The 144,179-nt window shown below is 39.0% G+C and overlaps 3 protein-coding genes and 1 non-coding gene across 4 annotated transcripts; all 4 read left to right on the top strand.

Annotated features, from left to right (window-relative positions):
- The first annotated feature begins 12,440 nt into the window (after nt 1–12,440).
- Nucleotides 12,441–14,805, top strand: LOC123874579. The gene is made up of 2 exons (XM_045920053.1): nt 12,441–14,483; nt 14,619–14,805. The coding sequence occupies exon 1, from the start codon at nt 12,571–12,573 to the stop codon at nt 13,546–13,548; it is 978 nt and encodes a 325-aa protein (XP_045776009.1). The 5' UTR covers nt 12,441–12,570; the 3' UTR covers nt 13,549–14,483; nt 14,619–14,805.
- A 27,839-nt stretch (nt 14,806–42,644) lies between these two features.
- Nucleotides 42,645–91,025, top strand: LOC123874578 (fibrillin-2-like). Its single transcript, XM_045920052.1, has 52 exons — nt 42,645–42,791; nt 52,762–52,844; nt 53,398–53,514; nt 54,250–54,354; nt 54,474–54,581; nt 54,905–55,083; nt 55,454–55,615; nt 55,698–55,785; nt 56,133–56,288; nt 56,792–56,981; nt 57,359–57,496; nt 58,025–58,141; nt 58,873–59,089; nt 59,958–60,168; nt 60,668–60,772; nt 61,137–61,396; nt 62,116–62,299; nt 63,584–63,691; nt 64,376–64,545; nt 64,986–65,118; nt 65,566–65,727; nt 66,231–66,553; nt 66,749–66,899; nt 67,352–67,504; nt 67,768–67,948; nt 68,316–68,508; nt 69,501–69,674; nt 70,342–70,508; nt 70,718–70,857; nt 71,218–71,334; nt 71,686–71,832; nt 72,120–72,236; nt 72,510–72,613; nt 73,239–73,500; nt 73,944–74,268; nt 74,744–74,977; nt 75,625–75,794; nt 76,126–76,327; nt 76,865–76,984; nt 77,182–77,339; nt 77,463–77,803; nt 78,178–78,397; nt 78,635–78,808; nt 84,143–84,251; nt 84,818–85,096; nt 85,790–85,937; nt 86,252–86,396; nt 86,957–87,163; nt 87,261–87,415; nt 88,014–88,253; nt 88,780–88,870; nt 89,487–91,025. Exons 1-52 carry the CDS (start codon nt 42,655–42,657, stop codon nt 89,846–89,848), a joined length of 9,039 nt encoding a protein of 3,012 aa, XP_045776008.1. The 5' UTR covers nt 42,645–42,654; the 3' UTR covers nt 89,849–91,025.
- A 2,122-nt stretch (nt 91,026–93,147) lies between these two features.
- LOC123874580 (phosphate carrier protein, mitochondrial-like) lies at nt 93,148–94,274 on the top strand. Its single transcript, XM_045920054.1, has one exon. The coding sequence runs from the start codon at nt 93,253–93,255 to the stop codon at nt 94,198–94,200; it is 948 nt and encodes a 315-aa protein (XP_045776010.1). The 5' UTR covers nt 93,148–93,252; the 3' UTR covers nt 94,201–94,274.
- Nucleotides 94,275–98,531: 4,257 nt separating this feature from the next.
- On the top strand, nt 98,532–98,613 carry Trnas-gcu. The gene has a single exon. It is a non-coding gene; the product is annotated as a tRNA-Ser (tRNA).
- The last annotated feature ends 45,566 nt before the right edge of the window (nt 98,614–144,179 follow it).

Here is a 144,179-nt window from a genome sequence, read left to right as displayed (position 1 = left end):
TGAAATTTGGCAGGTAGGTAGGTTTATAGAACAAAAAATCCGGAAAATACGAAAATCGTGAATATGTGGTTCCATCACAACAAAAACAGTATTTTCAAATTGAGATAACTATACATAGTGGGGTATCATATGGAAGGGCTTTACCTGTACATTCTAAAACAGATTTTTATTTATATTTATGCACAATAGTTTTTGATTTATCATGCAAAATGTTTAAAAAAATACCCAAGTACGGAACTCTCGGTGTGCGCGTCTGACTCGCACTTGGCCGTTTTTATAAATATAGGAATGACGGCTAAACTCATGTTTTAGTCGGAGTATGCCCGGCAAGTTTTGAACCTGTTGGTGCTCCTTTTCAATAGGCTTCTGCTCGCGACGCATCGCCAAGGCGACTTGCAAGTCGCCCAGGCATGCTGTGAAGGGAACTGAGATTGGGAGAGGAAAAACTGAAAAAACATATGCCTACTTGCACGGAATATGAGTTAAAATTATGTAGAGCAGGTCGACCTATTAGGTAAATGTGAAATGTTATCTTAACTTACGCCATCTTAGAAATGAAGGCCGGAAAAAATTAACCGGGTTAATCTGCTGCCTGAATATTGTTATGGTAGAATGATACTTTGGTAGGATACATAATTAACTACTACCTATATATCACTGGTAGGTGTAGGTACTATCTTTAGTCAATGAAGAACATAGGTAATTGAAATATTATCTATCTAGTATCTATATTCTATACTATAACATTGTAAAGCGGTAAAGTTTGTTTTTAGAAAGTAATCTCTGGACTGATTTGGAAAATTCTTTCACCAATGAAAGCTACATTAGTGACACAGGATAAATTTATTTTCAAAAAATTAGAGATCCCTACGAAAATTGTAATAATCTAACCGTGCGAAGCCGGAGCGGGTCACTAGTACGGTATAAAAAAGCGGTGATAGCTTTTTTAATTGGTTACGACGAAGGCCTTCTATTTAAAGGACGGAATTTCGATTTCGGGTACGCACCTCTAACTTTTCAGGGTCATTTACGCTGGCTGTGGTGTTAAGTTGGGTTGACCATGATGATGATTATGAATCAAAACCTAGGTGCATGCTACACTTATCTATCTACGAGTAGGTAGGTAGACATCTTGGTATTCCTCATAATCACGTGAGTTTCATCAATCACCTGAAAATTCTGATAAAAAATAACATTGTATTACGTAGGTATACGTACATAAATAGATCGACACTGAACCATATTATTATGTAAAAGATGGTACAGGTACAGAGATAGTATGTAGGTCGCATACCAATGATGTGAATTTCGCTATCATCAAATATTATCTCAGCAGGCATCTGGCAAAAGCCTTCGCTGATAAGTGATAGCGCTAGGAATTTCAGACCATTATACGTACCTGCTATAGATACCTATGCGGTTGTTACACATATCCCTTATCATTTTCTACACGTGCCGGAACGCTAAATTACTTCGCACGGCTGTATCGATAAAGGTGGTATCTAGCCACGGCCGAAGCCTTCCACCAGACCAGACCAGAGACAATTTAGAAATTAAAAATTCCCAATTTTTACTCACTTAGTAGTTTTTACTTTACTTACTTAGTAGTTTTGGAGTTACAACCGAATACCTACGACTCCTTGCCTATACTTTATATTTATGTACTGTCATTTTGTTTGTATAAACGTTTAACAATATAGAAAATTTTAACGACCTAGCCAAGTAGTACAAATAAAAGCAGCGGTGAGGTAATATTTACATTATAAACGCAGAACACACTGTATGGGTGGTGATATCATTCCTGTACTTACTGTATTCTATACAGTAACATCTTACATAATGTTTAAGTTGCTACCTAAAAAGCAGCGCTTGAAAAACTCAAATCAAACGACAAATTGTAAAAAATTAATAGAAGCAGGCGTTATTTTGCATTTGCGGGAGACACTAAGGAACAATAAAGCCTAAGCCAAGAGTGAATAGGCAACTTTTAGGCAAACGCGCTCCATCTTAGGCTGTATCATCATTTGCTAGCAGGTCTAATTGCAGCCAAGCGCTAGTCTATTTAAACTAAAACAACCCGACAAACATGATTCTAGGTCAACGGGAAGTACCTTATAGGTTTCTTGACAGGCAAACTGACAACGAAGTGATCCTATAAAGGTTCCGTTTTTCCTTTTGAGGTACGGAATCCTAAAAAAGAAGAAAGGATCACAACCCACATCAATGAAGAATACGACGCAGAGATGGATATAAGTAGGTACATCAACATTAATTTCGAAATACAATTAAGTATTTTCAGTTATCTAGCACTGTCTCAACATTATCTCGGGTGTGTTTGCGCGTCGTATCTAATCTGTGTTTGTCGCAGCCTCCTTAGCTGCAACGTGGCCTACATCCATGCTGAAATATAGGAAACTTATTAATTAGACATTATTGCAAACAACCGACCGATTAAAGTCTATGATTGAAGCAATGAAGAGGGTGTCAAGCGTAGCCTAGTTCAGATATCGTATTGTATAGGACCTAGGTACCATCGATATAATAGACTAGAGGATGCCCGCGACTTCGTCCGCGTGGATTTAGGTTTTTAAAGATCCCGTAGGAAGTGTTTGATTTTCTGGGATAAAATGCCTATGTCAATTACAGGGACGCAAGCTACCTCGGTACCAAACATACAAATCGGTCAAGCGGATGAGTCTTTAGGAATCCCGCGGGAGCTGTTTGTTTTTCCGGGATAAAAAGTAGCCTATATCCTTCCCCGGAATGTATCCTAAGTCTGTACAAAATTTCATTAAAATCGGTTCAGCGGCTGAGCCGTGAAAGCGTAGAAGACAGACAGACAGATAGACGGACAAACAGACACACTTTCGCATTTATAATATTAGTATGGATAGTAGGTCTTATTATAAGTTAGTTCTGTGCTAGGTACTAGCTGGATATTAAAGTTAGATACAGTATTTCAGTGAAATAAATATTTGAAGGTCCACAACTTCATCCGCGTGGATTTAGGTTTTTAAAAATCCCGTGGGAACGCTTTCATTTTCCGGGATAAAAAGTAGCCTATGTCCTTCCCCGCGATGTAAATCAGTTATGTTATTGGGCAGTGAAAAGCTAGCCAAACAGACAGACAGCCAGACACACTCTCGCATTTATAATATTATTAGTATGGAGTATGGACTAACTCTTGTAGATATTACCTATAGGTAAGTAGATAAGTACCTGTATTATCAAAAACTGTTATATTTTTGCTACCAATTGGAAGAACCTAGTGGCATACATCAGATAAAGTTTCCAGCATCCCGATTGCGTAACCACTAATCAGTTAACGGATAATCCCGTTTAATTGATTAAATAAATTGGCTTTATCTCGGCTATTTCATTGTGTTGCATCGCGCTTATTAAGCTTATTGCTTTATCAATCACAAGGCCTCTTAACTACGAGTTTCTATTGATTGAATGTACTCGTACCTACTTCTATGCTTTTGTCTAATGGTAATTAAAGAATACTTCTATTAGAAACGATCCAAAAAACCGGCCAAGTGCAAATCAGACTCGGGCACCGAAGGTTCCGTACTCGGGTAATTTTTTCGACATTTTGCAGGATAAATCAAAAACCATTATGCATAAAAATAAATAAAACTCTGTTTTAGAACATACAGGTAAAGCCTTTTCATATGATATGAAATAGTAATTTCACTCTTTTCATATAAGTATAGGCTGGAGTCGGACCTAGAATGAAATACTTAATTTTAGGGTTCCGTACCTCAAAAGCAAAAACGGAACCCTTATAGGATCACTTTGTCGTCTGTCTGTCTGTCTGTCTGTCAAGAAACCCATGGTACTCCCCGTTGTCTTAGAATCATAAAATTTGGCAGGTAGGTAGGTCTTATAGCACAAATACAGGAATAAATCGAAAAACCGAAGTGAATTTGTGGTTAAATCATTAAAAAAAAAAAAATGTGTTTCAATTTGCAAAGATACCAAATGGGGTATCAATGGTAGGTATCATATGAAAGGGCTTTACTTGTAAGCACATTCTAAAACAGATTTTTATTTATTTTTATGCATAGTTTTTGATTTATCGTGCAAAAAGTTGGAAAAAATACCCTCAGTGCGCGAGTCTGACTCGCACTTGGCCGGTTTTTTTTATCTCTGACAGATTTGCATTTGATCATGAAAAGGTAGATGGTAAAATGATGATGCACTTTATGATGCAATACGCTCCAAATAGATTGATTAAGAGGTATACTGGATACCTGCTTGTTATACACACTCCTAATTGACTTCATTGAGCAAAATTAAGCCAGTCATGTCATGTACCTAGATTAGGCCCGGTTTCCACCTAAGCGGAGCGGAGAGAATTTTGTGTTCAGTCGACCAGAAATTATCACGTCAATTTTTAAAAATTTTATTGATCGTACCCATGCCCTACCTGTATTTAGTACCCGTACCTAAGTAGGTACTGTCAATTTAGTTAAGTTTACAAATGTAAATGAAAAATTTATAACACCCCCGACAAGTGAAGGTTACAGTAACTAGAAAAGATCTGATAACTTTCAAACGGCTGAACCGATTTTCTTGGATTATAGCTAAGAACACTCTCGATCAAGCCACCTTTCAAACAAAAAAAAACCTAAATTAAAATCAGTTAAATTAGTTTATGAGCTACGATGCCACAGACAGATGTACAGATACACACGTTAAACTTATAACACCCCTCTTTTGTGTCGGGGGTTGAAATTTGCGTGCGACAGAATCTGTCTCCAGGATGTAAGCTATCTCTGTACAAAATAGAAGATGCTCGCAACTTTGTCCATGTGAGTTTATGTTTACCGTGATATTCCGGAACAAAGGATAGCCTATGAAATCCCCAGATTGAAAGTTATATCTGTGTCTTTTGTCAACATTGGTTAAATGGATGGGCCTAGAAAAAGTAGCAGATAGACAGACGTTTGCAGTATTAAGTATGGACCTAGAATAACCAAAACCTGTAGGGGTGGCTCTTTCAAAATCAATGAGTATGGACATGGTCGCAATCAAAGTTCGTCGCTCCTTTACATCAAACTATGCCATAAGAGGACACCACGTGACACCTCATAGCAACACAAATATACTATGTTGAAGTTTATCACGTTATACTATGTTATCAACATTCCCGAATTAATCTCTTTGCGGTGGCGAGCGAATTTGTCTCATTCCTCGTAATTTCTGAATCTAAACAATACACAGTATTTATCTCAGTGTTTCTGTTCCCACTATTAACTTTATCGATATTATTCTACGTAATTCTAAGATTTTACGATTCAGTTAAGTCACCGTCTCTTCTCGGTAGAAGCTAGTTTCTGAAATTGTGCATAGTTCTTCGTTGTCTGTGTGTCCGTCCGTCCATCTGTGTCTGTCCGTCAAGATCCGTCAGGCAATCAAAACTTGACCTAGGATTATATTTAGCAGCTGTAGTATTTTTGCCTTTAGGTATAAATCCGAAGATAGTGAATTTATGGTTACATCACAAAAATAAAATAAAAAGTATCTTGTACGATGGTTCATGTTACGGAATCCTTCGTGTGTGAGTCCGACTAGCACTTGACCGGATTTTTAATAAGCAGGGCATTCGGTGTGCGAATATTTACGCAGACAAAACCGCCAGGAATGTGGAGTTAATCCCCTTTAAGATGTAACTGCACGATAACAGTGCAAACATTATAATTTAATTTGGCGGATTAAATAAAAATTTCAACTATTTTCTAAATATGTAACAATCTCTGTAAATATGTATTTTCTCGCTTTCTTTTGATGCTTTGAATTTTCTTATTATATAACACTACCTAGCGATAAAAGTCTAGTGGTTAAAACGTCGCATCGGCCTTTCATTTGAGAGTCGGAGATTCGATCTCGGGCAGGGTAACTTTTCGAAGCTATAAGCGTTATAATCAATTAAATATCACTTGTTTTAACGGTGAAGGAAAATATTGTGAGGAAATCTGTATGCCTGAGAGTTCCCCATTATGTTCTCAAAGGTATGACAAGTCTGCCAATTCGCACTGGGTCGTCGTGGTCTATGGCCAATCCCTTCTCTTTCTGAGAGGAGACCCGTACTCAGTAGTTAGCCGGCGATGGGTTGATGGTGATGATGATGCACACTATGACCCATGGGTTTTCTTACACTCAATTCAGATTTAGTTTAATCTAGGGGAAAAGCGGCGCGCTGCTTAGGTTCTGTAAGGGTCTTTACACACTACGTTTTATACATAGGTTTAGCAAAATAGGTCTATACTAGGTTCTAAGAAATCTGGATAGACAAGTAAGAGGTTTTATACCACAAACCACGAATACGGTTTTGTTATTGTTTATTACTGTGGTTATTTATTTAAATAGGTACCTAGGTACCATTTTAGTTTTTCTAAGTATTTATGAAGTGCTTGTCATAATAACATTATTATAATATCCTATACATGTGAACCGCAGAGGGTATATATGCGTGTCTGTATATTAATAAATAATAAGTAATAGAGTCACAATACAGCAAATACCTTTATTTATACTTATACGTTACTAATTCTACTGTTCTAGGAAGATATCAATTATCTAATCATAATTATTAGCTATTCAGAGCGGTTTTGCATAATCTTTTTAATTTTCAAAAGGATCTAACACCTCTCCGTAAAGATGGAACTCGGCAAAAAACTTAGTCTTTTCTCTATTTATTGTTAAATTGTATAAAATCAAAATGATAATATTGTGATCAAAATCTAGGTATTTTTATCTAGATATACCTACTACTTGTTATACTTAGTGAACACCTGCGCATGCGTCCGTGAGACAAAATATGATCAACATTGAAATATGGGACATCAAGTACAGGCACAGAATATAGAACACGAATATTAACAGATGTGCCATGTTGTGGCTGCGTAGGTATTGTAATACCTACTACCTACTACCTCTATCCATGGAGAGAAGTTAGATAGGGCTCTCTCTGTTACGTAGTCCCATACAAATGACAAAGCCAAAGAACTCAGTGGGCGTTAACCATTTTGAGGGGCCAACCAATCACAAACATCTTTTCATCAAACATTCGGAATTTAATTCGAAAGCATAGTTTCGTTTCTCTCGTGAGATAAAATCGCTTTGCAGTTTCCCAAAACGATTATAGTAGGTAATATTATAGGATCTTTTTAGGGTAGTTGTGTGGACATTAATAAATAATCACATTACAAGCGAAAAGCTTTTCTCGGTTGGATTAATCCGAATATTGATTGGTTGATTGCGTTAAAGGGTCAGTAGTAAAAGCAGGATTAATTATGTTTAAAGGTCACACAAAAACACAAAAATATAGGTTCAAATGATAATAATATGATGATAATGGTAGAAAATAGTTTATATCATTAGTATTGTAAATTGTATGAAGTCTTTCTCAATAGGTATAAAGAAGAAGAAGAAGAAGATAAATTTATCGATCACGTATCATACATCGATGCGTATCAAAAATACAAGTACGAAAAACCAGAATGCAAAAATGACCTTCTTTAATTAAGTAGTTTTTTTCTATCTAAGGCAAGGTTGACGAAGAATAAGCATTTTCTGTTACATTAGATCATGTAACGTTGTAACTTGTTCCCTAAAAATTAAATAAATATTTAACGCGGAACCCGCAAGTGCAGTGCGCGGACGGCTACCGAACCTACTCCTAGAAACTGGTTTTGCACACGGGCCGCGACGCGCGGCGGCCGGCGCGGCGCGCGCGGACTCACTCACTACACGGACTCGGCACCGACGGTTCGTTTTTCGATACAGAAACTGAAATAGCCGCACTACGCGTCCTTAAATTAACCCAACCTATTTAAAATTCAAGTGTGCTAGTGCTCCATAAGGACCCGCTGGGGTGAGTTCCAATAACTAAACTGTAAATAAACTGTTTTGTGTGCGCTGTAGTGTTGCCTTGCGGTCGCTGGACCGTAGACAACATGGCGGACGAGCAACTTGGCCTCTCCTCACACTACCCACTCTGGGGTTCCAGGTCCGCTGCATAGGCACTGAGCTCAACGGCCCTCCTTCTACCTGGTGCAACGCTCTAACGCCGAGGAGCTGCCTCTGGAGCACGTCGTTAACCTGCCTGACGGAACCCCAGAAGGCCACGGACTTCCTCCTGGAGCAGGCCAGTCTCGTTTGTCCTAACTCATCTGCAGGGTGCGTGCGGTGGTAAAGACGATAAAGGCAGGATCGACCCACACCCGGGACTTTTATTTAACTACTCCTGTGACGGCCTACCCCGTCACAGTGGCGCCCTTCCCGTGGTTCTTTATCCACCAATCCACCCTGTAGTCTTCTCACACAACACTACAGATTCCGCACCGTCATTCTCAACTGTGTAAACGACGAGGTGTTGCAACAACGAACTGGTACGTACTCTCTAACGTATTACGCTTAAGCTATTTTGTGTTTTGCCTATTTTCGATTATAAACTGTTACGTGCATACCTATACCTAGTTACTTGTGTTAAACTTACAAAATAAGTCTTATAAATTGTTAAATTGTCTCAGTTATGCACCGTATTGTAATTTAACTGTAATAACTACGTAACAGTTCGTAACTTACCTACCTAATTGATTGTGATAGTTTTACCTTCTTTTTCTTGTGCATTCGATTTCACGCGCTGACCACCCGCTATTATAAAATAAAATTATTGTTGTTACCCGCGTTGCGCTAATTATTGCCTATTGCCACCGAGTCGTACGTAGTAATTTTGTAAAAAACAGTTTACAGTATTATTATTTGTCAGAATATTTTATTAGACTAGTTTTATTATTCTTGTTTGCTTATATCATCACTCATTAATGTCATTTACGTATTAAAAATTGTAGTTAGCTTTTATTTATATGTACTACTGTTGATTTTTTAAATTTTTGTTGCGCTTTTGCTGTATATTTTTTTTGTAAAAATGGGAACTCACCCTATCAAATATTTTCTTTTAAACAAAAATGAACTGTCTTACGAGGTCTTAATAAGAGGTGCAGAACCAGCTTCTACGGTGATCGAACTTAAAAAGCAAATCGCTAAACTAACGCCTTCGCTACCAAGCACTGATATTTTGGAGTCAGGTCTAGACCCGGCCGACGATCTTTCGGGAGCCGCTATTTCTTTAAAAGAGCTTGCAACGCGTGTAAAACAGCTAGAGGAAAAATATGATTATAGTCTTCACGAACGATCGCGCGCTTTATGCTATCATATCTACCATAGATTGAAACGCATTGACGACTCGACGCCTAGCGCCACGGCCAAGGGAGTAAATAAAGACTTCAACGACTTGTACAATCGCTTAGCTACTATACAACGTCCTAGTACCCCCACGCCGAGTACATCTAGTGCAGGTCAACCTTTTTTCGAGAACACTACCTCGTCAGCTACGACAATAATAAATTGTGACCATCAGTTAGATCGAATTAGACCTAAATTTAATGGTGCAACTTGCGTCCGTGCATTCCTTACGGATGTAAAAGAATACGCATCTGTAAAGAATATAACAGCGGATCGCCTATTAGCTCAAGCGCCATTATTTTTCACGGGCAATGCCAAGCATTGGCACCGGAGCATACGCGATACAGTCAAAACTTGGGACGAGTTAGCTAAACTATTACTTAGAGATTTTACCAAGAAAGACTATGACTACCGACTATTAGCTGAAATCCGTAGCCGAACGCAGGGTGAAACGGAAGATATAGTTATATACTTCTCCATAATGGCTGACTATTTTTCTAGACTTATAAAGCCTTTGTCAGAACAGGACAAACTTGAAATCTTACTACATAACATACGGCCGTGTTACGCCAACGTTTTAGCAGCTAACCCAGACAGTTTAAATTCGGTCGAAAAGTTACGTACCTTGTGCTTAAACTACGAAAGCGTACATGGAATGACAGCTCAATATAGGGATCCACCGCGTGTAACTCCTAATACACTAGCTCCTGACCTAGCTTTTGAACCTAAATCTAACCAAAACTCAAATAAACATTTTAACACACACAAACCTTTTGGCTCTAAATTCAATCACAACTACACAAAAAAATACTACACAACTAAAAATGAAAATAATATGCAACCAAAGTCCGTTAATGCCGTTGCAGAGGTCTCTAAACCTACACGTTTATCATGTCCTAGGTGTCGAACTAATGACCACACCCTAAGCCAGTGTAAGATGGAACGGTTTCCCATTTGTTTTAAATGTGGAAAGCAGGGAGTTAAGTTTCCTGACTGCACTGATTGCCTAGCTATAGGGAAATCTAATTCTAAAAATAAGTCAAAAAACTAGCTGTGCAAGATTGCTGCAATTCGAGCGCCTTACCTACTCGTAAACATAAAAACTATGACGAACAAGAGTGGAAGGATTGGTTAACTAAAATTAACATATTTTTTTCTAGCTACTCAATTGCATCAATCTTGGACAAAAAACCTAATAACGACATTCGCCCTTATGCAACTGTATATATAGGCGACATCTCCTTGCGTGGTTTATTGGACTCTGGGTCCGCTATTACAATTTTGGGCAAAGACTCTTATTTAAGATTATTAGAACTAGGGCTAACTCTAATACCGGACGATAACTCTAAATTATTCACTGCAGCCGGTGGCCAAAATTTAAAGTCTATTGGTTACATCTATTTACCTATAAAATTCGAAAGTCAATTCCATATTCTAAAAGCTTACATTATACCGTCTGTGACTAATTCATTAATACTAGGAATGGATTTTTGGCTTAAATTTAAAATATTTCCTAAATTTTCAAAATCTATACAGTTATCTGATAATACTGAATTTCATGTTTCTAGTGTGAATGAGACTAACGGGTTGTTACGTTCCTATCGTGACTTAAACGAATCGCAACGTACTACTATGGATAACATAATAGAACAATTCCAAAATATTTCAGCTGAGAAACTTGGTCTAGGTCGTACGAACTTGATTACTCATCATATAGATACTGGTAACTCACCACCTATCAGACAGCGTTATTATAGGATGTCTCCGGACAAGCAACGAATCCTAGGTGAAGAGCTAGACGAGATGTTACAACTAGGAGTAGTGGAACAGTGCGAAAGTCCCTGGTCTTCACCGGTTCTACTAACACCGAAAAAGGACGGAAAACTCAGGTTCTGTTTAGATAGCCGGAAACTGAATGCTATAACTAGAAAAGACGCATATAGATTGCCGTACGTCGCAGAAATACTAGACAACCTAAAAAACGCAAAATACCTATCTAGTATCGACTTATCCAAGGCCTTCTGGCAAATACCTATAGCTGAGGAAGACCGCGATAAAACTGCTTTTTACATCCCTAGTCGCGGTACATTCCGTTTTGTCACTATGCCGTTCGGGCTGACTAATGCGCCGGCGACCCAACAACGACTAGTTGATTTATTATTCTACGGGCCCGAGTTTGAAAATTCAGTCTTTGTTTTCGTCGATGATATTATAATAATCTCACCAGATTTTGATACCCACATATCTTTATTAATTAAAGTATACAAGAAACTGCAATCTGCGAACTTAACTATAAATTTGTCTAAATCGGTTTTCTTTCGCGAGGAACTTAAATATCTAGGGTATGTAGTTAACTCTAAAGGTTTGCATGTCGACCCTGGCAAGGTCGATGCAATTCTCAATTTTCCTACCCCTACTAATAAAAAAGAAGTCAAGAGATTCATCGGGACTGCTTCTTGGTACCGAAGATTCGTACCCAATTTTAGTTCCATTGCAGCACCACTAAATCAATTAACCTCATCTAGTAAAAAAGCTAAACCCTTCGTTTGGACGAAAGAAGCGGACGATGCATTCACTAAACTAAAAGAGTGTCTAATTTCAGCTCCTATTTTATCCTGCCCTGATTATAACCTACCATACGAAGTACATACCGACGCTAGTGACTACGGAGTTGGCGCGTTACTAACACAAACTATCGATGGCACTGAACACCCTATAGCTTACATGAGTAGGTCACTAACAGCTCCTGAACGGAATTACAGCATTACCGAGAGGGAGGCACTAGCTGTCTTGGTGGCTGTAGAACATTGGAGATGCTATCTCGAAAACGGTCAACAATTCACAGTTTATACGGACCACTCAGCTCTTAAATGGTTCTTAAATCTCAGTAACCCTACAGGACGCCTAGCTCGTTGGGGAGTCCGACTATCTTGTTTTAACTTCGTAATAAAGCATCGTCGCGGAACTGATAACATTATACCTGATGCTCTTTCACGTGCATGCCCTATAGCAGCTATAGATACGGATAATACATCGCTAGATGGTACTCATAGTTCCGATGAGTGGTACCTAAACATTTTTAACGGCTGTCAGAATTCGCCCACCTCATTTCCTAATTACATAGTTAAAAATAAACGTCTTTATCGATTCATGAAAGCTAAATGCATACTACATAAACAATTTGAATGGAAGGAGGTAATACCTAAGGAACGACGCGATCAAATCCTAACTGAATGCCACTCTGAACCCACTGCCGGTCACTTCGGTGTATTTAAAACCTACAAACGCTTGACACTTCGATTCTATTGGCCTGGTATGTACGCGGATGTTGTTAATTTCGTCTCTAGCTGTGATATCTGCCTAGCCTACAAACAATCTACCCACGGCACTATAGGTAAAATGGGTAGACCTAAACAGGTTTCACGGCCCTTCCAGATGCTATCCATAGATTTTTTAGGTCCACTGCCGACTAGTAGAAAGCAACATAGTTACTTGTTAGTTGTAGTTTGCTGTTTTTCTAAATACACTATGTTGTTTCCTGTAAGGCGTGCAACCTCGGAATCTGTCATCCGGATTTTGGAAAATGATGTTTTCCTAGTCCATGGCATACCACAGTTTATTCTCATGGATAATGCTTCTTATTTTAGTAGTAATGATTTAAACTCATTTTTCAATAAATATAAAATACCTAACATTCACTTCACACCTAAATACACACCACAAGTGAACACGGTGGAACGATACAATAAAACTGTTATCACAAGCATAGCATCGTTCATTGAAAATGATCATAGAGCATGGGATGTTAACTTACCGAAAATTCAGTTCGCTATAAATAGTTCCGTGAACGAAACTACTAACTACACCCCAAATTTTTTAGTCTATGGCAGAGAACTAGTAGCTTGTGGTTCTCACTATACACACTCTGATGAAGCTGACGAGATTTCATTTCTTCCTAGGGACATTTACTGTGAAAATATAGGTCATCTTGCAAAAATATTTAATGACGTACAAAAATCACTATGGGAAGCTCATGTTAAAAATACTAAGCAATATAACCTGCGTAGGAAAGAAACTGAATTTAACGTCAACGACATAGTATGGAAACGAACCTATGTACAAAGTGATAAGGATCGTTACTTTAGTAAAAAACTAGCACCTAAATTTGTTAAATGTCGAATAGTTGCTAAACTATCTCCACTAGTGTACCAGCTACAGGATATGAACGGTCAAGATCTTGGTACTTGGCATGTAAAAGATTTTAAAGCATTTAAAAACCAATTAATAGTTTAGAATTAAAACAAAAAGATAATAAAATAAACAATTTTAATTTATTAGCACTAATGGTAAAAAAAAAATTAATAAATCATGCAATTATCTTAAATACACTACTCTACTAATACTAACTTAATTAGTTATACAACATTATAACTATACAAATATTTACACTTTACATTAATTACACAAATTACACTTAAAACTAGTTATGTAAATATTTACTCAACTTATTACCAAACACACCTCAAACTTAAAATTAAATAAATAATATATTATAATTAAATTATGAATAATTGATCCTAAGCCTTAAATTAACTAATTATTGAATTTACTATTTACTTATGATACAACAAAGTACTTACCTGCTGATTATACTTTACCATCCATCCAACTTATCGATTGAATATTACAACAGCTACACGTGCAATATTCTCCGAATTACTGTCCTGAGTAGTTATACTAAATTATTATAATAATTACTCTGTATGTTAGTGTCTTATGTCATAACCATTACAGACTAGAAGACAATGTGAAAGAAATTCTGGAAGAGAGGTATGAAAGTGTGAATGTGGAAGTATGAATGAGAGGACAGTGTTCTCGAAGAGTGGAGTCAGTCGGATTTTTCGCATTAGGTACGAAAAATCCTACGTTTTTTGGCGGGGTACTGTAACGTTGTAACTTGTTCCCTAAAAATTAAATAAATATTTAACGCGGAACCCGCAAGTGCAGTGCGCGGACGGCTACCGAACCTACTCCTAGAAACTGGTTTTGCACACGGGCCGCGACGCGCGGCGGCCGGCGCGGCGCGCGCGGACTCACTCACTACACGGACTCGGCACCGACGGTTCGTTTTTCGATACAGAAACTGAAATAGCCGCACTACGCGTCCTTAAATTAACCCAACCTATTTAAAATTCAAGTGTGCTAGTGCTCCATAAGGACCCGCTGGGGTGAGTTCCAATAACTAAACTGTAAATAAACTGTTTTGTGTGCGCTGTAGTGTTGCCTTGCGGTCGCTGGACCGTAGACAACATGGCGGACGAGCAACTTGGCCTCTCCTCACACTACCCACTCTGGGGTTCCAGGTCCGCTGCATAGGCACTGAGCTCAACGGCCCTCCTTCTACCTGGTGCAACGCTCTAACGCCGAGGAGCTGCCTCTGGAGCACGTCGTTAACCTGCCTGACGGAACCCCAGAAGGCCACGGACTTCCTCCTGGAGCAGGCCAGTCTCGTTTGTCCTAACTCATCTGCAGGGTGCGTGCGGTGGTAAAGACGATAAAGGCAGGATCGACCCACACCCGGGACTTTTATTTAACTACTCCTGTGACGGCCTACCCCGTCACAATCACCAGTGCTAGTAATGACCCCCGAGGCCCGAACTTGCAAATTACTGACAAATACTACTTAGTATAATTTTGCATATAGTGTATATCTGTGTGAGGCACTATGATGTAATTCTTGAAATATCTAGACATAAAGGTATTTTTTAAACCTAAATGGTTAAACAATCTAATAGTATAGAGAGAGAGAAAGTAGGTATGATTAGTAGTTTTGCATGGGTTAAGATAGGCAAAGCACCAATATAGTATGTTAAACCCGTTTTATCGAGCTTTGGTCACATGATTTTTTTAAAAATAATTATTACACCAAACGCTTTAGCTTTTCAGTACGAATGCCATATTATAGAAACCAAATGAATATAGGTCTAATGAAAACTGCCAAATTCCTTCCAAGTTAGCCCGATTTACATCTTAGATTGCATTACTTACCACCAGGTGAGATTGATGTCTTGCTACTAAAATACTAAATACCAAAATAGTCTTGCTTTAACAAAAGCCTTTTAGCAAACCAAGGACACAGATTTCCATATCTGCGTTTTATCGCCTATTCTTTGAGTGGAAGTGCCAAAACACATTTTGTAAAATACAATGTTTGGGAGCGGTGACGCATTTCGATTACACATGGATGAAGAATTTATTGAAGGCCGTTTCAGGGTCTCATTAAATAGTTAACATATAACAATCGGATCATACACTTCGATCTATAGAGGCTCTATCTGAGGGAAAATTTTCAGTTAGCGCCAGATGCCCCGTATTTTACAGTATTTTACCGCGTATTTAAGGGTATGATAATGCAGTAACCCGTATTTGCTAAAATAAAATACGGGGTAAATGAAGCTCCCGTATTTTTTACAAATTCAGCATGTTTTCCTTCTGCGGCAATGCGTGGACTAAATACCCGCGTAGCCCAATCCGACTCAATATTGCAATACTGTGAAGGCGGAAATATACAAGTTAGGTAGGTAAATGTAATCATGCAAAGATTTGAAAAGCGGAAGTTGTCTGAAAGTAAATTATACAATGAACAAGTGTAAATTAAAAATTTAGACCACCCCCGACAAGTGAAGGTTACAGTAACTAGAAAAGAGCTTGTAACTTTCAAACGGCTGAACCGATTTTCTTGGATTATAGCTAAGAACACTCTCGATCAAGCCACCTTTCAACCAAAAAAAAAACTAACTTGAACTCGGTCCATAAGTTTAGGAGCTAGGATTACCACAGACAGATACACAGATACACACGTCAAGCATAAAACCCCTCTTTTTGGGTCGGGGGTTAAAAATATCATCATCCTAGTCTATCTAAGCTATTCCTTTGAAAGTACTTATTCCATCATATATTTATTCCAAGAATAGGATTCTAAAATAGAGCAATGTCATATAAATTGGCCTACTAAGATACAGCACGATTCAATCAGGCATCCTGTGGATTAATAGCGATTACCATCGGATATTTAGTTGAAGGTAGGTAGGCACTTAATGGCTTTTTAATGCCGAGAAAATGGATTTAAAATTTCATCAAGATCCATATTTTCGTATATCAATTCTCTTGTTCAGCAGTCAATTCATATCCAAGCATCTCTGGCCCTTAGCTTAGCTAACTGCTTAGCTTCTTCCTTGGCTAAAAAACTCATCTAACTACCTACCTAAGTAGGTATAAGATTTCTTAGTTTTTCTAGGATTGTCAACAAGATTATCTATGTATATCATTACAAAGCTTTTCTATCTTATAGATAGCCTTGTATGCTATGGAAATCTGCAAGCAAAGTCATTTATCATTTTTTTCCGGCAGGGAATCAAACTTGTTTGATTCTGGGCGAAGCAAGATTGCACCGATGCGCCGTATCAAAGCAGTTAGTTGTCTATGGTTCATATTATCAGGTACATCCATATTCCATAGCCCTATTCAATACTAATATTATAAATGCTTATCTATCTGTCTGCTAGCTTTTCACGACCCACATCCGTTTTACTGATTTTGACAATAAAATTGTTGTTTTTAGGTTAGGCAGGTAATAATTTAAGTTAGTTTATGTTTAGTAATGTGGGAAATGTTGCATGTTTCTAGAATAAGATAGAATTAGTTAAGCTTCAGCTCGCCAACAAACTGGCCTACCAATGTGCCGAAAGATATGCTGTAAATATTTTGCAAGTACTAAATAATTATTTATAAGTAAAATTTGGTATAGGGATTGCGTCCAGGGACGGACATAAGCTACTTCTTGTTGCGGAAAATCAAAGAGTTCCCACGGGATTTAAAAAAACCGGCCAAGTGCGAGTCAGACTCGCGCACTGAGGGTTCCGTATTCGGGTATTTTTTCCAACACTTTGCACGATAAATCAAAAACTATCATGCATAAAAATAAATAAAAATCTGTTTTAGAATGTACAGGTAAAGCCCTTTCATATGATACCCCACTTGGTATTATGTTATCTTACTTTGAAAATTGAAACATACCTATTTTAATTGTTTTTTAAATGATATGACCACAAACTCGCGGTTTTCAGATTTATTCCTGTACTTGTGCTATAAGACATACCTACGTGCCTTTCATGATTCTAGGTCAACGGGAAGTACCCTATAGGTTTCTTGACCGACGGACAGACAGACAGACAACAAAGTGATCCTATAAGGGTTCTGTTTTTCCTTTTGAGGTACGGAACCCTAAAAAAATAAATCCACGAGGATAAAATCGCGAGCGCTATCTATTTGGTACATAGACAGCTTGCATACTTTTTATCCCGGAAAATCAAAGAGGTCCCGCGAGTTTTCTAAAAACCGAAATCTACAAGACGAAGTCACAGAATCATCTAGCTGTTCATAATAAATAGCTACCCATGTCCGATAGTATGAAACATTGAAGCAAAAAGTAGCGTAAGTAAGGAAGGGTGACTAATGCAAGCTGCGAGTGCCGTAATGAGTGGTCTGGTCACTGGTGGCCGCAACACAGGAATGTGATCTCATTCATATTAGCCCACTGTCCCGTAATAGACAAGTGGTAGGTACTAGAGACCAACCATTTCACAGTTAGCATGTGAAAAATCATATGAAAAACCTTTTCATAATTATGTGACACTATAATATAGGTAGGTATTTAAAGTAGCCTGTGAATTTTCCTGAAACAAAATCTCACAACCTTTGAAAATCATTAGTTAATACATATTTTATTCTAGCTTTGTTGTTCACGCGCGCACGGTCATCGGCCCGAGCTAAAGAGCGCGCAAATGAGAGCCCTCGCATCACTGCGTGTCAGAAAGAGAAAAACATCTAGTTCAATTAATGTAGCAAGCAATAGTTTGCTGTGTTTCTCGAAAAGCGAATTTTCGCACTTACTTCACTTTCCGTCCAATATAACTTACGGAATGTCAACGCTATTGCTCTTGATCAACAATCGGAAGCGCGAAAATTGAAAAATAACTTACTGTCAAAAATAACCTGTGAAATCGCAGTGAAGAACAATAAAAAATTCACGAAATGAAAATGATTTAATATTAACGATCATGCCCATCGCTAGTAGGTAGTAAGTACCTATCTATGAGTACATGTATCGGTGGCGTGAGAGAGCTTTATAATAGACGCATTGAATTAATACCCTTCTTTATGAAGTCCTTTAAAGTTGATAGTTTTTATTATGATCTACTTTGATGTCTCCCGCTCCTTCCTCCGCGTAGATATAGATATAATGTCTTTTAACAATCCCGTGGGAACTCCTTGATTTTCCGGGATTAAAAGTTGTCTTTGCTCGTCTCCAGGATAATATAAGTTATCTCTGTGACATATAGGTAACTAGCTGATACCCGCGACTTCGTTCGCGTGGATGTAGGTTTTTAAAATTCCCGTGGGAACTATTGGATTTTCCGGGATAAAAAGTAGCCTATGTGCTAATCCAGGGTATAATCTATCTCCATTCTAAATTTCAGCCCAATCCGTCCAGTAGTTTTTGCGTGAAGGATGTAACAAACATACACACACACACACACACACACACACACATACAAACTTTCTCCTTTATAATATTAGTGTGACGTGTGATGCTCGCGATGTCTACGTTCATTTAAGTATTTTAAAAATCCTGTAAGAACTCTTTGATTTTCCTGGACAAAAATGCTGTCCTTCTTTGCGATACTCTGTAGGTACTTACCTAAGTTCCTCAAAATCGGTTTAGCGTAACAGTTATGACAGACAGACAAACTCATAGCAAGTTCAAACGCATTTTTAACCCCCGACCCAAAAAGAGGGGTGTTATAAATTTGACGTGAGTATATCTCTCTGTGGCATCGTAGCTCCTAAACGAATGATTTAGTTTTTTTGTTTGAAAGGTGGCTTGATCGAGAGTGTTCTTAGCTATAATCCAGAAAATCGGTTCCGCCGTTTGAAAGTTATCAGCTCTTTTTCTTGAAAGTTATCAGTTACTGTAACCTTCACTTGTCGGGGGTGTTATAAATTTTTAATTTACACTTGTTTAATACATAATAGAACGGATTCAGCACTTAATACTCATGGCTAATAAATAATTTATAGGTCTATCCAAGTATTATTTAAGAGAAGTACGTACTACGTACCTAAGTACCTACTTACAATAAAATTCTAATACCACCAGCGTTCATAATCATAAATAGAGCCTCGGATAACATTGTAGGCCCGCAATAAACAAAAAATATAATAACACTCAGGTGTCCCGGAGAAGCGCAGGAATATTTTCTAATTACTTCTAAGGACCTCTCCCTTGGCGCGATAAGTTTAATGTAAAACTCGCTTCTTGGTATCCTGTTTGCATAATATTAGCTTTAACTTTCTAAAGCTATATGTACGCACGTAATTGGAAGGAATAAAAGTATTACTTAAATATTTAGTGTTTATAATATTTAGATTAGGTTAATTTAGTGCGTTTTTTTCAAAAAAAATTGTAGGCCCCTACCTCACTGCTGAATTGTTTGTTAGATTTTGCTATGGAATCAGCTTTTTGAACCGATGATGGAGTCACTACAAATTGACAGATTAGATGCCTAGTAGAGCTTTTTTGAAAATCCCATGGGAACTTTTGATTTTCCGGGATAAAAAGAAGCAATAATAAGTACGTCAAATCGGTTTAAGTGGATGGGCCGTGTTCCTACGAAACTGTATCTTTTAAGGTAAAATAGCTATTACTAAGTAGTAATTGAAGTAAGTAGATTGTAGAGTCAGGTAGAGCCATATTATTATGTATTTGAATAAGAGAGTATGAAGAATCTGTGATTTCGGGGTTATATCCACATTTTCTGTATCAAATTCAAAACACAATGAACAGTGATCAGAGAGCAAGCGTTTGATCTATAGATCTTACCAATAAACAAACATGAGGTAAAGAACACTAATAGCGTAACGGAAGCGAGCAGATCTAAGGGGCGGACCGTACGTGCGACAGTCGTACGAAATATCACTATCCATCCATATACATACTAATATTATAAATGCGAAAGTGTGTCTGTCTGTCTATCTGTCTGCTAAGTTTTCACAGCCCAACCGCTGAACCGATTTTAATGAAATTTGGTACAGACATGGGATACATACCGGGGAAGGACATAGGCTACTTTTTATACCGGAAAATCAAGAATCACGGAGGGAATGATAAGGCCAAATTTAGACCTCCAAAGTCGGTAACCCATCCAGTTCCCGCCTTGGCTTAGCGCTGCTTAACAATCGCAATCGATTGATATATTATATGCGTTGTTACAACTAGGCCACACGACCCTCGTGAGACCGTGCTCAGGTTGATCGTAATTGGCTGACTATAACCTAGGATATAGCCTACAGGCTATTTGGATTTTCAGTCGGCTGCAGCTGATGCCAAAAGCTTAATAGGTAAGCACTTTTTTCAGCGACTTGTCGCCTGTCAGACAGAACAGTCGGCCGTCTGCGCTAGGCCTAATAGCGTATAGATCTAAGTGGCGGAGCATACGTGCGCGCGCGCCATCTAATAAGTACATAATTGTAATATTTGTCCATTGATAAAGCTCGCGATTTTAACCAGTCGAGATCGAGCCGTGGACGGGGACGCACGTGTCTCCCGTAGCTCCTCGCGTACCAACACTACAGTGGCATGGTAATTGTGATAAAATAATACGTAAAGGATAATAAATATTAGCGACGGACCCCGGCCGACGCCCATTGCCTTGCTAGGAATTCGGTATCGTATTACGTAATGTTCATAATTTTTTATCCTGTAAGATTTTTCATTTTACCTATGTCTTATTAGAATCTAGTAAGAATAGGTTTCAATTTTAATTGTGCTTTAACGGAAATTTTAAACCAAGCTATAAGTACCTATATACCGACTTAAAGAGTTAAGATCAATAAACTGCTATTTTAATAATAATAATATAGTCTCCAATAGCTTGGTGATACAAAGTAGGTTCGAAATCTGAATGGCCGCAGGTTCGAACTTCACCCGTTGGACTATGCCACCCGCTGGACTCCCCCACAATCTTAAATGCTAACTTAAAAGGGGAGACTAATTAGAAACCATGTTTAAAAGTATGCTGCATCAATCATTTTTAAAAACTTCTTAAAATATATAAAAAAATACTACTTTGTAAATAAGTAGGTACCATTTTACCAAGCAAAAGAAATACAGACCCTTTGCGTAATTCAACCTGTGATTTCAACTTAAAGTTTTCGTACCTAATAACGTCTTGACCTAATGAAAATGTTTGAAAATTTTGTCCTTTTAGGAATACAAAATTAAGCTTTGACTATTTCAAAACATATTTTGAAAAGTTTCGAAAAAGAAAAAAATCTTTAGGTCACAAACTCAAAAGTACATTTCCTTAGGTATTCTGAAAGATTGAAAGCTCCAAGTTCAGAATCAGATATTTCTTTCAACCTACTTAGATTTTTTTTCTTTAATTCAGAGTTAAAAAAGTAAATAACGATTATTTTTCAATTTGTTGATTTAATTTTATTACCTTTTAGAATTTTTTTGAAAACAGTTTTGTCAAACTGTTCGAATCGTGGAAAAATAAATTTATCAAGTCGAAGCTAATTCCTTAGTGCTTAGAAGCAACCAGCTGAGCTTTCAGTTGCCAACAAGATGTATTTGTATTGTGGCATATTGCATTTTTTTATAATTTGAAAAGAGCAGCTGCTGAGTTTCTTAACGGCTCTATTCAGAATTTTCATTCCGAACCAATGGTAGAGCGTACGTAGAATAACTTGAATAAAAGACACTATAAAATTTTTACATTTTGTTCTTTATTACCGAGTGCCAATGAGTGCCAATTATTTAACTACGATCGTAGTTAAATAATTGAATAACTCATTTTTAACTAATAAGTTTTTAACCGACTTCAAAAAAAGGAGGAGGTTCTCAATTCGACTGTATGTTTTTTTTCGTCCTTCGTCCGCGTCCTGCGGGTACTATCTTTCCCGCGGATTCTCCAATATTTCATACTATCCTTGTACTGAGAACAACGAACACAACAAAAAAGAATTAGGTAACCAAAAAAGATTTAGAGTATCTAAAATCTAAGTTAGAGATAGAGTTCTTTCAACACTTACACTAAACTTGGTACTTATACATGAAATAAATAAACGTATGATTTTGATTTTGAAAGCTCCGCAGATACGCAGAGCATGACGGATGTGTATGTTATTATTACTGCGACGGACGGACGCGGACGCTCTGTTCTGTATCATAAAGTTTTTTCCTCATAAAATAGCACTGACTTCTATCTCGGACCGATTCAGTCATACTGTAATTACGTACACATGGTACCTACATTAATATATTCTGCCTTATAACAGAGAATCTATGTAAGGAATGTGTGTTTGATATAAGAATTAAGCTCTGAGCAGAGTTTTAAGCTTTGATAACAGCAATCCCACTAATATTATAAACGTGAAAGTTTGTATGTATGGATATTTGTTACTGTTTCACGCAAAAACTTGTCGATGGATTTGGCTGAAAGAAACGGAGATAGATTATACCCTGGATTAACACATAGGCTTTTATCCCGGAAAATCAATGAGTTCCCACGGATTATTAAAAACCTATATCCCCGGGAATGAAGTCGCGGGATTAGCTAGTTCATTTATAAAGGGACGTTCGCAATATTACAGGTGCTGGGTTTCTGTCTGGCTCTTCTCAGTAGAATTTTCTTTCCATACCAGTGATAGAGCCCTTTGAATATCATATTATGAGCGACTAGACTTTCTTGTCAGTTCGGGTTTCTTGCCGGTTCTTGTCGTAGGGATGGCATTCCGAACCACCTACTTAGTGTTGTACCTACTTGTATAAAAGTTTAATTTGCCTTTATGGCTCCAGGGTCTCCCCGGCAAATTGTTTTTACCCTTACCTATTTTAGAGGTTGCAGTAAACCTCTACTTAATCTCTAACCGAATCAAGTAGTAGTAAGTACGACCCAAAAAGAGGGGTGTTATAAGTTTGACGTGTGTATATGTGTAGGTATATGTCTGTGGCATCGTAGCTCCTAAACTAATGAATTTATTTTAATTTAGTTTTTTTGTTTGAAAGGTGGTTTGATCGAGAGTGTTCTTAGCTATAATCCAAGAAAATCGGTTCAGCCGTTTGAAAGTTAACAGCTGTTTTCTAGTTACTGTAACCTTCACTTGTCGGGGGTGTTATAAATTTTTAATTTACACTTGTTGTCCGTTAGGAATATTAACTTTAATAACTTGTAGTCACTTTTCGAAGTTCCAATTTAGCTATCAAGCTGGACATTTAGCGGGCTACATCCTCGGCGAATAGGGCCAGGGTTACATGCTGGTTATCAGTAGGTATCGGTATGGGAACTTCGTTAGGTTGTGATTTGCGCAATCACACTATGTATCGCGTCCGCTAGTTTTCAACTATGTATTACATCAATTATGTGGGAAACTTTAATTCATTTATAATTTTTATGATACTTAGTGTTTTTACTCACACTTTATTTTAAATTATATTAAAATCCTTTTATAATTCTAGTACCTACCGTAAGACCTATTCCACGTATTGATGCGCCCTACTCACAAGCATGACCGGGAAGCTGGAAGAAAAATCTGTTTAGAGATAAGCATTTCTAATGTACCTGACCTAATTTATTATAACTTTGTACTTAACTAAAATTTTGGTAGCTACATGAAAAATAAACTTGGCACTTGGTTTTTAATTATTTGTTGTTATGTCAACCACAAACTCTGTAATTTTTTTAACTCTCTGACTATTATGGTTCATGAGATACAGCCCGCTGACAGACCGACGCACGGACAGCGGAGGCTTAGTAACTATTACCACGTTTGTGGTAAAAGGTCCCGTTTGCACCCTTCGCTACGGAACCCTAATAATAAATTCTGTTCTTATGCATCATTCGCAAATACAATCCATTGTTTAATAATTATCCATTAATAAAAAAATATCTCGTCTATTTTTTACTTTATGATAAATGTAGTCATGTAATATCTGCTTCCTGCATTAGTTACTGAGCTCATTATCATGTGAATCACTGTGGAAGTGTCGAAGCTCGCAAAGCTCTGCTAATTACTTGAATAGCCCGTCATTATGAGCGAAATATGTTATGTTGCTGAAACTTAACCTATGTAAATGTCTATTGTTTTGAAATATACGAGGAAAAACACCGATACTTACATAATTTCTTAAAGCTTTCGTCTTATTTTCTTAGTGTTTAGCAAGAAGTGTAAATAAAAAATTTATAACACCCCCGACAAGTGAAGGTTACAGTAACTAGAAAAGAGCTGATAACTTTCAAACGGCTGAACCGATTTTCTTGGATTATAGCTAAGAACACTCTCGATCAAGCCACCTTTCATACAAAAAAAACTTAATTAAAATCGTTTCATTAGTTTAGGAGCTACGATGCCACAGACAGATACGCCCATTACAATATAATGGGAAACAATTCCCATTTTTTAACCCCCGACCCAAAAAGAGGGGTGTTATAAGTTTGACGTGTGTAACTGTGTACCTGTCTGTGGCATCGTAGCTCCTAAACTGATGAACCGAACTTAGTTTTTTTTTGTTTCTTTCAAACATGAGTTACGTGGTTTGATTGAGAGTGTTCTTAGCTATAATCCAAGAAAATCCGTTCAGCCGTTTGAAAGTTATCAGCTCTTTTCTAGTTACTGTAACCTTTACTTGTCAGGGGTGTTATACATTTTTAATTTACACTTGTATTATTTAAAATTTATAGTTTCAGTCTTGTAGTACTTAGCAATTCTGATTTGCGATTAAAAGCTGAGCTTATGAATTCCTTCTTGATGAATTCTGACCATTCCTAGGCAAATAATCCCTGTTATACATACTGGTACCAACTCTAAACCTAGATTTAAGATTAATAGTGCTGTTGTCATTGGCCTGTTCGCCTTTAATTTGTCATTGTATTTGCGCTTTAACTGCCTCCAAGGCTTACAACTTGCAACAAAAGGATCACATATCAATATCAGTTATCATCAAACTTTCGCATCTATAACTTTACTCTAAAGCTCACTTTAAAGTTACTTGTTAGAATAGTCAGTAGAGGATAGGTCTGTCTAGGATATAGGGTATATGTACCCTACATTGTGAATTATAACCTATTATTAAGATTGTCGTTTGGTTCCATTGTTATTTGAAAGCTTTTACGAATCTCTTGATCGAGCTTTTTGCATCTTAGATTATTCCTATGTAAATCTAGAAGGAAAAGGTGACTGACTGACTGATTTATCAATGGACAGCTATACTGGACGGTTTTACGTATTCTCCGAGGCACGGGGGTGATACACCGCCAATTTCCTGACTCCGGGCTAGTATTTAGAATTTCTTTAGAGAAAAAACCGGCCAAGTGCGAGTTGGATTTGCACACGAAGTGTTGCGTATCATGGTACAAGATATACCTACCTAACACTTTTATATTGTAGAACACTGCAAGTTAATAACGAACTGCGCCATCTATATGTGATTTTGTAAATTAACTTTTCCGTGAACACATTTTAATTTTTTTTTGTTCACGGTTTTCAAATTATTTCCTTTATTTGTGCTATAAAATCTACCTGCCTGCCTTTCATGATTCTAGGTCAACGGGAAGTACCCTATAGCTTTTCTTGACATACATGTTAGATGGATAGACAGACAGATAACAAAATGATCCTATAAGGGTTCCTTTTTCCTTTTGAGGTACGGAACCCTAAAAATCCCATATGTTTTGCTGGACCCGGGAATCGAACCCAAGACCTCGTCACCCGACATACAGACCAACGAGGCAGACACTGTTTTATCTCTATATCAAAAAGCGCGTACATCGTACAGTCACCAAAATAAATAGTGTTATACTCCAATTTGCATTGTTTTCATCGTCGACAGTTTGTCGACTGTCGTGTGACAAGTTAAACCCATGAAAGTGAAATGTGTGTCGACATAATTGCGCTATCACCATGTGTTTGTTTCACTTATTTGACATATTCTGTTCTATTTAGAACTCATTTGGAATTTGTGGAATTTCGTATCGTGTCAGAATTACGTTTGTTATGGAGTATGAATCTTATTTTAATTAAACTATGTCTAAAATATCTCTAAGTATATCTAGGTATATATCTAGGTACCATGCCATTGCCGTTGATATATTTATTTATGTGTTTGATGTAAAAGGAATCTACCCCTACTTACCCAGGTATATAAATAATAACAAGTGTAAATTAAAAAATTTTAACACCCCCGACAAGTGAAGGTTACAGTAACTAGAAAAAAGCTAATAACTTGCAAACGGCTGAACCGATTTTCTTGGATTATAGCTAAGAACACTCTCAATCAGGCCACCTTTCAAACAGAAAAACTACATTAAAATCGGTTCATTAGTTTAGGAGCTACGATGCCACAGAGAGATACACGATCCAAAAAGAGGGGTGTTATAAGTTTGACGTGTGTATCTGTGAATCTGTGGCATCGTATACTAATAACTCCTAAACTAATGAACCGATTTTAATTAACTCTTTTTTTGTTTGAAAGGTGGCTTGATCGAGAGTGTTCTTAGCTATAATCCAAGAAAATCGATTCAGCCGTTTGAAAGTTATCAGCTCTTTTCTAGTCACTGTAACCTTCACTTGTCGGGGGTGTTATAAATTTTAAATTTACACTTGTAACTAAATAATTCTAAGTTCTAGTCATAGTGTATCATGGTAGGTACCTACATCACACATCTGTAAATTAAGCTCAAGCAGCGAGCTTTGAAGTGAAACCCGAGCGCTTCCGTGTTGTATCTATCCCTATCCCACAGATATGGCTAGTATGAACGGTGCCTTATGTGCCAACAAACCTCGTTATGATATGCGATATGACCACATTTAATTTGATTTTACGCTCCAATGGAATCCTCTTTGATAATATCACTGTGGTTTGTGAATTAGACTTAGTTTATTTGCTGGGATATGCTACTTTGTTTCTATGAAAGTCGTAGGTAGATAGGTAGATAAAAAACTTTATTGCACACAAAACATGAAATAACCAAGACAAATCCCACTGCTGCCAACATGTAATGAAACGAGGCTGGTATATTGTATAATATAATTACAAAAAAGAAACTTAAAACTATTAAAAATTGTATGCAAAGGCGGCCTTATTGCTCAAAGCAATCTCCACCAGGCAACCAGCTTACCAGGGAGATATGAATTATGTCAGAATACGAATAATATAGGATTTCGTAGCCATACTAGTTGTTGAAAGCTTTTGCATGCCTCAGAGTTTTCCATAATGTTCTCAAAGGTGAAGTCCGCCAATCTACACTTCTTGGTCAGCGTGGTAGACTATAGCCAAATCCTTCTCATTCTGAGAGGAGTCTTGTGCTCAGTAGTGAGCCGGCGATGGGTTAATATAGTGACTAGTTGATTTATTGGGCGAGGTTTTCCACCAGATTATTATCTGTGTCAAAGATCATCAAGTTTCTAATGAAAGTAGACATCCATAAACGTGGTACAGTTTTGAACACATAATACGTGTATTTATGTACGTTCCGACACAATATATCGGGTTGCATGTAGCAGTTAACGGAATTACCCAAACTATTCATATTCGGCAGCTTGTCTGAAACCTTACAACGAAATCAGAGCAAAGTCCTGCGTGGATGTTTTACTTTGTCGCAAACGTAGACGGAGCTGTCGATGTGTTCAAACTGTGAAGCTAGCTAGCTAGTTGTGCTATTGACACCGGGATTGTTGTAATTCGTCATAATAATATACAACTCTTAGGAAATTATATAATTTCTAAAATAAGCAGGAAATGTATGAAATAAATTTTACCATACTTATTTCCTAAGACTAATTCTAAACATCAAACATTCATAAGTGTTCTAATATTAGAGCGAATTCTGTTATTACATATAACTTCTTTAATAAGTCTAAATATATTAGTATCCTTTTCATAATGCGCACTGAAAAATAACTATAACTATTTACTAAGAGTAACCCATAAATTTAGTTTAGAAATTGTGAATATCAAAATTGGTCACGTTAAATATTTTTGTTTCGGCTTTGTTTTGGTTTCGGCTGTTATATTCCATTATTTCTTCGTAGTCTGCGCCCGACTCCACCGCTCGACACACTAATTTGTTCAGTTCCACATTATGTGCAGATGTTCTGAAAACTCTACTTACTGAGCACTTACTGTAGTCAATAATGAACCGTATTGTTTAATTGTGTACAGTGTGTGAGTGAACGAGGTCGATTCCAATTTTCGGAGTTTTATCTACAGCTGCTTTACGAAATTGTGAAATATTTTGTAAGTAATTTACTTATTTATTCTCTTGTAGGTAGCTACATTCTTTTTGGATGTTCAGTGAGAATATATTCGATCCTACTATTTAGAATAGAATAGGAAAGGGTTTAGGAATCCTTCTATACTAAGTATAGATAAAATAATAAAATAGATAATATTATAAAAAGGTAAAGTTTGTTTCTATAGGGAAATCTCTGGAAGTACTAAACCGATTTTGAAAATTATTTCACCAGTTCATTAGTCGGTTCGGTTTTAGGTTCATCATTTTAATAATAATTATTTAGTTTAATTGTTTAGTTTATTAATCTTTGAATAGGTATTATAAGCTATTGATGCCCATGAGTAAGGTTTTAAAAAATCCTGTGCAAACTCTTTATTTTTTCGGGATTAAAAAGCTTGCAAAAATCACGTCGATCCGTTGCTCCGTTTAAACGTGATTGAGGGACAAAACATACTAATAAACTTACAAACAAACACGTATGCTAGCCACCCTACCTATCTTCTAACTTACCTAATAAGTAGGTATAATAGAAGATTGGAGTTGGATTCATTATTTTTCATCCGTCGAAAAATAATGAAATCGTTTTATTTTCAAATAGTATACAATTAATTTAATATTCTGTACATTTTAGGCATTTAGATTCTAGTATTTAAACATCGTATGACCGTGACATAATTATAAGCTGTGAATCGCCTAGTTTATGCCTAGTTTCGTCAAATATCTAGACCGAATTCAATCATCCATAGATCGTCCATCATCCATAGGTTAAACTGATAACCTTTTGGTAAAATAATTAAAATTTTAACGATAAAGTTAAATTAATAACTGATAGGAATTGACTAGAACTTCAAATGGGCTAATATACAAATCTATTGTTAATTAAGCAGCAAGTTTAAAATAACGTTATACTAAATTAAATATAATCATTATAATAATTCAAATAAGAATTACTGATATCATAATTTTTAGACACAACCTAGATTTTAGCGATACTGGCCATGGGTAGTAACTTTCAAATCAATGTGAATATAGGCATCATATCCATCTTAGGCTACATCATCACTTGCCAGCAGGTTTGATTGCATAAGCTCTAGGTAGTCTATAAAAAAACCGGCCAGGTGCGATTCAGACTCGCCCACTGAAGGTTCCGTACTCGAATATTTTTTCCGACATTTTGCACGAAAAATCAAAAACTTTTATGGATAAAAATAAATAAAAATCTGTTTTAAAAATAGTTAAAACACTATCATATGATACCCCACTCGGTATAGCAGGTATAGTTATCTTAAATACATTGAATTTTTACACACATTTTAATTTTTTTGTGATGTAACCACAAATTCACGGTTTTCAGATTTTTTCCTTTACTTGTGCTAAGACCTACCAACCTGTCAAATGCATGATTTAGATCATCGAGAAATAGCCTATAGGTTTTCTTGACAGATAGGACAGAGAGACACACGGACAGACAGACAACAAAATGATCCTATAAGGTTTCCGTTTTTCCTTTTCAGGTACGGAACCCTAAAAATCGACTAGACTAGCATCAGTAGCATTGACTTCAACCTCATTAAGGAGCTAAATAAACTCAAAAAACGTCATATAATGATCAATCACGATGATAGATCATCGGAGAAGAACAAAAAGTAAACAATGTACGTGCGATGACCCCGTTTCTTGTGATATTGGGTTAGGAAACGGGCCGGCTGAAGTGGGCCGCGGAAGGTAACTTACATAAGTTACTTCCACAGAAATAGGTATAACGTCTAAATAAAATAACAGAGGTATACCGTGATAGCCTAGTAGCTATAAGGTTTGCCTCCTATTCGGAAGGTCCGAGATTTGATACCGGGCACTCACTAACTTTTCTAAGTTATGTGCGTTTTAAGTAATTAAATATAACTAATTGCTTTTAACCGGTGTAGGAAAATAAGAAGCCCTGCATAAAGAATAAGAAACCTGCATGCCTGGGACTTTCCCATAATATTTCAAAGGTGTGTAAACTGTAAAGTCTGCCAATCGACAAATCTTATTCCGAGAGGAGACCTGTGCTTTGATCTTGATAATAATAAGTGAATTAATGTGGTGAAATTGCAATTAAAGGCTAACTTATATCTAGATTATATTGTCTTTCAAGACCAAACCGAGGTTGATTAAGAAATGGGCAGTTTTGCCACTTCTATTGCGCCACCTTAGCAGAGAGGAAATACAGAGTTATAGGTACAAGCTGTCCAAATGCTTATGTCCCACTGATATCCAATGTCCTCAATATCAACCAATAGACGTCCATAGCTGGATATAAATCTCTTGTAGAGGCTTCCAATCGTCACGCCTTGCGCTACTTGAATTCAGCGGATCCCTGCGACTCGGTTTACCTAAGCAAGCGTCTCCTAAGGTAGTAAAATTTTGAGCAGCTTACCAGGTTTCTCAAAAAGTCCCTGGGAAGTGAAAACAGATTCTAACAAGATAAAGTTGAAAACTAAAACCCGATTGCGATCGTTCTAATAAACGCTGAAATATATTAGGGCAAAATTGTTTTTCTGTCGCTTAGTATATTTTAATGTTGTTGTACATTTATATTCATGAGCTCAGAATTGTCTCTTCTTCCATAATATGACATCCCATTCGATACAATAGCAAAAAAATTTTTGGAGACCTCCACTTTTTTTGATGTTACATTCAATTGACACCTCATTCATCAAAATCGGCCCAATAGTTTAGGCGCTATGGTGGAACACACAGAATCTGGATACAAACATACATACATAATACATAGACTGCTAAAATCATAACCCTTCCTTTTGGCTTCGCCGCAGTCGGGTAAAAAGATACAAAACCATTTCAATCAATCACACCAAAAAATTCAAACTCCGAATAAAAGCAAACACCTTAATTGGGCGAACAATGTTGTGCAACCGTCGATAAAAGTACAAATAAATCTACGATAAAGCCTGTTGCAGCTACGAGTACTGTTATTAGGGTTCCGTAACTGGTAATGAAAAAAACAGGACTGTTTGTTTAATTAAATACGGTTGAGAATACTGTCCTAGATTTCGTCTAGTGAAAAATGTAAAGCTTTTTCTTCATAAACAAGTACTTAATAATTAAAATAGAATAACCGGCCAAGTTTGAGTCAGACTCGCGCACCGAGGGTTCCGCACTCGGGTATTTTATTTTTCACGATAAATCAAAAACTATTATGCAAAAAAATAAATAAAAATCTGTTTTAGATTGTGCAGTTAAAGCCCTTTCATATGATGCCCCACTTGGTATAGTTAGTTATCTTACTTTGAAAATTGAAACACATTTTGATTATTTTTTTCTGTGACGTAACCACAAATTCACAGTTTTCGGATTTATTCCTTTAGTTGTGCTATAAGATCTACCTACCTGCCTGATTCTAGGTCAACGGAAAGTACCCTATAGGTTTTCTTGACAGACACGACGGACGGACAGACAGACAACAAAGTGATCCTGTAAGGGTTCCATTTTTTTTTTGAGGTACGGAAACCTAAAAATTAAAATCTGACGTCCCTGGCTTACTCTTTTTTTTTTAAAGCCAGTGTTACCTAGGACATTAGGATTCTAACGATACCCCTTACATCCAAATCTGTTCAGGCATTTCGAAGTTAGGGCGGGATAAAAATTCACATAGGTACAGCTACCCTGCAACAATTATATTATACTTCTCTTTTTGAGCAGTCGTGTGATAAATATTATTTACTATCTGATGCCGGCGACTTCGTCGGCATGGATTTCGGTTTTTCAAAATCCCGTGGGAACTTTTTGACTATCCGGGATAAAAGTAGCCTGTGTTCAGGGTTTAATCTATCTCCATTCCAAATTTTAGCCAAATCCGCCTAGTAGTTTTTGCGTGGAAGAGTACCAAACATACATACACACATACATACCTAGGTACGTAGAATACGTAGGTATTCTACGCATAAACTTTCGTTTAGTGTGATTGTCATAGCGAATACGGTCCCAGATTTTCTAAAGCGAAAACTGTAGAGTTTTTTTCTTCATAAAAAAGCGACGGAACTTTCAGTGTGCAATTCCTATCCGGTCTTTCCCTTTTTTGGTATAATGGTTAGTGGGGTTATTGTGCGTGGTAACATCGATAAATCGATAATCATCGGCTTATCGATCAATCATCGGCCGTCAATGTCAAATGTCAGGTGTTTGGCGCCGCACTGTCTATGCGAGAGTTCAATGACTTTACAATGTTTTGATTTTTAAACTTGATAAGGATTGCTATAGAAAGAATTAGTACCTATTTGATAAGACTTCAAACAGAGAACACTATGGAGAACTCTCAAGCATGCAGGTTTCTTCACGATGTTTTCCTTCACCGTTAAAGCGAGTTAGGTTCAGGTAGGTACTTAATTTAAACGTTTTCCGAAAAATTAGAGGGGCCCCTTAAAACTGCGATGTTCAAAAAATAAAGGAGAGTTAATTTCAAGGATTTCTTTAAAATTTAGCTTTCTTTTTCTACCATATTACGAGTATTTATACATCCATGCATATATACTTATACTTACTATATCTACTTACTATTAATATATGTAAAGGTATTAAGTAAGAGTAAGTATATAAAATTATTATCCAAAGTTATAAAATACTAATTTTACAGTAGGCTGTATGTAATAAGGCAAGCCATATTTTAATAATTAAATTAAATTATGGCTTTAGATTACGTCTACCGTGACTAAAAACCACATTGACACTATTGGATTTATGGTATCATATTTTTAGGTTGGTTAAGGTTGGCTAAGTTTTATTATTCACTGAAGATACGTTTGTACTGGTATTTAACGCAACTATTTATATAAACTATATTTCCTAGTGGATTTAGAGCCGGTTAGGGCCAGATCTACGTTATTTTAAAAAAGCTGAAAGCATGACCCGAACATGGTGTTTAAGTTTGTTATTTAAAAGACTTATCAAAATTCAAAAATTTGTTTAAGTTAACAAAGTACCTAACCCTAAAGGTTTCTTGACATACACGACAGACGGACAACGAAGTGATGTTGTAAGGGTTCATTTTTTTCTTTTGAGGTACGGAACCCTAAAAACATTCTAAATTGAATTCGAAAATGTTTTCAAAAAACATTCGAAATTCAATTAGAAAACATAGTTCCGTTTGTGATTGATTGGTGACTGAAAATGGTTAGCGCCTACTGAGATTTTTCTCTCTATCATTTGTATGGAATAATGTAACAGAGAGAGCGCTATACTAAGTTCTTTCCGCAGATAGGGTATAGTTACCCTCTTCGTAAACCGAATTCCTCTAAACTCGTAGCAATAAATCGTGCGCAACAATTAATCTCGAAATTAACATAAATGATTCACCGCGCGGCGCGGGTGAAAGAATATTATGAATTACTTCTTAGCGAAGATAACGACTTTAAATATAGAGCGGCCACTGGGCTTATCATCATCATCATCATGACCAACCCATCGCCAGCCCGCTACACGCGTATCCTCTCAGTATCATGTATTGTAGTCCACCACGCTGGCTAAGTGTGGATTGGCAGACTTTACACACCTTTAAGAATATTATGAAGAACTCTCAGGCAGGAAGGTTTTCGTACGATGTTTTCTTTCACCGTTAAGATAAATAATATTTAATGTAGCGAACCATTACTGAACCATACCAAGATTCTTCTTCAAAAAATATATCATCGTCAAAATAAAAATATCATGTTTCAAAATAGTTAAACACAGTTATTTAGCAACTGATAGTAATAATAAGATGAATTCTTATAAAGAAACAAATAAACTGACAAGCATTTCTACAGTTTTATAAAAGTAGAATAGAATTATTGACACTTGAGAAAACCAGCCAAATATCCTAAAAATAATTGGATTTGTTCCCTTTGTCTTATCTGTGACTGCTATGACGTTGAAATATCTTTGTTTCTCATGCGAGTCTGTTAATTAATGTTGCGTTTAGGACACAGAAATGAAGCATTCGTATACATACGAGTATTATATTAACTGAAATCGTCCGTGGAATATATGCTCCTTTGAAAATGTTTCTTTGGTCCAACAGTGCTTAGAATCAAATCACAAATTGTAAGCAAAATAGCTGGTACCTACTCAGTTTTTAGGATTCTGTAGCTCAAAAGGAAAAGCGGAACCCTTACAGGATCACTTTGTTGTCTGTCTGTCTGTCTGTCTCTCTGTCTGTTTGTCTGTCAAGAAACCTATAGGGTACTTCCCGTTATCCTAGAATCATGAAAGGTAGGTAGGTAGGTCTTGTAGTACTACAGGAATAAATCTGAAAAGCGCGAATTTGTGGTTATATCATGTAAAAAAAATAATTAAAATGTGTTTCAATTTTCAAAGTAAGATAACTATACCAAGTGGGGTATCATATGAAAGGGCTTTACTTTTACATTCTAAAACAGATTTTTATATATTTTTATGCATAAAAGTTTTTGATTTATCGTGGAAAATGTTGGAAAAAATACCCGAGTACGGAACCCTCAGTGCGCGAGTCTGACTCGCACTTGGCCGGTTTTTTTTTCTTTAACTTTACTTGAGCGGCACTTTTTCTGTTAGCTTTGATACTGATTCAAAAGAGATAGACAAGTTATAAATAAACTGATACAAGTGTGAATACCTTTAACCTGCTTTAATTACAGAAATTAGTCACTGATAATATAATGCCTTTCTATAAAAGTTTTCCGTAAAACGTGTGTTTAATACACACACGACCTAATTTATTATAACACGTGATAGATAGTTAAAATTAACCCGATAATCTAAAATAGGGAATATCAAAGAACACCCGTAAAAAATAGGATCGGTATCTACCATACCGATATGAAAGAGTGACCATGTAAAAAAATTATAAAATTGGGATGAGGAAAAACGAAGCTAACTGGGGTAACTTTGTCATGCAAAAATCCGATTGAAAAATAATAATCTACACATCTGCAATAATTCTTTTGTACTCAGTATTCAATAACCTCTGGGAACATCTAATTCCACAAAATATACAACTAATTAAGGCGATTTAAGTTTTAAAAAATCCTGTGGGATCTCTTTGATTTTCCGGGATAAAAGTTGCCTATATCACTCTAAAAGTCTAGGTACTCATGCAAAAAATCACGTCGCTCCGTTGTTCCGTTGCGACATGATTGAAGGACAAACCAACAATCTGATAAACCAACAAACAAACTTTTTCGCATTTATAATTTGGGTAGTCATTGGATAAAAATCTTGTGAACTTTTTGTAATTAATAACTTTTCCGAGATAGGTAATTGACCGTGTGGCCACCATGCGTTAGGATAATGAATGCGATGCCGTAGTTTTGTTTGTTTGTGCGTCCAACTGCAGCGCGTTAATAGCGAGCCAATTGGGGACGATCACCATTAGGGACGGGCTAATTAGGAAGCAGAGCGGGTAGCCGCGGCTCAAACGAGACATACCTATGCACTTATATCTGTTACTAGCAGATGCCCGCGACATCGTTTCCGTGTCTATAGGTTTTTAAGAATCCCGTGGGAACTCATTCATTTTCCGGGATAAAAAGTATCCTATATGTTAATCTAGAATATAACCTCTCCATTCTCACTGAAATCTCCATTCTAAATTTCAGCCAAATCCATCCAGTAGTTTTTGCGTGAAAGAGTAACAAACATCCATATATCCATACATACAAACTTTCGCGTTTATAATATTAGTAGGATAGTCCAAAGCCGAAATGCCGGCACAGCGTGATTGGCCTAAGCAATCCTCCGCAAAGCCCAAAGCACCAAGTTAATAATCCAAAGCCAAAAGTTTTCAGACCAATATAGAACGTAAAGAAAGGCTAACTGTTGTCCAGCGCTTTGAAAAACCTATATTTGAGGTTTCTGATGACACAAATATTTTTTGATAATATTAAACCCGCTAAACGTTATGTAATGTGCCCGGAGGCTGTGCCTGTGATCTAAAGCGCCGCCGCATCCTGCGCCGGGCATCATACTCGTGCGTTAGTTCAAATCGTTAATAACTGCGCGCACGCACTGTTGACGGCGCACTTCTCTCAATGAGATTCCGACCACTATTACAATATGGGGACCACACGAGTAGGTTGTGGTGGGGACTGTTGGCGCTTCATTGCATTGCATTTCTGTCACAAAAAACCGGCCAAGTGCGAGTCGGACTCGCGCACCGAGTGTTCCGTACTCGGGTATATTTTTCGACATTTTAAAATGATGACAGCGTTTAGGGATGAATGGAGAAGAAACGCCTTTTTTAGGGTTCCGTACCTCAAAAGGAAACACGGAACCCTTATAGGATCACATTGTTGTCTGTCTGTCCGTCCGTCCACCCGTCCGTCCGTCCGTCCGTTCGTCGTGTCTGTCGAGAAAGGGTACGTCCCTTTGACCTAGAATTATGAAATTTGGCAGGTAGATAGGTCTTATAGCACAAGTACAGGAATATATCTGAAAACCGCGAATTTGTGGTTACATCATTCAAAAAAAATTAAAATGTGTTTCAATTTTAAAGTAAGATAACTATACCAAGTGGGGTATCATATGAAACGGCTTTACCTGTACATTCTAAAACAGATTTTTATTTATTTTTTAGTTTTTGATTTAACGTGAAAAATGTCGGAAAAAATATCCCAGTACAGAACCCTCAGAGCGCGAGTCTGACTCGCACTTGGCCGGTTTTTTGAAGTAGTTTAGAAAACTTATGAAAAAGTGACCGACGCGACGACGCGAAGTTACAAAATAAAAGAATAGTAGATTAATCAAGTATTACGAGTGTATGTACTAGTGGGACGCGTAACAGTGACCTCTGATAAGACGTGCATAATTCATTTATCATGCGGCTTGTTTTTCTTGACCCCCGGAATATGGGACACTGATTGTGAGGTTTACGTCCATTACTTCACTTGTGCACAATAATCTTCCAGAAGACTTTGAACGTGTCTCTCAACAAGTTCTTTCTCTTTGGGTTCCGTACATAAAAAGGAAAAACGGTCCCCTTATCAGGATCACTTTGTCCGCCTGTCGTGTCTGTCAAGAAAACCTATAGGCTACTTCCCGTTGCCCTAGAATCATGAAATTTGGCAGGTCTGTAGGTAGGTCTCATAGCACAAGTAAATGAAAAAATTTGAAACCGTGAATTTGTGGTGACATCACAAAAAATAATTAAAATGTGTTCATGAACAAATAATTTAGTATTTGTAATTTTCAAAGTAAGATAACTATACCAAGTGGGGTATCACATGAAAGGGCTTTACCTGTAAATAAAAGGATTACTAAGGTAAATGATAAGAAAAACATTTGTGATTTGCTTTGACAGCTTTGATAGGTACATACCTAGTTCTAATAAGTTTTCTAAGTTTTATGATATTGTGAAATGGTGATAAGTAATTAAAGAATACCCGGTTACAATAGAGTTTATTCTTGGCGCTTCTTAGATCAGGGCGCGTTTGGAACCCTCGTAGCTTTAGTTTTAAGTTTACGTAAATAATTGTCCATTACCTAAAATATTATCTTACATGGTATCTATCATATTCGGCAAGAAAACAAAAACGGAATGATTACATAGAATTTGAACTAACACCGATATAGGGCACCGCCTACAAGAGTGCATTTACAATATTCGGGATCATATACAAAGATCAATGCTATCTAAAATCAACCTTACTGACAAGTCATAAGGCTTATAATCCTAAATATGTCTATATCATTCCTGTAACTGTTTATACAATGTCACAATATGATTTTTAAGTGTTTATGGAAAGTTCATAAAGTTCATTGAGAATCGTTTTAAAATGTTTATTTTTTAAAGATGCTCCTTCGTTGAAGGATCTTGATAAAGGATTGAGTAGTTTTGATTTTCATTTCTAGATTGATAAGTAGGTATCTACTTATACCATAGAGTACCTATGGAATCCTCTGAACCTCCATCTCTTTTGTACCCATAGACTACCTATGGGTACAAAAGATCCAGAGAGGTCCGAACTCCAAGTTCATCAAACCTATTGCACATATTATTATCAGATAGAGTACCTTCACTCAATATAACATAGTTTTTTAGCAGTCTATATATGTTTGTATGTTGTGTGTTCCACCTTAGCGCCTAAATTACTGGGCCGATTTTGATGAATGAGGTGTCAAACAATTCGTTATTATGGCCCGAGGCTGACATCTAGGCTAGTTTTTATACGATGTTACATTCAAAAAAGTGAGGGTCTTCAAAATTTTTTTGCTATTGTATCGAGTGGGATATCAAATGAGAGAGGGATGACTGAATTACACACACAGCCAGTAGCATTTATAAGTATATCTGCAAATCAAGAGTGAATATTATGCATCTTCTAGGCAAGCGCGCTATATCTTAGGCTGCATCATCACTATCCATGCATCATCATTTTTAACCCCCGACCCAAAAAGAGGGGTGTTATAAGTTTGACGTGTGTATATGTGTATCTGTGTATCTGTGTATCTATGTATCTGTCTGTGGCATCGTAGCTCCTAAATTAATGAACCGATTTTAATTTAGTTTTTTTTGTTTGAAAGGTGGCTTGATCGAGAGTGTTCTTAGCTATAATCGAAGAAAATCGGTTCAGCCGTTTGAAAGTTATCAGCTCTTTTCTAGTTACTATAACCTTCACTTCTCGGGGGTGTTATAAATTTTTAATTTACACTTGTTATTTGTAAGCAATGTGCATCGAATCTACTTGACTGACACACAACTGGGGAGGGCCAAGGTCAGTCAGTGTAACATATTTGGCTAATTCGGCTGCAATCACAATCACGTCGGTAGTAAGACGGTGGGCGAACGCCGGAGTGACTCAGATCATCGCCCGACACTTCCAATCCAACATGGCAACATGCGACCTTTTATTTCATATTTAGGTCCTATTTTATTTCATTGTTATCATCATCATCAGCCTGTGGAAGTCCACTGTTGGACATAGGCCTTCCCTACAGAGCGCCATCACACCCAATCCTCAGCCTTCCTCATCCAGTCACTTCCCGCCAACCGCTTTATATCGTTGATCCATCGTGTTGGAGGGCGTCCCACACTACGCTTGCTTAAAACGCGGTCTCCACTCAAGGACTTTCCGGCTCCAACGGCCATCGCCTCTACGACAGGCATGGCCAGCCCACTGCCACTTCAGCTTGTTAATAGTTTCGGCTATTTTATTTACTTACACTAAATATTTACAAACTCTATGGTAAATAAATGGTAGAGATCTTTTATATAGATATATATTATATTTTATCTATCTTTTATATTTTATTTTTTATATTTTAAGTGCTTCCACTTCTTTCTTCTGCTTTCTCCTCGGGAAGTTCGAGGTTCGATTCCGGGTACTAATCGGAGCCATAATTTTTCGGAGTTAGATACGCGCGTTTTTTTAAAAATAAAAATAGCGAGCAAACGAGCGGGCGGTCACCTGATGTTAAGTGATTACCGCAGCCCATGAACATTTGTAATACCAGAGGAACCGCCAATGCGTTGCCGGACATTCAAAAATTCGTTGGTCCGCCCCTTGAATAACCCCATGTTGTAATCTAATGGGAACATCGCAAAAGAGAGTTGATAAGTGCGTTTTAAGTAAGGAAAACTTCGAGCAAAAACCATGCATGCTCGCAGTAGGTACTTAACTCCATAATGCTTTCTGAGGAAAACCTGCATGCCTGAAAGTTTTCGCGGACAGGGCTAACTCTTCCGAGAATTTAAAAATAAATTCAGCCATGATATAAAATTCGGACATAGAACAATTATCAACGTGTATAATTAGCCGGGAATCAATGCATCACAACAATACAGCGGCGAAGTGATATCGAGCGGGGGGAGGGAGGGGTCAAGGCATCGTGCCGAAATGATAACGCGGTGCGACGACCCGCCACACTAGTGCTTGCATTATATTATTTACTACTTTATACATATAAAACATAATATATCACATGTCCAGCTGTGGACGTTTATCAGTTGCTAATGATGATGATGATTCGTAGCCGAAACATTAGAAGGACCAAAATATGATATTTCAATACCAAAGTAAAGTAGAGCTCGCATTATAAAAATGATTTTTTGTACAAAAAAAATATATCTTAAAATATTTTAGTTTGGAATGTGGAAACCTAGATTTGATGAATTATTGGAAATTCAATTATATTATACCTAATTACAACTAAATCAATAAAATAAACTTAAACCAGCAAAGCGAGGCATTGTACTCAACTCAAGATACTGGCAGCATTGCCCCTAAGTAATTAATTCTTTGTCCAAGTTGTCCGCTCTTGGCCCTGGGATCCCCGATAGACTCGATAACCTTTTTTTTTTGAAATTTCTTCAAAAACACCTCGATCACGGGGCTGATAGCCCCAAAGTCTCCTAATCAAAAGGCACAAATATAAAGCACCCATCGAGGTTTTCATACTTCCTTTTCGGCTCTGGTGTTTGCTGCACCCGCCATAGAGAAAGTCGCCTGAATGCAGCTAAAGTTTCTGCACATGTTGCATCCCAAATAACCTCTGAGGAACGATCGGTACACTATTTAGGTTTCTTGCCAACGCTACGCGCCCAGCTACTAAGTTCTTGTACAGCTGGCACATGAGTGGTGACAAGAGATCTCCGGATGATGGCGTTACGGGCACTATGGTGAAACAAGCGACCAGCGCTTCTCAAACAAGAAACCCCATGGTGACTGAACAACGCAATCACCGCAGTGGCAATGATAAAGCTTGTACTTGTACAAAGTGATATACGATTCCAAAGCACGCCTCTGAGAGTTTGAGGTCTTCTGTAACGCCTGAAGACGATCTGCCCCCCGATTGTGTAAGAAAAATATATTCATCGTAATTGTAATCGGTAACAAATTCTGCCCCTTGATTGGTTGAATTCGCTATTCACTTTTTTCGCAACCAATTAAAGGGTAATATTTGATACCGATTACGATTACGATGAAAACACAATCTTGGGACTGTCTTATACTCAGCACTCGTTGTGTTGATACGCTTACGTTCACTGAGATCACTGCGATGAGGTTTGTAGCTCTATGGTTTGTTACAGGGTGATGGTGGCGCGATGAGGCTGCTGCTAATGTCGCTAGCGCTGCTCCTCGGCGCCGCGGCAGATCCGCGCCTGGGCAGCACGCCGCGCCCGCGCCACTGGCAACGCGGCGCGCGCACGCTCTCTGACCGCGCCAACACACAATTTGTGGGGTAAGTGTAACAGGGTGATGGTGGCGCGATGAGGCTGCTGCTAATGTCGCTAGCGCTGCTCCTCGGCGCCGCGGCAGATCCGCGCCTGGGCAGCACGCCGCGCCCGCGCCACTGGCAACGCGGCGCGCGCACGCTCTCTGACCGCGCCAACACACAGTTTGTGGGGTAAGTGTAACAGGGTGATGGTGGCGCGATGAGGCTGCTGCTAATGTCGCTAGCGCTGCTCCTCGGCGCCGCGGCAGATCCGCGCCTGGGCAGCACGCCGCGCCCGCGCCACTGGCAACGCGGCGCGCGCACGCTCTCTGACCGCGCCAACACACAATTTGTGGGGTAAGTGTAACAGGGTGATGGTGGCGCGATGAGGCTGCTGCTAATGTCGCTAGCGCTGCTCCTCGGCGCCGCGGCAGATCCGCGCCTGGGCAGCACGCCGCGCCCGCGCCACTGGCAACGCGGCGCGCGCACGCTCTCTGACCGCGCCAACACACAGTTTGTGGGGTAAGTGTAACAGGGTGATGGTGGCGCGATGAGGCTGCTGCTAATGTCGCTAGCGCTGCTCCTCGGCGCCGCGGCAGATCCGCGCCTGGGCAGCACGCCGCGCCCGCGCCACTGGCAACGCGGCGCGCGCACGCTCTCTGACCGCGCCAACACACAGTTTGTGGGGTAAGTGTAACAGGGTGATGGTGGCGCGATGAGGCTGCTGCTAATGTCGCTAGCGCTGCTCCTCGGCGCCGCGGCAGATCCGCGCCTGGGCAGCACGCCGCGCCCGCGCCACTGGCAACGCGGCGCGCGCACGCTCTCTGACCGCGCCAACACACAGTTTGTGGGGTAAGTGTAACAGGGTGATGGTGGCGCGATGAGGCTGCTGCTAATGTCGCTAGCGCTGCTCCTCGGCGCCGCGGCAGATCCGCGCCTGGGCAGCACGCCGCGCCCGCGCCACTGGCAACGCGGCGCGCGCACGCTCTCTGACCGCGCCAACACACAGTTTGTGGGGTAAGTGTAACAGGGTGATGGCAACATGAGCTGCTGTTGCCACTGATACAAATAATCTACTGCTGGACACAGGCTTCTCGGAGAAACATCCACAATGCACGGCTCTGTACCACTTCAAATCAGAGCGTTCTCGAAACTCGCTTGATGACGTCGTTAGATATGGGTGGTCTAAAAGACGTCTTTTTGCGCAAGGCCGTTATTCCATACATCTTGGGGTTAGGGCTCCAATTCTTATCATTATGAGCTTCGTCGTATTGCCATAGTTTCAGCTTTGCAACTCCTTGAATCATATCGGTGAATATGACTTCTGCGGTACAGTACGGAATGTCGAAGAAATACGGTATCGACTTAGGAATGCAGCCATTTTGTAATTCCGATTTCCTAATCTCATGTTTAAATAGTCCACGTATAAATCAAGATCGGCGCGCTTATGGAAATGGCCGCGAATCTGGCGCAGGATCGTCCGACTCCGGGGAAACGTGACTCACGCCCGGTGAGTGAGAGAATGTAGCCGCGCGCTAATCGCGGGTGCATCGATCCTGCAGCACGTGGACGTACGATGAATATTTACTATTTACAATGCTCTATGCTGTTTGCGCGCAGATGTGGAAAGGCTGGTGTACATGGAGAGGATTAAACGTCCCGCCACTTTAAAAAAAAAACTATAAACCTCGTGCATTACACAATTACGTAGTCACTGTCAATCAGTCTTCTGAAACAGATTTTAACATTAATCAGTTAAGTTTAAACTTCTTCAGGTTTAATTGCCAAGCCAAGCACTAGTCTATAAATTAAAAAAAAAGCAAAGGTGCTCAAAGGAACCATAGTCTTCTATTGTCATTCATACCAGCATTACATATTTATGCCAGCATCTGAAAAATCTGTTACCAATTCGATGGAATGACAACATAATATGAACGGAGCAACCTAATAAAAACCCTCGCCTCGATTTACGAGTTTGTGTTCCAAAAAATGTACGGTTCGTACGCATTTGTAGCTATTGCTACGGTTGAATAAATTAATTTAAAAAAAACAATAATTAACGAGTAAAAGCAAAGGTGTGTAAGTATCCTATCCTAGAAGTTTCATTCCGTGAAAACAGTTTCTGTACATATACCCTAGTCCCTAAGCGATGTCTGTTAAGTTCAGATTTTACATCCGTGGAACTAATTCTTGGTAAAGCTCGTATTATGGTAATCAGCGCGCTATCATTTGCAGGATGTTATACCATAATGGTTATTATAATGGAAGTTGTACTACAATTTGTTATCATCTAGAGACGACGTCGTAATTGTAGAAATTTAAATTGTTTGAATTCAGACCTTTAAGGTGTCACGTTCCGGGGCTTTCTATATAATATATACGTAGGAGGGTGATCAATACGCTCGAAACTAAGTATTAGATCAATTTGTCCCGTCATTATCTAGGTTTATTTATATAGAAAACATTGAAAAAATATTGATTTTAGAGTTGTGAGCGTAAAGCGTGTTAGATTCAAATTTCAAAGCTATCTCTTTCCAGGTCTTTCAAAAGGCCTGCCACTATAGTTTGACCATCGCAATCACCTCTGACTGGACGAAACCCTTTCACAATCGTGCATATAATGCACAGTTACCATATGCATACTGTTCGCGATGATTCTCTATTAATTTAATTCGAGAAAATACAAGTTAGTACAATAAGCGCATCAACACAAAGGACTGTCTGTTTACGCCGAAAAGAACAATAGGCCAGCGTCGAAAACACTCCAGAAACGTAAACATCTATTGTCTGCGGGTTTTTATGACCCACTCGAGGTGTCCAGAAAAGTCGTAGAAAGAGATAGGCTTATGCGAAAGCAAAGGACAGACGGAGCCTCGGATTACTATATAAACTGACGTTTTCGGCGACGGACCAGTGTGTGTATACTCTTAACAGTGAAAAGTGCTGAGAACTGAACAGTGGACTCTTAAGTGAAATTAAGTGTAGTGAATTAGTAAAGTATTAAGTGTGATTAGAAATATTGTTGTGTGTTGAATAAACGTGATTTACCTTAATAAGTGTTTCACTGTAGTTGTCGCACGTACCTTGACGTACCTACCTACCCGCCAGTCATAAGGTTACTTAGTGCTCAGTGCGTTACAATTGGTCCTTCGAAGAGCCGGATCGGGTTATTGTAGTAGGTAAACCAGGTGAGGATGCCGACAACAAGATCAGAATCACGCTCAAGGATTACGGCGGAAACCATGGCGAGAGATGTGACTGTGAGTATACCAGTCGAGTCTACAGACACGTCCACTACCAGTCAATCTACGTTAAGGACGCCTCCGCCCTGTGTAAACGTCAGAGCAGTGGGGTCCCCGGTGCAACAGATCGGGGACGTAATCAGGGGGAATACAGACCCTGCCCCCACAGAGGGGGGCATTCCGGTATTCACTTCTGGTACTATCGACGTTTCACCGAATGTTGAGCCTTCTGGATCATTCAGGATGAAAGACAAAATTAAGGAATCACGTCAACAAGCGCTGGACGTACGAAGGACTTCTTTGAACCCTTATAAGTCTACGCGTGCGGATAACGCGCACCCGTTGCCGAGGAAAGAGAGGTCCGAAATTGAAAAAGAGTTAGCGCAGAGAGAGTATGAAACCGCCAAAGCCCGTGAAAAGCTGGCTCGAGCGAAATTATTGGCATTACAGGAACAAGAGGAAACCGAAGATGAAATTTACGAACAAGAACAACATGTCGAAGAATGGGTAATCCAGGCTTCAGATGAATTTGAAAATAAAAGTCAGCACCAGGCGTCAAGGCAAGATGAAATATCGACGGTACAATTACTTGTACAGGAAATCAAGAAGTTAAACGAAAAAGATAGAGATATTATAGAGTTGCCTTCATTCAGTGGTGCAAGTGCAGAGTGGCTAAATTTCAAGAAAGCTTATTTTGAATCAGCTGAGAACTTTTCCCACGCAATGAACCGAGCGCGCCTTCGCAAGGCTCTACGAGGAATTGCCAAAGAGGCAGTGGAAAGCTTGATGAATAGCGTTGATGATCCAATGATCGTAATGCGGCACCTTGAAGATAGATTTGGTAGACCTGGATCTTTAGCACTAGCAGAGTTAGAAAAAATGAAACGAATAAATCCAGTGAAAAATGATCCAAGAGATATTTGCAGATTCGCCAGCCAGGTAAAGGCCTCTATTTCTGTCATCAAAACCTTGAAGAAACCACAGTATCTTCACTCACCAGAAACTTCCAAGTGCATAAGGGAAAAAATGTCAGTGAACATGTTCGATAGATACGTCGCCTTTTATAGCCGATACAGAGATACAGAAATAGCCGACCTAGAAATAATCGATTTATTTCTTACCGAAGAAGTACAGAATTATGGAGTTTTCGCTCCACCTGAAATTATTGACACCATAAAGCCGCAATATGCAAACATGAGAAGGATAGTTCACGCTATGTTAGAGCCAGAAGAGAGAAAACAAGAATCACCGTCGACGAGTCGAGAAATAGCCATTCGCACAGTTAAGAGTGCATGTAACTTATGTGATGAGAATCATGGCCTATTAGAATGCAAGAAATTCAGAGAAGCAAGCGTAGATGAACGATGGGAAATTGCGAAGAAAGCTAAGATATGTTTCAAGTGCCTTCGTTACAGACACCAGAGACTGGACTGCAAGGCTCCACCCTGTAGGAGATGCAGGAGATACCACCATGTAGCTCTTCATTCTGAAAGACCCGCACCAGATGCAGTCCAGCAGAAGAACGAGTCGTGCAACAATGTCGACTACGAAGATGAAACATATAACGATGAAGATGGGTATTTTGATGATGAACCAGAAGAGAAAATTGTATCCATCAATACCACAGTGACTAAAGGAAAGGTGTATTTGAAGATGGTGCCAGTGAACCTATATGGCCCAAAAGGAAAAGTCCGAGTGTTAGCATTGTTAGATGAAGGATCTACAATTACACTGGTAGATTCCTCGATTACAGAGAAGATTGGAGTTGAAGGAAAGAGAGAACCATTGACAATAGAAACGGTTGGTGGAAAAGAATTGAAGAAGAATAACTCCTTGAAGGTCAAATTGAAAATAAAAGGCGTCAACAGTAGAGAAATAATGACAATGGAAGCCAGGACAATGGACGATTTGAAGTTGTCAGAACAAGAAGTTGATACAGACGTAATAAACAATTGTCCTCATTTAGTAAAAATCAGAAAAGAACTCGTTTACACCGGTGAAAAGCCTAAGCTTCTTATAGGACAGGACAATTGGGGATTGATTGTCACAAGGAAACTATTAAAAGGAAAGGCCACCAAACCAGTGGCATCACTTACAAGACTAGGATGGGTTCTGCATGGATTTGATACAAGTGCTAATGCCGTAGTTAACTTCGCTAACCACTGCCGAACTAAGGAAGATGAAATAGAAGAAATCGTCAGAGAACACTTTAAACTGGAGTCTTTGGGAATACAACCTAATTTGCCGAGTAATGACAGTGACCGAAGAGCCTTAGAAGTTCTAGAGAGTACCACGAAGAAATTACCAAGTGATCAATACGAAACAGGGCTTTTATGGAAAAAAGAAGATGAAACTCTACCGAACAATTACCATCAAGCTCTTCGACGACTTATGAATATTGAAAAGAAACTAGACCGAGACGATGCATTAAAAGAATCTTATACAAAGCAAATAGAGAAGTTGTTGGAAAAGGGTTACGCAGAAAAGGCCCCAGAAAATACCAGTAGCGGGAGAACCTTTTATCTTCCTCATTTTGCAGTCGTTCATCCAATCAAGAAGAAGCCAAGAATAGTGTTCGATGCAGCGGCAAAATTTGAAGGTAAAAGCCTTAATGATGCGCTACTAGCAGGACCGGATTTACTTCAATCCCTATTTGGAGTTTTGTTACGATTCAGAGAGGGTCCAGTAGCAGTGGTGGCCGATATTCAAGAAATGTTTCTAAGGATAAAGATAAGAGAAGCGGATAGAGACAGCCTTAGATTCTTATGGCGTGGAGAAGATAGAAAGAAGAAACCTGAAGAATATCGGATGACTTCGGTAATCTTTGGAGCTGCATCGTCTCCAGCGACCGCCATATACGTTATGAATAAAAACGCTAAGGAATACGGAAAATCTTTCCCTGAAGCAGTGAAAGCAATTGAAAAGAACCATTATATGGACGATTACCTGCAAAGTTTCAGGACCACTGAAGAAGCAAAGCAAACGGCAGCAAAAGTGAAAGAAATTCATGAAAAGGCAAGTTTTCACTTGAAAGGCTGGGCTAGCAATGATGCGAGAGTAATTGAGGAATTCAGAGAAAAGATACAGAATGATTCTTTAGAACTCACGAAAGAAGAAAAAACTCTTGGTTTAAGATGGTTGGTGAAAGAAGATGCATTGGCTTTTAATGTTGGTTTACGAAATACCTCGGAAGAACTCATGAATGGGACGAAAATTCCCACCAAACGAGAAGTAATGAGCGCTGTCATGTCAACATTTGACCCTTTGGGATTTGCGACACCTGTATTGATTCAGGGGAAGAAATTAATTCAAGATATTTGGAGAACGAAAATTGACTGGGATGAAAAAATTCACGAAGATCAAGTGAAGTCATGGTTGAAGTATTTGGAAGAAGTATCCACTCTAACAGAATTAAAAATCGCAAGATGTATCTCGCCGTACTCGCAAGAAGGAGAATTACATACCTTTACAGACGCAAGCGAAGAAGCTTATGCCGCAGCCGTGTATTGGCGGACTATAGGAACTGATGGGAAGATACACGTTACCCTAATTGCAGGGAAAGCAAGGGTCGCACCGACGAAACCCATTTCGATTCCAAGGCTAGAACTGCAGGCTGCTTTACTAGGGACAAGGTTAGCAGCGACAATAGAACGCGAAATGGATCTACGTGTGCTAAAAAAAGCATATTGGACCGACTCAAGTACAGTGTTGCAATGGATTAAATCTGATCCTCGAAAATTTAAAACCTTCGTAGCTCACCGGCTGGCTGAAATCGAAGAATCGACGAACGTTGGAGAATGGAGGTGGGTGCCTACTAAAGAAAATCCAGCCGACGATGCGACGAGAGGGACGCCAAATGACTTTGACCAAGCAGCAAGATGGTTCCAAGGCCCCTCTTTCTTGCGCAAAAACGAAGATGAATGGCCTGTGAGAAGATTTGATAAAACGAATGAAAATCTGGAAGAGAAAGAAATAAGGCAACAAGTTGGAACGATAAAGGTACCAACGGTTGAACTACCAGATCCAGAAAGGTTTTCAAGTTGGATCAAGCTGCTTCGAGTTACTGCGAGAGTTATTCAATTCTTGGATCTGTTAAGAAAAAGAAAGAATGAAAACGTTAACGCTGCCAGGCGCAAGGACGAGATATGGAGACCAAACGAAAAACCCCAGAAAAAGAAAGATCGAATAATCATAGAAACAAAGAAGAAAGAGAAAATATATTTCATTCCTTTAGAAGAAGAACAATTGAGAAAGGCGGAAGCATTTTTGATGAAAAGAAGTCAAATAGAAAGTTTCAATAAAGAAATTGAATGCTTGAAAAAGGAGATACCGTTAGAAAAATGCAGCCGATTAAAGAAGATAGACGTTTACCTGAACAGTAACGGAATAATTAAATTAAGAAGTCGAACAAGAAAATTCTCATGTAGGAAAACCAACCCACCAGTACTGGATGGAAGACATAAAATTGTTCGATTAATTGTTGAAGATTATCACAAACGATTCTTGCATGCAAATACGTTAACGGTAATGAATGAGATAAGACAAAAATATTGGATTCTGGGATTAAGATCTACCGTTAAAGGAATTATTCACGGATGTCAGTGGTGTAAAGTAAAGAAAGGCATGCCAGAGACACCACCAACTGGAAATTTACCAATCGAACGAATGCAGTATCATCAATATCCATTCTCCAGCTCAGGTGTGGACTATTTTGGACCAATGACAATCAAGGTGGGAAGAAGGATCGAGAAACGCTGGGGAGCGTTGTTTACGTGTCTTACAACCAGAGCTATCCATTTGGAGCTTGTTCCATCGCTAACGGCAAGCTCGATGATAATGGCATTACGTCGAATGGCAGCACGGCGGGGAATGCCCAGAACTATTGTAAGTGATAATGCGACAAACTTTATTAAAGCCAGCAAAGAACTAGAAGAAGCTGCTGCAGAAAGAGGAATCAGATGGAAGTTCATACCTCCCGGAACTCCAAACATGGGCGGTGCCTGGGAAAGGATGGTTAGGTCAGTGAAAACAGCTTTGGCTGCAGTTTTAAACGAAAGAAACCCTCCTGAAGAAGTTTTGCACACGTTGATGACGGAAGTAGAACATATAGTAAACTCACGACCACTTACACATCTTAGTACAGACCCAGATGACGAAGAAAGTTTGACTCCTAACCACTTTCTTTTAGGGAGATCAAGCGGAATAGAAACTCCAGCAGAATTCAACGACCACGAACTTATCGGAAAAGCGAATTGGAGAACTGCTCAGAGACTAACTGATCATTTTTGGATAAGATGGATTGACGAATATCTACCCACCTTAATGCCTAGGAAAATTACTGGGAGGGAAACAAATGACCCACAAGTAGGCGATATTGTATTGATAGTAGACTCAACACTTCCACGAAATACTTGGCCACGAGGGAAAGTGACAAAATTGTATCCTGGACCAGATGGGAGAACGAGAATTGTAGACGTGCAAACTACCGGAGGAATGCTAAGACGTCCTAGCCGTCGAGTCATCGTGGTGGTTCCTACAGAATCATCGCTTAAAACGTGAGAAGGTGCTTTGGCACCGCGGGGAGATTGTTCGCGATGATTCTCTATTAATTTAATTCGAGAAAATACAAGTTAGTACAATAAGCGCATCAACACAAAGGACTGTCTGTTTACGCCGAAAAGAACAATAGGCCAGCGTCGAAAACACTCCAGAAACGTAAACATCTATTGTCTGCGGGTTTTTATGACCCACTCGAGGTGTCCAGAAAAGTCGTAGAAAGAGATAGGCTTATGCGAAAGCAAAGGACAGACGGAGCCTCGGATTACTATATAAACTGACGTTTTCGGCGACGGACCAGTGTGTGTATACTCTTAACAGTGAAAAGTGCTGAGAACTGAACAGTGGACTCTTAAGTGAAATTAAGTGTAGTGAATTAGTAAAGTATTAAGTGTGATTAGAAATATTGTTGTGTGTTGAATAAACGTGATTTACCTTAATAAGTGTTTCACTGTAGTTGTCGCACGTACCTTGACGTACCTACCTACCCGCCAGTCATAAGGTTACTTAGTGCTCAGTGCGTTACACATACCATAAATTCATCCAATCACAAGTAACAATTATTGAGATATAATGATGATGAAGTAGGTAATGTGATTACATTATCAATCTGACTCCTGGGGCTAAACAATTCTGCTGAAAATTCATTCACCTTCGTAGTTTCAACACTTTCACGGTTCACAAGCATGAAACATTCACACAATAATTAACCCCTCGTTGTCCATTGAATTACTATGTACTCCTTATTATGTGACACGGCCTTGGCAGAATAACCTGTCCCATAGAACCTGGCTTCGTTACGCTCTTTCGTTCCTGTCAAGTTCCCAAAATTGAAACACAAACCGTGAAAATCAGCAATGCATGACCACCCACGCCGTATTATCTTACTATATTATTCGGCAGTGATAGGTACCTACTGGGTTCAACTGCGGGACCTACTTTGCTTATCTCTTATCTGGACTTCATTGAATATGTAATTTTTGCTCGCTATTAATGAATCTTTATCGTTTTAAAATTAAACTTACTTTATCATCGTTTTGAATAAAAAAATGTCGAAGTCATTTAGTACCTACCTATATTTAGTTGCTTCTAATAAGAACAGTTACGTACTCATCCGTTTCATACGGATTCAAAAAACTCGGACCGAACTCGGATATTGCTTACGGACTAATCCGATCTCTGATCCAAATCCAAGCTAATTCAGTGAACCTCTTTGACATTATCTAAGTACGTCATTATGGCTTATATTCCCCTTTTCCCCCCAAATTAAGACTAAAGCTTGTGCTAGGAGCAGGTACGACAATAGTGCAACGGGTGGGGTTTGAACCGCCGACCTTTCGGAATTCAACAGCTCTTCAACAGTTGAGCTATTGATGTCTCTATTGTTTTGGAATAATATAAAAATAGAAATGTTTTCTGTTTTGGTTAGTTTGAACTATGTTTCTTATGACGAAAGGAACCGGATCATACTAATTACCCTTCCTAAGCATCCGTGTCTTGAATCAGCAATTTGACCTACATTCCGGATCGTTTCAAAAACCGTAGAGAATTGATTATGCTGCTTTAATTTGGACAGCTGATGAGACGTACAAGGTTGCCGCTATCATTAACTACGTCAACACCTACTTATATACAAGTGTCGTTAGTTATTACTTTATTACATAACTTAGTTATTTGTTTCATAATACTTCGTAGCTACAGCTTCTGTTCCAAGTATTTCAAGGATTTGATGCCTATACTATTCATCAATGGATCTAGCCAGGAATGGACCGTGACATTGCAGGGCCCTGGGCTGATACTATTTGTGGGCCTGCCTAATGAATCAACTTATTGACAACTACTAACTAAACTACTAATCTTATTTAACTACTGTCTTATTTCTTGAGAAATGTATCACTTGCGTTGCCTTTTATTAATATGTTTTTTTTTCTTTCTGTTCATTTTGTTAGGTTAAGAATTTTGTGTTTCTTTTATTTAGTTAGATTATAATAGGGCTGACATGTACATAGTTATAAAAGCCCTTAAATAAATAAAGGAGACAAAAAAAACTACTAACTAATTAACAAACACTTTCGCAATTATAATATGTGTAGTGTGGTACTACTTTAGTTTTTACTTTAGTTATAGTACTTTACCAATAACTTATTTATACCTTTATCAATAACGTATTGATTGTGTGTTGGTTGCAGTCCCCACGTGTGTCGCTCACGCAACAGCACGCATTGCTGCCCCGGGTGGACGTCGAGGCCCAACTCCTTACTTTGTGTAGTTCGTAAGTTTTAATTCGTCTTCTGCCCTCCTTTTTAGGTTTCCTAACTCAACAAGGCACCCTTATAGTTTCGCCATATACGGTCGGCCTCAGAATTCGAGTAGCAATTCAGCGAAACTATTGCATCAAAAACCTGTCGCTCTTATGACCTTTTTCTATAAACACGCCACACACCTAACGCATGTGCATAACCGTGCCACGCGAATAATATGATAAGGTGCTAAACGACTTACGGCCTTTAACTGTAGCTACGTCGTCGGTCCGTCCGTCGGATCACTCATTTGTCCATCCGCCCGCGGCTTAAAAAAACCGACCTCATTTTGCGAAGTTACCCTAAAAATTTTTTTTTCAAGTTTTTATTTTATTGTTAGCTAAGAGTCTGAGCTAAGCCGTGTATGAACTGATGGACAAACGGTCCGGTCATAGTGAAACTATAAGGGTCCCTTGTTGACTACGGAACCCTAAAAAGAATTATGGGTTCGATGTGCATTTTTGCTGAAGTCCTGCTTGCTTGTGACATAGAAGCTTGAAGATGTGATTTCCCTTCGGCTTCCAGCTCTATGCCGGCCCGACTGCGGGTCGCCGGGCTCTTGCGTGGCGCCCAACATGTGCCGGTGTCCGGGCGGGGTGGAGGCGCCCACTTGCGGAGGAGGTGGACTTTACCCTTACCCTGGTAAGGAATACTTGGGTCAACATTATTAGGTCTCCCTGATTTGATAACCCCCCCTGCCCGGCTAGCATGGGCAGTAGATAAAAATTATATCCCCCGATTATATCCACTGATGTGATAGAAATCGGTGGATATAATCGGGGATATAATTTTTATCTACTGCCCAAGCTAGCCGGGCTGGTGCAGCGGTAAGCGCTGTGGTTTATAAGTGGGAGATCCTGGGTTCGATTCCTGGTAGGGACAGTTTGGGAATTTATGTTTTCTAAATGATCTCTGGTCTGGTCTGGTGGGAGGCTACGGCCGTGGCTAGCTACCACCCTACCGGCAAACCCGTGCCGCTAACCTATTTTTAGCGTTCCGGTGCCACGTAGAAACCGACCAGGGGTATGGGCTATAATGGAACTGCCATACCTCTTCCAGGTTAGCCCGCTACCATTTTTGACTGCATCTTTACTTACCACCAAGTGAGATCGCAGTCAGGGGTTAACTTGTCTAGGAATAAAGAAAAAAAAGAGGTCTTCTAGACACCACCTTTGCATTATTCCAACTTTCATGTTGCGGCGTCTAGTGGGGCCATTTTATTTTTTCATAACTTTAGCTATGTAGTCCTGTGTCAGATCATTACATCCATTATTTGATTACACGGTATACTGGTAATGCAGCAGCCTACCCCACTAATAACTGTACCTAATGCTTTTGTAAATCTTATCAATAAGTATACTTTTTAATATTTCACAGCTCGGACGAGGGGCGGATGTAGAAGAATTTGTATGAATGGCGGCACTTGCACAAATGGTACCTGCTCCTGTGCCCCTGGCTGGAGTGGAGAGTTTTGCACTGAACGTAAGCAATTACTGATTTGCTTTTCATTATAAGCTTGGTCTGTTTATCTCATGGACGATCTACCATGTGCTCTGGTAGTGCCCTCTTCAACGTAGTGTTTACACACTCTTTGGTTTCAGCAATTTGCCGCGAGCCGTGTCTGCACGGCGGAAGATGTATAGCGCCCGACAGATGCGTATGCTTCCATGGTCTTTCTGGTACACGCTGTGAAATCGACAGACGGACAGGTAAAATACTATCGATATATAAAAGGAAAAGCCGTCTGACTGACTGACTGGCTGATCTATCGACACACAGCTCAAACTACTGGACGGATCCAATGAAAAATGAAAATTGGCTGAAAAGCATGCAGATAGCTATTCATAATTCGTAACATCCACTAAAACGATTTTTGAAAATTCAACCCTAAATTGGTAAAATAGGGGTTTGAAATTTGAGTAGTCCACGCGGACAAAGTCGCGGGCATTAGCTAGTTACGATATATTATGTGGGGTTTTCAACTTTTGGAAGAATCAAATTCGGAAAAAGTTTATTTTCTTTTTTATTTCAGGGCCTTGCTACACTGATACAAGAGGAGCATTATGTACGGGAGCGTTAGAAGGAGTGGTTTGCACCAAGCAGCTATGTTGTGCCACGGTGGGAGTGGCATGGGGGCACCCTTGCGAACGATGCGGTGACCTGGACTGTCCCACTGGCCATTTGAGGAATTTGGCTACCAAGGAGTGCCAGGTGATTTTGCATAGTTGGTTATTTAACATGAAGAATTTTGTCCAGAATCAAAGGGAAATTATTTTCATGTTTGAATTTAGAGCTTATGATTGAGAAAGAGAATGAGAGCGAGATAAGCGAAGAGATCAGGGACAAAATTTTTCGACACTGAAAATTCTACAGCTGATCAAAATTCCACCAACGTTAAAATATCATAAACGTTATTATGCGTAAATCATTTAGTGCCTAGAGTTGTTACCTATTTACAATAGAATTTGTTGAGTTACCTCAAGATAAGAGTATTTTGAGAAATTAATTTTATTATTGATCTGTAAATTTTTTGGGTGCACCTACATTTTACTTGTTTTTAGCAGTAAAATTTACTTTGCAGGATATAGATGAATGTGCTGCCGTACCAGGCCTTTGCGAAGGAGGAAGATGTATCAACTCCATCGGGTCTTTTTCTTGCGAATGCCCACCGGGTCAGAGGAGGCATAGGGTCAGCAATAATTGTGAAGACATCGACGAGTGTGAGGACCCTGATATTTGTCCAGTAAGTTTTAAAACTTGAAATTTCCTACTCTGTTATACTTGGTACACTTAATTCGTTTTGATGTCAAGTTTTTATGTTTCAGAACGGAAAATGTGTGAACACAGAAGGCGATTACTATTGTCTCTGCAACCCTCACTTTATTCCGAGCCCTGATAAGAAGTTTTGTATAGGTAGCTATTTATAAATTTATTCCTTTCAATTTATTCTAATACCCATCAGCATTACATTAAAATCATCATAAAATTTTGTACTTCCTTGTGAGATGTTGAGTTCATTTATCTGACATGAAATCATTAGTTTCTTAATACATTTTTACCTAAAAATCTTTCGCGTTAGTTTCAACTAACTAACTTTATTCATTATCCATTTGGACGAAGTAATTTGACCCTCATAAGTTTTTTTCTGACATTCTTTTTCATGAAACATATTCCATCCAAGAATCTTCATATTTTTCAAAATCATTTTAGCACGCTACTAGGTTTTGGATTATTATTCAAATGGTGAATCTTTCTTTCAGATGGCCGTGTGGGTAGTTGCTTCACATATTTGGGAGATACAGGCGAATGTGCAGACAGACTGCCGATGCCACTTTCAAATAGAGATTGCTGTTGCGGTTATAACATGGGAAGAGCTTGGGGTGATCTGTGCACTCCTTGCCCCCCTAGAGGCTCAAGTAAGTCCTGATTAGAATATTCTTGAGGATTTCAAAAGTCATGACCTTCTGACAAAAACACGAGCTTTGATTCTTGTCTTGAGAACTCCAACTAAGTGCAATCAGGTGGTTTAGTTTTGTCTCTCAAAGAATATGCGTTGTTCGTAAATGCATGCCGAGTTTATAAAACAGGATTACGATTAGCTAGGCTTAGAAATCTCTTAGTTAAAAATTCTCTTCAAAATTCGCATTAAAGTTGTGATATCTCTTCTGATCTGAACGATTTTTACCAGTTAAATTTTAGTTTTATCTGCCTCGATTTCGCTTTATCTCAAGCCCACTTTGGCAGATGTGAGTCTGATTTTTTAAAAGTTTATTGGCTTCTGCTCTAACGATGGCAGTGTTTCTTGAGTGGCCACGAATTTTAGTTCAACGGCGATGTTGAGACCAAAATTTTTTGTTCTGCTATTGTGACGATGTCAAGATGTTTTTTTTTAGTTTCTATCTTCTAATTAACATTACAGCTGAATGGACTCATCTGTGTGGAGGTGGTATAATTCCACCAGACTGGAAACGGAACGATACTAGCGGCGGTGGCATCGGTGGCGATGGAGGTGGAGGAGGAAGAGAGCCAGCACACATTGCCAAAATTAACGAATGTATGCTGAGGAACGGCATCTGTGGACTTGGGAACTGCGTTGATAAGGATATTGGGTAAGGTTTAGTCATAAATATATGTGATTTCTCACCGATATCACTATAGGGGTAGATAGAAGTCAAAGGGGTAAGTGCAGCTAGGAAAACTCACTATTCATGAAATGACAATTTTGTCATTTCATGAATTTTGAACTTCCAACTGAGGTCGAGAATTTTATACAACTCCAGATGGTTTTATACTATAAGTTGCGAGTTAACTCCTTAAGATTCGTAAGGTTAAGTTCCTAATACCTTAACTAGCAAACTACTAAGACTTTCTCGGGAAATAAAAACCAATAGTTGAAGTGTTTTGATCGTTAACCCTGAAAAACTCAACGACTTAACTGAACGGTCAGAGAAATGAAAATGGATAAAAATGATATTTTTCTCGCCAGATATCAGTGTCAATGTTGGAATGGCGCAGAGCTGATAGAACAAGACGGCAACCCAACATGCATAGACATCGACGAGTGTGCGCTGCAGTACTGCAGGGGTGGCCAGTGTATTAACAACCCTGGCAGTTTCGAGTGTAGGTATGTACGCTCAAATTACCTATTTTTTGGTTCTGTACCTCAAAAGGAAAAACGGAATATTTATAGAATCATTTTTTGTCTGTCTGTCTGGCTGTTGTCCGCCTGTCCACCTGTTGTGTCTGTCAAGAAAACCTGTAGGGTACTTCCCGTTGACCAAGAAACTTAAAATTTGGCAGGTAGGTAGGTCTTATAGCACAAGTAAAGGAAAACATCCGAAAACCGTGAATTTGTGGTTACATCACAGAAAAAAAATTAAAATGTTTTACGAAAAAATTAAATCCCTAAATCAAAGATGGCGCAGACCGTCATTAACTTGCAGTGTTCTACATAAAATAATGGTACAGGACCCTTCGTATGCGGGGCCGACTCGCACTCGGTCGGGTTTTTATATCAGCCCTAAGTAACTTATCACTTCCATTAGCTGGTCTCCTTCGTCCGATACGTTGGTATAGCAACATAACTGTTATGTGTTTTATTCCTCTTTCCTTGTTGTCTTGGTAAATAAATGAACTGTGGTGTTTATTCCAGATGCCCGCCCGGCTTCGACCCCGTGGAGAACGGCCTACGATGCAGCGACACGAACGAGTGTGAAATGACCAATGGGGGCATGTGTCCCAATGGAGTCTGCACCAACATGGATGGCAGGTAATTTATGTAAAATACCACGACATCAAAAGAAAACCTGTCAGCAGGATAACTGTCTGGTGGAATTCCGTACTCATGCTAGTTGCTAAACATTTTGGTGATCATTATTTTTTAAACGAGTTTTCCAAAAACTGTCTAAGGTAGATCTCTATAGAGCGTACTTTGTCCTTGCTCAGAATTAAGCCAATGTTATAACAAGACAACGTTATGTCGGTAGTAAAAATCTGTCTCGTTTTAATTGTAACTTAACACTCTACGACCGCTCATCAACAGTCTGTATATGATATTTATATAGCTGTCCCTATCTGTCCTGATTCGTACATTCTAGGCACTAGCTCGGTACATTCGTGATAATCACCTTACGTCATCATCATCATCACCACCAGCCTGTGGACATCCACTGTTGGGCGAAGGCCTTCCCTAAAGCACACCTAGTCCTCAGCCTTCCTCATCCAGCTACAACTCGCCAGCCGCATTATATCGTCAGTCCATCGTGCTGGAGGGCGTCCTCTAGCAAAAGGGCGATAATCGCCTTTGCTCCAATTAAATTCATGTAATTGGCGGAATTTATGGTATTCTTGCTGCGCAAAGTCTGAGCAAAGTTAAAGTACGCTTTATAGATCTCAGCCTAAGAAACCTCACAATGATTTTTAAATACCTATTCAACTTACTATAATATCACTCTAGGGGTAAATCATTTTTTTCTCTAATGCCTTTATTCTTGATAACAGTTACGAGTGTTCATGCAACCCGGGCTACGAGCAGACAGAGACCGGCCACGCGTGCCGCGACGTGGACGAGTGTGCGGACAACCCGCGCGTGTGTCGCCGCGGACGCTGCCGCAACACGCCCGGGGGCTACGAGTGCGTGTGCGAGCCTGGCTTCGCGCGCATCCCGGCCGGCTACTGCGCTGATGTCGACGAGTGCGCCGATAAAAGCCTCTGTCAGGTAATGTTAGCCAAAATTGTCCCATTAAAGGTCGATTCACACCAACAATCGCACACGTGACACGTGCTAGTGACGCGCGTAAACCCCTAACACTGGGTTACGCATACGTCCACGCTTTATGCACGTGGTGTGCTATGTTTCATAAAGTTCCATACATTACAACGCAATGGTATGCGCTACGTCTACGCTTACGCAGCCTGTGTGAACGAGCTATAAAAGCAATGATACCTATGTAAAAACATTGCCAAGTCTCATCGTGATAAGTTGTGAGGTACGCCTTAGAACTCAATTGTACTTATAATTGTAGTATTGTACTCCTTATGAAGGTCAGAATTGTTAGATTTGTAAGATGATTTAGTGGTGATAATTAATTACACTTAATTAAACTTAAAACTAAAGCTACGAGGGTTCCAAACGCGCCCAGGTATGAGTCTGGGCTACCCAGCTAAATTTGTTCTGGGCCCACAACAAACTCAGCCGGGTTTTTGATGATCGGTAAATCAGTGACAAAATAAGGAAACTTTGACTTGAGATGTTTCGTAAACTATATTAGGTATAAACTTGTAATTTGGAGGAGAAAGCAGATTGAGGACTCTTGAAAATCGAAATTTCAGACTTCTACCTTTACAGCGAAGATATAATATGGGTTCAAAAATGCCATGAGTTGCTTCGAGTAAAAGATGGCATGGCTGTGCCCGTGTTGTTTTGAAAGGAAGTCACAGAATTTGGTGCTCAATGATCAGTAGGTAATGGGCATCAGACTGTTAAAATAGCCTGTGTCACATCTTTTATGTTAAGACTCTACCACCGGTTCGTAAAGCAGATTATTGTCATCGTCCTTTTTTTTCATAAAAGCCTTGTTTTGCAGGGTGGTCGCTGCGTTAACGGCGAAGGTTCTTTCCAATGCGTCTGCGAGGCTGGTTACCGTCCTACGCCAGACCGGAGCGCTTGTATCGACGTCGACGAGTGTTCAGAGCTCAAGATCTGCCGCAATGGAAAATGCCACAACACTCCGGGGTCCTTCCGATGTGAATGTCTCGCTGGGTTCACGCTTAGTAATGACGGAAGAACTTGTCTTGGTTAGTTGAAATGTTCAAACCATGTTCCCAGTTTAATAGTTTTATTTTAAAATGCAAATAGCGATCAAATGAGCAGGTGGGTCACCTGATGTTAAGTGATTACCGCCACCCATGAACATATTTTGCAGTACCCAGAGGAATCGCCAAAGCGTTGCTAGCCTTTCAGGAGTTGGTCCACCCTCTGAATAACCCCTGCATGAGGTTTTTTTAGTAAAGCAAGGAAATGACATTACAAAGTATCTTTGCATGAAAAGTTGTTTAGTAATATGAATATCACATTGGTACCGAGATAGCTTGCATCCTTTGCATCCTAGAGAGACGGTTAGAATAAAGAGTTCCCACGAGACTTAAAGAAAAACCTACACCCGCTCGGGTGAAGCCTCGGGCATCATATAGTTACCTATAAATACATCATCGCTTCCTTCTTCTTTACTTCTTTCCTTCCTTTTCAAGAAACAAAAATGTTTTTTAAAGAATTCAAGATTTTTTGTATTTGCAGACGAAGTTCAGGATTTGTGTTACGAAAAATTTGAAGAAGGGCAATGCACTGGGCCCGGCACCACGCCTGTTACCAAGTCTCAATGTTGCTGCAGTGCCAGCAAAGGTAAGTAACTCTTTAGAAAATGATGTTACAATAATCTCTACTCCACAAAATCCCACCATGAAATCTTGCCAGCATGACCGCAAATCAGGCGCTATAACTAAATTATATTAAAACCTCTCTGTCATTCCTAATAAAAAGCAATGATGAGTTCTAGGTTTGAGTGCGCTTTTCTAGAAGTTGCCTATTCACTCTTGTCTTAAAGGTACTTATGTTCCATTCCCATTGAAGTTCCACTCCATTCAAGGATATTCCGCATCTTAGCGGTTCATATCAGAAACGTTGAACAAAACCGTTTTGTATGAGTAGATTTGATGTCAGTCAATAAAAGTGTCAAATCTCAATAAGTTCCTTTGTTATTTTTCAGGTTTACATCTAGGCTGGGGAGTATCTTGCAAGCCCTGTCCCGCAAAAGGCAGCAAAGACTACGAGATCCTTTGCCCCGAAGGCGCAAGCAAAGATAATGGAGGCGCAGACATCAACGAATGTACCATGATCCCGGGTATATGCCCCCATGGTACTTGCGAGAACCTCGAGCCGGGGTACAAGTGTATTTGCGACCCTGGGTACCATCAAGACCATGATGGCATATGCAGGGATATCGATGAATGCGACATGCATCAGTCGGTAAGTTGCAATGGACCGTTTCGCCAACTGGGATAGAGTCGGTTTTGAGGGTTATTCCTTTTATTGTTTCGGGTTGATTATGCTGTGTAGGCCCTATTGGCCACTATAGCACACCAGAGCTCTAGGGTTCGAAGAAATAATTGGAGAGGTCATGGAGCAACGTCCTCCTAAAGGCGTCTCTTGTGAAGCTCGGACCACGTTGACGTTGGGTTGGGTGGACTGGTTAGCCCGTACGTCCCCGAGGCCGTGGCGTGAGTCCACGTCCGGGTGACCTAAGAAATCGGGGACCTCGTCTTCGCCGGCGAAGACGCTGTAGTAAGGTTGACTTTTTCTGTAGCCCTACAAGATAGGGAGCATTGTCGATAGTTCTCGATCTAAAGACGAAGCGTATAGCCGGAGCGCAAGAGTTTTTTTCCTTTTGAGCGAATAAACTATTACTATTAACTAGAGGCCACGGCCATGGCTTCGCTCGCTTGGATTTCGGTCTTTTCAAAATCCCGTAGGAACTCTTTGATTTTCCGGGATAAAAAGTAACCTATGTCCTTCCCCGGGATGTATCCTAAGTTAAACATTAAAATCGGTTCAGCGATTGGGCCGTGAAAACGTAGCAGACAGATAGACACGCACTTTCGCATTTATAATAATATTAAGTATGGATTTATTTATTTATGAGGTAGGTACGGAACGCTATATACGTGTTGACTGTTGTGGTGTTCCAGTACTGCACGGGCGGGCAGTGCCGCAACTCGATGGGCAGCTTCTCGTGCGTGTGCCCGCCCGGCACGCGCTACGAGCCGGACGAGCAGCTCTGCCGCGACATTGACGAATGCGAGGGTGAGCTAGTTTTCCTCGTCACGGATTATGACCGCGGGGACATCCCCCCCATGTTCCCCGTCGCCACAGGTTACCACTTTGTGTGTTACGTCACACCGACTCATACGCATTGGCTTTCTAACACGAGGCCAAGTGTCATGTGATCCCATTTCTGATGATGATCTTGGAAATTTTTCACTTGGTTCACCTAGTTTTTACTTAAAAAATGATTATTTTCAATAATTAAATAGTTCTTTTTAATTTTTGATAGGTACAGTACTACAGGCATAATTATTAACGTACCAGAAGTGAAATTCTATAAAAATATAAGTACATTGACAAATACCACCCTTATAAATCTTAATACATTGGCTGAGATATTTTCGCGCTATTCAAAAAAAAGATTTCTGCGCAGGTACATCAGTGTAACTTATAAAAGTGATAGTACTGTTACTTTCGATGCCTTTAATTTCTCTTTAGTGAAGATAATTTTGTTGAAACAAGTGAAAGATTTCATTATAAATGTGTTTTTGTCTCAATAAGTCTTCAAGTTTGTTAAAAAATAATAATTTTAGTAACCAATAATTACCACGTCTATGATAATGTAATAAATTTAATGAATGTATTGAATGAAATCAGCTCGTAAATCTCGAAAGGAACTGAATCTTAATAAAATGCTTAACTCATGATAATAATTGTCACACAATCAAATCATTGCACTGCTTGGCAATTTCATTACATGAATAATTTAATAGTAACTAAGTATCTAATCTTTATTAAATTCTAACTTACTTCAAAAAACATTTAAAATTACTGTCTTTAAATTGAAATATTGCACAGCCAGAATATTATACTTAGATTAAAAAAAAAGTTAAAAGTTTGCTATCTGTATTACACTAGCTCCTATCGCATTCAAGAATATTTTGAAATTACCCATAATTATTATAATTTTCTACAAAGTTACCTTATGTATTTTAAACCTACCGATTTCAATTTGGTTGGTATTATAGTGACTACCCATATTATCTTCTAAACCAAAGCAAAATTACTTATTTAAATTCTCTTTAGCCTAGATAAATGATATCAGCAGTACTCGGCAGGAAAGATTAGGTATAAATAAAAATTTAGAAAGAGATTTCGGATTCATAGAGCATCATCTCTGTCACTCATACCTACAAGTATGTGACATTTTATTGGTATCAAAGATAGAGTAGGTAAACATGGAATAAACGAAACCGTTATATCTTTCAAAAGTTGAATATGTAATCTTTTCTGCCGATGCCTGTTAGTCTTATTTTTTTCCTATTATCCCTAATATTAAGTTTTTAAGTGTAGAAATCCTGTTATACACCATTAGTAACATTTTGTCCACAGAACAATCGAACCCTTGCGACAATGGCCGCTGCATCAACACGCACGGCAGTTACGAATGCGAATGCGAACATGGTTTTGTGTTGGACACTACTGGACAGCATTGTCTTGGTATGTTATTCATTATTCTATTTATTATTTTATTTAAATCAGGTGCTTTAATGAAGGAAAACATCGTGAGGAAACTTGAATGCCTGAGAGTTCTCCATAATGTTCTCAAATGCGTATGAAGTCTGCCAATCAGCAGTTGGCCAGCGCGGTAGACTGGCCTAAGCTCTTGTCATTCTGAGAGTAGTAGAGCGGTGCTTAGTAGTGGGCCGGCGATGACCCACTATCAGATCATGATGATGATGATTATTCCAATCCAAATCAGTGGTTTATCCAATTAAATAAAAGGCTATGGGAACCATAAGGTGACTACTCAAAAGCCGTTCAAATTATGATTTTAATAAAATTAGAAAAGTAATAAAATTTTGCTTAGTCACCAAATCACTATTACATTGTTTTAGTGGCTTGCTTATTTGGCTGTAGATTATAAAGTCCTGGTCCAGGTAGATACAAACAAAAGGGATTTTCAGCAGAAGCCCGGATTTAAGAAATCAAGTCTGCCTTAAACCCTTTAGCCCTTAGCTTGGACTCTCTCCGGCCTTATTGGACTATGAGAGAAAGGGAATAGGGAGTGTGTTCATTTGCACACTACATAAAATATGTCCTGCGTGGTTAGCTAGCCATTGAAATTTACTGCTGTTGCCGAAAAGCAGGAGAATATTGTTGTTAATTACTGAAATTTTGTAGATAACCGACGAGGGTCGTGTTGGCGAAGAGTGGTAGACGGCCAGTGCGAAGCGGCGGCGCCAAAGCCTCTGCTCAGGCAAGAGTGCTGCTGCAGTGTTGGTTTGGCGTGGGGCTCCCCGTGCGAACCCTGCGAACCTGATGACTGCCCTTGCCCTAAGGGATTCGCAAAGGTTTGTGAAAATTTGAAATTATTTACATTTAGGCTGGTGGTCTAAAAATCAAGAAGCAAGCTCCAATTCGAACAAGGGATTCATTGACAAATATTTAGTTTAGGCTTATTCAAAAATACATCTAGGTTCCTCCTTGAAAACGGAAACCGAAATCATGTTCCGTGAACAAATAAAACTTGTCGTTGACATAGCCTACCAAACCTTTAGAGCCTCGATAGCTCAACGGTTGAGGAGCGCACTGAATTCCAAAAGGTCGGCGGTTCAAACACCACCCGTTGCACTATTGTCGTACCTTATCCTGGGAGTATTAGTCATGATTAGCGTGGCTAATATCCTTTAAAACAAAGATAACAAGAAACCGGGTGAACTGTGCTCCTTTTGGATATCTTATTGAAGTTAAGTTAACATTGCCTATTTATCATTTTACTAATTGTTTGTAGCTGGATGGAGCAACATGTCGTGACATAGACGAGTGCATGTTGGATCCAGAGCTCTGTATCGGAGGCCAGTGCGTCAACACAGACGGGTCTTATCGCTGCGAATGTCCACCGGGGTTAACTCTTGATGCATCTGGTAAGAACACATTTTAAAACCCCTCTGCTAGCTATAAATCAATGAATGAACTTTTAGTGAAGACCATAACACAAAAATATAGTAGCAAATAGAATTAATAGAGCAAGTTCCTGGATAAAGGTACTGTTTGGCGGTATTATGACTGCATGACAATCTCTTCCAAAAACCTTCTTCAACCAACAAACAAATAAAAGAACGTCATAGCTACAGATACAAGGAATCTAGTATTATCAAATCCAGGATAAAAATAAATAAAGGCGCAGTAGGTTGAGCTTATCCACATTCACGCAAGCAGCAAAACATACGTAAAATCATCATCTGATGTGCCCTAAGTTTGATTTTAGATTGCGTAAGTACGTTGTGTAGAAACTGAACAAAATATAAAGCAGGCCACAATCAACAGTTCTATAATAAAATTGTTGAGTCAACATTTTTCTTTTTTCCCAGGTAACCGCTGTGTAGACACTCGTCGCGAGTATTGCTACACGGACTACGTGGGAGGTCGTTGCTCGAATCCTCTGCAAGTGGTTGTTTACAAGGCCATCTGCTGCTGCTCCTCGCTCGGCAAGGCGTGGGGCGACAGCCGCTGTGAACCCTGCCCTAAGAAAGGTCTGTAAACTCTTCTAGGCAAGCCCGCTCCAACCTAGACTTCATCGAGCAGGATTGTCATCAAGTGCAAGCCTATTACGCAATAGAAAAATTATTGCTCAAGAACTTTGGCGAACACCAAAGTGATTTTCTGGAAACAAAAGTTGGCCATTACCAATATACCAAAATTTTGCCCCAATCACGCACACAGAAAGTTTGCATCATAGCATACGAGTAAAATTTTATCTTTATCACTATACCAAAATTTCGTCAAAGCGTCAATTATAGAAATTACAGTCCTTCCAAATGCAATATACTGCATTCTTGCACTATAAGTACGCAACAATTTTAACAAGGAAATCTAATTTATTTTGACCAATAAAACGTTTCCGATGGCTACAATCAATATAAACTTTCATATTTAGTAGAATTACCTTGCGAAACCGTAGTAGTCTTGATTCATCATACGCACCATAAGTTTGGCTTTAACATAAATATAATTTTCGTTTTTTTTTTGTCACCAGGAACGGATTCCTACCGGGATCTCTGCATTTCTGACGGCGAGTACCCTTCAACGATCTGGGACCGGCCTGGACCGGGTGGCCCCAACAGAACAGACATCTGGAGCCACACAGGCGGCGGGGATGGCACGGGGGATGGATGGGACATTGATGGTGGGAACTGGGGGAACGGGACTGACAGCTGGGGGCCTGGCGGCGGCACGGGGGTCATACCGGGACAGATGGATGTTAATGAGTGCGCAGCCTTCCCTGGTCTCTGCGGACATGGACGGTGTAGGAACATGCTTGGGGCGTTTACCTGCGATTGCTTCCCTGGGTATGAAAAGGTAAGTGGTTTAAATTCCTGTTGAGAACTTTTATTGGTTTTAAACATATCTTTTCAACGCCGGTAAAGGGTTATTCTAGCACCTTGGCACCCCAATAAGGAGGTTTTGCGAACTTTTGGCCCTATTTCTTAGTTCATTGGTCTCCATTGTGAAGGTTTGCGTTGCATCTGACACCTTCTTATTAATTTTTTTTAGGATTCCAAGAACCACACCTGCGTGGACGTGAACGAATGCGAAATAGTTGACGACGTGTGCGGGTCGGGCGAGTGTCGCAACACGGAGGGCAGTTTCACCTGCCACTGCCACCCGGGGTACATCACGGATGAACTGTCTAAAGTGTGTGTTGGTAAGTTCATCATGAGCTCACAAAATGCTGACAAAAATTACTTCATCCCATTTTGTGTGGAAACAGTGCACATTTAACGTAGTATCGCTATACACAAAGAGAGAGGGGAAGTTTAGAGCATGAAAATTGGTTTAAATGTTCGCTATCTTAGTTTCTTGCTCGGTAAAACAGGAATTTTAAAACACGGGTAAACGAACTTAATTGTTGTCGTTTCAACCGATAGACATGCCTTGAGGGACGAAAGCCTTATTAAAAAATCTCTACAGAACACGGTTTTGTGGCGTTTGCATCCAGCGGCTTCCAACTACTCGCTTGAGATCGTCCATCTACTATTCCGCTTATCCAGTTTTACGATCTGTTTCTGTTTTCGCGATTACCTGATGAACGTAAGAAAACCAATCATGCTTTAGATATCTTTTTGATACTTAGTAATGCTAATATTTTGTGTACAGATGTCAACGAGTGTCTTGAGAATCGCGCACTATGTCGTGGCGGACGTTGCGTGAACACACCAGGCTCCTTCCGTTGTGAGTGTGCGCCTGGCATGGAGTTAGCACCAGATCGTCTTTCCTGTAAGGACATCGACGAATGTTCCATCACTTCAGGTGAGTCTAAGCGTTTATTGTTTTATTACAATTACAACAATTTAACTATCATGGTTTTAAGTCAAATGGAAAAATTAAGTTAAGTACCTACTTAATTTTAATCGACTTCTCAAACCGCCGCTGTTCAGTGAATACTGTACATTTGTCATGTCAATACGACAGTTTGCGCGAAAATATCGAAATATACCAACTATTATATTTACTAAGTAGGGGATATAAGGTTCAAGTTAGATCCCTGTTTTTTTAACATTAACTTGTTTTAGGTATCTGCAGCAACGGTGCGTGCGAGAACCAAATGGGCACATACCAGTGCGTATGTGACGAGGGTTACGCGCAGTCTACGGTCAAGTCCCACTGCGACGACATCGACGAGTGCACGGAGGACCCAACTCGCTGCCAACACGACTGTGTCAACTCTCCTGGCTCCTACCATTGTACTTGCAGGTGCGAATTTTACTTGTCAATAGGGTAACTTTTCATTCAGTCTCCTCGCAGAATGAAAAAGTTTTGGCGATAGTCCACCACGCTGGCCGAGTGTGGATTGGACGGTGTGAATGACAAAGAGTAAAGACTTCACACACATTAATAGTAACAGAACATTATGGATATCTCCCAGGCATGCAGGTTTCCTCACGATGGTTTTCTCCACCGCTAAGCAAGTGATATATTTTAATAGTTTAAAATGCACATATTATCTCTGAAAAGTTATGCTTCAAACAGTTGGAGGCCGATATTTTTACCACTAGGCAGTACCGCTTCAAGTATTCAATAGTTAAACTACTAATTAACTTAATTAAGTTCCTTCCTCCAGGGACGGCTGGCATCTTCGTGCAGACGGGCGAACATGTCGTGACATAGATGAATGCAGCGGTGGAGCGAGGATCTGTGGCGGTGGGGTATGCAGGAATACTCCTGGGTCATACATCTGCACCTGCGGGGAGGGCCTGCTGCCATCGCCTGATGATACCAAACCCACCTGCTTGGATATCGACGAGTGTTCTGATGTAAGTATCTATCCTCAAATCACACTTCATCACATCACACTATCACACTAATCATACTAATCACATCACACTATCACACTAATATTATGAGCGCGAAAGTTTGTGCGTATGGTTGTTACTCTTTCACGCCAAAAGTAATGCACGCATTTGGCTGTGCATTAACACATAGGCTACTTTTATCCTGGAAAATAAATGGTTTCCCACGGGATTTTTAAAAACCTATATCCACGCGAACGAAGTCGCGGACATCAGCTCGCTGGTCAAAGTGGCGGACTGAAATCTGTAAGGTCGGTGGTTCAAAACCTACCCGTTGCACTATTATCGTGCTTACTCCTAGCACAAGATTTAGGCTTAGTTGGAAAGAAAAGGGAATATTAGCATATTCTTCAAAAAGAAAAAATATAAGAGTTCAGTTACAATCAGCTGGATTCGGTTGTATGTAATATCTATGAAATAAATTGAAATGATAGGGTTGAATATATTGCTATCCCTTTCATATTGCTCCCTGCAGAAAAGGATGCATGCGTGTGATTTCGTAAGTAAAAGTAGAGCTTATAATTTATGGGTCTAACTTCTTGTAAAAGATCACAAAACACCGAAACTAGTTACACATACATATACATCATAAATCATAAACCATTTACATTGCCAGAAAACATGTAACAAACAGGTTAAACAATTTTAAAGGTAATTCGTATCAATGTAATCGACCATTTCTGGCATCTTATATTATACATTTCACACACACTTTATATAGGTAGTTATCTAAGTATAATGTGCTAAATTATTTATTGATCCCAAAAAACATTGCCAAAACTTAAACATAAATTGTTGCATAGAGTAGTAATTATCTCTAGACGTTTCGCTTGATACTTCAAGTTTTTTCAAAGCGTGAAGCTGTTGCCAGGAGTAGATTTCGGATTCTGCTTCACTCCGGAACTTTTGCTTTAATTTATTTGAGGGTATGTCATAAAATTCCGCTTCTCATCTAGATACCAGATCTGTGCGGTGCTGGGGAATGCCGCAACACCATCGGCAGCTTTGTCTGCCGCTGTCCCGACGGCTACAGCGTGAAGCCGGAGCAAGGTCCTGCCTGTACTGATGACGATGAGTGCGAGCTGGGCACGTGTGACTGTCACCCCTCTGCCGACTGCATCAACTTGCCAGTAAGTGTTAATTCATTGGTCTTACTTAAGAAGTAAGAAATAGGTAGATTTGTGTGCTGCGCTCCATTTCCTTTTTTCAAAATAGAACATGCACTATATACGCATGAATGAGCATATCCTCGAGTACCCGATCATGACTTGTTCATTGAGATGCTAGAATGAAACCCGCAAGGGTGGGTAAAGACAGGGTGTATGGTAAAAGCTTTGATGGCTATTTTTTGACTGAAAAGATCAGCCTCCCTTAGGGCAAGTTAAAATATAAGGCGTCCAATAGGTTGCCTTGGAGAGCAGCTTTTCTTCACACTTCCACTTCCCTTTGACCTCACGAAGGGATATAGGATTTAATGAAGGCGGTGCGGTGGGTTAGGTTTAGCATAACTGCAGGAAGTTTTACCACTAATCTCGATAGGCAGTTTGAATTCAAGAAGGAAGTGAGAAAAATTTTATTTGTGAAATTGGACAACTTCTTTTCGAGATTTATTTCTTCTGTTTTGCAATGTGCATAAGAGTTTTTACGTTGACCTACACAGTTCCAGAAAGAAAGTAAATGTTATAAGAAAGACAGTGCCATAATATATAACTAACTATTCATTTAATTTTCCCCTTTACTTTTAACTTAAACTATTTAGTTTCCCAGATGTAATCTGATCAAGGTCAACTTCCTCAGGGTTCCTTCCAATGCCGCTGCCGTGACGGCTGGAGGGGCGACGGCACGGAGTGTGAGGACGTGGACGAGTGCCTCACCAACAACGGAGGATGCCACCCGAGGGCCAACTGCACCAATACCGACGGATCATTTATGTGCTTGTGCGACACTGGGTACAAGGGAGATGGGTAAGTGAAGTGTGGACAGTCTAGGACAACTAGGGTCTCCTTTGTTACGTCTGTGACTCTACCACTGGTTTGGAATACAGAGTCTACTGAGAAGAGCCAGCAAGAAACTCGGCAATTATTCTTTTCAAATCATAATAAGTCACAATATGTAACAATGTAACTGCACCATCTTCTGGGCAACTGAAAGCTCAGCCTGTTGATCTTTTCAGGTATTCCTGTGTGGACATCGACGAGTGTGCCAACGACCCAACGTTATGTGAGAACGGACACTGCACCAACATGCCCGGTGGATATGAATGCGACTGTGACGTTGGATTCACTAAATCTGATGATGGGAAATCTTGTCCTGGTAAGTTTTATGAACGGAATCTGTTATTCAGCCGGGTTCATCTTGGAACCCAGTTTCTTGCGTCATCATGGTAATCTACTTATCGTTGGCCCACTACTGAGCACGGGTCTCTTCTCAGAATTAAAAGGGGCCATAGTCTGACACGCTGCTTATTGCGGATTGACAGATTTCGTACACCTTTGAGAACATTACGGAGATCTCTGCAGGTTTCGTCAAAAGTTTTAATCGAATTTTTCTCTGTGATTCTATTGAATTTTCCGCTCCTTGAATAACCCCACGTTGTAACCTAGTGTAGTTCCAAAATTCACCCTTTATTTAGTTTGGTGTGAACTAGAAAAATTTTATTTTATTTGTTCACAGATATGGACGAGTGTGCAACGTTCGACAACGTCTGCGTGTTCGGTCGATGCGAAAACACCTACGGCATGTTCAAGTGTATTTGCGACAAAGGCTACCAGTCTGACAGCATCGATGATCGTGAGTAGAGAATTTTGTTCACTTATCAAAATTTTTATATTTTACATTCAGTATTCTTTCTAAACCTCAGAGTATGCTTATTCGTAATATAATTTAATAAAGTAGCTCCGTAAAAGAATCGTTGTGACCGATATAATATCTGAACTACACTAATAGGTGGGGCGTCCCGAGGTACTTGAATGGTAATATCACACGGAACAGCGCAGCGTTTTCGTCATGGACGGACGATCTTCTCTGAAACCGCTGAACACAAGCGGCACTAAAGATTGTTCTGTGGAGATCCCTGCAAACGACCTATCCAGCTGTTGATATCTATCGTTGAACGATGATGTAATGTGTGATTTGTTTCAGTGATGCCGGGCTTTAATTGCACGGACGTGGACGAGTGCAAGTCGCCGCAGTCGTGCCAGTACGGGCAGTGCATCAACACACAGGGCTCCTACATTTGTCGCTGTCCGCCCAACTATGAGCTGGTATCTGATGGCACCGCATGTTACGGTAAGCTGCCAATCAATCAATTAATATTTAATCAAGTGTGATTAAATTACACCTTCCAGGTTAGCCCGTTTCCATCTTAGACTGCATCATCACTTGCCACCAGGTGAGATTGCAGTCAAGGGCTAACTTGTTTCTGAATAAAAAAATTGCTTAAAACACCATCAACGCTTGCCGTAGGATAATCATCGAGCGCGAATCAAGCATTGAAAAATGATGCAAAATTGTAGTAACTCAATAGAGTTAACCAAACCCAATTTTAAGCTTACCGTTGAAAAGTTTGTGTTCAGATTCCAGAAAGGCGCGCTGTTACGGCAAAGTTGACTTGCGCTCAGGAACTGAACAGTGCCACGACAGTGACCAGATATCTGAAGACGGCACAATGGCTGCCTGTTGCTGTTCTGTGGGTAAGTCCATTTTTATGAAAATTTTAAAAGCTTTCGATATTTACCTTGGTCCTTGAAGTTTTTTTTTTTTTTTTTTTTTTAAAGAATATTAGCCATGTTAATCATGACTAGTATTCCCCTTTCCCCTCCAACTAAGCGCAAAGCTGTATTAGGAGTGGGTACGACAATAGTGCAACGGGTGGGGTTTGAACCGCCGACCTTTCGGAATTCAGTCGGCTACTCAACCTGTTGAGCTATTGAGGTTATGACTATTGTATATTATTGTTTTTTTAGGTGCTGCGTGGGGTAATTATTGCGACCTGTGCCCGGAGCCTGGCTCTGAAGCTTACAGACAACTGTGTCCTGGTGGACCTGGTTACCAACCGGTTTTGGAACCCGTAAGTCAACCAACTTCTTTAAAAAGTATTTATTTAAACGCAGGTTGATTTAAAAATTTCTTTTAAGACAATACAAGCATTTTCGTTCTATCATCACACTAATATTATAAAGGAGAAAGTTTGTATGTGTGTGTGTGTATGTTTGTTACTCCTTCACGCAAAAACTACTGTACGGATTGGGCTGAAATTTAGAATGGACATAGATTATACCCTGGATTAGCACATAGGCTACTTTTTATCCCGTAAAATCAAAGAGTTCCCACGGGAATTTTAAAAACCTACATCCACGCGAACGAAGTCGCGGGTATCAGCTAGTGAAGCTATAAAAGTGATCACTTGGCATTGCTGCGAAAGCTAAAATAACACTGATTGTAACTTGCATACCTTGTTTTGGGCTGACTTTTAACTTAACAAGAGACGTTTTGCGCCTAAAAAAAAAACGAAAAATCAACGCTGAGTCAATAATATCCTTTAAACTTTGTGTCACACACCTGTTTTAATGACAACTAGAGCTAAAACTCAGTTATCACTTTGGTATCATATGCTATTTATTTGCTCCTTTTGTTTCTTGTCAAAGTTTCGCAAAGAAAATGTGTTTTAAGATGTTATTAATTTGTTATTTCAGCCATCATATGTGGTAACACTAGCAGACATCGACGAGTGCGCTCAACATCCAGAGCTTTGCGAAGATGGCACGTGCACGAACACTTTCGGCTCATTCGTGTGCACGTGCGGAGACGGACGGCAGCTGACGGCCGACGAGCAGCGCTGCGAGGACATCGACGAGTGCGCGCGGCCGGAAATATGTGGTCCCGGCGTGTGCAGGAACATGCCCGGCTCCTATGTGTGTCTGTGCCCTGAGGGATACGTGGCCATGCCTAATGGGAGTAAGTAAGATTTTGTATGTTTGTGACTAAAATGACCAAATCTACCCATTTCCCTCCTCATCAGAAAATATGACACCGATGGGGCAAGTATTATGTTCTGGAGATAAAATCGCGTACCGGTAAGGACAGTTTAAGACGACCTCTAGCCCGCTGGACCAACGGAAAAGTATTTAGAAGATAGATTGTTTCTTAGAAACCTTATGAGATGAGGCTGATCTAACGAAATCTCAGGGACAAATCTTGCAGAAAACTGCGAGTGGAATGGAAATTCTCTTCAGTGTTTTGTTCGCATAGATATGGCGCTCTCAATTTCCATACGGCATATATTCAAGTGGAATTCACAAGCATTTTTCTTCGGATGTGTCCCTGGCATGATAAAGAGCGTATATGTCGATTAAATTTTTCGTAGCCTTATTTTCTAATACAAGTCTCTTATTTTTCAGAGGAGTGCGTAGACGTTCGTCAAAGGCAATGTTACATGGACTGGGACCCAGACACGGGACGTTGTTCTGCAGCGGTGGGAGTCCCCCAAACTAAGTACCTTTGCTGCTGTTCAGTTGGTAAGGCCTGGGGCGCGCCTTGCGAAGCCTGCCCAGACAAAGGGTCCCAGGAACACATGGCGCTGTGTGGAGAGAAGCCGGGAGAGTATATAAACCCGATGACCAATGAGACGAAGCCGATTAACGAGTGTGACATCATGCCGCAGCTATGCAAGCCTGGTACTTGCCACGACACACCAACTGGGTTTCAGTGCGGTTGTGATCATGGGTATGTTTTGATGGATATTATAATATAAAGCCGAGTTGTTTGGAAATAAGGCTATATGATAATATTTTGTGAAGCAGAGCAGTTTTACCGACGTTTAGGGTCATGCCAAAAATGAACTGTCACGTATCACGCGTCACGAATGAACAATCTCATATATCTCACGTCTCGCTCATTCGTATTGCACTTTGCTATGTACAAGAGAGAGTAAATGTTTCGCATCTGTAGGGTTCCCACGACACCTAACGCACAAGCAAATTGTGGAACCAACCTTCGGCGGTGTTTCCACTTTCCAGTAGATTTCAACAATACGTTTTTCAAGAGGCGGATTAACAAGTTCTGGATAGGCTGGTAACGTATTAGCGGTTCCTCTGGTGCTGCAAATCATGGATGGCGATACTTAACATTAGATGACCCACCTGCTCGTTTGCTTGCTATTCTTATACATAAAAAAAAAAATTGGCGATTTATTTTCCAGTTACGAGCATGACAACACCTCTCACCTCTGCCGCGACATCGACGAATGCGCATCACGGCAAACCCCATGTCGTGGACTGGCGCAGTGCGTGAACCTCCCCGGAACGTATGAGTGCAAGTGTCCAGCTGGCTACCGACTCACTTCCGCGCTAGATGAGTGTGAAGACGTGGACGAGTGTGCCGACGAGAGGCTGTGCGAACATGGAGAGTGCAGGAATACTATTGGATCTTATCGGTGAGTGACATAAAACTTTTACAAACAATCATGACCAATATTCCCCTTTTCCCTCCAACTAAAAAGATTGTGCTAGGAGTAGATACGAAAATAGTACCTACAACGGGAGGGTTTGAGCCGCAGACTTCTCGGATTTCAGTCCACTTCTTTAAGCGGAGCAATTGATGCTTGTGGAGTAATTTTGCGTGAAAAGATTCATGGCAAGTTAGATAAAAGTACACAATATTAGGGTTTAGCGACTGTCAGCCCATTAATTCTAATATTATAAACGCAAAAGACGTGTGTCTCTGTGTCTGCCTGTCTGCTTGTCTGCCTGCTAATTATATTTAACGTTACTTAGGTACAGGAAGTTAGGTTGCAACCCGGGGTAGGATATAAGGCTACTTGTTACCCCAGTAAAACAAAGATTTACCACAGGATTTTTTCGTCCCGCAATTATTAAACAATTAACTAAAGTTAATCAGAAGCTCGATTATGGTAGAATGACAGCTACAATGTCACGATCGCAATCACCTCTGATTGGCTGACACTCGCTCACTATTGGCTACAATGCATTGTTGCAACAAGAATACCATAAATTCAGCTAATCACAATAATTTCTATTGTAATAATTAATATGTTATAGAGGTTATTTATTGTGGTTTTAGTTGCGAGTGTATGCCGGGCTACATGCTTCGAGACAACGTGTGTCGTGACGTGGACGAGTGCAACAGGCCGCGCCCGCTGTGCCGCAACGGCACGTGCGAGAACCTCCCCGGCACGTATGCGTGCCATTGCGACGAGGGTTTCAAGTCCGGCGCGAATAATGATTGTATTGGTTAGTTGGATATACATTGCTGGCCTTCTTTACAGATCCTCTCAGATAGTCAAAGTTTGCATCCGTATGTGACTGTATTACACGGGCATGACGTGCGGTTTCTTAAAAAAAAAAAGTATTCAATTAAACTTTACAATAATGTACCTACTTTTGAATCGTCAAAAGCATCTACCACTGGTTCGAAATGCCTTTCCTTGAAGAAACTCGGCGGTTGCTCCTTTCAAAGATTTGATATACAATATTATGCCATATATAAATTCCTTCCACATTCTACTAGGTCCTGGATATTTGGGCTCGGACGTATGTAGTGAGCATGTTTGTTGCCTTTCAGACATCAACGAGTGCCGCGAAGGAGGCATGGTGTGCCGCAACGGGCGCTGTCGCAACACGGCCGGCTCGTTCCGCTGCGAGTGCGCCCCGGGGTACACGCTCACGGGGGACGGACGAAACTGTCGCGACGTGGACGAGTGCACCGAGCTGCCGTCGCCTTGTGGACGAGATGGATCGCCTTCTTGCACCAATACTAATGGCGGGTAAGTTTTGCTTTAGTTTCTACAGTAATTCAAGAAATTGTAAGTTAGGGGGTAAGTGGTCTTAAAACAAGCAATTTTTTAAGAAAGGAAAAATATATTTTGACCCAAGCTGTTACAAGATGTAAAATTTCGTCGCTTACTTTGTACTTCGTAAGCATAGAGTAAGTCATGTACTGCAGTGGTGTGTCTGAATAACGAGAAGCATATATTGGCTCCCCAGCAACACTGCGAAGTCGTCCCTGACCAAGGTGCTTGGAAAGAACTCAGCTGGCCGGAGTGATCTGGCAGGGAGCCGCAACAGGGATCTCACGTACAATGGAGGACTACGTCTAAGTACGGAATACCCAGGAAGAAAGCTCATGCTAATTAAATTGCTGAAAAAACTAAAACAAATTCCTGAAAGGCCGGCAACGCATTGGCGGGTTCCTCTGGTACTGCAATGTTTTTGGGCGGCGGCAATCTTGATCACTTAACATTAGGTGACCCGCCTGCTCGCTTGCTCGCTATTTTTATTAAGAAAGACAATTTTGCCACCAGGTATGAATGCTCGTGTGGCATCGGCTGGCGGTTGATGGGCAAGCGCTGCGTGGATCGGGACGAGTGCAGGGAGCAGCAGTACGTCTGCGCTGGTGGGGAGTGCCACAACTTTAATGGAGGGTGAGTTTGTCTTTACAGCAAGCTACCATCTTTCTTTTTCTAATTTAATATGGGTACCTTCAAGTCAAGGTAGGCGTAGGCGTAGGCGTCTTCTAAGCGTACTCCACCTTAGTTGCATCATCATTAGCCAGCAGGTCTGATGTCAGCCAAGCGCTAGTCTATAAAATAATAATAATAATAATTCATTACTGTTTTAGCTATCGCTGCGATTGTCCCCCTGGTTGGCGATTCGACAAGGCAGCTGCAGTGTGCGTGGACGAGCGGAAAGAACTATGTTATGACGAGTGGAACGCTGGGAGATGTCACAAGGCACGACCTTTGCAGCTGGGAAGACCTGAGTGCTGCTGTTCTGAAGGTAAGAACCGATTTTTTTTTTAAGGCGATTTCAATCTAGGTGTATTCATTTTACTCAATAAGTATGCCTTATGGAATAAGCATGGCAAAATAAATTATTTTGAAACCCATCTTAAATTTACAGGACAGGCCTGGGGAAGATATTGTGAACGATGCCCCCCACCCGACTCTCCAGAGTTCCTCCGCATCTGTCAAGGAGGGATGGGCCGACCGAACCTCACCCAAGATCTCGACGAATGTAAAGTCCGCCCTGACGTGTGCAAGGGAGGCCACTGCATCAACACCGACGGGTCGTTCCGCTGTGACTGTGCCCCGGGATACATACTGGATGAGACGGGCTTGGCGTGCGTGGATGCGGATGAGTGTGCTACGGACCCCAGGATATGTGGCAATGGGACATGTACTAATACCCCCGGTGGATACGAGTGTAGATGTAATTATGGCTTCACGCAGGGGACTGAACAGGTTTGTACAAAATACTTATAGAGTGATAACTTACAATGGTTTGGTAACCCAAAAAAGTGTGTCAAGTATGTAAATTATAGACTCACATCGCCCACTTTCTACATTCTCTAATCAAAATTTAATTCTACAAGCGACGTTATACTACTTTGGCTGTGTCGTACCTTGCCAGAAACCTCTCGTGCCAATTATAATTCATTTTATAATGACAACCTTTTAGAAAACACTCACTTACTGGTCGCGACCAAACAGAAATCCTGTAGGTCTTTTTCCTTTCAAAGTTGACATTGAATATAATCAATGGATCGTTTACTGCCAAAAATCACCTACAAGATACCCGTATTGTACATTTAACACCAATTAATTTGGTTGAACAGACGTGTGTGGACATAGACGAATGTGCGGAGGGTCGAGCGGCGTGCTCGTTCCGTTGCCACAACACTGCGGGCTCCTTCCGCTGTACCTGCCCCTTCGGGTACCGCCTCGCGCCCGACGGCGTCCACTGCCGCGACGTCGACGAGTGCGCCGCTGACCCAGCCGTGTGTCCGCATGCGTGCGAAAACGTTGTCGGCTCCTACATCTGCAAGTGTCCTGAAGGTAACCTTTGTTTATCAATGGATGGTGAAAATATAAGCAAAAAAACACGGAATTTAAGAAAATGGTTCGCCATGGTTATATGCCAGGCGATTGTAAACAATCTATTTGCAAATTTCTTGAAGCATATTCAAAAAATAAAGCAATGCTGTATTTTCTTACCTACTTTAGTAATGGAATGTAATACCAAGAACTGACCTGAAGAAAAAGATTCATCAGCTACCAATTTTGGTTCCGCAGGCTACAAAAGAACCTCAGCTCCCCACGATGCGCTCGATGCCTGCGAAGACATTGATGAATGTGCGGAACACTCCGACCGCTGCTCTCCCGGGGTCTGCATCAACACAGATGGTGGCTATACGTGTGACTGTGACGCGGGATATGAGCCCAGTGAGGACGGACAGTCTTGCATCGGTGAGTCTTTTTATATATTTGTACAAGCTTATGCCCACAACTTCATCCACGTGGATTTAGGTTTTTAAAATCCTGTGGCAACTCTTTTGATTCTTCGGGATAAATGTAGCCTATGTCATTCCAGGTCTTTAATCATATCCATGCAAAAAATCATGACTATCCGTTGCTCCGTTGCGACCGACAAATAAACAAACCGGAAAATAAACACATTTTTGCTTTTCTAATAATGTGGGTAGTGATATATTTCAATAATATATTCTATTCTAGGTGTCCTTATAATTTCCCCAAATCTCATGTTATTGGATTATTGGCATGCCATGGGATTAAAAGAAGCCTAAGTCTACCGTTTAATTGAGAAGATTCCAGAGGTAGTTTGTAACGACCCTACATTTTACACCAAAGTGTTACCAAAATAATATTAAAAAAAAAAAAAAAAAAAAAAAAAAAAAAATTGTTAAAATTTTTACTTCAATTTTATCAAAATCAGGTCCGTGAATACTTGTAGAGATGTACTTACACATACAAACATAAAATTAATTTTTGAATTTTCGAAAAGAGGCAAACACCGTTTCGCACGTCGGTGATGCAGAGACGCGATCGACCGCGGCCGAATTGCGTTGGCGAGCGATGTGTGCGCGGGCGTCGTAACGCCCGGAGCAGAGTCGAAATCAGAACGTGAACCCGCACAGCGGGACCGCGTGCATTTGCGTCGGCGGGCGGTGCCTGCGCGGACGTCGTAATGCGCGGAGATAATTAGTTTGTTTAAATTCTGTACTGGGGCGATACATAAAGTTTATATTAAAGAATACTGAGTTGAGACTCGGACCAAGTTGGTGTTTGGAGAGAAACATTCTAAGCAAACACTCGAATAGAAGGGACCACTTTAATTACACAGATATATTTGTTATATAGGGGCGATACCTCCTAAGGTCTAAAAGCGATTTATGTTTGAACTGTTGACGACGTGGCTGCTCAGGCGGGGAGAACCGCGTGTCCTCCGGATGTTCGGTGATCTTTGCTTGAGATGGCTTTCGGTGATATTAACTAACTATCTGACATATGACAGAGCGCGTTGGAAGAAACTTATGCGAGGGAGAACCCTGGTGCCTTTGATGCTTTGTCAATCCTAACTAAGGAGAGCCCTAGTGTCTTAGGCGCTTTGTGAATCCTTTGCTGAGATGATTCTAATGAGCTTTAATAACAGACTGACCACAGAGGGCAGGTAATGCTGCTGTTCTGTTTGTATTCTGACATTTGTTGGAATACTTAACCGCCTTGTGGTGGTTACCCAATATTAATAACATACCCATACAAAATTACGCTAATGCATATATACTGAAGGTTGGGTTAAGGCCTGTGGATATTCCCGCAGTGAGTCTGACCCGTCCTTGAAACCTATTACAGGTCTGTAGTGGGAGGGCACCACTATAAAAATGCTATTTCAGCTTCGGCTGCAACGTGGGATCATAAGTGGCACGCACCACTTCCTAAAGTATGCTTGCATACGCTGCGCTGTTTATTTGGATGATGACGTGTGTGGGGGGGGAGCTACTGTTCATTGGTATTTTATGTGCCATATTGATCTCTTGATTTATCGAGGGTCCCAGTATGACGATGGGATACCAAGGGAAGGCAGAAGCTCACCGTACGTGGCGTGGTGGAGCTACGTACCATCATTCACTCTAAACCCTTTTTACGCCAACTAGAGTGAATGATGCCGCACACAACTTCTTCCTTTCCTAAGGAAGAAGCACACTCACACACACACGTCTAATAAGTAGGGCTCTATATGAAGTGTTGTCTTGTAAGAGCAGTCTCATGATCCTTTCATATTTTAATGCGTTCCTATGCGGAACACACATTTTAATTCTCGAACTAGCACTTGTCTCACCATACCAAATGCTAAATAAATATTCATACACAAACAACACACTTTCAATACTCGAACTAAGTACGCACTGGCAATAGTCTTGCCGGACCGAACGCTCGAGAGACATTTTACGCAATCACACATTTTCAATACTTGAACTCCGTAAAGTCGTTTAAGTCTGATGAACTCATTATTTCCGACGCTCTAAAAGTTCTTGGTTTATTATGGACACAACATTACAAGGGGTCCTACCGCTATACGATACACGTGCCACTTTAAAGAAATTGTTTTAAAATGTAATCTTTAGAAAGATCCGAAGGGAAAATAGGGTAGAGTTTCTTAGGACCCCGTTAGTTCAGTTACAATTTGGTGCCGTGACCAGGATTGGTCATAACGGCTAAATAGAGTAGGGTAAAGTAGGCGAAAGCCTACAATTTGTTGCTCGTGAAATGGAAAGAGCAAGGAAATTTTGAGTTCATAAAGACTTAAACGACTTGTTATCAGGGGGTTGTGGGGGAAAGATGATTGAAGAGAAGGTAGTAAGAATGTAGTAACTGTCTAATTGACAGGGGGTTGTGGTAGTTGGTTGTGTGTCGTGATTATGAGTGGTAGCTAGTGTACAAGTACCCTGTTTTAAAGCATATATGCGTAAAGGGTATAAGAGATGGTATGTTTGATTATTGACGGAGTAAATGTCAGAGAATAAGGAGCAAAAGACAAATAATAGATGTAAGGTGAACAGAGCGAAAGAAAGAAGGTTTGATGAAGTGAAAGACGATAGATAAAAGGTGGACAGAGCGAAAGACAGAAAGTTAGTTTGTTGAAGCGAAAGAATTAAATATATTGATCGATGATGGATAATAGGTGATGGAGACGTGGATTTTAAGAGGAATTATAGGGAAATCATGTTATAGCATAACACATGCTATAACGTGAAATTTTAATAAGTTTTAGATCATGAAGTCATAAAATCAGAGTTTGTGAAAATTTAAGATGTAATAAATGAATAGATAGCTTAAAAACGGAAACATTGATAGATGGAGTACTAGACACCTTAACTAGGGGAAATCAAGAATTATTGAATTGACGCTTAGGAAATTAAAAGGGGATAGTGGGGAATACGGACGTATTGTGATTAAATATGTAATAATGTTTAGAAACGAGAGAATGTTATGAGAGTATTATCAGGATGTTGTCAAATGAATGTGTGAATAAATATTATGTATGTTGATTGACGATGAATGATATGACAAAGAAGTGAGGATAAAGTAGTAAGTTATGAAAGGGAAGTGTGTAGAACAAATGATATATTATGTAAATTCAATAAATAGTCAAACTAAGTATCAAGCATGGATCGCTTTTGGATACGGGTATAAAAATATCTTAGGTAAATTCAACTGTCATAGAATCATAAGATCGGGGGGTTGACCATTGAAAGCGCAAAGTAAACAGGAATTGTATTTTCTAGTGTAAATTCTATTCAGCATGCTTCATAGAACGTATTCTTTTCGCATTCTTCATAGAATTTAGGGGGTTGAATGTAACGACCCTACATTTTACACCAAAGTGTTACCAAAATAATATTAAAAAAAAAAAAAAAAAAAAAAAAAAAAAATGTGTTAAAATTTTTACTTCAATTTTATCAAAATCAGGTCCGTGAATACTTGTAGAGATGTACTTACACATACAAACATAAAATTAATTTTTGAATTTTCGAAAAGAGGCAAACACCGTTTCGCACGTCGGTGATGCAGAGACGCGATCGACCGCGGCCGAATTGCGTTGGCGAGCGATGTGTGCGCGGGCGTCGTAACGCCCGGAGCAGAGTCGAAATCAGAACGTGAACCCGCACAGCGGGACCGCGTGCATTTGCGTCGGCGGGCGGTGCCTGCGCGGACGTCGTAATGCGCGGAGATAATTAGTTTGTTTAAATTCTGTACTGGGGCGATACATAAAGTTTATATTAAAGAATACTGAGTTGAGACTCGGACCAAGTTGGTGTTTGGAGAGAAACATTCTAAGCAAACACTCGAATAGAAGGGACCACTTTAATTACACAGATATATTTGTTATATAGGGGCGATACCTCCTAAGGTCTAAAAGCGATTTATGTTTGAACTGTTGACGACGTGGCTGCTCAGGCGGGGAGAACCGCGTGTCCTCCGGATGTTCGGTGATCTTTGCTTGAGATGGCTTTCGGTGATATTAACTAACTATCTGACATATGACAGAGCGCGTTGGAAGAAACTTATGCGAGGGAGAACCCTGGTGCCTTTGATGCTTTGTCAATCCTAACTAAGGAGAGCCCTAGTGTCTTAGGCGCTTTGTGAATCCTTTGCTGAGATGATTCTAATGAGCTTTAATAACAGACTGACCACAGAGGGCAGGTAATGCTGCTGTTCTGTTTGTATTCTGACATTTGTTGGAATACTTAACCGCCTTGTGGTGGTTACCCAATATTAATAACATACCCATACAAAATTACGCTAATGCATATATACTGAAGGTTGGGTTAAGGCCTGTGGATATTCCCGCAGTGAGTCTGACCCGTCCTTGAAACCTATTACAGGTCTGTAGTGGGAGGGCACCACTATAAAAATGCTATTTCAGCTTCGGCTGCAACGTGGGATCATAAGTGGCACGCACCACTTCCTAAAGTATGCTTGCATACGCTGCGCTGTTTATTTGGATGATGACGTGTGTGGGGGGGGAGCTACTGTTCATTGGTATTTTATGTGCCATATTGATCTCTTGATTTATCGAGGGTCCCAGTATGACGATGGGATACCAAGGGAAGGCAGAAGCTCACCGTACGTGGCGTGGTGGAGCTACGTACCATCATTCACTCTAAACCCTTTTTACGCCAACTAGAGTGAATGATGCCGCACACAACTTCTTCCTTTCCTAAGGAAGAAGCACACTCACACACACACGTCTAATAAGTAGGGCTCTATATGAAGTGTTGTCTTGTAAGAGCAGTCTCATGATCCTTTCATATTTTAATGCGTTCCTATGCGGAACACACATTTTAATTCTCGAACTAGCACTTGTCTCACCATACCAAATGCTAAATAAATATTCATACACAAACAACACACTTTCAATACTCGAACTAAGTACGCACTGGCAATAGTCTTGCCGGACCGAACGCTCGAGAGACATTTTACGCAATCACACATTTTCAATACTTGAACTCCGTAAAGTCGTTTAAGTCTGATGAACTCATTATTTCCGACGCTCTAAAAGTTCTTGGTTTATTATGGACACAACATTACAAGGGGTCCTACCGCTATACGATACACGTGCCACTTTAAAGAAATTGTTTTAAAATGTAATCTTTAGAAAGATCCGAAGGGAAAATAGGGTAGAGTTTCTTAGGACCCCGTTAGTTCAGTTACAAGTTGCATGGTGTGGGAGGGGTGACGTTTGTCGCCTTTGCTATAGCTTCTTCTTGTTCTTCTCAGATCGCCGGACGGGAATGTGTCACAGATCCCTTGTGTCAGGGAGATGCGTACCGGAACCTTGGCCGAGGTCACTTGCATCGACACCCACTCCACCTACACAAGTTACCAAGTGAGTATTACTAGGTACTAGCTAAAGCTTGTGAAGCTAAAGAAGTGGCAGCAGGGAGCAGGCCATGCCTGTCGTAGAGGCGATGGCCGTTGGAGCCAGAAGAAAAAGAAAAGTTGAAGAAAGAAGAGCGGAGACCATGTATAAGCAAGCGTAATGTGGGACGTTCTCCAGCACGATGGACCGACGATATAAAGAGGCTGGTGGGAAGTGGCTGGATGAGGAAGACTGAGGACCGGGTGTGGTGGCACTCTTCAAGGAAGGCCTATGTTCAACAGTGGACGTCCACCGGCTGATGATGATGATGATGTATTTCTATACCTTTCAGGCCTGAATATAAGAGTTCTGATAGCTACTTGTGGTGTAGTATCTCTGTGATGTCACTGCGCCACATTTTATACATTGTTGGTGCTTCTAGATTGTTTATTGGATTGGGCTATCCTACATTGATTTTAAATTATGTGGAAAACTAATAACAATGAGTTGGGTGTTAATGTGGCTTAAGCAGCTGAGTTTTCAGTAGGTGCTTAAATAAACAAGCGATTTAAATAAATCCCATGTATTTTCAGAGCACAATGTTGCTGCACTCTCGGCGTAGCGTGGGGTCCTGAGTGCGAACTGTGTCCTCTGCCAGGGACCCCTGAACGCATGGACCTCTGCTCCCGTCCTAACCTCATCTCGGATAACATGGGCGGGGGTCATGGCGGTACTGGCGGTGGTGGGGCTGGAGGTGGTGGAGGTATAGGAGGTGGAGACGGATTGATCCCGGACATATTCGGCGATATAGATGAATGTGCTGCTATGCCGGGGCTTTGTGCGCCGGGACGGTGTATTAATACCATTGGCAGGTACGTTTAAAAAATCTAAAAGTACTGTACTTCAAAGGTAATTTTAACGAAAACGTGAACTCAAGTGATTAGTCGGTTTATACCCGACTAGTTTCGAACCTAGTGAGGGAGGTGGCTCTTGAACATCTGCCGACGGGTTCTGCAGACGTTGCCTGGCACCGTCATCGCAGTCCAGGCAGTGTCCTCACAGCTGTCCGTCCGGCTTGCGGACAGGTTCAAAGCTAGTCGGGCCTACACCGCCTAATATGTGAATTCAACCGTCAGTTATTTATACAAGGTGCAACCAGAACGCTAGTAAAAACGTAGGGTAATGTATTTATTATACTACTTAAACACAATCTAATGCCAATTTGCCTTATTTTGTAGTTTTAGTATTTTTCAAATCGGCAATGTATAGCGTGCAAAACTCAGGTCAATGTCCCACCTACGACGCGGCATTGACCCCGAGTGGCCTATTTACGTAACGTTCGTTGACCTCTAGCGTCAGTCAGATGTTTTATTTGTAATATATTGGGCACTTTTAAAAATATAGGATTTAAAAAAATGCGATTTTTAGTGGTACCTTATCAGTAATCATCAATACTAAACACCTGTCTTCGTTTTTGCTAGCGTACTGGTTACACCTTGTATACACAATGAATATCACTCGCGATGGTTTTTAACCTTGATTATAATGTTTGCATTTGTTGACAGTTTCCGTTGCGTCTGCGGTCGCGGCTTCAAGCCGGCGGGCGACATCTGCGCCGACATCGACGAGTGCAACGCGCGCCGCAGCCCGTGCGAGCATCTCTGCAAGAACACCGAGGGCTCGTACGAGTGTCTGTGCAGGACTGGATATGAGGTACCTATCAACATTATAGAGGTGGTGCTGGAGACGTATGTTGAGGATTCCTTGGTCAGCCAAGCGCACAAACGTGTCTATCCTGGCACAGATAGGAGTAAAAACGCGACTTTCCTCTATATGTTGCGAACACCCTCAAAACCTCGGGTCATAAAAAAATTGTCGGCCATCTAAGATTTGAAAACAGACATCATTTTAATTAATCAACGTTTGCTACTTTTAACGTAAACCTAATATTTGCGTTTTGTTAACAAACAGTTCGCTATAACGGCGGTGCAGAAGTTTCAGTTCAGTAACAACTTTGGTTTTGCTAGGTGGATGAAGATGGCGCCAACTGCAGAGACGTCGACGAGTGTGAGCGCGGCACGCACACATGCCAGCAAACGTGTACGAACACGGAGGGATCCTTTGAGTGCTCCTGCCAAGAGGGCTACGAGAAACGCGGGGATGCTTGTGTTGGTAAGCGACTCTAGACCCTTTCTATACTCGAGCTCGAGCGCTTTCTCCACTTGAGGTATCTTGGCTTTATTGCTCAAGTGGAAAACCGCTGGGATAACCAACTCTTAGGTATAACATGTATTGTGTGGGGCAATTTAAGAAATAAACGTTTTTTAATAGCAAGCAAACGAGCAGGCTAGTCACCTGATGTTGAGCGCTTACCGCTGTCCATGAACATTTGCATGAGCATTTTTTCAAAAATAATCTCAGTAGATACCATAACAGCTTACCAATTTGTGGTTAAATTTTCCGTTGGATAAGTTAAAACGTTTACGATTTGTGTTAAGAGCACAGTCATCTTAAGCCTATTCTGTTCTCGATTTTATTGAACTGCAGGTGTGGGAACTATATGAATTTCAGATTTGATAAGGTACTAATTTTATAAGCGAGCGTCAACCGCAACCCAAGGTATACGACTAAAGATTACTGTGTTGCAGATAAGATAGATAGAAAGTGGTTTAAAAACCTATTTCAGCACTTGGAACCCTGATTAAGATTAAGCCCTATATATTTTCCACCAGATATCAACGAATGCCACGAGGAAGGCCTATGTCCGACTCCTGGAAAGTGTGTGAATCTGCTGGGCTCATACCGCTGCGTATGTCCGCGAGGCTTCCGGCTCGACATCACGGGCACGCGCTGCCTTGACCGCGATGAGTGTGAAGACGGCCGCTGCCAGGCGCCCTGCAGGAACTACGCCGGGGGATACAGATGCGACTGTCCTCAAGGTTCGGCTACTAGGATGTCGTATCCATGTCGTCAAGTCTTTTAGTGAGTTTTCAGGGCTTTTTACTGAGTAATCTTCTGAGTTATGTTTTCCTATAGGTACAACGAGGTCCTCTAGTGGTGTGTGCGTGCCGATGGACGTGTGCGCGGGCGGGCCGTGCGGCGGCTCGCCCTGCTTCCCGGTGGGCGGCGCCTACCGCTGCGGCTGTCCCGCTGGCTACGGCTGGGACGCTGGGCATGCTGTGTGTTTGCAGGTATGGGCAACCTTAAAGCCTCCTCTCAAACTTAACAACTGAATTCACAATTATTTCTTTCTTTGTCTCGCCCTTGTCCATTTCATTTGAGGTCGGGCCTCCTTGTACGTAAGCGCTAGGACATTTTGTCTGGCTTGTCATTTCATTACTTTAACGTCGCTCTTTACATTGGACCACCATGTGGCTGGTGGTCGTCCTCTCCCTCGTGGTTTAGTAGGGATATTCAGCACTTTATTGGGTAGTCATAGCTTCTTCGCATGATATCCCCGGATTATCGGAGCCTACCCTCTGAACTGAGTTCACAATTCCAACTCAAAAATCAAGTTCATAACTGCAACTCAAAAGGTGATGTTTAGTCTCAAAATTATGTGCTTTCTCTATTCAGGTAGATTTTTCACAACAATGTTTTTTTTTTTCAATTCAGGAGAAAGTCTTCTATCGAAATTATATTTTTTTTTAGAAAAATTTTCGTTGTTTCTCTGAGCTTACATATCAGAACAAAATTACTTTTTTAAATTATTCCTGATTCTACTTGTAGGTATTAATTTTGAGATATTTTCTTTTTACTCAACTTATCTTGGTTTACCTGTTTTTGCAGCTGGCTGGTGGTTGTGCAACAGCAAACTGCCTCTTCGGCTGTACATCCTTCGGCGACACATTCCAATGCGGTTGTCCAACTGGCTACCAACTTGTCGGCGCCGGGCATTGTCTGACGGCGCTGGACGGAGCGTTACCCCCGGACGATATCGGAGACGCCCCTGTGTTCCCGGTCCGCGACCAGTACAAGATTGGTGGCAAGAACGAGCTGATATCTACAGAAGGATGCTTCAGTTGCAAGGTATCACTCACTCGCTCTCACTTAGCGGGAGATGGAGAAGGCTATGTTTGTAGTTCCTCTACATGATCAAATCAGAAATGAGATCTGTAGAACCAGAGTAACCAACATAGCTTGCGAAGCTGAAATAGCAATGGGAGGAGGTGTCCACATAGTTCAACAAGTGTAAATTAAAAATTTATAACACCCCCGACAAGTGAAGGAAGGTAGGTACAGTAACTAGAAAAGAGCTGATAATTTACAAACGGCTGAAACGATTTTCTTGGATTATAACTAAGAACACTCTTGATCAAGCCACCTTTTAAACAAAAAAAAAAAAAAACTAAATTAAAATCGGTTCATTAGTTTAGGAGCTACGATGCCACAGACAGATATACAGATGCATACGTCAAACTTAAAACACCCCTCTTATTAAGTCGGGGGTAAAAACTGATAGATGTGGGGTCCCAAGATACTAAAATAAATTTATTAAATTTTGAAATGATACCTACGTACTTTATGATGGTTACCAAATGGAACATTGTTGCAGATAAATGGACGAAGACGCAGGGCCCCTGAAGAAGGAATAGTGTACGCAAACGGAACTACTCTAGTCAGACGACGCAGGCGACGTAGTAGACGTAAGTTTCATTGAAATGCCTTTTTAAAAAACCATTTTCCTTGAAGATCTGTATTCTCTATTTATCATTGCCACCAAGTTACCCAAGAGCCGTAAAGTCAGTTGAATAAAAAAAAACAAGTTGCACAAAGGGTGTCTAAAGTTTTGGGTAGTATTTGTATCTTTTTTTTTTCTTTTCGGTGTTTTCGGTTAATAATTCGCGCATTGTCCACCCAATTGTGTTGAAACTTTGTACAGCCGTTGTTGGCACTTGTGAGAAAGTTCCTGACATAGTGTCATCAACGTACAATACACAACGTCACATTTGAAGGGTGAAGGAAAACATTGTGAGGAAACCGGCAAGCCTGAGAATCCGCTATAATGTGTGAAGTCTACCAATCCGTACTTGACCAGAGTGGTAGACTAAAGCCTACTTGTTTTGAAAGGAGACCCGTGTTCAACAATAGGTGACAATGGATTGAGATGACGATGTGTTGTAAAATTGGAAGAGGCTTTACAACTGCTTAGCTTGTAACACGTAGACTTATAGATCTATCTTTCCATATCTTATTCTTTGTTTGTGTTACATATTGTTCCTATACGATAAATTTTTTTCTAAAATCCCTGTTCTTCACCAGGTCGTCGATCAATCTTAGAACCAGAAGCAGAACTAATAGTTGTCACAGCAACTCCCAGACAGACGTGGGGGCGAGCACCTTTACTCCGTCTCGTGCCATCGGAAGGCGATGGGCGACCACACTATAGAATAGCTTATGGGGACCCAGATAGAAACTTTATACTGTCCAAGCGAGACGGTACATGGGCCTTAAGGCTTAGGAAACACTTAAAATCTAAGGAGGTCTTAGAAAAGCAGTTGGAATTAGAGGCAAGGTTTGTTGTCCCAGCAGTTGGGAAGAGGAATAGAAGGCATGTCAACTTAGATATACCGGCTCCGTTAAGGTTGTATGTGTCTGTGCATATAGCTCCGCCCAAACGTTGATATACGAAGATGTAGTGAGACCAACCTATTGCGGTGAATGTGAACAAAATATTCGATCTGATACTGTTATTTAATCGATATTTAATTAAATATCGATTTTTAATCTGTACCCTTAGTACGACTTTGCACATTTCGACAACGTCGATAGATTTCGAGTATCGAAAAGTATTTCGACAAACAATGAACATTAATAGATTTTCCTTGCTGTTAGTGGACAAACTTGAACCTTAAAAAGGTATCTAGTTAAAGTCTGTTTTAGTTCGACGTTTTAGTGTTTTTTTACAATTTGACATTTATCACAGTCGTCGAGACATGCAAATTTGTACTAAGCCTAGTGATAATGATATCGCCTTCGAATCGATATCAAAATTCAGAGTCGAATTGTTTATTCAGTTTGATAACGTGATAAACCAATATTAGTAACAAATTCAGTATCGGTACCTATCTAATATTATGATATTGGTGTCCAATTTGAACCAATGTTCGGACCCGTAAATATAGAAATGTGTAGATTTTTTTTCCACACGTGTTTTTAAAATGATGAATACATATTTTATACATTTTACGAGGTTTGGACGTCGGAACAGCATCTGATACAGATAACAATTAGTATTGGATGTGGAATACGTTATTTTATTAGTGTTAAGGATGAAAAATACTTGGCATAGAGTGTATGTAATTGTAAATAGAATGCAAAGATCATGTTTTATTAAAACACTGCCATAATAAAATGAAAGTCAATTTGTAAGTCACTGCCATTCGTTTGCATAATATTATGTTAATTATTATTATTTAACTTTATTAAGTTTCTTGGTAGGTTCGTCTCACTACTTATTGTATGTTGGATTTTAATGTGACGAAATGGCGAATGGTTACTATTCGATATGCGACTGTAATATTGATTACGGAATTTTTCAGTAATTATGGTGAGCAACGTTGTTTTTTGGTGGTCCTGTGCACTATTGGTTAAAATTCACACTTTTAGCCTACCTACAGTTTGACTGTTTAATTTAAAACTTTTTAGGCGCGTTGAATAATTTTGTGATGGGTAAAACTTCAAGATCGCGTCATCGACCTGTTGTATGGTGCTCGGAGTTTCGATAGATGTAAAATCTGTACTAAGGATGTTAATGGGTTTAGTTTAAAAAAATAATGAAATTTAAATTTTTGATACTACCTACAAAAATAAAAACCACTGTTATTTCATAGTTTTAAGTTTACATATCTGTAGACAATCTCCAGTGACTGCCAAATTGATTTTTAAAAATTGATTAAAAAAAAAAAAATTTTAGTTTTTGGGAAGGTTATTATGATCGCATATCGAATGTGTCTGGGGTCGTCATTCGATTCGTTCGAGTCCCGGGCGATCTCGCCGGCAGTATTAGTTATGTGTGAGGTGATTGAGTGCATAATGACACAGCTTAGCCATCGTACAGTTCAGAAGCAGTCTTACGTCACGACGTTAATGATTTAAAATTTTAGAATATCGGAGGAGGAAGAGTGGGGACCCTGAGGTATAGGTTTTGCAAACTTAATTCAGGGCCCCCGGCACAATTTGTAAAAGACCAATTTTAAAAACAAATGAATCATTTAATCATTTAATGGACGTAGCCTTATATTCTAGATATGGAACGTCCTTACGACATCAGTTTTCTCCTCCCATTTTAATATGGGTACCTTCAAGGCAACTTCTAGGCAAGCTAACTAACTAAGCTACTCTGTAAAAGTACAACTAATGTTCTTGTACATGGTGACGTTTTTTACATGCAGTTGAAGCACGTGAGGCGCAACTAAGACTAGCTGCAGGATGCATGCATTTTCTTACGAATGTGACTCGTGCGAACACATACGAACACACACGAAGAATCCCGACCGTTCAAATACTATCGGAGCGCACAAACTAGGTGTAAATACGACTAACTCGCCGTCACCCAGCCTATGCGCTCCCATAGATGACTTGAAAGGTCGGGATTGTTCGTGCGTGCTCGTACGAATTCGTCCGAAAACTCATCTAAAGTGCAGCTAGCCTAAAAAGCCTTGCAAACATGATAACAATAACTTTGTTTATGCTGCATAAAACTGTGCATTGGCTACGTGAAATGTTGTATGTACAAAGGCAAACTTTCGTTTCTGAACTGTATGTTCGTTAAGCTGTGATAAACTTTAGAGTGTAGGTAGTTATCGATTCTCATTTCGGAATCGGTTCCATGTTGGCAATCGACATTTTAGACCATTTTATCGGATATCGATTAATACAATCGATATTTTTATTATATTTTAGTTTTTTTTTTCTAATTTTCCCGCCATCTTCCGAAGTGCCAGTGTTTAGAATAAGGTTTGAAATAGTGACTATTTAAGAAAATTATTTATTTTTCACTTTTTGCAATATTACCTAATCTAGAAAAGGCTTATGAATCTACTTACCTATTTTGTATTAGGGTTGTCAACTTTCTGGTTTTATTAGGGCATAACCTTTAAAATATGTATAGGTTCCCAGAAGAGATTTTCTATATTTCTTTAATAAAATGAATTTGGACTCGATTTGAAAATTAAAACAAAGATATCCTTATAATATTGTTTTTTTTATCAATTTTCATAATTTTAAACTTTTTGTATGATGTTATAGAAAACAGAAGTGGCAACCCTATTTTATATAAATGTAATTTGTTATATTTTACCTCTTAGACTTTTTATATTATATAAGGTTTTTAACAATGCAATAGAACTCGATTTATTTTGTAAATATGTGCATACAAATGATTATTATTATTAACAAAGTTATATTGTTCGTTATATAACAATGTTTTAACTTAGAAACTAAGTTGAAGTGGTACATTTTTAATTTAAACAAATAAACAAGTTTTTAAATATATATGTTTTACTTACCTACCATTACCTACCAACTGTGCTACTCGTAGTAAAGTAACGTCGACGGAAATCATCAACGGTAATTTGGCCTTTTCCTTTCCTATTTAAAAAAAATCATTAAAGGCTTGACCACTATCACACCTGATGGAAAGTGATGATGTGGTTTAAGATGGGACGCGTTTATCTAGATGATGGCTATTCACTCTTGTTTTAAAGATATCCGAATTGTGATTGGTAGGAAACACAGATTGCGGAAGAGTATTCCAAACCTTCTTACCGGAACCGAAGTATAAGGTTCCTTCGAATAGTACGTTTACTTATTGAATCCGGTTATTATCACCAAAAAGAAGGATACATAACGCGTAGAGAATATTCTTTTTCTAGATCCGTCACAAATAAGTGACACAAGATTTCATCACAAACATTTCAAAACATGGCTATCAACGGCTGTCCAATTTTATTATTTCTTATTTCACTCAGGCTACAAAAACTATAGATAGTAATTTTACAGTTTTTAAGCAAGTATTGTGAATAAAATGTCAAAGGGAAAGAAAGAGGAATACTCATGTGAGATGTACAGCACCAAATACTTTCAGCTGTGTGCTGCAGGCGGTGCAGCGGCCTGTGGCACCACGCACACCTTCGTCACTCCCCTGGACTTGGTCAAGTGCAGGCTGCAAGTAGACCCGGCCAAATACAAATCCATCTTCAAAGGGTTCGGGGTGTCATACAGAGAAGGTGGCGCTGCAAACTTAGTCAAAGGCTGGGCGCCTACTCTGATCGGCTACAGTTTTCAAGGCGCAGCGAAATTCGCCGGATACGAGTATTTCAAATACAAATTCGGCACTTTCGTCGACGAGGAAACAGCTTATTTGTACAGAACCTACATGTATTTAGCTGCTTCGGCCTCAGCAGAGCTTGTTGCTGATGTGTTTCTAGCACCATTCGAAGCTACCAAAGTAAGGATGCAGACCACTCCAGGGTATACGTCACAGATGAGGAAAGCCATGCCGCATATGTTGGCCACAGAAGGTTTCGGAGTTTTTTATAAAGGGTTAACGCCGTTGTGGGGGCGCCAAGTCCCTTATACCATGATGAAGTTTTCTTCCTTTGAAAAGACGTTGGAGTATTTGTATGCGAATGTTGTGCCGAAGCCTCGAGAGCAGTGCACGAAGGTCGAGCAGCTTATTGTGACGTTTTCAGCTGGGTATATAGCTGGGGTGCTTTGTGCGATAGTGTCGCATCCAGCTGATACTATAGTTTCGAAGCTGAACAAGGATCCGAGCGCAACTATCGGAAGCATCATAGGTGAAGTCGGCATGGTTGGTATCTGGAGGGGTCTGGTTGCTCGCATCATCATGATTGGGACTCTGACCGGTCTGCAGTGGTTTGTGTATGACGCCTTCAAGGTGTACACGGGCATGCCTCGGCCGCCACCGGCCGATATGCCGGAATCTTTAAAGAAGAAGCTTGCCAAAAAGTAATGTTTCGTTTTGTTAGTATTTATTGTTTAGTGTTTTATGTATATTTATGATTAAATGATGCGTTCAGTGATGGTTATCATTTCTCAAGTATCACAACCCATATTATAAATGCGAACGAACATACTGTTTATAGTTTGTTGGTTTTTCCTTCAATCACGCCGCAATGGAGCAACGGAAGTTTTGCAGTGACAGGCTACTTTTTATCCTAGAAAATCATTGGTAATGAATATTTTTGAAATTTTGTAAATGTTAAGATAGGTTTAATCCAGTATAAGGTCATATAATATTATGTATTATTATTTAAGGCGTGTGCAGATATATCATGCAAATTCTCGGTCGCCCAGAACGCCGCTTTGCTGATATTTGCGGTATGAAAGTGGCATGTTACGGCCGGTTCACGGCCGGTTCACACATGTCTCCGTTTTACTGTTTCGTTTTATCGTGTACGTTTTTTTTTCGTCGATGGCGTATGTATGTATGTATGTATGTATGTATGGTGCCTATGTGTGAACAGAGCATGAATTTATGACGTATCCAGTAAAACGGACCAGTAAAACGGACTCCCATGTGTGAACGGGCCGTCACACATGTCTCCGTTTTACTGTTCCGTTTTATCGTGTACGTTTTTTTTTCGTCGATGGCGTATGTAGTTGTATGAGCGACTTCACACATGGCACAGTATTCTGTATACAATAAAAAATATCGTTCCGTAAAAAAATGACATTCCGTTTTGTCATCGAATACTGGACGGACGGAACGGAAATATACGGATACGTAGAATTTTAACGGATAGATCCATCCTTGTAGAATAGCGGCGGTATACTGCGAGTTTTCTGTTCACACATCGCATCCAGTAATGACGGATCCGTTGAACGTTATACGGTGTCTATGTGTGAACAGAGCATAAATTTATGACGTATCCGTTAAAAACGTACCAGTAAAACGGACTCCCATGTGTGAACGGGCCGTTACGGTCTGACTAAATATTGCTCTGCAGAATAATCGGCTCGTCGGTGAAATGAAGTCGTACTGAGCTTCACCACATTGCTGCACTAGTTGTAGGGTTCCGTACCCTAAAGTCAGAAATGAGGAGATCTGTAGGAGAACCACAGTGATATAGCTCCATCATAACTCAGTTGGTTACGCAGGGTAATTTAAAAATCGAAAGACGTTGGTTGTGGTCCCAAGGTGCTCAAAGTGAAAAGCGACCTCGCACCGGAAAGAGCAGCGCTGGAAGACCTCCCACTAGGTGGAAAAACGACATCAAATGAGTCGCAGGGAGCCGCTGGGTTCAGGCGGCGGCGGCGCGAAGTCCTTACGAGAGACCTATACTTAGCATTTGTCGTCTATCGGTTAGTGATGATGATGATTTTAACACACATTATGATAATTTAAACAGCTGTTGTTATGGCTTTTTTAACCCCCGACCCAAAAAGAGGGGTGTTATAAGTTTGAGGTGTGTATCTGTGTATCTGTGTGTCTGTGTATCTGTGTATCTGTGTATCTGTGTATCTGTGTATCTGTGTATCTGTGTATCTGTCTGTGGCATCGTAGCGCCTAAACAAATCAACCGATATTAATTTACTTTTTTTTGTTTAAAAGGTGGCTTGATCGAGAGTGTTCTTAGCTATAATCCAAAAAAATTGGTTCAGCCGTTTAAAAGTTATCAGCTCTTTTCTAGTTACTGTAACCTTCACTTGTCGGGGGTGTTGAAAATTTTTAATTTACACTTGTTGCTAAGTGATAAATTATTTTGACGATTCAAAAGCTCGTGTAAAAGTTTCTTTGAATAAAAATAATATATTATATTCTATTCTATGAAACTGAGGGATGATCATCACACTGTCTAAGTGCGAATTGGCAGACTGCACATACCTTTGAAAACATTAAAACATTATGAAGAAATATTATCAGACTTAGGTTCCCCACGATGTTTTCTTTTACAAAGTCACTTTTTAAGCAAAATTCACTAAAAAGCTTACTAAAGCATTATTTGTGTTACAAACTGAAAAAAATATACATACGGAATTTGTTTATGGATGGTTTATAGAGACTTAGAGACGGAAATATACGACGTTACCTCCAATAAAACGCCCCGGGCACACAAAACATGTTCGGGATAAGTCTAAGATTATGTTAAATGTGCGCTAGTGTTTGTATTGTCCACTTATAAAACATTGCCGGGATCCCGCCGGGGACGTCGTAAGTGGGCACGATGTACGGATAAAGCCCGTATTATTGTTATTGCCCGGGATAGAAGAGTTAATGCCCCTGGTTTAGGATTATTGGATGGGGAAGGGGGATATTTACTGGGTGATATTCTAGTGATACCGGAACGAATTTGTGTCAAGCTCATACGTATTATGTACCTACCTAAGCGTAGAAAGGATAGTACTATTTATATTAGTTTGTGTACTTTATTACTTAGGTACATTAGAAAAAAAGAAATGATAGCAGATAGAGTAAAAATCTACTACCAGATCAGATTCAACCTGTAGGTATGCAAAGCATTATATAAAGTTGAGTTGAAATATTGTATTTAAAGTTGAAATGAAAAATCTGTTAAAAAACTAAATAACTAGGCCCAGCTTCGCACGGGTGTTCTTCTCTATTTATAGACTAAATGAAGAGAATTTTCGGCTGCCAAACCACAAGCAGCGTACATTTAACTAAATGTAACAAGGAATTGCCTCAAAGCCCTCAAACAGTGTACAAAGTTCATTTTAGCACTTACTCGTCAACACTAAAAGGAAATAGCACATAACTACATACGTTTGCATCATAATCACACAGCTGAAGTGCAGTTTACCACAGTGTAAATAATACCAGTGTACTTACTCACTTGCTCCAAAATTAAAGTACCTAGGTACTTAATATAATATAAACAAGTGTAAATTAAAAATTTATAACACCCCCGACAAGTGAAGGTTACAGTAACTAGAAAAGAGCTGATAACATTCAAACGGCTGAACCGATTTTCTTGGATTACAGCTAAGAACACTCTCGATCAAGCCACCTTTCAAACAAAAAACACTAAATTAAAATCGGTTCATTAGTTTAGGAGCTATGATGCCACAGACAGATACACAGATACACACGTCAAACTTATAACACCCCTCTTTTTGGGTCGGGGTTAAAAATGTAGGCCCACATAGACGAAGCACTGGTCAATTCTAAACTTCAAAGTTTGGAACATCGACGCAAAGGTGCCTGTCTATCGGTATACTACATGATATATTTCGGAGAGTGTGCCCAAGAACTTTTCAATCTGGTTTCTCCACCTTTTTATCATCGTACCGCAAAGCATCGTCAATCAGTCGAGTTTTATATCGGTTACTCTGGTTCTCCTGTGGATCTCTTTATTTTTGATTTGATCACGTAGAAAATGTCCGATCTCGACCGCTGAATGACTCTAAGTTTTCTTATGAAACCCATAGGTAGACCTCTCACTAGATGGGCAGACGGCATCAAACGAGTTGCAGGGAGCACTCAGGCAGCGTAAGATCGTGACGTCTATCTGTTGATAATGATGATGAAAGATGAATGATGATGAAAGATGTTCGACCTACTGCTTCGCTTGCACTGTGGTCACGCAATCCACAGTGGGTGTAACCCAATTCTGCCATCCCATTGTGTCTTGAAATGAAACGCTAACATCGAAACGGCTGGCGAATTGACACATTTCACATAGAGCGGTGAAATTGTGCTGTATCATCGGCGCGTTGGTAACGAACGGTTATACGCACGCCTCTGTTGGTTACAGCGCTGGTGTAGTTAGGCTTCAATTGTAACAGTCAATTGTAACCGAGATTCCCCATATGCTCACCAATGCCCATGCCAGTGTGTAGAGAAATCGATATATTGCTTTCAATTAAGAAAGCTCGATTGGTAGAATTGGTAACGAATGGTTGAACGGAGATCCGTAGGAGAACCAGAGTAACCGATACAGTTCAGCGGGTTGTGAATCGAAAGTTTCAAATGGGCTGGGCACATAGTTTGAAAAAATTGGGGTTCTAAGCTGCTGAAATGGCGACCTTGCACTGTAAATCACAGCGTTGGAAGACAAGAACTTCTGCCCCTGGAATATCAGGGCCCGACAGCCGACAACTGAGAACCGGGTCTAAGAGTTCCGTTTTTCTGAATGAGGTACGGACCCCTAAAAATGTTACTAAGTAGGTATCATTTATTATCTATTTAAAGACGAAAATAATATTTAAACAGGTTGTATAGTAGCAATAATAATAAAATTTTACTTTATTGAAAATCAATATAGCGATCCTCGTATCGGATGTCGCGCGAGTGTAGTGACGTTTTTTGTCGCTCTCCGATATGACGAGGTGGCCGAGTGGTTAAGGCGTTGGACTGCTAATCCAATGTGCTCTGCACGCGTGGGTTCGAATCCCATCCTCGTCGGTACCGTTTTTTTTGTAATATTTAAAAAAAATGAAAATTCTTAATTCGACATTCAACTCGTTTAAAAGTAAACTTAAAAAAAAATCTTAAAAGAAAAACTGACTGACTGATATAATTTATTTTCAATGTACAACTCAAACAATTGGGGTATTGGCGTAGGTATAGAAACTTAGAATTTTGTTTGGAGGTACTCGTAAATTCTCTATACAAAGCAAGAACTCCACTTTAGATATTATTAAATGGCAAGGTCATATTATATAGCATTATGTTATCATAATACTATTATTCGTATGTATGAATTTTATCAATGTTGTTTTATCAGCTGATGTGTAATATTTTTGTAGTATTTGATATTTTTTTACAAGCGGTGATAGCCCAGTGGTTGAGACAGGGTTCAGGGTTCGATTCCGGGCACAGTTATATAAAAGGAAGAGCAGTCTGACTGACTGACTGATCTATCAATGCATAGCTCAAACTAAACCTATATCCACGAGAACGAAGTCGCGGGCATCAGCTAAGATAATGTAATATTATGGAGAGGCTTTTGGCTTGATTTTTCACATTCTACCTGTGTAATGGTCCATCTCTCTCTAATACAGGAACGTGAGTGAGATGCACCACACGTTTACCCATAGTCAGTTTATATAGCGACTTGAAATTTTTTTAAAACTTTATGATCCATCGTCGGGGAACGAATAAAAAATTCCGAACCAGTTCGTAAAATTTCAACAGTTCGAACTCCGTAAATTGTTGGGATGTACCCTGGTTTAACTTGTTATATTGTTACCTACTTACCTTTGCGTGTGACCTAACACTTATCTGGAGTGCAGTAAAGGTTGTTTTAGCGTGTAGGAAGTGTAAATGCAAGTTGGCCAATTCCTCGACTTGTGTGGAACGCCCGAAGTTCTGAAATAACGTGAGGCGTCGTGCATACGACCACGAAGTCAGGAAATACGAGCGAATCAAATGGACATCGTGATACATGATATTTGAAATTGCGTTATTTATTGTCCGTGTACCTTCACCTAGTAGGTAACTGTAGTGCGGAAAAGGCATAAAGCAGTCAGTACCTTTCAAAATATGAGACAGTTCACTCTATTACTGTTGAACCACAGGGAAATCTTGGAACTTTTTATTCTTCGATTTAATTAAGAACTGCATTGAATCGAAAAACCACCTCATGTTACCATACCTACAATAACACAAGAAATTAAAAACGGCCAAGTGCGAGTCAGACTCATGCTCCGAGGGTCCGTATTTGGGTATTTTTTTCGACATTTTGAACAATAAATGTTAAAATGTTATGCATAAAAATAAATAAAAATCTGTTTTAGAATGTACAGTTATTTGGAGTTCTGTAGGTAAATCCCTTTCATAATATGATACTCCAACCTTCAGTGCGCGAGTCTGACTCGCACTTGGCCGGTTCTTTGTATACAGATTAGAAACTTAGCAGGTATGCCTAATCAAAAATTTATATAGTGTAGGACTTAGTCAGTTTTCAAAGTATTCTCATTAGGTATTTTCGAAGGTCACAATATTCAAATCTGTTAAGGCTTTATAATGGCTTAAGTGTTTTAGACTTTATTTAATAAACTTAGGATCAAAGGCCAAAGGTCCCGACACTTTATTTGCGGTTTAATTAAAATGCGGCCCCAAACTTCAAAACCCCGATATCCAACTAAGTGAAAAGTATTTTAGTTCGGTTATTTTAGTTTGGTGCCTAAGTTAGCTTGCTGTAAGTTTGAAATTAAAAGAGATTTATTACGTTTCTTTCGTACCTTCGACGGCAGGTGCGCTTGATCCAGGCAAACAAAGGAACTAGGTTCCTTGACACTTGATATTACAATTTTAGGATGATTAAATTGCAGTTTAAGAGTTTATTCGTATAGCACTCCAGAGAAACTTAGTTTGGTTCTCATTTGAATTTTCACGGCGCGATCACTTTACAGTTTACACTGCTACATACAAAGGTAGATTGGCTCTGACTAAAATTTTGACCAATCGAAATCAATGGAATTTTGTAACTCTAGAAACCAATATCTGCGTCTGTGGTTTTCCAGATTTACCTAATAACGAAAATCTGATATTGAAACTATTTAAAAATATTTTACATTGTACCTACCTACCAAATATTATTGAATGCGAAACAATTTTGGAATGTTAAAGTGGTGGTTTAACAGTATTTAATATTAAATTACTATTATTATTAGTCAGTATTGATAAGAATCCTGCTCTCGCCCTAACGCATTACAGCTTGAAAATCGTTGTTTGCGATGTATGCATCGCAAATCGTAAAAAATTGCAGACAGACGGACACAACAGACACTTTTACTTTTACTATACGATTAGCTTCTTTTCTTGAAATCGATTTCCCTGGCCGGCTTCATATTCTAGCATCCCGTTCAACATTATCTTTATTAGCGTAAGATTGTAGAAGACAAATTCCTTGGTGAAATTTTTCGGCGCTCAAAGTCTGGAGATATTATTTAACCGCGACGTCCCGGGAAGTTAATTCCGAATAAAGTCATTACCCGCCGAAACCCGGCAACACTGTGAATAATGACACCCGAATTATGCCTACTGCGTTTTATTCTTTACCCGCAGGGTTGTCAAAGTTCTTTATACCGTGATGTATGGGAACAGCGTGATGGGGGCTTCCTTCGAGCTGGTTTTACGCTCGAGGACTCAGCTGGTCCGACTGTTGTGTCTTGGAACTAGGATTTGAACTCCGGAATTCCGGTTTTGGTGTAACTCCGGAGCTTCGAAAGATTACAGATTCGTTAACTCACCTCACTTTGAACGTTAAGACTAAAGGAGTTGGACGACAACAATTTCTTTCTCCTAGGTTCTCCAATCTTTTCATCCGCTATCCCTGAGGCTATCGAGGCAAGGAAGCGTCTTCTTTCCGGGGGCGTCTTAGTGACCTGTCAGCCCATGTTGCTTTGATCAATAATGTTTTGGTACAAAATAAATAAGATAAATAAACAATAGGATTAGATATTAGGTTACGATAGTCACTTTACGTTTATACTTCACAGCATTGAGGTGAATGAAGCGACAACCCTATCAGAAATTCTAAGGGGAGTGGAAATTATACGAGAAATTGGACCTTTGAAAAGAATCCGTGTGTGAAATTGTATTGTCGTAGTCGACAGAGCCTATCCACCTTGACTGTGGCTTGTTTTATTGTTCTGGAGTCGATACTATCAATAAAGAGTTAAAATAAATCTCAACAAGTATTAACAAACAAGTGGTAAGTACTAGAGTGGTGATAAGCTAGAGTGCGCGACGGGTTGAGATGGCAACCGGGGTGGGGACGCTCCGGACATCCGCACAGCCCCCGCTTTAACCCGCTGCGGATGAGTGCGGTTGACGTGCGGGTGAGCGGGTCGTCACCCCACCTCATACCCCGATTGCCATCTCAACCTGTCACTAAACCGATTTTGATATAATTTTTTTGTTTATACGCTGGTGAAATCGGCTCTAAGCCATTGATGGATTAATAGGTTACGTAGTAGCCCTCCTAGAATAATGGCTCTTTCAAAATCTATGGTAGCCCTGAAGGGATCTACTGATAACCGGGTTGTCATGACGAGACATTGTTTCACGTGAATACTTAATATTCATATTGATCTTCCGTCTATGAGCAGATGAGACCCGAGGTTATTGCGCAACGCATTTGCAATCAATAGGAATCGCTCTCAAAAGACGTTGACAAAAGAATTATGATGAAAATCAAAAGCTTACAGTGGTTCGTTACACTATCCTATAATTATAAATGCGAAAGTGCGTTTGTTTCTTAGTTTGTTCTCCGATCACGTCGCAACGAAGTAACGGTGTTTTTTGCATGGGTATTGTTAAAGACATTATTGGAGTATAACATAGGCTCCTTTTTATCCCGAAAAATTAAAGAGTTCCAACGGGATTTTCCAAAGCTTAAATCGACTTGGACGAAGTTGCGGGTATTAGCTAGTTTTGAATAGAAGATTAAGATTTTGATAGGTAATGTAAAATCCTAAGCTGTGATAGCCTAGTGCTTAGAACGCCCGTCTCCTAATCGGAAGTCGGGGGTTCGATCCCGGGCACGCACCACTAACTTTTCAATTATGTGTGTTTCAAGCAATTAAATATCACTTGCTTTAACGGTGAAGGAAAACATCGTGCGGAAATCTGCATGTCTGACAGTTCTCCATGTTCTCAAAGCTGTGTGAAGTCTTCCAATCTGCATTGGGCCAGCGTGGCAGACTATGGCCTAAACAACCCTTCTCACTCTGAGAAGAGACCCGTGCTCAGTAGTGGGACAGTAATGGGTTGATCATGAGTGTAAAATCTGTTCTTTGCAATGTGAGGAGAGCAAGAGATACTTATCAAACCAGACAAAGCAATCACCACCGACCACTATGAGCGTAAAGCGTAAAGAAATCTCATCTGCATTCGAGAAAATGACATTTCCGATCGGTGCTATTTCATCTCGCTAACAAAGCCGCTGTCTTTGAACACCCCCCTCCCTCCTGCCCCCTGGCCGGCAGAAACAATGCACGAATTTCCCGGATGAGAGGGCCTCCAAAGAATTGCAGTTATAATGATTGTGTAGAGATGTTTAAAAGAACTCTTTGTCCTGTATTTGTGCGGTGCTGTGTTTATATTAGAGTGCAGCGGCGTGGAAACGTGTCTGTATTAAATTGTGCCTGCTCAATGGTTTTGTGACTAATCTTGTGTATTTTGTATACTTTTTGGTGATCAGTGATCACCAAGCGTTTTTCCCCTTCACCGTTTCATCTACAATGTGAATACATCACCACAAAATAAAAATAAACCTGTCAGTCCCAGGTTAGTCCGCTTCCAACTTTCATCACTTACCACCAGGTGAGATTGTAGTCAAAGGCTAACTTGTATCTGAATAAATAAATAAAAAATATCTTCAAAGCAAGGGTGGATAGGCATCTTCTAGGCAAGACCTCATCATATTGGTCTAGAGGCATAGATTTGGGCTAGGTAGTCTAGCCTTTTGCCGTGGCCCTACGTTTACAATATAATCTAATGTTTTAGTGGAAATCAATAGATCACGGCTCCGGATAAGTGCTTTAATATCGGACCCTCGTCAAAGCTTAATATTGCTCTCGATATCACACCTACCCTTTATGTCGCCAGCCCACCGCTAACGGCTGTATAGACATGCCATTTTGATATTTATGGCGCTAGCGTACAAACTATTTTGGCATGCATATATTGCTGGATAGGGTTGTCAATTCTGAGAAAGCGGTTTCCGGGACTTTCCAATCTTCCTTGCAGGACGCACTTTGATAAGCCTACTGACTTAGGCTGAAATCAATAAAGCGCACTTTGACTTTGCTCTGACTTAAGATTGAGTTAAAACGAGACAGATTTATGTGAGAGATATAGCTCTGTCTCGTTTTAACTCTGTCTTAAGTCTAAGCAAAGGCAGAGCGCGCTCTATAGATCTCACCCTTAGTTTGAGATCTATAGAGCGCACTTTGACTTTGCTCAGACTTAAGTTAATACGAGACAGCTTTATACCACTGGCATAAATCCATCTCGTTTTAATTGAATCTTAAGGCCGAGCTAAGTCAAAGTGCTCTCTATAGATCTTAGCATTAGCCTCGGTAGGAACAGCATTCCGAACCAGTGGTACATTATTTGACACTCACTAGTAAAAGTTTATTTGAATAAAAATACATTTTATTCTATTCTATACTCTTCTATTCTATTCTATTGAGTCAGTCTAAGGCGCAAGGCATACCTATAAAGCCGAGGCGCGAGGTTTATAAACTATATACGTGTACATATGTAAACTACAGACGCAAATATTTGTTTCTAGAACATGTCCACAAAATTTCATTGAGTTTCATTGGTTCAAACTATGTTTGTATGAAAAGTGTTACAACGTTTGTAGTAGATTCCCAAGACTTATGGAAATCAAAACAACGAGCGTGCAAGACGTATCACAGTTTCTTTTCAATGATATCTCGGAAAATCAAAGTACCTATGTTGGCAACCCTATGTTTATGGCATAGTTTTAGCATATTACATTGAACCAATTTCAGATCAACGTCTGCAACCCTTAAGTGTATCGCCTTAAAGTTGACTTTTCATTGGTTTTTAATAAGAACAGCAAGGTGTGGATTTTGGAAGGGATTGCAGTATGCATAGTTTGGCTTTATTCATTGTATTTTATCAGCTTAGAGAGTACGAGCAATCACAAAATATCCGTAGCCTGTTATTGTAGTAATACTACTACTAATATTAATAAGAAAAGAGTAAAGGTTGATTTAGTTAAGACATGGGCTTCCTAGTCCTCTACAACTTTTCGGAGCACTTTTCCCTCCCTGTAAAGGCGAAGGAAAACATCGTTAGAAAACCTGCATGCCTGAGAGTTCTCAATAATGTTATCAAGAGGAGTGTGAAGTCTGCCAAAATCCGCCCTTGGACAGCTTGACAGACTAAATATGGCGAAACCATAGGCTTGACCAGTTTTTTTTAGGGTTCCGTACCTCAAAAGGAAAAAGGAACCCTTATAGGATCACTTCTGACTGTCGTGTCTGTCAAGAAACCTTTAGCGTATTTCCCGTTGACCTAGAATCATGAAATTTGGCAGGTAGGTAGGTCTTATAGCAAATGTGAATCCGAAAACCGTGAATGTGTGGTTACAACACAAAAAAATAGTTAAAATATCTATATTATTTATAGATTATATATGATTTATATATTATAAATATCTAGTCTCTAATGATCCATGTTTTGTCCACGCAATTGGCGCACTCGACCGACTCGTTTACTTTATATAATCGCAATGTTAAATGAATAAGTTACTTATCAATTTGTTTCTTTCTCATGTAAGTGAATTTGTTAAATTCTTAGTGAGAATAAAGTTCTTTAACCATAAAATGTGTTTCAATTTTCAAAGTAAGATAGCTATACCAAGTGGGGTATCATATTATGAAAGACGTGCTTATACCTACATTCTAAAATGGCCCTGGCAAGAACCGTACTCAGGAGCATCCGTTTAAAAGAGACCAGACTCATCTCTCCACCAGACAAGTCTTCAAGTTTGACCAAGACTAGGTATTTGTAACCAAAATCGCCAAAAGAAGCATACATTTGTGCGCTACGTAGAGTGTCCATCCATCAATCGAGGAGGCTTTACTTAATTTGCAAACATTGTTGTAATTTTATTATGGGGTTTGATCGATCACTCGGTGTACACAATGGTAGATAGGTTGTTTGAACAACACGGAAGATTTGTTAAGTTATTAAAGAATTTTTTTTTGAACAAACTGATAAAAACTACAGACTTTTATGTAACTAAGTAGTAGGCTCAAGGCTCTGTAACATGGACCCTGAGGAAGGTCACCAATTATCACACTTCACACTATCACTCATCACTCACTTCACCCACTATATCACACTTCACACTAATATTATAAAGGAAAAGGTTTGTATCTGTGTGTGTGTGTGTGTGTGTGTGTGTGTGTGTGTGTGTGTACTCGTATGTTTGTTACTCCTTCACGCAAAAACTACTGAACGGATTGGGCTGAAATTTGGAATGGAGATAGATTATACCCTGGATTAGCACATAGGCTACTTTTTATCCCGGAAAATCAAAGAGTTCCCACGGGATTTCGAAAAACCTAAATCCACGCGGGCGAAGTCGCGGGTATCAGGTAGTATTACTATAAAGGCGAAAGTTTGTGTGTATGTGTGTGTGTGTGTATGTTTGTTACTCCTTCACGCAAAAACTACTAGACGGATTTGGCTGAAATTTGGAATGGAGATGGATAATATCCTGGATTAGCACATAGGCTACTTTTTATCCCAGTAAATCAAAGAGTTCCCACGGGATTTCGAAAAACCTAAATCCACGCGAACGAAGTCGCAGGCATCGGCTACTTGATTATAAAGTCGCTCAGCAAGCTATAGAAAGGGCTATCGCCCGCTTATTCCTAGATCCCGAGATCCCTGCGAAAATTGTAATAGGTGCGAAGTCGGGGCGGGTCGCTAGTACTGTACCTATAGTGCCTATTATAAATCGACTTGCTGATCTACCCCAACTTCGCTCGGGTGGAAAAGCCTTTCTTGGAGCTGAGTAGGTACGTTACAAATAGAAAAAACCTGCATGAAAAATTCTTTATTGAAAAAGATCCAGGCGGTTTGAGCTGTGTGTGTGTCTTTCAGTCAGATTCTTCGTTCCTCCTTCATCATTTTAAGTGTTGTATTCAATAAAATTTCACGGACACATAATATTACAGTTATACATTGTAGATTAACGCAAATAATTTTATTTGATACAAAAACTACGAGTAGGTATAATTACGAAGAAAATAAACGTCTAAGTTTTCATTCGTTATAATACGTACCTATAGAACCAGGAACAAAAACAGTTTATACAGTAGAAACATTAATTAAGAAAATAAAATATTAATAGATACTTAGTTTCTATCTACTTTGTAACTTGCTTATGAATATAGGAAATAATTAAATTCATAATTAACGTAGAAATTAGTGTAAATTCAGAATCGAGTTTATGAATAAATTGGAAAGTCTCAAACTCCCGCCGTTAACGAATTGAAACTTTGCATCGGAATGAGTTTCGAGTTTTAATTCGATTGTATTTCAACCGTTCATTACGAACGAAGAAAAAGTAGGAACAATTTGATAGCAAATAGGTGCTCATTATAGCCTATTCTCTCTATCTACATTTGGTAGATTTATTTTCCAATTTCTAACCGACTTCAAAAAAAGGAGGAGGTTCTCAATTCGTCGGAATCTTTTTTTTTGACTTTGACTGCGTGAAGTTTGTAGTCTAATATGGAAGCGCTACATCTGTGGTACTTCAGATGTTCGCCATAGAAACTTAGAGATGTTGAACTGCTGTAAAAGACGATATTACATAAATTAATACCTCATAAAGATTTTTCTTTCTTTACAGAGAACACTTTAAGTCGTCTGACTTAAAGTGTTCTCTGAGTCACGGAGGAAAGGCAAAGAGCAAATTCGCACTTCCGAAGCAGGTCTTACCCAAAGTTGCTTAACCAGCACTATGGGCTGATGAGTTGTAAGCATTTGGAATGAAATGAGAAGGAATGGGAATGCAAAACAATTAATTACACGGGCGTGTAGCAGTGCTGCAACGCGACAAAGACGCCAGTAGTGAATTAATTTATACCAACCTCTGTGGTCTCACTTGCAGCGGTTCAGCGTACAGTGTGACCTAACCATATATGTAATATCTTATATAATTACTCATACACATTAGATATTTGCCTTATTATACCTACAAGTACATGTATCTTAATGTGGTTCTACGAATAAAGTAGTCCTAAACCAACGCTTGGGTCGTTCGCTCATTTCCGACACCTTGTCCCAACCTTAGATTAGCACTGTTGTTTAGGTACTTAGCGCTTCAACTACGTGAGTGATTTCCATTATAAATAAAGCTAATCCCGGTTGTGCTCACGTCCACGTGGTTAGTCAACGTAAACCCGACTAGTTTCGAAGGCTTTTTAATCCGGAAAATCAAATGGTGTCCATGGTTTCAAAAGTTTTAATCGATGTAGACGAATTAGTGAGCATTTTTTATTTGGTACAAAGATAACCTGCATCTTGGAGATGGATATAGGCTATTTCTGTTCTCGGAAAATCACGAAAAACTTATTAATATAATATAAACATTTCTTGAAAATCAAGTGGGAACTCTTTGATTTAGTACTTTGAGGAAGAAAATAGATTAAGAAATAATTTCTCCCGCTCGCAGTGTGGCCACCCACGCAGCTGCATTGAAAAGGTCCCAGGGTAATGGGATTATGTATCTAGCGGTTCTAATTAATTGGCATTGTGCCGGGACGAGCGAAGCCGTAAAATGTCGATAGCTAATTTGCAATATTTTGTAAGATTGCCGAATCGCTAATTTCGACATAGCGAGCTTTTGGGAAACTCGATGTTTCTGGCCGGAGAAAACGATTTCCACGATTTTTACATTATGAAATTCAAAGCTGGAAAGAGCAACCGCCGAGTTTCTTGCTGGTTCTTCCCGTTAGGAAGGATAATCTAAATTAGTCCAGTGAATCTTCATCTACCAAGATTCACTTCACGGTTCACTAGAATTTTTTCACGAAAAAAAGGAGTATAGGTACCGAATGTTTTCTGGGTTCTCTACCTATAATATGTAAGGTGTGTTTATTTATTCCATCATAACTTCTAAATGCTTGAAGAGATTATTGGTATAGGGCATCGTTAGAATCCTTACATCATCCGAAGTGACACTAATTATAATTTTTTTTGAAAAAAAATTAATAATTGAATATCTATCCGTTAACTTTTGACCAAAACTTTACCTTTTACCATAATAATGGAGGAAGGAACAATGACTCGTGCAACTAACTTTGCCTTATATTGGTCGCAATGACCTTCATTGGTCGTCATAAATTGAATGATTACCTTAACATAACTTTAACTACCTGTTAATGGCCCTATAAATGAACGTTGGGTACGTTAACTTAAAAATTAACACTCAACGTTAACTTTAAAACTAACTCTGAAGCCTCAAGCCAATACAAGTCTCTCGAAAGAGTTAACAACAAAAACATACAATTACAGCACCAAGTTCCAACAATAGCGGAATCGCAAGCTAAGCGTTCTATTCCACACAAGTAAGAACCTAACTCACGCTATCGAGTCGCCATAAATCCACCATAGACGTTGTTACGCCCATAGATAAGGCGGCAAAACAGAGATAACGCCGGCTCGATTGATCGTCAATGAGTAGAAATTCATTTATCTATTGAAAATGTAATTTGTTAATCAAATTTCTACTCTAACACTAAGTCCCAAGGTTCACTTTTGCATAAGAGAATTATAGTTTAAGGTACGGGCTAGTCATACATCGTTTGTGAAGCGAATTCGACAGTTTACTCACTTAGCGTTTTTTTACGTATAAGCTGAGTCTCGTGAGTTCGTCCACGTTTCCACGTGGGTTTTAAAAAACTCGTGGAATTTTTGATTTCGTGGTATAAAAATTATCATATTATGTAATTCTCGATTAAACTACATACAAAAATTCATATTGCACCGCTACCTTGTTGTGGCTTAGTTAAAGAATAAACCAATAAACAAACACCCTTCCCAATTTATAATATATCGGTAGTGATATAGTAACGAGTAGTTTTACCAAAGCGTGTCCTAGTCGATTAGGTCCTATCGTATAAGTATTTTTATAAATTATTTCATGTTTTACGGTACCTATAGAAAAACATCGTGCCGTGAGTAAAACGATGTTTTTCTAGCTAGAAATTCTGGGAATTTTAATATCGTATGGACTGCCTAAGGTAAATAAACTACTTAAAACAAGTATTAAGTTAATCAAATTTACAATAATATTATTGTCTCGAAATATGTGTAAATAGTATTAAGCTCTTGAAACTAGGTTTACCCTGAAATCAGTTTTGCCCGCGGTACATAATAATATATTTTGATGTAATCATCCGGATAAAGTAGCTTTATAATAGTGAGATAATTATTAAAATCGGTTCAGTAGTTTCAGAGCTCATCTATTATTATTAAAACAAGCCAACAAATCACTCTTCCGTATCATATTAGCACAAAAAATATTTCTTGTGTACTTTTGAGTTCGGCGCTACGGAACAGGACCTTATCTTGGAAGGAAGCACATAATTTGTGACCGCTATCGACACGTAGATAAAACCGTTCGATTCGGCGCGACTTTAATTTCTTTCCCGGCGATAAATGTTCTCCACACGTCTCTTTCCTATCCCCTGAGATAGAAAAGGATGGGGTACCCTTTGAGACAAAGGATCTTGGGTGTTGAAGCGAAATAAAAAAGTACAGCAGTAAAAACCAATAAGTTGCTTTCAGGTCAATTGTCAATTGCAGAGTCTTTACCTTATTGGGTTTTTAAAGCGTTTCGGTTCAGGTACCGGGGCAATTGCCAGTTGAGAATTGAGATTGTTCATTTCCTTATTTGCTGATGTTTCTGTTTCTTTAATTGTCATGGAGTACCTAGGTATCTTGAAAAGGAGACGATAGCCTAGTGGCTAAGACTTCGTCCTCCTTCCTTCCTATCCAGGGTTCGATTCCCGGCATAGTGACGTGGACACTGACAGATTGCGTCATCCACAAACTAAACGTCGGTCAGCGCGATATGGAGCGAGCTATGTTGGATATCACTCTCAGGGATAAAATCAGGAACGAGGAAATTCGCAGAACGAAAGCGACCGACATAGCTCAAAGGATTAGCAAGCTGAAGTGGCAATGGGTAGATCATATCTGTCGCAGAACCAACGGCCGATGGGGCAGACGTGTTCTGGAGTGGAGACCGCGTACCGGTAAACGCCGTGTGGGACGACCTCCAGCCCGCTGGACCGATGACCTGAAGAAGGTGGCGGGGAGTGGATGGATAAGGAAGGCGGAGACGCATACAGGCTGATGGAATGGAATGTGCATTTTAAGTTAGTTTAAAGCAATTAAATATAACTTGTTTTAACGGTGAAAAGAAACACCGTGAGGAAGCCTGCTTGCCTCAGAGTAGTTCATAATGTTATGAAAGATGATCTTATAGATGGTCTTATAGATTTGTTTAGACCTTGGTGTTGTAGACACAGGACTATGAATTATTATAATGATGTTATCAGTTTGGAAAGAAAGTTCTACTGAGAAGAGCCAGCAAGAGATATGTCATGTTTCTTGGATAAATTAATTCAGAAAACGACCTTAAAAGATACAAGCACAGTAGAACACTTAAAATGTATTACGAATGTTTACATCTTGAAACATCTAGAGTGTTCTATTTCGGAGATAGTCAACAATGCAAGCGCATGCCGTTTCGCGTCTCAAGATGTAATTCGGAGCATTTTCGACGGAAATTGCATGCAGACAAGTGACAGTAACATAGCGGCATTTTCCCTCAATATCAATGACGATACTATAAGATGCGGTGGTCACATTTCATGAAAGAGCAATACTTGCAAACTTAATGTTTTCGTATTTAAACTATCCTGAGTGATTTCCATTATAAGTATTGAAATTAATGACTGTACTCACGTATTTAATCGAAACTAGTCGAAACTAGGCTTACATCGACTAAATACTTTCAAAATTTAATGTTTTCGTGACCGAATTTTGATCACGGCAGCTAATCTCAACGGAGACTAGCTTGGCTCGGCTAGCCTACGGGTCCATCGCCAGGGTCCAAATGATACCTAACACATCATATTACTTTACTTCATCGAATCTAACATCGCCATATGTGACGGTACAATATTCACACAGCCTTTGTGATTTCCCTCCTTTTCCGGGTTGGGAGCTATCTCTGTATCAAATTTTGTCAAAATCGGTTAAACGGATGAGACAAAAAAAGCCAGCAGACATACAGACACACTTTAACACTTATATTTCCATGGAAGTCGGTCTTTGTTCACCAAAGTACTGTGGAAATATAAAGGCCTAATTCAGTCATTTGTCGGTTATGAGGTGTGTCGATCAGCCAACTAATAAAGCTTACTGCTTATCCACATTCACTGCATTTTAAACGAGTTTTTATTGTATTAAATACCCATGTTATTTTTCGGTCGTCTCTTAAAGTATAGCGATTGTCCATATTAGTGGCATATTCCGGCTCTGTCCGTAATGGAGTGCGATCAAGAATATTCAATTTGGAGTATAAGGCTGAATCCACCCTGGATGGAGAAGTGTGAACCCCCATTCTAATCCATCAGACCCTGATCGTTGTCTACGAATGCCGGGAGGCTGTCCTGGTGGCAGTATCTGGTCAAGGTTACCATATTGCAGTGTCATCAGGATTATCTAGGGCTGAAATTGATAAATCAATCAATCTGATCCTTCCATATTGTAATTTGTTTAAATTGAATACGCAACGGAAACGCAAAATATGCAACGGCTGGCTATCCAGCGCGGAAATGCAGCCAGTATTCTTGGCACCATTCCACGCGGGCGTGATAATATTATATAGTATTAGGATAAGGCTAGCTTTAAGTTCTATTGTAATATTTTCAGTTAAAAAAAAAAAAAACAAATTATTAAATTAAATCCATTTGAGCGTTACGGTGCGGTGTCAAAAACATACACAGACACACAGACAGAAAAAGTGGTCGGGGGTTAATGACACAAGTCTGGAGCCAGCCTAACATGGCTGTAACAATGTAGGATGTTAAACTAAGAGGTCCAGAGAGGTCTGATTAAATTTCAAGTGACGAGGAGGAATGGCCGGCCGGCTTCAAGTTCAGATTTGTGGGTTCCTCTCACACCGTATTCTATTATCTATAGAATAGAATAGAATGGAATAGAATATATTTTTCTTCAAGTAAACTTTTACATGTGCTTTTGAATTGTCCAAATAATTCATCACTGGTTATCGGAATGTCGTTCCTACCTAAGACAACCGGCAAGAAACTTGGCGGTTGCTCTTTTCAAGTGTTTAATTTTCAATACCAAATACGAAATTAATTTGTGCTGAAACGTTTTGGACCATTAACAAAGTGCAAAATAAGTGGCCCAAACCCATAGGACGTGATGTCTTACTCGTAGTTCGGAGCGAACTACTAGTATCTGGTAATGTGTATAGTTATTATGTGATACGGTACGGTGTGATAGGCGTTCGTATCAAATGTTTAATCTAGCGGGCGGGTACCTGGCAGGCGGCTTAATGTGGAATAGCTGCGGTCTGAGCTGCAGCCAACGCCTGACAAATGCGCCGAGCTGCAGCGAGCCAAATAGCAGCTGACCAGGTGACCGCCTTCTACTCCTAGCTTAATATCTACTAATGTGTGTTACCTTTATTGTAAAGAGTTTTTGACGTGACAACGTCTTATAATTCGATAGAGCCGGCTGCACGCACGAAAAAATATGACTCATGCGGCGTTACCTCGCTCTGAGGCGTTCCATGTAAGGCTTGAAGTGCAAGCGAGAGCGCGGAACGAGCGACAAAGAAGCACAATCGGCCTTTGCTGTCACGTTCAACTATCGTCAGTAAACCGACTTTACAGACAACCAATTTTTTTTTTCTATCATTCTAGTATTTCAAGATCAATCACTACCCGTATTATAATTAATGCGAAAACGCGTTTGTTTGTTGGTTTCTTGGTTTGTCCGTCAATCACGTCACAACGGAGCAGTAGATCGACGTACATGGGTATAGGTTAAAGACCTGGAGAATGACATAGGTTACTTTTTATCTCGGAAAATTAAAGAGCTTTCACGGGATTTTAAAAAACCTAATCGACGCAGATGAAGTCGTGGGCATCAGCCAATCTTAAGAATAAAGGGATTTATTTTTAGCCCCCGACCCAGAAAGAGGGGTGTTATAAGTTTGACGTGGGGATCTGTGTATCTGTCTGTGTAAACGAATGAACCAAATTTAATTTAGTTTTTTTTGTTTGAAAGGTGGCTTGATCGAGAGTGTTCTTAGCTAAGTATAACCGAAGAAAATCGGTTCAGCCGTTTGAAAGTTATCAGCTCTTTTCTAGTTTTCTTTTAGAGGTTTTTGTGTCGGGGGTTTTTTTGATTTTAAGTTATATTTTTTATCCATCTAGTGTTTCAAGATCGATATGGATAAAAGTTTAAAATATATGTAAGAATGATTAAATGATTTATTTGTTCTTAAAATTGGTCTTTTTATAAATTGTGCCCGTGAATTATGTTTGAAAAACCTATATCTCAGGGAGAATGTGAGTGTATATTATCATGTCGATAAGTAATTACTACCACCTATGGTTATTTGCAGCACCAAAGGAACCACCAATGCGTTGTGACGTTTCAGCAACAAAAACCTCTCAAGTATGAGTCGGATACGCATATTCGTACGCCCGTTTAAAAACGGAGTACTAACCTACTTAACTATTTTATTCGTCAACTTTACTGAATCTAAATTATTCTAGACGCACAAAAGTAGGAATTTCCTTAATAGCTAGTTAAAGTTCTATACTAACTACATAATTGCTCCACTTAGAAATTTAGAGGCGTCTCCGTCTCTAACAAGACAATCTGAAGCGGCACCCGGACTTAGGCCAAGATTTATGTCGCAAGTAGGACTGTATCTGGCGCTGCCGGCACGATAAATTGTTGCAGACAACTACCGCTAATATATGAGAACTTACACTTAAAACCCGAGATACTGAAAGAGGGGAAAGCGGTAATTGCGCTATGTACTCGCAATCATTTATCTTTTACCAAGTACCACGCATAGAAGAAAGTTCTTTCAACACCTTTTGATTATCAATTGATGATTTTGTAAGATGATGATTTAATGATGAACTTGTTACTAAAGCTACGAGGGTTCCAAACACGCCCTGGTATTAGAAGAAGCCCGTCTTCGTCTCTAACAAGAGAATCTGAAGCGGCACTCGGACTTAGGTCAAGATCTGAGTTTTTATTCTAAGGTCAAGATATATGTGTCACAAGTAGGACTGTATCTGGCGCTGCCGGCACGATAAATTGTTGCAGACAACTACCGCTAATATATGAGAACTTACACTTAAAACCCGAGATACTGAAAGAGGGAAAAGGGGTGCCTAATTGCGCTATGCACTCGCAATCATTTATTTTTTACCAAGTACCACGCATAGAAGAAAGTTCTTTCAACACCTTTTGATTATCAAATTGATAATTTTGTAAGATGATGATTTAATAATGAACTTAAAACTAAAACTACGAGGGTTCCAAACACGCCCTGGTCTGAGAAGAAGCCCGTCTTCGTCTCTAACAAGACAATCTGAAGCGGCACTCGGACTTAGGTCAAGATCTGAGTTTTTTATTCTAAGGTCAAGATATATGTGTCACAAGTAGGACTGTATCTGGCGCTGCCGGCACGATAAATTGTTGCAGACAACTACGGCTAATATAATATGAGAACTAACTCTTAAAACCCGAGATACTGAAAGAGGGGAAAGGGGTGCCTAATCGCGCTATGCACTCGCAATCATTTATGTCCTGCATTCGTGAGAGTTCTTCATAATGTTCTTAAAAATGTATGAAATCTGCTAATTCGCACTTGGGCTGCGTGGTGGTATGCCTATAGGCCCTGCCTTAACCCTTCTCATTCTGACAGGGGACGCGTACTTAGTAGTGGGCCAGTGATGGAAACTCAAAGCCAAAGGGTACCATTAAGTACCCAGTAGGTATGAATTAATGATTTATTAATTATTTTTATTCAATAAAATGCAGACTAGTTGAAACAATGTAGATATGAAGCCTTATACATTTTACCACTGTAACTGGCATTTGAATATTAACTTAAAATTAACAATAACATTTCAAGTAAAAAGATACACGAAAACTTCTATTACCATTTTCAACCAGAAAGGCATACTTAGGCCAAACCTTTGTCTCTAACAGCAATAAATCTACGTAAAATTATAAAGTGTTTTAGGATTAGAGTTAACAACAACTCGGTGTTAATTTAAATACCAAATAGCAGGTATTTTAATATTAATTAAGCACATAACGGCGAAACTTAAATAATAACCGTCTAAGCTAATGAAGTTTTCAAGGAAACAACGGCACAACTTATACTGTAAGGCAGTGAAATGGTGAGTTTTAGCACGCTATAGTGTTAAAGTGTGAAAGCTTTTACAACTGCAGTAATTTTTTTTATAATAGTGCAACAGAGCTAGTAAAAGTACCTAAGTTTGCAAAATGCACGTTATTACCTACCACAGTCTAGACAAATACATACCTACTTCATGATAAAATAAAATAAAATAAAAATAAAAAAGCCTTATATTTATCCTTAATAAATTACTAAACAAAGAATTGGTTGACAAAAAAATAATTTTTATTTTTATTTTTAAGGACCTCTCATTGAGTAAAGGCCTCCTCCAGATTTCTCCAGGTTTTCCTGTTTAGAGCCTTCTCACCTACTTCATATAAATTTTAATGTTTTTTTTTTAATTTATTTTTAGGGCTCCGTGCCACAAAAGGAAAAACGGAACCCTTTAGGTATAGGACCGCTTTGTCGTGGCTGGCAAGAAAACATGTAGGGTACTTCCCGTTGACCTAGAATCATGAAATTTGGCAGGTAGGTATAAGACACAGCAGAAATAAAGGAAACAATCCGAAAACCGTGAATTTGTGGTTACATCACAAAAAAAATTAAAATGAGTTCATGAAATAAAATGAGTTCATGAAAAAATAATTAGCATTTTCAATTTTCAAAGTAAGATAACTATACCAAATGGGGTACCATATGAAAGATTTAGAATGTACAGATGAAGCCTCATCTATACATTCTGAAATAGATTTTGAATCGCACTTTTCTGGTTTTTTTTAATCACTGTCTCCTTAATAGAGTTCCGCTCATGGATAGAAAACTCAGCAAGAAACTCGACGGTTAAAGTAAAATTTCTAATCCTATTTCCTGTGCAGATATTATTTCAGCAGTTCATTCATTTCACATATCTTTTTATTTTCCTCCAAAACGCCACAGTGAAGCGAAAACGGACGAAAGCTCCGCTTGCGTGGGAATTGTACATTTCTGAGTTTAATATAATGTTAAAGCAAATATAATTTACCTGAGAACCTCGTTTTGTTTTGACTACTCTCTGGCGCAGTGGTGAATGATAAATGGAAGGTCCTTGTGTTGATTACTAGCAGGAGCCATTTGGGGTTTTTTATTTTTATTCTATTGCAAGTTAGCTCTTGACTCCGATCTCGCCTGATGGTAAGTGATAATGCACTCGAAGATTCAAGCGGGCAACTTGTAACTTGCAAGGGGCATAGTAGTTACATAAAATCCATACCCCTTATCGCATTATCGTACCCTAAATCGTTTGCAGTTTCGTTAAGTTTTCCTTCACTGTGCTACTAGCCTATCACCACTTACTAATATGGTTTTAAAATCTGTTTACAAAATTATAAAATCGTTTCAAGATAAAATCTTAAACATTTCCAAAGTTTCTTTTTCTTCTTATGAACTCACAAGAAGAAAAACTCAAGAGCCCTTAAGTAAATGATTCATTTTTGCAAAATAATGACCCAAAATAATTTCACAAAAGATATGAATATTACATTTACCTATTACGGTGTGCGGACGACCCTATGAGTCTTCGGGGACCTGCAAACTATAAGCCCCTAAACATAAGAACGTAGATATAAAAACGACACTTATAAACTAGTTCATAGAGTTCAAATTTCATTAGAGAAGATGTCAAAGTTTTCGTGCATAAGTTAGTGAAAAACTAACTTGTGTGATCTACTCTCTATCGGCCCGTGAGAGGTCGCGCTGGGGTAAAAATAAAACTAATACCTATCAAACTATAAACTATTGACCTTTCTTATTTACTTATTATTACTTAATAAGTTTCATTATGACCAGATTAACAATATAAAATATGTTGTATAGAAGCAAGCGTTACTTTGCGGAAGTTCATGATATACAAGGAACCAAAAGCTTAACTTGCTATAATCCGCTTAACCAGACTTTGCATGGTGCAACATGCAGCATGCAATATGCACCGCCCGCCCTCCCATTGCTAAACATGCAGGAAAAGCCAAGCAATACGCACCATGGCCACGCAGCACCACACAAATCCCAAAACCACTCGACGCACGTTTTGCCCCGACACCGGAGCATCTTCAGCTCAGTTAGCAAGCTAAGCTTTTGGTTCCTTGTAAACAATATAAGTCTGCTTCTAAGCGATGGGTTGATCATGATGATAATGTAAGAAATAAGTAAGAAAAGTTGAAAATTACATTAGATAAAGCAAGGTCAGCTCTTGGGATTACTGTGTAATATAAAAAACGATTTGCAAAAAAACGTAAGTCAGTTTTAATTGCGTCCCAGAGGGCAAGCTTAGAGAAAGTTTTCGGTGCAAAATTCTTTTGTCTGTGAAAATAACATGTTCTCCGGTGGGCGTCGTTGCTCTGTCTGGCCTAGTTTGTATTTAAATACTTTTAATATATTTGTATGATTTTTTTTTAAATTAAAAATGTTATATTACAACAAAACCCTAGCTAGCCTTATCTAATTACTATACAAATCATGCTGGAGTGGAATGGTGCCAAGAATACTGGCTGCGATTCCGCACTGGACAGCCAGGTTGATCCGTTGAGCAAAAAAATGTATGTTGTAAAACTATAAAAATATTTTTTTAAAAAGCTTTGAAAGATTTGAGCAACCGCCGAGTTTCTTGCTGGTTCTTTTTGGTAGGAAGGAAGTCACTAATATGTAAAAGTTTATTTGAACAAAAAAGTGTTTCTATTTCTACTTCTATGTATGCCAGGTATTATAATAATTATTATTATTATATCTAGTCGCTACCCATAATATGTATGTGTGTTTGTTTGTTAGTTTGTCCTTTAATAATGACACAATGGAGCAAAGGGTCGACATGAATTTTGCATGGGTATAGTTAAATTCCTGGAGAGTGACATAGCTTACTTTTTATCCCAGAAAATCATAGTTTCTATGGGATTTTATATAAACCCACTTGCACAAAATGATTAGAGCTATTATTAATTTTTAAAAAAATCATTTGGAATTTCACTGCAGTTGTACAGAAAATGATATTTTGAGTTTTAAAAGAAAATATATTCAAAGCCAACGTTGCAAAAAAAGACTACAGCATCGACCGAAATTCTGCTAGCGTTATTCAAAACGAACTAAATGGATTTCGTCCCCAAAACTAAATAACGGTCTCGTATAAAAACTGTCAGCTCGATGTTTGCTGTATATCGGAATTTCATTACAGCTGTACAAAGGTCACGGTGGACTCTAATTAAAGTAGGTGTTTACGAGTATAGCGACCCCACACGCGTGTGTCGAGTCAATATTGGACCCGACGTAAACTGATCAAAGGCATCGCTGGTACGCTACGTATTTATATATACTGTATGTATAGGTACATTTTCTCTTTGAAACAGAGCTAAAAATGTCCCATATTGAAAATACCTACTACTTTATTTAAATCCATATTAGATACTAGCTGATGCCCGCAGCTTCGCCCGCGTGGATTGGTCAGATCCCCTACAGCATCAGGATTGAGGAGTTGGACTCCAAATTTTTTATGAAACAATGTCGCAAAGTTCCTCTATCGATTAAAAAAGAAATGACGCAAATCGGTTCAGAAATCTCGGAGATTTCGGTGTACATAGGTAGAAAAACACAACTCCCTTTTTGAAAGTCGGTTAAAAAAGTAGCCTATGTTACTCCCTGGTCAATTCTCTACTTGTCTGTGAAAATCCCGTCAAAATCGGTTCAGCCGATCCCAAGATTAGCCTTTTCAAACAGACAGACAGACAGACAGACAGACAGACAGACAGACAGACAGATAGACAGACAGACAGACAGACAGACAAAAATTTTAAAAACGTGTGATTCGGTTATAGTATCGTTCAAATAACCATATGACCTTAATATGCGGTAGTTATTTCGAAATTACAGACAGACACTCCAATTTTATTTATTAGTATAGATTATTACAAGTGTAAATAAAAAATTTATTACACCCCCGACAAGTGCAGGTTACATAGTAACTAGAAAAGAGCTGATAACTTTCAAACGGCTGAACCGATTTTCTTGGATTATAGCTAAGAACACTCTCGATCAAGCCACCTTTCAAACAAAAAAAAAAACTAAATTAAAATCGGTTCATTCGTTTAGGAGCTACGATGTCACAGACAGATAAACAGATACACATGTCAAACTTATAACACCCCTCTTTTTGGGTCGAGGGTTAATAAATCGACTGTGAAGTGTCAAAGATATTAATCCGTACCTCAAAAGGAATACGGAACTTACGGTCTATTACATATTATTAGAGAATGGATTTAACTAAGTGTAAGCTTGGCCCATATTAATTATCTATAAACGTGTACAAGTTACTGATTAAATATTTGGCGCCACTCAAATCATAACAAATCATAACATCATATTAGAAGGCGTCATTGATTGGCTGAAGTTGTTCAACATCTGATCGATAAACGTACTGTATATAAAATTCTTATAGTTTTTAGTTGATGAATTGTAGCATAATAAAGGATAATATTTGTAATCAATATATAAGATGAAAACATCTTTATTACTTAGACGATTTGTTAAACGAGCTTGATGATTTGTATATTAGTCACTAAGTTTATTCATTGTACAATTTGGATTGGCCGATAACGATAAGATAAAAAGGGGAGTGGCTAATAAACGTGGAGAGGTTACCTGTAAGAGTGGTTTTTAAAACTACGACATTCGAATATATACTAACGTAAGAGGAACAACATTTATTTGACACAAATGTAAAAGTTAATAAATTTAAATATGAAATAAAAGTGTAATAATTTATCATAAAGATTGTGTTTGTGATTTCGTCAGACCTTACCCAAAAGGTCAGAAGAGGGACATCAAGAAAATATAATATTTTCTTGTCACGCTCACGACTCAGAGAAACAAGTGGAAATATACAGAGGAACGAGAAAGAAGTGGAGGTCTAGTAGACCACAGACATTTTGGAGCACAAGGCCAATATTTGGGCCTCAATATATCAAAGTACCTAGTCATGGCATCAAAGGATTTCTGGATAAACGGGTAGGATCTTTCCATGATTTTATTTTTACTGATACCTATTAATGGTAATTTTTTTTTATTTGTGTGGGTTTTCGTTTTGTTTGTTCTACATTTAGTTATCATTTTGTTAAAAAGCTTTGCTCCGAGTTGGAATGGAAATTATATAACGTTATGATACCTAGAATTACCCACATGTTTATATTTCATCTTGTATATTGGTTATACAAATGCGATCGACCTTCAAATTGTGGTTTAAATAACATTGAGGTATTTAGAAGGCTTATTTTACAATGAAAAATGAAAAATGTTTATTTACAAAATACAGTCTTGTACAATTTTCCTGTGTCTGGTGGTACCCGCACTAGGTTATCCTGTATCGTGGGTACAATGGAATAGATAGTGAACATAGTGTTAAACAATATAAAAAGTGTGGTTTACTTAATGATGGGCGTTATTGTTACTTTTAAATAGTTTTCAGGATGTATCTACTATGTCCTGCCGGGGTTTTATTTCTCATTAAATGATTTCACAGGTGAATATCTCACGGAACGTGGTATTTCAATCTTCACACTTGTAATCGTGTGCCGAATTAGTTTGGTTAAGAGTTACGATAGGGATTTATTTTCACATAGTGGTTTTGTTTTACGGAAGGTGAATTTCTGGATTTAGGTTCAATCGTTTGCTGCATTCATTGTATAGATAGATGTTTTCCTTTTTCTAGCACACAGTGACGCGATATTATCACACAGCACTCATTGGGCATCTTGAATGTTGTTTTGTGAAATTATTATTTTTTGTAAACCGCTTTGGGATAAGGTAGAAAAAGTTACATGAAATAGCTTTTCGTTTTACGCCTGCCAGTGAAATAATCCGTCTCTACTTGTAATGGTTACTAAGTGATTGGGGATATAAAATGTTAATTGATAAAAATGAAGGTGATCCGTTGTAATAAAGTGATAGTGACCAGATAGTGAATCCTAAAATGGGTGTAAAAGTAGGTTTATCTTATCTGGTTATTCTTTAACTAAATTTAAAATTATGGTAGGTAGGTAGTCAGATAGTTTTAAATACGGGGTGCATAAATAAGTGTTTTTTTTACAAAAGTGAGGAGAAATGTTTTTATTTATCTATTTTTACCACTTGAAACGCGTAATGTTTGAGTTTCAAACATAACTTTGCTGATAACAGCTCACCATGAACAACCCATGGCCGGCCCACTACTGAGCAACAAGTGTCTCCTCACAGAATGAGAAGGGTTTAGGCCGTAGTCTACCACGCTAGATAACAGCTAATTTACTTTTAATACTGGCACAATAATTTGAGTACTACGAGTAGTAGGTAGGTATAGTATATGGGCAGCGGGGTTTTTTTTTTACCTGTATTCACGCAATTAACTGTGTACTGCCGCATTTAAATGCAATATGATTTTGTTTTTATTGGATTAACATCGCTTGGCGGGTTAAATTCCTGGCAAATGTTCTATTAAAATTAGAGTAAGTTTTTTTTTATGGTAATATACCTACAGTACTGCCCTTAGGGCAGGGCGCGATAATAAGTACCTACTACCAAAATACTATTTTCTTTGTTGTACGAAAGAAATTTTAGGCAAATATCTTTGCACTACGCTCGCGTTTGTGGCATGACATTATCCCAGAGATATATTTAAAAAAAAAATTCACGCTCGCTTGACTCACTTCGCGATAGTTCAGCTTCGATATGCATTTAGTTAACAAAACTCTCAGGAAACCACGTTTGTTGTGCTCTCGAAATTGATCAGTCTGTTTGATAAAATCGAAATGCGGTGCCTTATAAATTTCGCTTAGGAGCGCCGGTAGTATCTCATGATAATAATATGAATATTGATCATAATTTTTTTTTAGGCTGATTAAGCATTGAAGGTTTTTCGGCTGGTCTGGCATTTCGCCTGATTTTATGTTTTTGCTTATTTAGCGCGTTCAGGAAAGCTTTGACAACGTTTTATAACATGAGTATATATTTTTTTTTTGTTTTAGTTACCCAAACAGAAAAAAAAAAGCATTAAAGATGTGGGACCGAGGGATAAATCTAGTGTGATTTTTGGTTGGATTATGAAGTTGTAGTTAGGGTATTTAAAATAGAAAGATTTCAATTGTAGGAAATGATGTAAAACATGTTGAGGATAAGTTGTGTAATAAAGTCGATAATTCACTTGTTGGATGTCACGCGATCTATTGCGAGGAGGAATCTTTTTCTTGTCTCCTTTTTTTTTAAATACGGTGTTCTGACGGGTTTTTATTTACGTCTCGGATTATTGAATACTTTCGGTGTTTGATTGGACGGTTAGAGGTTGCAAAAGCAATCGCCCTCTAATTAAATCATTTATTTAGGCATTAGTTCAATTTGGATTAAATCTCGCGAAAAGCCACGGTGGCTGTCTCTCGCGCGTCTTGGAAAGACATTCCTAATGCCTGTTTTTCTGAGGGAGGGATGCATTATCAAGTGAGATGAGCTGCGATGTTTGCGGCTGATTATTTTGGAAAATTTGCAATCGTGGCAAGTGGAGTAAAGTTTGACTAAACTATTTAATGAACTAAGTATATAATGGATTTGGTGAATGGTTATATTATATAACATTTTGATAAATGGATGAATTTGAAGAGTGTATGTATGTGGTTGATGCACATTTGTTTCATATTTTTACTTAAGTTATAAAGTATTACATTTGGTGAGTAGTTATTTATATTTGGTAGGGTAGGTTTGATAAACAGGTAGTTATCTTGATTAATAAGTGAGTTATCATTTTATAAATGCGTACTTTAATGTTTGATGAACTGGTATACTTGATAAATGTGCATATTTTCATACTTCAAAGACAAGTTGTACCTATTAGTTTCTTCAAGCTTTTAGTTGCTGATAATTATATCAACATTCTTTAGAGCGCATGTCCTATGGACGAAATCGTTTATACATACTTTCACTGTTTGAAATGTTACAATCATAAAGATATAGTTATGACTAGAGGGGGTCATAGTGTAAGCTTGGCCCATATTAATTATCTATAAAACATAGTTGGCGCCACTCAAATCATAACATCATATTAGAAGGCGTCATTGATTGGCTGAAGTTGTTCAACATCTGATCGATAAACGTACTGTATATAAAATTCTTATAGTTTTTAGTTGATGAATTGTAGCATAATAAAGGATAATATTTGTAATCAATATATAAGATGAAAACATCTTTATTACTTAGATGATTTGTGAAACGAGCTTGATGATTTGTATATTAGTCACTAAGTTTATTCATTGTACAATTTGGATTGGCCGATAACGATAAGATAAAAAGGGGAGTGGCTAATAAACGTGGAGAGGTTACCTGTAAGAGTGGTTTTAAAAACGACGACATTCAAAAATATACTAACGTAAGAGGAACAACATTTATTTGACACAAATGTAAAAGTTAATAAATTTAAATATGAAATAAAAGTGTAATAATTTATCATAAAGATTGTGTTTGTGATTTCGTCAGACCTTACCCAAAAGGTCAGAAGAGGGACATCAAGAAAATATAATATTTTCTTGTCACGCTCACGACTCAGAGAAACAAGTGGAAATATACAGAGGAACGAGAAAGAAGTGGAGGTCTAGTAGACCACAGACATTTTGGAGCACAAGGCCAATATTTGGGCCTCAATATATCAAAGTACCTAGTCATGGCATCAAAGGATTTCTGGATAAACGGGTAGGATCTTTCCATGATTTTATTTTTATTGATACCTATTAATGGTAATTTTTTTTTTATTTGTGTGGGTTTTCGTTTTGTTTGTTCTACATTTAGTTATCATTTTGTTAGAAAGCTTTGCTCCGAGTTGGAATGGAAATTATATAACGTTATGATACCTAGAATTACCCACATGTTTATAATTCATCTTGTATATTGGTTATACAAATGCGATCGACCTTCAAATTGTGGTTTAAATAACATTGAGGTATTTAGAAGGCTTATTTTACAATGAAAAATGAAAAATGTTTATTTACAAAATACAGTCTTGTACAATTTTCCTGTGTCTGTGTGGTGGTACCCGCACTAGGTTATCCTGTATCGTGGGTACAATGGAATAGATAGTGAACATAGTGTTAAACAATATAAAAAGTGTGGTTTACTTAATGATGGGCGTTATTGTTACTTTTAAATAGTTTTCAGGATGTATCTACTATGTCCTGCCGGGGTTTTATTTCTCATTAAATGATTTCACAGGTGAATATCTCACGGAACGTGGTATTTCAATCTTCACACTTGTAATCGTGTGCCGAATTAGTTTGGTTAAGAGTTACGATAGGGATTTATTTTCACATAGTGGTTTTGTTTTACGGAAGGTAGGTTCTGGATTTAGGTTCAATCGTTTGCTGCACTCATTGTATAGATAGATGTTTTCCTTTTTCTAGCACACAGTGACGCGATATTATCACACAGCACTCATTGGGCATCTTGAATGTTGTTTTGTGAAATTATTATTTTTTGTAAACCGCTTTGGGATAAGGTAGAAAAAGTTACATGAAATAGCTTTTCGTTTTACGCCTGCCAGTGAAATAATCCGTCTCTACTTGTAATGGTTACTAAGTGATTGGGGATATAAAATGTTAATTGATAAAAATGAAGGTGATCCGTTGTAATAAAGTAATAGTGACCAGGGTTAATAAATTGAGCATTTTGAGAAATATAAATCCTAAAATGGGTGTAAAAGTAGGTTTATCTTATCTGGTTATTCTTTAACTAAATTTAAAATTATGGTAGGTAGGTAGTCAGATAGTTTTAAAATACGGGGTGCATAAATAAGTGTTTTTTTTTAACAAAAGTGAGGAGAAATGTTTTCATTTATCTATTTTTACCACTTGAAACGCGTAATGTTTGAGTTTCAAACATAACTTTGCTGATAACAGCTCACCATGAACAACCCATGGCCGGCCCACTACTGAGCAACAAGTGTCTCCTCACAGAATGAGAAGGGTTTAGGCCGTAGTCTACCACGCTAGATAACAGCTAATTTACTTTTAATACTGGCACAATAATTTGAGTACTACGAGTAGCAGGTAGGTATAGTATATGGGCAGCGGGGTTTTTTTTTTGTTGTTTACCTGTATTCACGCAATTAACTGTGTACTGCCGCATTTAAATGCAATATGATTTTGTTTTTATTGGATTAACATCGCTTGGCGGGTTAAATTCCTGGCAAATGTTCTATTAAAATTAGAGTAAGTTTTTTTTTAATGGTAATATACCTACAGTACTGCCCTTAGGGCAGGGCGCGATTATAAGTACCTACTACCAAAATACTATTTTCTTTGTTGTACGAAAGAAATTTTAGGCAAATATCTTTGCACTACGCTCGCGTTTGTGGCATGACATTATCCCAGAAATATATTTAAAAAAATTTTCACGCTCGCTTGACTCGCTTCGCGATAGTTCAGTTTCGATATGCATTTAGTTAACGAAACTCTCAGGAAACCACGTTTGTTGTGCTCTCGAAATTGATCAGTCTGTTTGATAAAATCGAAATGCGGTGCCTTATAAATTTCGCTTAGGAGCGCCGGTAGTATCTCATGATAATATGAATAGTGATCATAATTTTTTTTTTTAGGCTGATTAAGCATTGAAGGTTTTTCGGCTGGTCTGGCATTTCGCCTGATTTTATGTTTTTGCTTATTTAGCGCGTTCAGGAAAGCTTTGACAACGTTTTATAACATGAGTATATATATATTTTTTTTGTTTTAGTTACCGAAACAGAAAAAAAAAGCATTAAAGATGTGGGACCGAGGGATAAATCTAGTGTGATTTTTGGTTGGATTATGAAGTTGTAGTTAGGGTATTTAAAATAGAAAGATTTCAATTGTAGGAAATGATGTAAAACATGTTGAGGATAAGTTGTGTAATAAAGTCGATAATTCACTTGTTGGATGTCACGCGATCTCATTGCGAGGAGGAATCTTTTTCTTGTCTCTGTTTTTATAAATACGGTGTTCTGACGGGTTTTTTATTTACGTCTCGGATTATTGAATACTTTCGGTGTTTGATTGGACGGTTAGAGGTTGCAAAAGCAATCGCCCTCTAATTAAAACATTTATTTAGGCATTAGTTCAATTTGGATTAAATCTCGCGAAAAGCCACGGTGGCTGTCTCTCGCGCGTCTTGGAAAGACATTCCTAATGCCTGTTTTTCTGAGGGAGGGATGCATTATCAAGTGAGATGAGCTGCAATGTTTGCGGCTGACTATTTTGGAAAATTTGCAATCGTGGCAAGTGGAGTAAAGTTTGACTAAGCTATTTAATGAACAAAGTATATAATGGATTTGGTGAATGGTTATATTATATAACATTTTGATAAATGGATGAATTTGAAGAGTGTATGTATGTGGTTGATGCACATTTGTTTCATATTTTTACTTAAGTTATAAAGTATTACATTTGGTGAGTAGTTATTTATATTTGGTAGGGTAGGTTTGATAAACAGGTAGTTATCTTGATTAATAAGTGAGTTATCATTTTATAAATGCGTACTTTAATGTTTGATGAACTGGTATACTTGATAAATGTGCATATTTTCATACTTCAAAGACAAGTTGTACCTATTAGTTTCTTCAAGCTTTTAGTTGCTGATAATTATATTAACATTCTTTAGAGCGCATGTCCTATGGACGAAATCGTTTATACATACTTTCACTGTTTGAAATGTTACAATCATAAAGATATAGTTATGACTAGAGGGGGTCATAGCTTGTTGCCGCTCTTGTACATCCATGTGTCAACTAGGTATTGTTATCTCAGTATATTTCAGGGAACCTCCGTTCGGGTGAAAGCGATAGCTGTTGGATAAATGCTTGTTGGGTTATCAGAAGACCGTGTAGTCTTCGATGAGGTTACTTGTAAATATTATAGCGAAATAGTAAGTTTAAAAATAGAATGAGGCTAAACTAAAAAAATGAGACAAAGATAAAAATAATAACTTAAAGCATTGAAACAGCATAAAGTGAAATAGTAACTTACAAACTATACATACATATTTACGAATTATGTAGATAGATATAGTATTACTGGATTATGTATATCAAATAAGAATACTGTCAGCTCATGTTTTGTTTTCGGCGTGGTAATTTTACGCTTAAAACTCATAAGAGATATCATGAGGTTCGCTTTCTGTAAAAGTTATTAGCTTTAACAGTTAATTGATTTATTACATTATTTATTTATTATACACTCAACAAGTAAAAGTATTTTGTTTTGACAAAATCCAAAGAAGTACCTATTGGATTAATAAGGCAAGGTACGAAGCATTGGCTGGATTTTACAACATTTAAAGTTTCCTGTTCATTTTTATCATTGAGTTAATTTGAGGCGGAAGGATCCTCTGGAAAATTTTTAAGATTAAGTTATTAGTAAGAAAGTATATTTTGATTAGGTTAGTTTAAAATGTACAGCCGGTAATTTAAAAAAAATATATATATTTAATTTTACATAATAGGTGAAGCTGGTTGATGCACCAAAAATCGAATTATCATAGGAATTTAATTAAGCTAACATTTTTATTTATTATCAACTTCAAATATACAGTAGCAAACTGATTAGTTGGAATACATGCAGTGATTGGAATATTTAAGTTCCGATAGAAGAATCTATATCGTGGCTTGTTCCTTTATGGACAAGAATATTTTTTTTTTGACTCGTGGGACCACTTACACAAAATATCAACGTTCGGTTTGGAGGTCTTCCATGGCTATTCCTACAGTTCCATGAGGTATTGAAGAGGTTAACACTTTGTCGCTCATCACATCAACCAGCACGGCATTTGGGTATGATGGATGGATGTAGATAGGTACACATTTGATGGGGGGGGGGTTTAGTGGTTTGTATCAATAGGAACCAGGGGTTGAATGAGGAAGGCTGAGGACAGTACGTGTGGTGCTTACTAGGGAAGGTTTATGTTCAACAGTGACCTTATGATGATGACGATGTAGATGACGATGATGATGATGATGGATGTACGAGGACGAATCTTTTACGAAACGAATAAAGGAAAATCGAACAGATGCGGGTCATTACGGTTAACATATAAAATAATGTATAAGGTACCTACTTTCTTCTAATCTTTATGATCGATCAGCTTGTGATAGAGATCTTGATGTCGTAGAGAATAGAGATGTATCGAACGGAATATTTATTTCATTTTTTTTCCTGCTATTATGTTGATATCGCTTTTCTCTATGAAAAGGAATTAATGATAAACTAATAGGTATCATTCGGCGGCGAGTCGCGACTGTGTCGTTCCCAGGGTCGAATTTGGTAGTTCTGCTTATGTTACTCGAAACGACAAAGTACGCCATATGGTGCATATTATGGCTAAAATAAAATATATAAGTATCATGTGAAATTATAAATCAAAGATTCTTTTTGCATGTAGATATTATATGGTTAAGAGGCACAAGTGACGCAACTACTGTACCCTGGCGTTTGTTTAACATTGTCCATTAGTACTTCAGAATGTGGATTTTGCTAGGAAAAAAAAAAAAAAAAAACAATAGGTAATTGTAAGAAATATGGGAAGCGTAATCTGCATTAAAAGAAAAAGTTTGAATTGGAAGCAACCAGGCATAGGATTTTCATACATCCGTAATCACGTTCCTTTCAACTCTCTAACTATCACGGTTCACGATACGCCGTTCACGGTTCAGGCCGTGACGCACGTGCAGACGGACAGACGGACGGAGAACAGAGGTTTAGAAAATAGGGTCTCGTAGGCACCCTTCGAGGGGTACGGAACTGGAGAAAACTAAATTATAATAATGATAATAGGTTTTCTAGGTTACCAAGTAAAATTACTTCTCTTAGGTCGGATTGTATTATGATGGATGCTTATGAAACAAAATTAAATGAACGGTCTACTCAAAGTGTTTTATGTTTGCAGGATCCAAGGATGTTGGAAATGAATAAATGAGGAAAAGAAAGACCCAAAACTAGGTATGGGTCAGGGACACAAAGTCCCAAGGGAGGAAAGCCCCGAGGTTACGGGCTATGGACAAAAAGTCCTATAGGAGGAAGGAGGTAGACCCTAGGATAAGGGTCATTAAAAATTTGGATCTGGAGGGAAAGAACCCTAGGATAAGGGTCATTAAAAATTTGGATCTGGAGGGAAATAAGGACAATCACATATGTATCCCGGTAGAAGAGAGACGCGCCAAGGCTCGGAATCCGCGATTTTCCAATAAGAAGGGAAGAAGAAAATATGTGCGTAAAACTATTGCGTTGAAAGTGTATGAAAATGTTTTGTGATTTAAATCGAGAACTGGCGGCGATTAACTTTAAGTTTAGAGAGTTTATTTTATCAAAAGGACAAGAAGTTCACTTACACATATTCATATTAAGAATCGCTCCCGATTCTAAATATAAATATAGAAGAAAATATAATCTTTAAAGGTATGGTGACTATACAATAATATAAAAAGTCAAAACACGTTATATTCGTTAACAAACTATACCTACATCTAGCTAAGATATCTATGGTGTTTGACACTGTTTGATTAAACTTTAAACTTTGTAAAAGATTTTTCCTCCAGTATGAGTTTCGGCAAGTACATTATGTAGTAGAGCTAGGTAGTTTACATACCATAATTAGTCCTAGCTTTATGTAATTGTAGCATAATAGGTATGTTCGTTTTGTGTACCATATTTATGAGATTTAGCTTTAAAGTGATGCGTGTATGTACGGACTTTAATAGTATTTTCCTAACAAATAGACATATTTTGAATTTGTATAATTGACTTATATAATATAGTTCATCAGTTTTCTTATATAATTCTTTAGTGGGAAGGAGAGTCTAGTTGGAACAGAACTTTTAACAATTTATTTTGAGATACTTGAAACCCTTTAAAGTAGTTTTTAGTAATTAGTTTTACATGCTCATCCCCAAATCTCTATTGAGTGTTCCTGTAAAATATTGGCTTGTGAGTTATAATTGATGCTTCGGACTTTATGCATATACCTACCTTCTTTGATTAAATTGAGGCCTCCTTTAGTTGCTACTGGTCTCGCAATTTTTGATATCTTTATGATTTTTGAAAAATTATTTATAAATTTAGAGTGTCTGCATCTTTTTATTTTAATATTAGCGAAAGAGAACAGAAAAATGAATTTTAGATTAAAGGCTAAATTTGAGTGCTACTGTAGACTGGCAGGTAAAGTTGCGAGGGTAAATAGTTTGGAATTGAATTGAGTTTATCTGCTATTTTCTAATTATATCGGATGGAAAGGGGTGCTGCGAGTGCTCTAAAATTAAGTTGCAATCATAATCAATACCAATGTATCAATAAAACTGTATATTCCTTCTAGTTAAGTTAGCAAGAATATTAATTTAATTAATTACTATCTTAATTTTTTTTTTGTTTTGTTGAACTAAGTCTTTGTCATTTTGGTTGTGAAGTTTACATGTTACTTAAGTTTTAATTTTTTTTTAAAAGCGATGAGACTCGCTTAAAACAGGATGGCCGAGCTGTAAGCTTGGCCCATATTAATTATCTATAAAACATAGTTGGCGCCACTCAAATCATAACATCATATTAGAAGGCGTCATTGATTGGCTGAAGTTGTTCAACATCTGATCGATAAACGTACTGTATATAAAATTCTTATAGTTTTTAGTTGATGAATTGTAGCATAATAAAGGATAATATTTGTAATCAATATATAAGATGAAAACATCTTTATTACTTAGATGATTTGTGAAACGAGCTTGATGATTTGTATATTAGTCACTAAGTTTATTCATTGTACAATTTGGATTGGCCGATAACGATAAGATAAAAAGGGGAGTGGCTAATAAACGTGGAGAGGTTACCTGTAAGAGTGGTTTTAAAAACGACGACATTCAAAAATATACTAACGTAAGAGGAACAACATTTATTTGACACAAATGTAAAAGTTAATAAATTTAAATATGAAATAAAAGTGTAATAATTTATCATAAAGATTGTGTTTGTGATTTCGTCAGACCTTACCCAAAAATAGCTTGTTGCCGCTCTTGTACATCCATGTGTCAACTAGGTATTGTTATCAGTATATTTCAGGGAACCTCCGTTCGGGTGAAAGCGATAGCTGTTGGATAAATGCTTGTTGGGTTATCAGAAGACCGTGTAGTCTTCGATGAGGTTACTTGTAAATATTATAGCGAAATAGTAAGTTTAAAAATAGAATGAGGCTAAACTAAAAAAATGAGACAAAGATAAAAATAATAACTTAAAGCATTGAAACAGCATAAAGTGAAATAGTAACTTACAAACTATACATACATATTTACGAATTATGTAGATAGATATAGTATTACTGGATTACGTATATCAAATAAGAATACTGTCAGCTCATGTTTTGTTTTCGGCGTGGTAATTTTACGCTTAGAACTCATAAGAGATATCATGAGGTTCGCTTTCTGTAAAAGTTATTAGCTTTAACAGTTAATTGATTTATTACATTATTTATTTATTATACACTCAACAAGTAAAAGTATTTTGTTTTGACAAAATCCAAAGAAGTACCTATTGGATTAATAAGGCAAGGTACGAAGCATTGGCTGGATTTTACAACATTTAAAGTTTCCTGTTCATTTTTATCATTGAGTTAATTTGAGGCGGAAGGATCCTCTTGAAAATTTTTAAGATTAAGTTATTAGTAAGGAAGTATATTTTGCTTAGGTTAGTTTAAAATGTACAGCCGGTAATTTAAAAAAAAAATATATATATTTAATTTTACATAATAGGTGAAGCTGGTTGATGCACCAAAAATCGAATTATCATAGGAATTTAATTAAGCTAACATTTTTATTTATTATCAACTTCAAATATACAGTAGCAAACTGATTAGTTGGAATACATGCAGTGATTGGAATATTTAAGTTCCGATAGAAGAATCTATATCGTGGCTTGTTCCTTTATGGACAAGAATATTTTTTTTGACTCGTGGGACCACTTACACAAAATATCAACGTTCGGTTTGGAAGTCTTCCATGGCTATTCCTACAGTTCCATGACGTATTGAAGAGGTTAACACTTTGTCGCTCACCACATCAACCAGCACGGCATTTGGGTATGATGGATGGATGTAGATAGGTACACATTTGATGGGGGGGGGGGGTTTAGTGGTTTGTATCAATAGGAACCAGGGGTTGAATGAGGAAGGCTGAGGACAGTACGTGTGGTGCTTACTAGGGAAGGTTTATGTTCAACAGTGACCTTATGATGATGACGATGTAGATGACGATGATGATGATGATGGACGTACGAGGATGAATCTTTTACGAAACGAATAAAGGAAAATCGAACAGATGCAGGTCATTACGGTTAACATATAAAATAATGTATAAGGTACCTACTTTCTTCTAATCTTTATGATCGATCAGCTTGTGATAGAGATCTTGATGTCGTAGAGAATAGAGATGTATCGAACGGAATATTTATTTCATTTTTTTTCCTGCTATTATATTGATATCGCTTTTCTCTATGAAAAGGAATTAATGATAAACTAATAGGTATCATTCGGCGGCGAGTCGCGACTGTGTCGTTCCCAGGGTCGAATTTGGTAGTTCTGCTTATGTTACTCGAAACGACAAAGTACGCCATATGGTGCATATTATGGCTAAAATAAAATATATAAGTATCATGTGAAATTATAAATCAAAGATTCTTTTTGCATGTAGATATTATATGGTTAAGAGGCACAAGTGACGCAACTACTGTACCCTGGCATTGTCCATTAGTACTTCAGAATGTGGATTTTGCTAGAAAAAAAAAAAAAAAAAAAACAATAGGTAATTGTAAGAAATATGGGAAGCGTAATCTGCATTAAAAGAAAAAGTTTGAATTGGAAGCAACCAGGCATAGGATTTTCATACATCCGTAATCACGTTCCTTTCAACTCTCTATCTATCACGGTTCACGATACGCCGTTCACGGTTCAGGCCGTGACGCACGTGCAGACGGACAGACGGACGGAGAGCAGAGGTTTAGAAAATAGGGTCTCGTAGGCACCCTTCGAGGGGTACGGAACTGGAGAAAACTAAATTATAATAATGATAATAGTTTTTTTAGGTTACCAAGTAAAATTACTTCTCTTAGGTCGGATTATATTATGATGGATGCTTATGAAACAAAATTAAATGAACGGTCTACTCAAAGTGTTTTGTGTTTGCAGGATCCAAGGATGTTGGAAATGAACAAATGAGGGAAAGGATGACCCAAAACTAGGTATGGGTCAGGGACACAAAGTCCCAAGGAAGGAAAGGACGAAAAAGTAAGCCCCGAGGTTACGGGCTATGGACAAAAAGTCCTATAGGAGGAAGGAGGTGGACCCTAGGATAAGGGTCATTAAAAATTTGGATCTGGAGGGAAATAAGGACAATCATATATGTATCCCGTTAGAAGAGAGACGCGCCAAGGCTCGGAATCCGCGATTTTCCAATAAGAAGGGAAGAAGAAAATATGTGCGTAAAACTATTGCGTTGAAAGTGTATGAAAATGTTTTGTGATTTAAATCGAGAACTGGCGGCGATTAACTTTAAGTTTAAAGAGTTTATTTTATCAAAAGGACAAGAAGTTCACTTACACGTATTCATATTAAGAATCGCTCCCGATTCTAAATATAAATATAGAAGAAAACATAATCTTTAAAGGTATGGTGACTATACAATAATATAAAAAGTCAAAACACGTTATATTCGTTAACAAACTTATAACGAGGCAGTCGCCAGCGCATCTTGGATGAGTCACCGTGGCCTACGTGACCGGCCGCTCGTAGGCATCAGCGAAACTTCGCGAACATTCTACGAGGACGGTCAATCGACGCGGCCTGCGACGCTTCGCCCCACTCCGACCGCCTCCTGCCGTTCGCTAATAAATACGCCGCGCCGGCCACCGAGCCGGCAGTTCGACTGGGAGCGCCGCTCGCCGCCAAAGTCGGAACGTGGTTAGACGCTTACGACTGGCGGGTGGTGATACCAGCGAACGAGACAGGAGGTGTTGACGAGCCGTCTCGTCAGCTCCGCCGATATCCCCGCTCCCCCCTCGCGTTTCCCTCCGTAGTGCGTAGTCTGCCGGCCGCCGGCGGCCGAGTGTTGTTAGGATAATTATAACCCGTGTAGGATAGGTACCTAGGTTTAAGATTTAAGACTGTAAGAATCCAATAAACGCCGAAGGGCGTTAGTGTATACCATCCGTGTTTAATTTACCTTCCCCCAACCCGGCTAGGGACAACTGACGGGAGGTAGGTTCGACCCCTGCGCCTCCATGTACGTAGCGAGGCAAGGCAGGACTCACCTGAGCTAGCCATTGGCGCCCATCCGAAAAACCCACCCGGCCGTCCGGGATTCACGCGCGTCGCATAGACCCGGTCGTATCCGTTTCCGAATAGAATTCCGTAAAAATTAAATATACGCCCTGCTACATCGCAGTGGCATCCGATCCGAGAGGAGACAGGGAAAACACACAGGTAACACTTTTATGTAAATTCGAGTGATTTGAAAGCATTAACGAATATAAACCCTTGCACAAAGTCGGCTCGTACAGTTCGAGTTCGACTGTAAGGGTGAATATTTGACCGCGAAACTCAATAAAAACTCACAAGAATAGAATCGCGAGAATTGGATGCTTATCCAGGATTAGTTGGCTCGGGGGTTCCGAGAAGATAAATCCAAGATCAGCTCCACATCGTAACAAAATACCACACAACACAGACACACAAGGGGGAAAATTAGAAAAATTAAAAAACGCGTTAACGGATATAAACTCTTGCAAAAAGTTGACTCGTACAGTTCGAGTTCGACTGTAAGTGTGAGTATCCGACCGAAATATAATAGTGAAAACCTAGAAATCCGACAATTAAAGGCGCGAGTTATATGCTTATCCAGGATTAGTCGGCTCGGGGGTCCCGAGAAGATAAATCTGAGGATAAGCATCCGACCGAATTAATAAAACGAGGGGGAAAAAATTATCGATATATATAGTCATAATATTCCATTACCGATAAAATATAAAGTATAAAGTCTAAAAGAGGAAATATATAAGATATAAAATATAGAAAGATAAAGTACCGTCCGCTCATCCGTCGAAATATAGATATAAACTAAAAATAAGCCGTTACCGTTACCGTTTCGTATAATAATCCGTTACCATTTCATCCGTACTATATAATAATCCGTCACCGGTGAAAAGATAGATTAAGAAATAAACTAGTTAACCGTCATTTTCTGTTATAGTCATATTTTACCGTTGTCACCGGTATCGAAAGTGATCGTTACCGGTACCGTTCTGTCCGTTACCGTAGAAGTTAAAATAATAACCCGTGATTTAGTTAGCATAAACCAGATTGCTTAATATAGAAATTCTTAAACAAGATAGAAATAAGTAAACCATAGTAGTAAAAGAAGATAATGCCCACGGCCTGGATATACGCGCTAAATAAACAAAAATTAATCGAAGAACTAGAAAATAGAAATATACCGGTTACACCCACGAGTACAGTCGACGAATTGCGTAAGCAATTATCACAGATAATCAAAACCGAGACAGAAACGTTCAAAGACTGCACAATGGGGAACGAAGAGGAAATGAAAGAATTTGATAAGGCCATATCCCGCTGGAAGATCCATTACGATACAACAGGGGACGCCGCCGAATTTCTGGAAAGAATAGAGGAACTAGCAGATACGTTAAAGGTCAATAAAGACAAAATAATACATCTAATACCCAGATGTCTTAACGGAAAAGCATCACTATGGTACAGAAACAACAACCAGTATTGGAAAACCTGGGAAGATTTCACAGAAAACTTTAAACTATATTATTACCCGAGGAATTATGAGAAAAATCTTTTAGAAACAATCATAAATAGACGACAACGACCTTGGGAAAACTTCGTACAATATTTAACCGATATACAAACGCTCATTAGAAGATACGGAAAGCTTACACCGGAACAACAACTGGAAAGAATATACGACAATATGAAGTCTAATTACCAATACTATATAAAGAGAAGAGACTTTGATACAATTACGGAACTTATTCAGCTAGCAAGGGACTACGAAAAGATAAACACAGACCGATACAAAGATAGGTACACAAAGTCAAATTATCAACACAGAGAAACCCGAACAGAACAAACCGACAAGGCGACAGAAAATCCGAAACAGGAAGACCATAAAAGGAACGGAAAACTGGTCAACCAAGATTACGATCCGAATACCTGCTGCTGGAAATGTGGGAAGAAAAACCACAAATCCCAGGAATGTCGGAATAAACAGGTCATATTCTGCAGCAGATGCGGTCTTCTAGGAAAATTGACGAAGAACTGCTGTAAAGAAACAGGCAAAACGAACAGAGTTAAACAAGCATATACAACAAACATACAAGTGGGAAAGGACAAGAGGATCTTTACCAAGATAAAAATACACGGAAAACCGTTCAACGCGTTAGTAGATACAGGGTCAACAAATACCTACATCAACAAGGAAATCATGGAACACGTAAGAAAACACAATAAAGGAACAGTAAGGAAAGAAACAACAATAAAATTAGCAGACGGGTCCAAGGTAACGACAGATACAGCCGTAAACATTGAGTTAGAATTAAACGGAAGAGTCCTAACGCACCAAGTCATCTATCTCCCATCAACAACAGTAATGATAATGGGGATGGACCTGCTTACACGAATAGGACTTACAATAGACTGGAAACAGGCGACATGTGAGCACACAGAGACAATAAACCCGGAAGCAAAAGGGAACAAGACAAACACCCTTACCACCGAACAAAAAACCATACTACAGACCGTTCTGAAAGAAGAGTTCGAAAAAGCTGAAAGAAGCCCAAAAGGAAATACCTGGGTAAAACACGTAATAAAGCTAAAACATAAAGAACCAGTAAAGCAAAAATACTACCCGAGAAACCCGAAAATGCAAGAAAAAATCAACGAACACGTAAATCAAATGTTGGCAGATGGAATCATCGAGAGATCAAGCAGCCCGTATAGCTCACCAATAGTGATGGCCAAAAAGGATAATGGCCAATACCGATTTTGCATAGACTTCAGAAGAATAAACGAAATTACCGAAAAAGACGCCTACCCGATACCCCAAATAGACGACACACTAGAAAAGCTAAGTAAAGGAAAATATTTTTCAAAATTCGACCTAAAGAATGGCTACTGGAACGTCCCACTAGACGAGACAAGCAAACCAATAACGGCGTTCACGGTACCAGGAAGAGGACTATTCCAGTTCAGAGTTATGCCATTCGGACTACATTCAAGTGGTGCAACATTTCAGAGATTATTAGATAGAGTGATAGGCCCAGAATTAGAACCAAACGCCTACGTATATCTAGACGACATAATAGTCTGCAGCAAAACATTTGACGAACACATAAAGCACTTAAAAGAAATATTCAAACGAATCACCGACGCAGGACTCAGAATAAACAAAGAAAAATGTGAGTTTTGCCAACCCCAAGTAGAATACCTAGGTCACGTGATAACAAAGGAAGGTCTGAAGATGGATGAAGGGAAAATACAGGCGATAAAGCAACTCAGGGCACCGGAGAGCATAAAGGACATAAGGCGGTTTATAGGAATGACATCGTGGTATAGAAAATTCATTCCCAACTACGCAGAACTTACGTCACCATTGGTAAAACTTCTAAGGAAAGACGAAAAATTCAACTGGGGAAAAGAACAACAAGAATGCTTCGAAAAAATAAAAAAATTACTCATAGAAGACCCCATCTTAACCAGAGCCGACTTCTCGAAACCATTCGTACTCCAAACAGATGCAAGCGACACAGGCCTCGGAGCCGTCTTAATGCAGGAGGAGAACGGACAGCAAAACGTAGTAATGTACGCAAGTCGAGCACTACAACCTCCAGAAACAAGATACTCAACCACGGAGAAGGAATGCCTTGCGGTAGTATGGGGAATAAGAAAGATGAGACCGTTCTTAGAAGGATACCACTTTACCATAATAACCGACCATCAAGCTCTCAAATGGTTAAACACCTTAAAAAACCCATCTGGTAGGCTAGCGAGATGGGCATTAGAACTACAACAATACAATTTCGATATAGTATACAGACCAGGAAAACAAAATGTGATAGCGGACGAACTATCAAGAAACCCGGTATACACCACAACAGTGGAGAAAAAAGACTGGTACACAAAAAAATACGATAGCGTAACTAAGAATCCGGAATCAGAAACCGACTACTGCATACGCGAAGGAAAATTGTACAGAAAAATAATTAACCCACGTTACGGAGGAAAATTGGACCCGGCAACCGAATGGAAATTATGCGTAACTAACGCAGATAAGGAAAAAATATTACGTCAAAATCACGACGAACCGAACGCGGGCCATTTAGGTACATCAAAAACATTCAATAAAATTGCTTCGCGTTATTATTGGCCAGGTATCTTCAGAGATGTGGCAAAATACGTAAACCGGTGTGAAACGTGTCAAAAACACAAAAGTTCACAAGAAAAAAAACCTGGCCTAATGCACATTAAAAATGCGGAAGAACCATAGCAAGTGGTCACAACCGACTTGATCGGACCGCTCCCACGATCCTCGAAAGGGTACCAGTGGATCATCGTTTTTCACGACAAGTTCACCAAATGGTCAGAAATAAAACCCTTAAGAACCGCAACCGCGAACACAGTAGTAAATGCTCTTAAGGAGTGCATCTTAATGAGATATGGGGGAATAAAAACACTACTAAGTGATAACGCAAAAATATTTATTAGCAAGCAGTTTAAAGATACACTACGAAAATATGGAATAGAACAAAAACTGACAGCTCCGTACACACCACAGTGTAACCCGACCGAGAGAGTGAATAGAACACTCGAAACCATGATAGCAGCGTTTATAGAAAAAAACCACAAGAAATGGGATGAATATTTAACCGAATTCAATTTCGCATTAAATACATCGATCCAAGAATCGACAAAATACACCCCAGCATTCTTGTTATTCGGCAGGGAATTAAGAAACATACACGATGACAATCAATTTCCCACTCCCGCGTTAAAAGAAAAACAAAAACTAGAAGAAATCTATCAAATAGTCAGAAATAACCAAGACACCGCATCAAGTCAACAAAAAAACCATTACGACAAGTATCGACGCGAATGGAAACCGAGTATAAACGAACTCGTTTTGAAAAGAGACTACCCGTTATCAAACGCTAGCAAACAGTTTTGCGCCAAATTAGCACCGAAGTTCTCAGGACCATATAAGGTCATAGAACAAAAGTCACCCGTAATATTTTTACTAAAATGCCTCGAAGGCGGGAAAATATGTACGGCACACGTAAAAGATATGAAAAAATTCCATTCCTAAAATGGACCAAAGTCGTATCAGAATCGTATCGTAAGGTATAATGAATATCGTAATCGTATCGTATGGTATAATGAGATCATACCTAAGTACCGAACCGGCCGTACAGCCACTGAAAGTAACAAGATACCTAACTCTGTGATTTTTACAGGTAAAAATCCTCCGACGGGGGAGGGGGATATAACGAGGCAGTCGCCAGCGCATCTTGGATGAGTCACCGTGGCCTACGTGACCGGCCGCTCGTAGGCATCAGCGAAACTTCGCGAACATTCTACGAGGACGGTCAATCGACGCGGCCTGCGACGCTTCGCCCCACTCCGACCGCCTCCTGCCGTTCGCTAATAAATACGCCGCGCCGGCCACCGAGCCGGCAGTTCGACTGGGAGCGCCGCTCGCCGCCAAAGTCGGAACGTGGTTAGACGCTTACGACTGGCGGGTGGTGATACCAGCGAACGAGACAGGAGGTGTTGACGAGCCGTCTCGTCAGCTCCGCCGATATCCCCGCTCCCCCCTCGCGTTTCCCTCCGTAGTGCGTAGTCTGCCGGCCGCCGGCGGCCGAGTGTTGTTAGGATAATTATAACCCGTGTAGGATAGGTACCTAGGTTTAAGATTTAAGACTGTAAGAATCCAATAAACGCCGAAGGGCGTTAGTGTATACCATCCGTGTTTAATTTACCTTCCCCCAACCCGGCTAGGGACAACTGACGGGAGGTAGGTTCGACCCCTGCGCCTCCATGTACGTAGCGAGGCAAGGCAGGACTCACCTGAGCTAGCCCGCTACGTTACAAACTATACCTACATCTAGCTAAGATATCTATGGTGTTTGACACTGTTTGATTAAACTTTAAACTTTGTAAAAGATTTTTCCTCCAGTATGAGTTTCGGCAAGTACATTATGTAGTAGAGCTAGGTAGTTTTCATACCATAATTAGTCCTAGCTTATGTAATTGTAGCATAATAGGTATGTTCGTTTTGTGTACCATATTTATGAGATTTAGCTTTAAAGTGATGCGTGTATGTACGGACTTTAATAGTATTTTCCTAACAAATAGACATATTTTGAATTTGTATAATTGACTTATATAATATAGTTCATCAGTTTTCTTATATAATTCTTTAGTGGGGAGGAAAGTCTAGTTGGAACAGAACTTTTAACAATTTATTTTGAGATACTTGAAACCCTTTAAAGTAGTTTTTAGTAATAGTTTTACATGCTCATCCCCAAATCTCTATTGAGTGTTCCTGTAAAATATTGGCTTGTGAGTTATAATTGATACTTCGGACTTTATGCATATACCTACCTTCTTTGATTAAATTGAGGCCTCCTTTAGTTGCTACTGGTCTCGCAATTTTTGATATCTTTATGATTTTTGAAAAATTATTTATAAATTTAGAGTGTCTGCATCTTTTTATTTTAATATTAGCGGAAGAGAACAGAAAAATGAATTTTAGATTAAAGGCTAAATTTGAGTGCTACTGTAGACTGGCAGGTAAAGTTGCGAGGGTAAATAGTTTGGAATTGAATTGAGTTTGTCTGCTATTTTCTAATTATATCGGATGGAAAGGGTTGCTGCGAGTGCTCTAAAATTAAGTTGCAATCATAATCAATACCAAATGTAACAATAAAACTGTATATTCTTTCTAGTTAAGGTTAGCAAGAATATTAATTTAATTAATTACTATCTTAATTTTTTTTTGTTTTGTTGAACTAAGTATTTGTCATTTTGGTTGTGAAGTTTACATGTTACTTAAGTTTTAAAAGCGATGAGACTCGCTTAAAACAGGATGGCCGAGCTGTAAGCTTGGCCCATATTAATTATCTATAAACGTGTACAAGTTACTGATTAAATATTTGGCGCCACTCAAATCATAACAAATCATAACATCATATTAGAAGGCGTCATTGATTGGCTGAAGTTGTTCAACATCTGATCGATAAACGTACTGTATATAAAATTCTTATAGTTTTTAGTTGATGAATTGTAGCATAATAAAGGATAATATTTGTAATCAATATATAAGATGAAAACATCTTTATTACTTAGACGATTTGTTAAACGAGCTTGATGATTTGTATATTAGTCACTAAGTTTATTCATTGTACAATTTGGATTGGCCGATAACGATAAGATAAAAAGGGGAGTGGCTAATAAACGTGGAGAGGTTACCTGTAAGAGTGGTTTTTAAAACTACGACATTCGAATATATACTAACGTAAGAGGAACAACATTTATTTGACACAAATGTAAAAGTTAATAAATTTAAATATGAAATAAAAGTGTAATAATTTATCATAAAGATTGTGTTTGTGATTTCGTCAGACCTTACCCAAAATAAGTATGTCTAATAAAATATTACTTTTCCTAAAAGTGTACTTAGTTAAAAGTTAATTGATTCTAAGGTATTTCTCGGGTATACCTACTTATATAATTATGCAAAACTCTCTGTGTAATATTGTTGCTAAACTCATTTGCACAAATTGGTAGGTAACTTTCAAATCTAGATTTTCAGTTGCTTTGTATTTTAAACCGGGGCATACCGAACCATTGCCAGGTTCATTTGAATGCTTTAAAATTAGGTAATTTGTGCAAATACTTTGTAAAATTAATTTGAATAAACCTTGGTCGTATTTTCTTTTATTTTTAACCCCCGACCCAAAAAGAGGGGTGTTATAAGTTTGACGTGTGTATCTGTGTATCTGTGTGTCTGTGTATCTGTGTATCTGTGTATCTGTGTATCTGTGTATCTGTCTGTGGCATCGTAGCGCCTAAACGAATGAACCGATTTTAATTTACTTTTTTTTGTTTGAAAGGTGGCTTGATCGAGAGTGTTCTTAGCTATAATCCAAAAAAATTGGTTCAGCCGTTTAAAAGTTATCAGCTCTTTTCTAGTTACTGTAACCTTCACTTGTCGGGGGTGTTGAAAATTTTTAATTTACACTTGTTGTGATGGTACGTGGATCGTCTCTGTTTAAAATTTGGTGATTGGCTATAATGAGGAAATTATTATAAATAAAACGGCTAAACTCAGGGACACCTTTAGCATTTGGAGTTATATGTTAATACACGTAATGCCAAGTATATGGCAGGCACAATACGTCGGGTGGACAATGTAGACGTCCCCAATCAAACTACCAGACTTTCGCGGTTTAAAAGAAGAACTTTATCTTATAGAGCTATTAATTTGACTCATTCAACTCTCTCAAGAGAAAAAAACCTGAGGAGGAAAGAAAAAGTTTAATTTATACGTTCTGGCCTGAATGAAAGGTCGGTTGATACATGTATATGCCGATTTGGCCATCTTCTCTGACCAGAGCTCCTTCTAGCACGGGGGATCCCTGCACCGGTATCCGGTCTTTTAGCATTGTTATGGGGCTGCAGTCAACTTCCCTATTTGCGCTGCGAAGCGTTTTCAATTGCCTAGGTACGTAAACCTAGGTTCTTTTCAATGAGCTCTGGGCTCGCCCCTTACCATGGTATATTTTGGTATATATATATTCATTTGTTATATTATGTCTAAATTGGCCAATTTAGAAGTCGGGAAGTCGCTGCTTATAAGACATGGCGTGTATTGGTGTGCCGGAACTCTGCCGCCAGGAGCCACCTAATCGACCGTGTGCCCTTT

This window comes from Maniola jurtina, chromosome 18, assembly GCF_905333055.1.
Source record: "Maniola jurtina chromosome 18, ilManJurt1.1, whole genome shotgun sequence".
Classification (NCBI taxonomy): Eukaryota; Metazoa; Arthropoda; class Insecta; order Lepidoptera; family Nymphalidae; genus Maniola; species Maniola jurtina.
The sequence above is the reverse complement of the archived record's forward strand: the minus strand, read 5'-3'. Positions and strand labels throughout refer to the sequence as shown.

What these genes read in the sequence shown, in the direction of transcription:
- LOC123874580 (XM_045920054.1), top strand. Translation starts at nt 93,253, where the DNA reads ATGTCAAAGGGAAAGAAAGAGGAATACTCATGTGAGATGTACAGCACC.
- LOC123874578 (XM_045920052.1), top strand. Translation starts at nt 42,655, where the DNA reads ATGAGGCTGCTGCTAATGTCGCTAGCGCTGCTCCTCGGCGCCGCGGCA. An exon ending in GTTAACTCTTGATGCATCTG is followed by an intron (nt 65,119 to 65,565) that starts GTAAGAACACAT and finishes CTTTTTTCCCAG; the next exon opens with GTAACCGCTGTGTAGACACT. An exon ending in CCGACTGCATCAACTTGCCA is followed by an intron (nt 69,675 to 70,341) that starts GTAAGTGTTAAT and finishes CAACTTCCTCAG; the next exon opens with GGTTCCTTCCAATGCCGCTG.
- LOC123874579 (XM_045920053.1), top strand. Translation starts at nt 12,571, where the DNA reads ATGTACGCGGATGTTGTTAATTTCGTCTCTAGCTGTGATATCTGCCTA.